Raw genomic sequence first — 144,179 nt, 5'->3', positions numbered from 1 at the left:
AGTGATTTTAGAAAGGAAAATGTGTAGTAACTTTTTATATCAGCATTTTATCGTGACCATAAAAATAATAAACCATGCTTAGAATAATGTGTTGATTAAAATATACATACAGTTATTTGAGAAGCCCAACACAGTAATAATCGAATACCACTATTATGCACTTATTGTATATGTAAATAGTGTGTCCATCCCTGAAGCAAGTTTATATACTAAAACTGTTCATTCCTTGAACTCTTAAAGTACAGAGTTTAATGTACATTACGCTTGATTTAATTTAAAATAACATAAATTATCAACAGGTGATGGAGAATGACGTCATCACCTCATTGCCCTCTTGCTTTTCTGTTGGAACAGGTGGTGCACGATTCAGACCAGATTTTTAAGAGGGACCATCTACTAATTGTAAATATTGCCATGCAACCCAACCTTTTTTCAGTTTTTTTTCTAGCTATATTTATTTGTTTCTTATTAATCGCAAAGCAATTCAGTAAGTTATATAAAGTGTACGAAAACAGGGATCGGACTATGCATTTTAAAGTTACAAACCCTTAAGTGTGAGACCAAATGTACTTAAAGAAACAGTTTCATATTCTCATTCTGCTGTACGTATCGAATCATGTACTGTATCTGTGTAGAGGTTCAAACCAGGAATTCTTGCATTATAAGCCCTTGAGCTTACCATTGAGCCACCGAAGAACATAACCAGGAGCGTTTTCTATGTCTCGTTTCACTGTTGACGAGAGTAACTCGTCACATAATCGAGGAATTTGTGGTTATTTGTTTTTCAGAATACACTGAATTAAGATTTAAAAGAACATGTCCATGGTTCGAGCCGTAATATGCCATTATACCTTTCGTTGTGGATCCTTTATGACCATACCAGCTAATCTCTTATTCAATTAAAACTAGCCATGTAAGCGGTGTAGGGCAGTATGAAACGGTAAGGCCAGTCAGGTCATGGCCTCACCACTCTTTCACGATCTGTATAGCTACATCTTATGTCTTAAATCTTGTTTTAATTAAATACATTACGTTGTGTGTATGTAGTTAAAATGGCTTTATATTCAATCTCATAGCATTAAATTTTGAAAAGTTTTCTGGGGGTCATGCGCCCAAGGCTTCCTAGAAATGTCATGATATTGACATGTTGTTTAGCTGTGGCATTGGTCTAATCACTTAAAAAATGCTTTTTATGGCAGGCTGGTAGGTGCTACTGACTGGTTGTCCTTCATATGGCCGTGCACAAGCCCTACGGATTTCGGACTGGGTTGGTTAACCCACGTGATTACAGGAGGAACTGTGAGAGTTGAAAATATACCAATATATCAGATAAAACAGGCTGACATAAATATACATCATTTTGTAACAAATGAACTCTAATAAAAAGTTTTAGAAAATTTAAATTATTTTGTAAAACTATCTAAAAATTAACTAATTTCTTTCCACTCATTTATGTCTTGTTTTTATTGTTTTTTTATTTAATTATATAGTGATTAAAATGACGTGTTTGAACTTAATTGAAATGTCTATAAAAACATTTTCTTTAACACATCTTCTGGCCCGGCACGGCCAGATGGTGATGGCGCTCGACTCCTAAACAAAGGGTCGCGGGTTCGAATCCCCATCACACCAAATATGCTCGCTCTTTCAGTTGTGATGGGGATATAATGTGATGGTCAATCCGTGAGTAAAAAGAGTAGTCCCAGAATTGGCAGGGGGTGGTGATGACTAGCTGTCTTCCCTCTGGTCATGTTCCCCGTTAGTACAGCACTAATTCTACGGATTTACAACTCTAAAACCAATGGTTTGATTCCCCTCGGTAGACTCAGCAGATAGCCCGATGTGGCTTTGCTATAAAAACACACTATCTGGTCTTAAACTGTTAAATTAGGGACGGCTGGAGCAGATAACCCTCGTGAAGCTGTGGCGAAATTAAAAAAACTAACAAACAAACAATTAACACATCTTCCACTGGGAAAGCTAGAAGTCTACGAGCCTATAACGCTAAAATTCAAGATTTGACAAAGGAGATAGCTCATTGTTCTAACACAAACATGTTCTTTGACACTGAAATACTCCTAACAACATTTATTCACTTCTTTAGTGTTAACGAAATGGATGTTCATTTATTTACTTAAAATAAGGACATTATTTCTTAACAAAACTTAAATGTTCTAATTAATGGATAATTTTAATATTTGTTAGCGTAATCTATTTTCGACCCGCCTAGTGGAACATCTGTAAATCTACGGACTTAAAACATTCACGTACGGGGATCAGTTCCCTGCTATGGGCACAACAGATAATCTAGTGTGGTTTTACTCTGAATCAAACAAACGTAATTTAGGTTTACAAAAAATGTGTCATTTCTGACCTTATTCAACTACAGTGCTGTCACCCAGAGTCATAAAAAAAATAGTTCAAGGTTAGATTAACCTCGTATACTTACATCATTTAAAATTTTGACAAATATAAGTTCGAAGGTTACTTTCAATACAAAACACTGAACACCTGTTATAATTTAGTGATCTTCCGCTGTCGAACTAAAAGTAGTTCGGATAGCATTCAACCCCACGACAACAGAAATAACGTATGTTAAAAAAGATGTGGCTACAAGTTGTAGTTTGGGAGTGAAAAACACAGAGAACTCACATAAAATAACTTATCTACCACAAATATGGAACAACTTTTATTTTATTTTTTAGAATCACTGTGTAGTGATTATTTTAAAGATAACAACACAAGCTGTTATCAGATCTTACTTGGTTGCTGTGGAGGCGAACGGATGGGTGTGGCCAATAACAACGAAGAAAGGGTTTTAAGTAGATTTGAGACACCACTTGCCACTTTTTACGGTACTTGAAATAACTGAATACACAGATTTATATTATTTCCACTTACCTTATATGTCATATAACAATCACCAAACAACGAAAGCATGCCTCCTCTTCTCGCCCACGTGGGTGGAAAGTCGGAATTTTCATCCTGCTTTCATAATCCTGTAGCTTCAACAGAAGGGAGGTGGACATCTGTAACCTCAGAGCAAACTAGGTTTGATATCAGAGTTACAGAATTTAGTAGAAAGGAGCTACATGGGCCACTACTGTAAGTGTTATAGGATCCAGCAGAAAGAGCTATACTGATGGTTATACAGAAAGGATGTGGAAACTGTAAGACAATATTAAGTTAGACTGGCGGGTTCAATCAATATATAGGACTCGAAATGTTATATAAATTATAAAGTAAAATCGGTATTATAGAATAAAGTAGAATTACTGTTGTTAATAACATAAAGAGTTAGCATGACATCATCACGACGAACTATTCATACAACCAAACATAAAACAGCTCACACTCTGATTGGGCCTAATACGAACTAAATATTTTTATTACAAAATAACAAACAGCAGTTTTCAATAGTTATGAACTAAGCAGTGACGTAACTGCTCTGTAACACAAAGTAACCAACACCAACAGATATGAGATAAACAGTGCAAGAAATACCCTGTAATTTAAAACAACTGACAAACGTGAGTTAAATAGAAACATATAAATATACTATTTATCTGTAAAATTGCGAAAAACACTATCGGCTTGCAAGTACTTGTGGTGACATGACAATAAACTTAGACTTTGTGTGGATTTTGTAGGGCATTATAAATATTTAAAAGGTCTTCCTGGTTACGCTGGGCTGTAATAACTCTTTGTAATTACGTGGGAAGAATCCTTTTGTACTCTACTATTCCGATCTTTGTGATTCTATATATACAAAATGACATGGTTTCTAAACAAACAATGAAAAACTCATTTTCATTTCTCTAAGGTTTAGACGGCCTCGTTCATTTCAAGCATTGCAACGCCTTTTCAGGACAATTAATCTCCCTAATGTAGCAGAGATGTCTGGTGAACTGTAGTAACACAAGCCGCTGAATGACTATCAGATAGTTTGATTTTATTACAGGAAATAGATAATAGAATACATTAAGTGTTGGTAAACCCTCGTTTACATGCAACACACCCCATCAGAAAACCTCAACTGCAGTAAAGTTTATATGCACGAGCCAAGAGAACTCGTTTTTAATATACGAGAAGCAATAACTGCCATCTGCTGGTGAATTATGAAGATGAAGACACGGGATGTGAGATGCAGGCTCGTGTTTTCTCCGCACTTATTTAAGACAAAAAATATATGATGTATTTGATTTGAACTGAGTTATATGTGTTCTGTTTATAATAAACCCGTATCCCATACAGTTAGGTATTTCATGCCTTTCCCACGTGATTTGAAAGCGTGGGTTATTAACTATTTTGTTCAGTGACGAGTGTTTGTAGTAATGAAAATCAACACAGTTTAATACTTATGAGTGTTAAGTGTTAGTGCTGGTTGTTTGTGCAAACCATACTGTTTTGATCTGGATGGGTATTATTGTCGAAAAGTGTCTAAGCACAAAACATCATAATGGGCTATCTGTCAATCGTGGAGAATCGAACCCCGGATTTGAAAGTTGTAAGTCCGTAGACTAACTGGGTAGATATCTTTGTGTTAAACCAAACTCTCACATTTTGGTTGAAGTGTCAGTTTCTACTGTTAGGTTTTGTTCCAGACCTATCGTCGGTGTTTATGGTAAAAAGTTTAGGGTTAGATTTACGCTCATCTGGAACCACAGTTAACATGTAAACATGACAGCTTTACACATGAGCTTGTTTAATGGCATGACCAAAGCTGAACATTTGGTTTTTAAAACATGCTCGCTTGTATGAAGTCATGAAATCTACGAAGAGACACATTAGCAGTGGAGTTCTCAAGAATTTTTTTTTGGGGGGTCAAACTCCAATTTGTTATAAACATGTCACTTGGCGCTTCCTAAACTTGCAGAATTACGTACATGTGCGATATTAAATGAAATATTCTTTCCAGACAACCCAAACATTTTGTTTACTGTACAATTGCGCAGACTAGAGAAGTTAAGCCCGGCTAAAATCAAAGTCTGCTCTGATTAGTTCTTTGTTTTGCAGGCATGGTTTTCTAGTTTTAAGTAAGAAACGTTAGAAAAGCAGACTTAGAACCAAACGGTATATTATCAAGTTTACAGAATTTATATTTGAACTTTAAAAAATTCGTTTTACCACGAACAGCCAAGTAGTTTTACATCCACTATCCTTACTAACCAGGACTGGAAAGGCCAACTTCAGGTGACTGACGGTGGTTCTTGTACTAACCTGTTGGTCTTCCTGGAGGGTTATGATAATTACCATTATGCTACGAAAAGTCTTTTACAACTTCCTTTACTCTGGTTTCTCTCTTAACATTGTAGACTAGATGTCAACATTGGTTTTATGCTATTTATGTTTTTCAATGCTGTTTTGTTTTACCTTCATTTCCTTTTATGGATTTTACTACATTTACTTTTACCTTTTCACCGGACGTTTAGCGCAGATAGTCTAGCTGCTTTGTGCCTTAAAACATTAAACAAACCAACCAACCAACCCTTACTAACTTCTATGTTTGAAATACCAACCTGCACCTCTGTGGGTTTCATGTATTTTGCTGGGATTCCAATTGTAAACATTCTAACAGCACATTTTCCGTACATCTATCGTGAACATTATATTGTTTTAAAATAAAGTTACTTTCTATGTAGACTTCCATTTTGTGCGTACAAAATTTGGTGATTCATATAATGATTGATTTGTTATTTTGACAAATGGTTTGTTTTTAATTCTGCACAACATTTAAACAAACTTTTCAAGCAATATGTTTGTCAACAGATCTACAGTATCCATCTGTAGATTTATTTATCCACAAGGGAATTACGGCGTTCTTGCACCCAGGGTCTTACAGGTCTATTCATAAACTCTTCACAGTTCACTATCTTACTGCGCAGGCCCAGTTTAATCAGTTTCAAATGAAGGATGTTACAAGCAATCGAGGAGATGAAAAATAGAAATTATGATTCAAACAAACAAAACGATATATTTATTATCGTTCCTGATAACCATTTATCAGTTATAACTAATCGATTTTAGTGCCTCTAGTTTTCTTCTGAAAGTATCGTAATAAATCTAAAATAAAATAATTTTACTGAAATCGCGAACGTGCCAACCTTTGACTTACAGGCACGAGCTAGAAAGTTGTTTTTTGAATTTCGCGCAAAGCTACTAAAGGGCTATCTGTGCTAGCCGTCCCTAATTTAGCAGTGGAAGACTAGAAGGAAGGCAGATAGTCATCACCAACTACTGTCAACTCTTGGGCTACACTTACCAACAAATAGTGGGGTTGACTTCACATTATAACGCCCCCACGACTGGAAGAGCGAGCATGTTTGGTGCGACGGGGATTCGAAGCCACGACCTTCGAATTACGAGTCGAACGCTTTAACCCACCTGGCCATGCCGGGTATAACAGTTAGAAAGTAACAAAGTTATTTAGATACGAAGGGAAAGAGGTCACACGAACCACGCGTTATCTAATTATGTTCGGACGAGGATTTATTGCACAGTATTAAATGATGTAATGGTATGCCAGCGGGGTCTTTTATAACTATTGCTGTTTTGTCATGAAACAATTGGTTCGTCATTTAAATTAAACACTCAACGTGTCAGTAAATACAACGAGCTTGTAATATTCAGAGGACGACTACACAAACAAATTTGGGAGTACACATCGACTTAGTTGGAGTGCTATTAAACACTTTTTTTTTTTACTTTACAGATTTGTTTGTTAGTTACAACCATGATGCTGGTTTGTTTATTAAATTACAACTATGATGCTGGTTTGTTTATTAAATTACAACCATAATACAGGTTCATGTTACAACCATGAGACAGGTTTGTTTCTAAGCAACATTCATAACGAAGAAGAAAGATACGTAGTGTGTGTGGAAGGTGCTAACTGATCTGAGGTGTAAATCAAACAACCGAGGTGGAAACAGGAAGCCGTAAGTAACATCGGTTTCACCTCTAGGTTTACAGATACGTGCTATTGGTTGCGATCCATGGAACATAGACACCGCGTATCAGTCATTGAAGGTGACGTCAGGAATTCTGTACTCGCAACCAGAATAAAGCTTTTGTTCGTGTACCATCCATACAGAGACAATACAGTTGTGTAATATTGCTATGAAGTGTATTTAGAAGCTAAGATAGGAAGTACACAGTTCACATTACACGACATTCAGTTCAAGTTTCCGTCCTGGGCGTGAATTGTTGAAGATATTGGAGATAGTTCTGGTTATAAAATGGTATATTGTAATACTTCTACCATTACGAAACCAATGGTGCATATTTACTTTCATTTTTCATACAAATAAACATTCTTTAGAAGTGTAATGGTAGTTAAAATAAAAACAACGGTCAATATTGTAACAATTAGCCATTTCTTCCAAAGTTTGTTCTGTAAACTCAGAAACTTACTAACGGCTATATCTATGTTACTTTGTTGTAAGAACTACCAGTCGGTATTGTAGTAATAGCTATTTCTATGTTTTAACTTATGTCACTGTAGGGTATCCGGTTAATGTTCTGATGTAAGTGGACATCCATGTTTCAGTTTATACCACTGTAAGTGGACATCCTTGTTTTAATTTATGTCACCGTATGGTGTCCATTTATTATTCTGACCGAGGAGCACATCCATTATATTGAGATACGAACATCATTGAAAGATGCAACTGGTTAAGCAAAAGTAATTTTCCGTTAATTACACTAATTTAAAAAGTCGGGGATGTAACATTGTTATTCAGAAAGGGGTGAGACGAACCTTAGTTGTGGTCTTGAATGTTTTCTTAAACAGTAAACACACGTTCTGTCGGTTTTATTCACTCTTCAAGACCTAGTAGTGTTCATTCGGCTGAGAGTAAACGGAAGTTTGAATGGAACTTTTTTCCAGCCGATATGACTTTATACACCCTTGTTTACAGCATATTATTGCCTGCCATATAAGGTGTGCTTAACCTCACTAAGCCACGCCTTTGTCTCACGTTTGAAATCCTTCGATGACGACACATTTTTTATTGTTTTTATCAAAATCGTGTAGGTTTAGCCAGAATATGGTCAACGAGGCTGTTCTAGTACTAAGTTGTAATCTTATAGAAGAGGTCAGTGACAATTCCTACGTTTCATTTGTTGTTATGGTTCATCTTGTTGATGGACAATTTCACCTAGAATGTAAAATGTTAATATCACCTTTTCGATATTTCATATCACATTAACAATTAAATGAAGAAGAATTTTAAAGGTTTAAGCATGATTATGATTTTAATAAACAGGCTTAAAACAAGTTATGATAACGCATACAAAATAATTTATAAAACATAATATAAAAAGTAGTTATGTTTATAACATCGTTAAAACAGATAGAATGAGGAACAAACAGACAGTATGATATTACGGTATGAGGAACAAACAGACAGTATGACATTACGGAATGAGGAACAAACAGACAGTATGACATTACTAAATGAGGAACAAACAGTCAGTATGACATTACTGAATAAAGAACAAACAAACAGTATGATATTACGGAATGAGTAACAAACAGTCAGTATGGCATTACTGAATAAGGAACAAACAAACAGTATGATATTACAGAATGAGGAACAAACAGTCAGTATGACATGACTAAATGAGGAAGAAAAGCTAGTATGAGATGACTGAAGGAGGAACAAACAAACAGTATGATATTACGGAATGAGGAACAAACAGCCAGTAAAACATTACTGAATGAAGAACAAACAGACGGTATGATATTACGGAATGAGGAATACACAGACAGTATGACATTACTGAATGAGGAACAAACAACTACCGTGTTTCTCCGATAATAAGACCTACCCATAAAATAAGACCTAGTGTGATTTTTGGGGATAGTTTTAATATAAGCCCTACCCTTAAAATAAGCCCTAGTTAAGAGTGGCAGGAAGAGGAAAGAAGTAAAAAAAAATTAATTTATTAATTAGTTTAATAGTTAGTTAATTAGTTTGTTTAAGTATTAATCAGTTAGTTTAATAGTTTAATAATAGTTTATTTTAAATGGTTAGTTTAATAGTTTTACATTGTAACTTCATTTTTTTAATATATCAAAATAAGACATCCCCCGAAAATAAGCCCTAGTGTCATATTTTGGAGTGAAAATTAATATAAGCCCTGTCTTATTTTCGGAGAAACACGGAAGTATGACATTACTGAACGAAAAAAACAAACAGTATGATGTTACAAAATCAGGGACAAACAGCCAGTATGACATTACTGAATGAGGAACAAACAAACAGTATGATATTACGGAATTAGGAACAAACAATCAGTACGGAATTACTGAATGAGGAACAAACAAACAGTATGATATTACGGAATTAGGAACAAACAGTCAGTACGGAATTACTGAATGAGGAACAAACAAACAGTATGATATTACAGAATAAGGAACAAACAGCCAGTATGACATTACTGAATGACGAACAAACAGGCAGTGTGGCATTACTGAGTGAGGAGAAAACAGACAGTATAATATTACGAAATGAAGAACAAACAGCTAGTATGACATAACTGAATGAGAAAAAAATAGTTAGTATGACATGACTGAAGGAGGAAGAAACAGCTAGTATGACATGATTGAATGAGGAACAAACAAACAGTATGATATTACGGAAGGAGAAACAAACAACCAGTAAGATATTACGGAATAAGGAACAGACAGCCAGTAAAACATAACTGAATGAAGAACAAACAGCCAGTATACCATTACTGAATGACAAACAAACAGACGGTATGATATTACGGAATGAGGAATACACAGACAGTAAGATATTACAGAATTAACAAAACAGACAGTAGGATATTACGGAATGAGGAATAAACAGCTAGTATGACATTAGTGAATGAGGAACAAAGAGACAGTATAATATTACGGAATGAGGAACAAACAGGATGATATTACGGAATGAAGAACAAACAGCTTGTATGACATGACTGAATGAGGAAAAAACAGCCAGTATCATATTACTGAATGAGAAACAAACAGGCAATGTAGCCTCACTGAGTGAGAAACAAAGAGTATGATATTACGGAATGATAAACAAACATCCAGTACGACATTACTGAATGAGGAACAAACAAACAGTATGATATTACAGAATAAGGAACAAACAGACAGTATGACATTAATGAATGAGAAACAAACAGCTAGTATGACATAATGAGGAACAAACCAACAGTATGATATTACGGAATGAAGAACAAACAGCTAGTATGATATGACTGAATCAGGAAAAAACAGCTAATATGACATGACTGAATAAGGAACAAACAGCTAGTATAACATTACTGAAGGAGAAACAAACAAACGTTATTATATTACAGAATGAAGAACAAACAGCTAGTACGAAATTCATGAATAAGGAACAAACAAACAATATGATACTACAGAATAAGGAAGAAACAGCAAGTATGGCATTACTGAATGAGGAAGAAACAGCTAGTATGACATGACTGAATGTGGAACAAACAGCTAGTATGACATTATAGTATGAGAAACAAACAAACACTGTGATATTACAGAATTAGAAACAAACAGACAGAATGATATATCAGAATGAGGAATAAACAAACAAACAATATGATATTGCAGAATGAGGAACAAACAGCCAATATGACATAACTGAATGAGGAACAAACAGTCAGTGTGGCATTACTGAGTGAGGAACAAACAGACAGAATGAATATCAGAATGAGGAGTATGTCATAACTGAATGATAACAAACAAACAGGAATGAGGAACAAACAGCTAGTATGACATTACTGAATGAGGAACAAACAGCTAGTATGACATTACTGAATGAGGAACAAACAAAAAATAAGATATTACGGAATTAAGAACAAACAGGCAGTAGGATATTACGGAATGAGGAACAATCAGGCAGTGTGGCATTATTCAGTGAGGAACAAACAGACAGTATGTTATTACGAAATGAGGAATAAACAGACAGTAAGATATTACAGAATTAACAAAACAGACAGTAGGATATTACGAAATGAGGAACAAACAGCCAATATGACATTACTGAATGAGGAACAAAGAGACAGTATAATATTAAGAAATGAGAAAGAAACAGCTAGTATGGCATTACTGAATAAGGAACAAACAAACAGTAAGATATTACGGAATGAGGAACAAACAGCCAGTATGACATAACTGAAGGAGAAGCAAACAAACGTTATTATATTACAGAATGAAGAATAAACAGCTAGTATGACATTACTGAATGAGAAACACAAAAATCAGTATGGTGTTACGGAATGATGAACAAACAGCAAGAATAACATTACTGAATGAGGAACAAACAAACAGTATGATATCACGGAATGAGGAACAAACAGCCAGTATGACATAACTGAAGGAGAAGCAAACAAACGTTATTATATTACAGAATGAAGAACAAACAGCTAGTACGAAATTCATGAATAAGGAACAAACAAACAATATGATACTACAGAATAAGGAATTCAATATGACATTACTGAATGAGAAACAAAAAAACAGTATGGTGTTACGGAATGATGAACAAACAGCAAGAATAACATTACTTAATTAGGAACAAACAAACAGTATGCTATTACAGAATGAGAGACAAACAGACAGTATGATATTACGCAAGGAGGAAAAAAACAGTATGATATTACGGAATGAAGAGAAACAGGTAGTATGATATGACTGAATGAGGAACATATAGCTAGTATGACATTACTGAGTGAGGAATGAACAAACAGTATGAAATTACAGAATGACGAGAAAACAACCAGTATGACATAACTGAATGAGGAACAAACAGGCAGCGTGGCATTACTGAGTCAGGACCAAACCGACAGTATGATGTTACTGAATGAGGAGCAAACAAACAGTATGATATTACAGAATGAAGAACAAACAGCTGATATGACATGACTGATTGAAGAACAAACATCAGTATGACATTACTGAATGAGGAACAAACAGGATGATATTACGGAATGAGGAATAAACAGCCAGTATGACATTACTCAATGAGGAAAAAACAAACAGAGTGTATGATATTACGGAATGAAAAACAAACAGCTAGAATGATATTACTGAATGAGAAACAAACAAACAGTATGAAATTACAGAATAAGTAGAAAACAGCCAGTATAATATTACTGAATGAGGAAGAAACATGCAGTGTGGCATTATTGAGTGAGGAACAAACAGCCAGAATGATATAACGGAATGAGAAATAAACAACCAGTATGACGTTACTGAATGAGGTACAACCAAACAGTATGATATTAAGGAATGAGGAACAAACAGCTAGTATTACATTACTGAATGAAAACAAACAGTGTGATGTTACGGAATGAGGAACAAACATCAGTATGACATTACTGAATGAGGAACAAACAGGATGATATTACGGAATGAGGAATAAACAGCCAGTATGACATTACTCAATGAGGAAAAAACAAACAGAGTGTATGATATTACGGAATGAAAAACAAACAGCTAGAATGATATTACTGAATGAGAAACAAACAAACAGTATGAAATTACAGAATGAGTAGAAAACAGCCAGTATAATATTACTGAATGAGGAAGAAACATGCAGTGTGGCATTATTGAATGAGGAACAAACAGCCAGAATGATATAACGGAATGAGAAATAAACAAACAGTATGATATCACAGAATGAAGAACAAACAGCTGACATGACATGACTGATTGAAGAACAAACATCAGTATGACATTACTGAATGAGGAACAAACAGGATGATATTACGGAATGAGGAATAAACAGCCAGTATGACATTACTCAATGAGGAAAAAACAAACAGAGTGTATGATATTACGGAATGAAAAACAAACAGCTAGAATGATATTACTGAATGAGAAACAAACAAACAGTATGAAATTACAGAATGAGTAGAAAACAGCCAGTATAATATTACAGAATGAAGAACAAACAGCTGATATGACATGACTGATTGAAGAACAAACAGCTAGTATCACATTCCTGATTGAGGAACAAACAGCTAGTATGACATTGCTGATTGAGGAACAAACAAACAGTATCATATTACGGAATGAAGATCAAATAAACATTATGATATTAAGAAATGAGGAATAAACAGCCAGTATGACATTACTGAATGAGGAACAAACAGGATGATATTACGGAATGAGGAATAAACAGCCAGTATGACATTACTCAATGAGGAACAAACAAACAGAGTGTATGATATTACGGAATGAAAAACAAACAGCTAGTATGATATTACTGAATGAAAAACAAACAATATAATATTACGGAATGATAAAGAAACAGCCAGTATGACATTACTGAATGAGGAACAAACAAACAGTATGAAATTACAGAATGAGGAGAAAACAGCCAGTATGACATAACGAAATGAGGAACAAGCAGACAGTATGATATCATTGAATGAGGAATAAACAGCCAGTATGATATTACGGAATGAGGAATAAACAACCAGTATGACATTACTGAATGAGGTACAACCAAACAGCATGATATTAAGGAATGAGGAACAAACAGCTAATATTACATTACTGAATGAGAAACAAACAGTGTGATGTTACGGAATGAGGAACAAACATCAGTATGACATTACTGAATGAGGAACAAACAGGATGATATTACGGAATGATGAATAAACAGCCAGTATGACATTACTCAATGAAGAAAAAACAAACAGAGTGTATGATATTACGGAATGAAAAACAAACAGCTAGAATGATATTACTGAATGAGAAACAAACAAACAGTATGAAATTACAGAATGAGTAGAAAACAGCCAGTATAATATTACTGAATGAGGAAGAAACATGCAGTGTGGCATTATTGAGTGAGGAACAAACAGCCAGAATGATATAACGGAATGAGAAATAAACAAACAGTATGATATTACAGAATGAAGAACAAACAGCTGATATGACATGACTGATTGAAGAACAAACATCAGTATGACATTACTGAATGAGGAACAAACAGGATGATATTACGGAATGAGGAATAAACAGCCAGTATGACATTACTCAATGAGGAAAAAAAACAAACAGAGTGTATGATATTACGGAATGAAAAAACAAACAGCTAGAATGATATTACTGAATGAGAAACAAACAAACAGTATGAAATTACAGAATGAGTAGAAAACAGCCAGTATAATATTACTGAATGAGGAAGAAACATGCAGTGTGGCATTATTGAGTGAGGAACAAACAGCCAGAATGATATAACGGAATGAGAAATAAACAAACAGTATGATATTACGGAATGAGGAATAAACAGCCAGTATGATATTACAGATTGAAGAATAAACAGCCAGTATGACATTACTGAATGAGGAACAAACAAACAGTATGATATTACGGAATTAGGAACAAACAATCAGTACGGAATTACTGAATGAGGAACAAACAAACAGTATGATATTACGGAATTAGGAACAAACAGTCAGTACGGAATTACTGAATGAGGAACAAACAAACAGTATGATATTACAGAATAAGGAACAAACAGCCAGTATGACATTACTGAATGACGAACAAACAGGCAGTGTGGCATTACTGAGTGAGGAGAAAACAGACAGTATAATATTACGAAATGAAGAACAAACAGCTAGTATGACATAACTGAATGAGAAAAAAATAGTTAGTATGACATGACTGAAGGAGGAAGAAACAGCTAGTATGACATGATTGAATGAGGAACAAACAAACAGTATGATATTACGGAAGGAGAAACAAACAACCAGTAAGATATTACGGAATAAGGAACAGACAGCCAGTAAAACATAACTGAATGAAGAACAAACAGCCAGTATACCATTACTGAATGACAAACAAACAGACGGTATGATATTACGGAATGAGGAACAAACAAAAAGTATGATATCACGGAATGAGGAACAAACAGCCAGTATGACATAACTGAAGGAGAAGCAAACAAACGTTATTATATTACAGAATGAAGAACAAACAGCTAGTACGAAATTCATGAATAAGGAACAAACAAACAATATGATACTACAGAATAAGGAATTCAATATGACATTACTGAATGAGAAACAAAAAACAGTATGGTGTTACGGAATGATGAACAAACAGCAAGAATAACATTACTTAATTAGGAACAAACAAACAGTATGCTATTACAGAATGAGAGACAAACAGACAGTATGATATTACGCAAGGAGGAAAAAACAGTATGATATTACGGAATGAAGAGAAACAGGTAGTATGATATGACTGAATGAGGAACATATAGCTTGTATGACATTACTGAGTGAGGAATGAACAAACAGTATGAAATTACAGAATGACGAGAAAACAACCAGTATGACATAACTGAATGAGGAACAAACAGGCAGCGTGGCATTACTGAGTCAGGACCAAACCGACAGTATGATGTTACTGAATGAGGAGCAAACAAACAGTATGATATTACAGAATGAAGAACAAACAGCTGATATGACATGACTGATTGAAGAACAAACAGCTAGTATGACATTCCTGATTGAGGAACAAACAGCTAGTATGACATTGCTGATTGAGGAACAAACAAACAGTATCATATTACGGAATGAAGATCAAATAAACATTATGATATTAAGAAATGAGGAATAAACAGCCAGTATGACATAACTAAATGAGGAACAAGCAGACAGTATGATATTATTGAATGAGGAATAAACAGCCAGTATGACATTACTGAATGAGTAACAACCAAACAGTATGATATTAAGGAATGAGGAACAAACAGCTAGTATTACATTACTGAATGAGGAACAAACAGTCAGTGTGGCATTACTGAGTGAGGAACAAACAGACAGAATGATATATCAGAATGAGGAATAAAAACCCAGTATGTCATAACTGAATGAGAAACAAAGAAACAGTATTATATTACAGAACGAAGAACAAATAAAGAGTATGATATTACGGAATGAGGAACAAACAGCTAGTATGACATTACTGAATGAGGAACAAACAAAAAATAAGATATTACGGAATTAAGAACAAACAGGCAGTAGGATATTACGGAATGAGGAACAATCAGGCAGTGTGGCATTGTTCAGTGAGGAACAAACAAACAGTATGTTATTACGAAATGAGGAATAAACAGACAGTAAGATATTACAGAATTAACAAAACAGACAGTAGGATATTAGGAAATGAGGAACAAACAGCCAATATGACATTACTGAATGAGGAACAAACAGAGAGTATGATATTACTGAATGAGGAATAAACAGCCAGTATAAAATTACGGAATGAGGAATAAACAGCTAGTATGACGTTAGTGGATGAGAAACAAACAGTATGATGTTACGGAATGAGGAACAAACAGCCAGTATGACATTACTGAATGAGAAACAAAGAGACAGTATAATATTAAGAAATGAGGAAGAAACAGCTAGTATGGCATTACTGAATAAGGAACAAATAAACAGTAAGATATTACGGAATTAAGAACAAACAGACAGTAGGATATTATAATATGTGGAACAAACAGCCAGTATCACATTACTCAATGAGGAACAATCAGGCAGTGTGGCATTACTGAGTGAGGAACAAACAGACAGTATGATATTACGGAATGAGGAATAAACAGCTGGTATGACATTACTGAATGAGAAACAAAAAACAGTATGGTGTTACGGAATGATGAACAAACAGCAAGAATAACATTACTTAATTAGGAACAAGCAAACAGTATGCTATTACAGAATGAGAAACAAACAGACAGTATGATATTACGCAAGGAGGAAAAAACAGTATGATATTACGGAATGAAGAGAAACAGGTAGTATGATATGACTGAATGAGGAACATATAGCTAGTATGACATTACTGAGTGAGGAATGAACAAACAGTATGAAATTACAGAATGACGAGAAAACAACCAGTATGACATAACTGAATGAGGAACAAACAGGCAGCGTGGCATTACTGAGTCAGGACCAAACCGACAGTATGATGTTACTGAATGAGGAGCAAACAAACAGTATGATATTACAGAATGAAGAACAAACAGCTGATATGACATGACTGATTGAAGAACAAACAGCTAGTATGACATTCCTGATCTGATTGAGGAACAAACAGCTAGTATGACATTGCTGATTGAGGAACAAACAAACAGTATCATATTACGGAATGAAGATCAAATAAACATTATGATATTAAGAAATGAGGAATAAACAGCCGGTATGACACAACTAAATGAGGAACAAGCAGACAGTATGATATTATTGAATGAGGAATAAACAGCCAGTATGACATTACTGAATGAGTAACAACCAAACAGTATGATATTAAGGAATGAGGAACAAACAGCTAGTATTACATTACTGAATGAGAAACAAACAGTGTGATGTTACGGAATGAGAAACAAACAGTGTGATGTTACAGAATGAGGAACAAACATCAGTATGACATTACTGAATGAGGAACAAACAGGATGATATTACGGAATGAGGAATAAACAGCCAGTATGACATTACTCAATGAGGAACAAACAAACAGAGTGTATGATATTACGGAATGAAAAACAAACAGCTAGTATGATATTACTGAATGAGAAACAAACAATATAATATTACGGAATGATAAAGAAACAGCCAGTATGACATTACTGAATGAGGAACAAACAAACAGTATGAAATTACAGAATGAGGAGAAAACAGCCAGTATGACATAACTAAATGAGGAACAAGCAGACAGTATGATATCATTGAATGAGGAATAAACAGCCAGTATGATATTACGGAATGAGGAATAAACAAACAGTATGAAATTACAGAATGAGGAGAAAACAGCCAGTATGACATAACTAAATGAGGAAAAAACAAACAGAGTGTATGATATTACGGAATGAAAAACAAACAGCTAGAATGATATTACTGAATGAGAAACAAACAAACAGTATGAAATTACAGAATGAGTAGAAAACAGCCAGTATAATATTACTGAATGAGGAAGAAACATGCAGTGTGGCATTATTGAGTGAGGAACAAACAGCCAGAATGATATAACGGAATGAGGAATAAACAAACAGTATGATATTACAGAATGAAGAACAAACAGCTGATATGACATGACTGATTGAAGAACAAACAGCTAGTATCACATTCCTGATTGAGGAACAAACAGCTAGTATGACATTTCTGATTGAGGAACAAACAAACAGTATCATATTACGGAATGAAGATCAAATAAACATTATGATATTAAGAAATGAGGAATAAACAGCCAGTATGACATTACTGAATGAGGAACAAACAGGATGATATTACGGAATGAGGAATAAACAGCCAGTATGACATTACTCAATGAGGAACAAACAAACAGAGTGTATGATATTACGGAATGAAAAACAAACAGCTAGTATGATATTACTGAATGAAAAAAACAAACAATATAATATTACGGAATGATAAAGAAACAGCCAGTATGACATTACTGAATGAGGAACAAACAAACAGTATGAAATTACAGAATGAGGAGAAAACAGCCAGTATGACATAACTAAATGAGGAACAAGCAGACAGTATGATATCATTGAATGAGGAATAAACAGCCAGTATGATATTACGGAATGAGGAATAAACAACCAGTATGACATTACTGAATGAGGTACAACCAAACAGTATGATATTAAGGAATGAGGAACAAACAGCTAGTATTACATTACTGAATGAGAAACAAACAGTGTGATGTTACGGAATGAGGAACAAACATCAGTATGACATTACTGAATGAGGAACAAACAGGATGATATTACGGAATGAGGAATAAACAGCCAGTATGACATTACTCAATGAGGAAAAAAACAAACAGAGTGTATGATATTACGGAATGAAAAACAAACAGCTAGAATGATATTACTGAATGAGAAACAAACAAACAGTATGAAATTACAGAATGAGTAGAAAACAGCCAGTATAATATTACTGAATGAGGAAGAAACATGCAGTGTGGCATTATTGAGTGAGGAACAAACAGCCAGAATGATATAACGGAATGAGGAATAAACAAACAGTATGATATTACAGAATGAAGAACAAACAGCTGATATGACATGACTGATTGAAGAACAAACAGCTAGTATCACATTCCTGATTGAGGAACAAACAGCTAGTATGACATTTCTGATTGAGGAACAAACAAACAGTATCATATTACGGAATGAAGATCAAATAAACATTATGATATTAAGAAATGAGGAATAAACAGCCAGTATGACAATACTGAATGAGGAACAAACAAACAGAGTGTATGATATTACGGAATGAAAAACAAACAGCTAGTATGATATTACTGAATGAAAAACAAACAATATAATATTACGGAATGATAAAAGAAACAGCCAGTATGACATTACTGAATGAGGAACAAACAAACAGTATGAAATTACAGAATGAGGAGAAAACAGCCAGTATGACATAACTAAATGAGGAACAAGCAGACAGTATGATATTATTGAATGAGGAATAAACAGCCAGTATGATATTACGGAATGAGGAATAAACAACCAGTATGACATTACTGAATGAGGTACAACCAAACAGCATGATATTAAGGAATGAGGAACAAACAGCTAATATTACATTACTGAATGAGAAACAAACAGTGTGATGTTACGGAATGAGGAACAAACATCAGTATGACATTACTGAATGAGGAACAAACAGGATGATATTACGGAATGAGGAATAAACAGCCAGTATGACATTACTCAATGAGGAAAAAACAAACAGAGTGTATGATATTACGGAATGAAAAACAAACAGCTAGAATGATATTACTGAATTAGAAACAAACAAACAGTATGAAATTACAGAATGAGTAGAAAACAGCCAGCATAATATTACTGAATGAGGAAGAAACATGCAGTGTGGCATTATTGAGTGAGGAACAAACAGCCAGAATGATATAACGGAATGAGAAATAAACAAACAGTATGATATTACAGAATGAAGAACAAACAGCTGATATGACATGACTGATTGAAGAACAAACATCAGTATGACATTACTGAATGAGGAACAAACAGGATGATATTACGGAATGAGTAGAAAACAGCCAGTATAATATTACTGAATGAGGAAGAAACATGCAGTGTGGCATTATTGAGTGAGGAACAAACAGCCAGAATGATATAACGGAATGAGAAATAAACAAACAGTATGATATTACAGAATGAAGAACAAACAGCTGATATGACATGACTGATTGAAGAACAAACATCAGTATGACATTACTGAATGAGGAACAAACAGGATGATATTACGGAATGAGTAAAAACAGCCAGTATAATATTACTGAATGAGGAAGAAACATGCAGTGTGGCATTATTGAGTGAGGAACAAACAGCCAGAATGATATAACGGAATGAGAAATAAACAAACAGTATGATATTACGGAATGAGGAATAAACAGCCAGTATGATATTACAGATTGAAGAATAAACAGCCAGTATGACATTACTGAATGAGGAACAAACAAACAGTATGATATTACGGAATTAGGAACAAACAATCAGTACGGAATTACTGAATGAGGAACAAACAAACAGTATGATATTACGGAATTAGGAACAAACAGTCAGTACGGAATTACTGAATGAGGAACAAACAAACAGTATGATATTACAGAATAAGGAACAAACAGCCAGTATGACATTACTGAATGACGAACAAACAGCCAGTATACCATTACTGAATGACAAACAAACAGCTGATATGACATGACTGATTGAAGAACAAACATCAGTATGACATTACTGAATGAGGAACAAACAGGATGATATTACGGAATGAGGAATAAACAGCCAGTATGACATTACTCAATGAGGAAAAAACAAACAGAGTGTATGATATTACGGAATGAAAAACAAACAGCTAGAATGATATTACTGAATGAGAAACAAACAAACAGTATGAAATTACAGAATGAGTAGAAAACAGCCAGTATAATATTACTGAATGAGGAAGAAACATGCAGTGTGGCATTATTGAGTGAGGAACAAACAGCCAGAATGATATAACGGAATGAGAAATAAACAAACAGTATGATATTACGGAATGAGGAATAAACAGCCAGTATGATATTACAGATTGAAGAATAACAGCCAGTATGACATTACTGAATGAGGAACAAACAAACAGTATGATATTACGGAATGAGGAACAAACAATCAGTACGGAATTACTGAATGAGGAACAAACAAACAGTATGATATTACGGAATTAGGAACAAACAGTCAGTACGGAATTACTGAATGAGGAACAAACAAACAGTATGATATTACAGAATAAGGAACAAACAGCCAGTATGACATTACTGAATGACGAACAAACAGGCAGTGTGGCATTACTGAGTGAGGAGAAAACAGACAGTATAATATTACGAAATGAAGAACAAACAGCTAGTATGACATAACTGAATAAGAAAAAAATAGTTAGTATGACATGACTGAAGGAGGAAGAAACAGCTAGTATGACATGATTGAATGAGGAACAAACAAACAGTATGATATTACGGAAGGAGAAACAAACAACCAGTAAGATATTACGGAATAAGGAACAGACAGCCAGTAAAACATAACTGAATGAAGAACAAACAGCCAGTATACCATTACTGAATGACAAACAAACAGACGGTATGATATTACGGAATGAGGAACAAACAAACAGTATGATATCACGGAATGAGGAACAAACAGCCAGTATGACATAACTGAAGGAGAAGCAAACAAACGTTATTATATTACAGAATGAAGAACAAACAGCTAGTACGAAATTCATGAATAAGGAACAAACAAACAATATGATACTACAGAATAAGGAATTCAATATGACATTACTGAATGAGAAACAAAAAAACAGTATGGTGTTACGGAATGACGAACAAACAGCAAGAATAACATTACTTAATTAGGAACAAACAAACAGTATGCTATTACAGAATGAGAGACACACAGACAGTATGATATTACGCAAGGAGGAAAAAACAGTATGATATTACGGAATGAAGAGAAACAGGTAGTATGATATGACTGAATGAGGAACATATAGCTTGTATGACATTACTGAGTGAGGAATGAACAAACAGTATGAAATTACAGAATGACGAGAAAACAACCAGTATGACATAACTGAATGAGGAACAAACAGGCAGCGTGGCATTACTGAGTCAGGACAAACCGACAGTATGATGTTACTGAATGAGGAGCAAACAAACAGTATGATATTACAGAATGAAGAACAAACAGCTGATATGACATGACTGATTGAAGAACAAACAGCTAGTATGACATTCCTGATTGAGGAACAAACAGCTAGTATGACATTGCTGATTGAGGAACAAACAAACAGTATCATATTACGGAATGAAGATCAAATAAACATTATGATATTAAGAAATGAGGAATAAACAGCCAGTATGACATAACTAAATGAGGAACAAGCAGACAGTATGATATTATTGAATGAGGAATAAACAGCCAGTATGACATTACTGAATGAGTAACAACCAAACAGTATGATATTAAGGAATGAGGAACAAACAGCTAGTATTACATTACTGAATGAGGAACAAACAGTCAGTGTGGCATTACTGAGTGAGGAACAAACAGACAGAATGATATATCAAAATGAGGAATAAAAACCCAGTATGTCATAACTGAATGAGAAACAAAGAAACAGTATTATATTACAGAACGAAGAACAAATAGAGAGTATGATATTACGGAATGAGGAACAAACAGCTAGTATGACATTACTGAATGAGAAACAAACAAAAAATAAGATATTACGGAATTAAGAACAAACAGGCAGTAGGATATTACGGAATGAGGAACAATCAGGCAGTGTGGCATTGTTCAGTGAGGAACAAACAAACAGTATGTTATTACGAAATGAGGAATAAACAGACAGTAAGATATTACAGAATTAACAAAACAGACAGTAGGATATTAGAAAATGAGGAACAAACAGCCAATATGACATTACTGAATGAGGAACAAACAGAGAGTATGATATTACTGAATGAGGAATAAACAGCCAGTATAAAATTACGGAATGAGGAATAAACAGCTAGTATGACGTTAGTGGATGAGAAACAAACAGTATGATGTTACGGAATGAGGAACAAACAGCCAGTATGACATTACTGAATGAGGAACAAAGAGACAGTATAATATTAAGAAATGAGGAAGAAACAGCTAGTATGGCATTACTGAATAAGGAACAAACAAACAGTAAGATATTACGGAATTAAGAACAAACAGACAGTAGGATATTATAAAATGTGGAACAAACAGCCAGTATCACATTACTCAATGAGGAACAATCAGGCAGTGTGGCATTACTGAGTGAGGAACAAACAGACAGTATGATATTACGGAATGAGGAATAAACAGCTGGTATGACATTACTGAATGAGAAACAAAAAAAGTAGTATGGTGTTACGGAATGATGAACAAACAGCAAGAATAACATTACTTAATTAGGAACAAACAAACAGTATGCTATTACAGAATGAGAAACAAACAGACAGTATGATATTACGCAAGGAGGAAAAAACAGTATGATATTACGGAATGAAGAGAAACAGGTAGTATGATATGACTGAATGAGGAACATATAGCTAGTATGACATTACTGAGTGAGGAATGAACAAACAGTATGAAATTACAGAATGACGAGAAAACAACCAGTATGAGATAACTGAATGAGGAACAAACAGGCAGCGTGGCATTACTGAGTCAGGACCAAACCGACAGTATGATGTTACTGAATGAGGGGCAAACAAACAGTATGATATTACAGAATGAAGAACAAACAGCTGATATGACATGACTGATTGAAGAACAAACAGCTAGTATGACATTCCTGATCTCATTGAGGAACAAACAGCTAGTATGACATTGCTGATTGAGGAACAAACAAACAGTATCATATTACGGAATGAAGATCAAATAAACATTATGATATTAAGAAATGAGGAATAAACAGCCGGTATGACACAACTAAATGAGGAACAAGCAGACAGTATGATATTATTGAATGAGGAATAAACAGCCAGTATGACATTACTGAATGAGTAACAACCAAACAGTATGATATTAAGGAATGAGGAACAAACAGCTAGTATTACATTACTGAATGAGAAACAAACAGTGTGATGTTACGGAATGAGAAACAAACAGTGTGATGTTACAGAATGAGGAACAAACATCAGTATGACATTACTGAATGAGGAACAAACAGGATGATATTACGGAATGAGGAATAAACAGCCAGTATGACATTACTCAATGAGGAACAAACAAACAGAGTGTATGATATTACGGAATGAAAAACAAACAGCTGGTATAATATTACTGAATGAGAAACAAACAATATAATATTACGGAATGATAAACAAACAGCCAGTATGACATTACTGAATGAGGAACAAACAAACAGTATGAAATTACAGAATGAGGAGAAAACAGCCAGTATGACATAACTAAATGAGGAAAAAACAAACAGAGTGTATGATATTACGGAATGAAAAACAAACAGCTAGAATGATATTACTGAATGAGAAACAAACAAACAGTATGAAATTACAGAATGAGTAGAAAACAGCCAGTATAATATTACAGAATGAAGAACAAACAGCTGATATGACATGAATGATTGAAGAACAAACAGCTAGTATCACATTCCTGATTGAGGAACAAACAGCTAGTATGACATTGCTGATTGAGGAACAAACAAACAGTATCATATTACGGAATGAAGATCAAATAAACATTATGATATTAAGAAATGAGGAATAAACAGCCAGTATGACATTACTGAATGAGGAACAAACAGGATGATATTACGGAATGAGGAATAAACAGCCAGTATGACATTACTCAATGAGGAACAAACAAACAGAGTGTATGATATTACGGAATGAAAAACAAACAGCTAGTATGATATTACTGAATGAAAAACAAACAATATAATATTACGGAATGATAAAGAAACAGCCAGTATGACATTACTGAATGAGGAACAAACAAACAGTATGAAATTACAGAATGAGGAGAAAACAGCCAGTATGACATAACTAAATGAGGAACAAACAGACAGTATGATATCATTGAATGAGGAATAAACAGCCAGTATGATATTACGGAATGAGGAATAAACAACCAGTATGACATTACTGAATGAGGTACAACCAAACAGTATGATATTAAGGAATGAGGAACAAACAGCTAGTATTACATTACTGAATGAGAAACAAACAGTGTGATGTTACGGAATGAGGAACAAACATCAGTATGACATTACTGAATGAGGAACAAACAGGATGATATTACGGAATGAGGAATAAACAGCCAGTATGACATTACTCAATGAGGAAAAAACAAACAGAGTGTATGATATTACGGAATGAAAAACAAACAGCTAGAATGATATTACTGAATGAGAAACAAACAAACAGTATGAAATTACAGAATGAGTAGAAAACAGCCAGTATAATATTACTGAATGAGGAAGAAACATGCAGTGTGGCATTATTGAGTGAGGAACAAACAGCCAGAATGATATAACGGAATGAGGAATAAACAAACAGTATGATATTACAGAATGAAGAACAAACAGCTGATATGACATGACTGATTGAAGAACAAATAGCTAGTATCACATTCCTGATTGAGGAACAAACAGCTAGTATGACATTTCTGATTGAGGAACAAACAAACAGTATCATATTACGGAATAAAGATCAAATAAACATTATGATATTAAGAAATGAGGAATAAACAGCCAGTATGACATTACTGAATGAGGAACAAACAGGATGATATTACGGAATGAGGAATAAACAGCCAGTATGACATTACTCAATGAGGAACAAACAAACAGATTCCGTATGATATTACGGAATGAAAAACAAACAGCTAGTATGATATTACTGAATGAAAAACAAACAATATAATATTACGGAATGATAAAGAAACAGCCAGTATGACATTACTGAATGAGGAACAAACAAACAGTATGAAATTACAGAATGAGGAGAAAACAGCCAGTATGACATAACTAAATGAGGAACAAGCAGACAGTATGATATCATTGAATGAGGAATAAACAGCCAGTATGATATTACGGAATGAGGAATAAACAACCAGTATGACATTACTGAATGAGGTACAACCAAACAGCATGATATTAAGGAATGAGGAACAAACAGCTAATATTACATTACTGAATGAGAAACAAACAGTGTGATGTTACGGAATGAGGAACAAACATCAGTATGACATTACTGAATGAGGAACAAACAGGATGATATTACGGAATGAGGAATAAACAGCCAGTATGACATTACTCAATGAGGAAAAAACAAACAGAGTGTATGATATTACGGAATGAAAAACAAACAGCTAGAATGATATTACTGAATGAGAAACAAACAAACAGTATGAAATTACAGAATGAGTAGAAAACAGCCAGTATAATATTACTGAATGAGGAAGAAACATGCAGTGTGGCATTATTGAGTGAGGAACAAACAGCCAGAATGATATAACGGAATGAGAAATAAACAAACAGTATGATATTACAGAATGAAGAACAAACAGCTGATATGACATGACTGATTGAAGAACAAACATCAGTATGACATTACTGAATGAGGAACAAACAGGATGATATTACGGAATGAGGAAGAAACAGCCAGTATGACATTACTCAATGAGGAAAAAAACAAACAGAGTGTATGATATTACGGAATGAAAAACAAACAGCTAGAATGGTATTACTGAATGAGAAACAAACAAACAGTATGAAATTACAGAATGAGTAGAAAACAGCCAGTATAATATTACTGAATGAGGAAGAAACATGCAGTGTGGCATTATTGAGTGAGGAACAAACAGCCAGAATGATATAACGGAATGAGAAATAAACAAACAGTATGATATTACGGAATGAGGAATAAACAGCCAGTATGATATTACAGATTGAAGAATAAACAGCCAGTATGACATTACTGAATGAGGAACAAACAAACAGTATGATATTACGGAATTAGGAACAAACAATCAGTACGGAATTACTGAATGAGGAACAAACAAACAGTATGATATTACGGAATTAGGAACAAACAGTCAGTACGGAATTACTGAATGAGGAACAAACAAACAGTATGATATTACAGAATAAGGAACAAACAGCGAGTATGACATTACTGAATGACGAACAAACAGGCAGTGTGGCATTACTGAGTGAGGAGAAAACAGACAGTATAATATTACGAAATGAAGAACAAACAGCTAGTATGACATAACTGAATGAGAAAAAAATAGTTAGTATGACATGACTGAAGGAGGAAGAAACAGCTAGTATGACATGATTGAATGAGGAACAAACAAACAGTATGATATTACGGAAGGAGAAACAAACAACCAGTAAGATATTACGGAATAAGGAACAGACAGCCAGTAAAACATAACTGAATGAAGAACAAACAGCCAGTATACCATTACTGAATGACAAACAAACAGACGGTATGATATTACGGAATGAGGAACAAACAAACAGTATGATATCACGGAATGAGGAACAAACAGCCAGTATGACATAACTGAAGGAGAAGCAAACAAACGTTATTATATTACAGAATGAAGAACAAACAGCTAGTACGAAATTCATGAATAAGGAACAAACAAACAATATGATACTACAGAATAAGGAATTCAATATGACATTACTGAATGAGAAACAAAAAACAGTATGGTGTTACGGAATGACGAACAAACAGCAAGAATAACATTACTTAATTAGGAACAAACAAACAGTATGCTATTACAGAATGAGAGACAAACAGACAGTATGATATTACGCAAGGAGGAAAAAACAGTATGATATTACGGAATGAAGAGAAACAGGTAGTATGATATGACTGAATGAGGAACATATAGCTTGTATGACATTACTGAGTGAGGAATGAACAAACAGTATGAAATTACAGAATGACGAGAAAACAACCAGTATGACATAACTGAATGAGGAACAAACAGGCAGCGTGGCATTACTGAGTCAGGACCAAACCGACAGTATGATGTTACTGAATGAGGAGCAAACAAACAGTATGATATTACAGAATGAAGAACAAACAGCTGATATGACATGACTGATTGAAGAACAAACAGCTAGTATGACATTCCTGATTGAGGAACAAACAGCTAGTATGACATTGCTGATTGAGGAACAAACAAACAGTATCATATTACGGAATGAAGATCAAATAAACATTATGATATTAAGAAATGAGGAATAAACAGCCAGTATGACATAACTAAATGAGGAACAAGCAGACAGTATGATATTATTGAATGAGGAATAAACAGCCAGTATGACATTACTGAATGAGTAACAACCAAACAGTATGATATTAAGGAATGAGGAACAAACAGCTAGTATTACATTACTGAATGAGGAACAAACAGTCAGTGTGGCATTACTGAGTGAGGAACAAACAGACAGAATGATATATCAGAATGAGGAATAAAAACCCAGTATGTCATAACTGAATGAGAAACAAAGAAACAGTATTATATTACAGAACGAAGAACAAATAGAGAGTATGATATTATTGAATGAGGAATAAACAGCCAGTATGACATTACTGAATGAGTAACAACCAAACAGTATGATATTAAGGAATGAGGAACAAACAGCTAGTATTACATTACTGAATGAGAAACAAACAGTGTGATGTTACGGAATGAGAAACAAACAGTGTGATGTTACAGAATGAGGAACAAACATCAGTATGACATTACTGAATGAGGAACAAACAGGATGATATTACGGAATGAGGAATAAACAGCCAATATGACATTACTCAATGAGGAACAAACAAACAGTGTGTATGATATTACGGAATGAAAAACAAACAGCTAGTATGATATTACTGAATGAAAAACAAACAATATAATATTACGGAATGATAAAGAAACAGCCAGTATGACATTACTGAATGAGGAACAAACAAACAGTATGAAATTACAGAATGAGGAGAAAACAGCCAGTATGACATAACTAAATGAGGAAAAAACAAACAGAGTGTATGATATTACGGAATGAAAAACAAACAGCTAGAATGATATTACTGAATGAGAAACAAACAAACAGTATCAAATTACAGAATGAGTAGAAAACAGCCAGTATAATATTACAGAATGAAGAACAAACAGCTGATATGACATGACTGATTGAAGAACAAACAGCTAGTATCACATTCCTGATTGAGGAACAAACAGCTAGTATGACATTGCTGATTGAGGAACAAACAAACAGTATCATATTACGGAATGAAGATCAAATTAACATTATGATATTAAGAAATGAGGAATAAACAGCCAGTATGACATTACTGAATGAGGAACAAACAGGATGATATTACGGAATGAGGAATAAACAGCCAGTATGACATTACTCAATGAGGAACAAACAAACAGAGTGTATGATATTACGGAATGAAAAACAAACAGCTAGTATGATATTACTGAATGAGGAACAAACAAACAGTATGAAATTACAGAATGAGGAGAAAACAGCCAGTATGACATAACTAAATGAGGAACAAGCAGACAGTATGATATTACGGAATGAGGAATAAACAACCAGTATGACATTACTGAATGAGGTACAACCAAACAGTATGATATTAAGGAATGAGGAACAAACAGCTAGTATTACATTACTGAATGAGAAACAAACAGTGTGATGTTACGGAATGAGGAACAAACATCAGTATGACATTACTGAATGAGGAACAAACAGGATGATATTACGGAATGAGGAATAAACAGCCAGTATGACATTACTCAATGAGGAAAAAACAAACAGAGTGTATGATATTACGGAATGAAAAACAAACAGCTAGTATGATATTACTGAATGAAAAACAAACAATATAATATTACGGAATGATAAAGAAACAGCCAGTATGACATTACTGAATGAGGAACAAACAAACAGTATGAAATTACAGAATGAGGAGAAAACAGCCAGTATGACATAACTAAATGAGGAACAAGCAGACAGTATGATATCATTGAATGAGGAATAAACAGCCAGTATGATATTACGGAATGAGGAATAAACAACCAGTATGACATTACTGAATGAGGTACAACCAAACAGCATGATATTAAGGAATGAGGAACAAACAGCTAATATTACATTACTGAATGAGAAACAAACAGTGTGATGTTACGGAATGAGGAACAAACATCAGTATGACATTACTGAATGAGGAACAAACAGGATGATATTACGGAATGAGGAATAAACAGCCAGTATGACATTACTCAATGAGGAAAAAACAAACAGAGTGTATGATATTACGGAATGAAAAACAAACAGCTAGAATGATATTACTGAATGAGAAACAAACAAACAGTATGAAATTACAGAATGAGTAGAAAACAGCCAGTATAATATTACTGAATGAGGAAGAAACATGCAGTGTGGCATTATTGAGTGAGGAACAAACAGCCAGAATGATATAACGGAATGAGAAATAAACAAACAGTATGATATTACAGAATGAAGAACAAACAGCTGATATGACATGACTGATTGAAGAACAAACATCAGTATGACATTACTGAATGAGGAACAAACAGGATGATATTACGGAATGAGGAAGAAACAGCCAGTATGACATTACTCAATGAGGAAAAAACAAACAGAGTGTATGATATTACGGAATGAAAAACAAACAGCTAGAATGGTATTACTGAATGAGAAACAAACAAACAGTATGAAATTACAGAATGAGTAGAAAACAGCCAGTATAATATTACTGAATGAGGAAGAAACATGCAGTGTGGCATTATTGAGTGAGGAACAAACAGACAGAATGATATAACGGAATGAGAAATAAACAAACAGTATGATATTACGGAATGAGGAATAAACAGCCAGTATGATATTACAGATTGAAGAATAAACAGCCAGTATGACATTACTGAATGAGGAACAAACAAACAGTATGATATTACGGAATTAGGAACAAACAATCAGTACGGAATTACTGAATGAGGAACAAACAAACAGTATGATATTACGGAATTAGGAACAAACAGTCAGTACGGAATTACTGAATGAGGAACAAACAAACAGTATGATATTACAGAATAAGGAACAAACAGCCAGTATGACATTACTGAATGACGAACAAACAGGCAGTGTGGCATTACTGAGTGAGGAGAAAACAGACAGTATAATATTACGAAATGAAGAACAAACAGCTAGTATGACATAACTGAATGAGAAAAAAAAATAGTTAGTATGACATGACTGAAGGAGGAAGAAACAGCTAGTATGACATGATTGAATGAGGAACAAACAAACAGTATGATATTACGGAAGGAGAAACAAACAACCAGTAAGATATTACGGAATAAGGAACAGACAGCCAGTAAAACATAACTGAATGAAGAACAAACAGCCAGTATACCATTACTGAATGACAAACAAACAGACGGTATGATATTACGGAATGAGGAACAAACAAACAGTATGATATCACGGAATGAGGAACAAACAGCCAGTATGACATAACTGAAGGAGAAGCAAACAAACGTTATTATATTACAGAATGAAGAACAAACAGCTAGTACGAAATTCATGAATAAGGAACAAACAAACAATATGATACTACAGAATAAGGAATTCAATATGACATTACTGAATGAGAAACAAAAAACAGTATGGTGTTACGGAATGACGAACAAACAGCAAGAATAACATTACTTAATTAGGAACAAACAAACAGTATGCTATTACAGAATGAGAGACAAACAGACAGTATGATATTACGCAAGGAGGAAAAAACAGTATGATATTACGGAATGAAGAGAAACAGGTAGTATGATATGACTGAATGAGGAACATATAGCTTGTATGACATTACTGAGTGAGGAATGAACAAACAGTATGAAATTACAGAATGACGAGAAAACAACCAGTATGACATAACTGAATGAGGAACAAACAGGCAGCGTGGCATTACTGAGTCAGGACCAAACCGACAGTATGATGTTACTGAATGAGGAGCAAACAAACAGTATGATATTACAGAATGAAGAACAAACAGCTGATATGACATGACTGATTGAAGAACAAACAGCTAGTATGACATTCCTGATTGAGGAACAAACAGCTAGTATGACATTGCTGATTGAGGAACAAACAAACAGTATCATATTACGGAATGAAGATCAAATTAACATTATGATATTAAGAAATGAGGAATAAACAGCCAGTATGACATAACTAAATGAGGAACAAGCAGACAGTATGATATTATTGAATGAGGAATAAACAGCCAGTATGACATTACTGAATGAGTAACAACCAAACAGTATGATATTAAGGAATGAGGAACAAACAGCTAGTATTACATTACTGAATGAGGAACAAGCAGTCAGTGTGGCATTACTGAGTGAGGAACAAACAGACAGAATGATATATCAGAATGAGGAATAAAACCCAGTATGTCATAACTGAATGAGAAACAAAGAAACAGTATTATATTACAGAACGAAGAACAAATAGAGAGTATGATATTATTGAATGAGGAACAAACAGCCAGTATGACATTACTGAATGAGTAACAAACAAACAGTATGATATTAAGGAATGAGGAACAAACAGCTAGTATTACATTACTGAATGAGAAACAAACAGTGTGATGTTACGGAATGAGAAACAAACAGTGTGATGTTACAGAATGAGGAACAAACATCAGTATGACATTACTGAATGAGGAACAAACAGGATGATATTACGGAATGAGGAATAAACAGCCAGTATGACATTACTCAATGAGGAACAAACAAACAGAGTGTATGATATTACGGAATGAAAAACAAACAGCTAGTATGATATTACTGAATGAGAAACAAACAATATAATATTACGGAATGATAAAGAAACAGCCAGTATGACATTACTGAATGAGGAACAAACAAACAGTATGAAATTACAGAATGAGGAGAAAACAGCCAGTATGACATAACTAAATGAGGAAAAAAAAACAAACAGAGTGTATGATATTACGGAATGAAAACAAACAGCTAGAATGATATTACTGAATGAGAAACAAACAAACAGTATCAAATTACAGAATGAGTAGAAAACAGCCAGTATAATATTACAGAATGAAGAACAAACAGCTGATATGACATGACTGATTGAAGAACAAACAGCTAGTATCACATTCCTGATTGAGGAACAAACAGCTAGTATGACATTGCTGATTGAGGAACAAACAAACAGTATCATATTACGGAATGAAGATCAAATTAACATTATGATATTAAGAAATGAGGAATAAACAGCCAGTATGACATTACTGAATGAGTAACAAACAGGATGATATTACGGAATGAGGAATAAACAGCCAGTATGACATTACTCAATGAGGAACAAACAAACAGAGTGTATGATATTACGGAATGAAAAACAAACAGCTAGTATGATATTACTGAATGAGAAACAAACAATATAATATTACGGAATGATAAAGAAACAGCCAGTATGACATTACTGAATGAGGAACAAACAAACAGTATGAAATTACAGAATGAGGAGAAAACAGCCAGTATGACATAACTAAATGAGGAAAAAACAAACAGAGTGTATGATATTACGGAATGAAAAACAAACAGCTAGAATGATATTACTGAATGAGAAACAAACAAACAGTATCAAATTACAGAATGAGTAGAAAACAGCCAGTATAATATTACAGAATGAAGAACAAACAGCTGATATGACATGACTGATTGAAGAACAAACAGCTAGTATCACATTCCTGATTGAGGAACAAACAGCTAGTATGACATTGCTGATTGAGGAACAAACAAACAGTATCATATTACGGAATGAAGATCAAATTAACATTATGATATTAAGAAATGAGGAATAAACAGCCAGTATGACATTACTGAATGAGGAACAAACAGGATGATATTACGGAATGAGGAATAAACAGCCAGTATGACATTACTCAATGAGGAACAAACAAACAGAGTGTATGATATTACGGAATGAAAAACAAACAGCTAGTATGATATTACTGAATGAAAAACAAACAATATAATATTACGGAATGATAAAGAAACAGCCAGTATGACATTACTGAATGAGGAACAAACAAACAGTATGAAATTACAGAATGAGGAGAAAACAGCCAGTATGACATAACTAAATGAGGAACAAGCAGACAGTATGATATCATTGAATGAGGAATAAACAGCCAGTATGATATTACGGAATGAGGAATAAACAACCAGTATGACATTACTGAATGAGGTACAACCAAACAGTATGATATTAAGGAATGAGGAACAAACAGCTAGTATTACATTACTGAATGAGAAACAAACAGTGTGATGTTACGGAATGAGGAACAAACATCAGTATGACATTACTGAATGAGGAACAAACAGGATGATATTACGGAATGAGGAATAAACAGCCAGTATGACATTACTCAATGAGGAAAAAACAAACAGAGTGTATGATATTACGGAATGAAAAACAAACAGCTAGAATGATATTACTGAATGAGAAACAAACAAACAGTATGAAATTACAGAATGAGTAGAAAACAGCCAGTATAATATTACTGAATGAGGAAGAAACATGCAGTGTGGCATTATTGAGTGAGGAACAAACAGCCAGAATGATATAACGGAATGAGGAATAAACAAACAGTATGATATTACAGAATGAAGAACAAACAGCTGATATGACATGACTGATTGAAGAACAAACAGCTAGTATCACATTCCTGATTGAGGAACAAACAGCTAGTATGACATTTCTGATTGAGGAACAAACAAACAGTATCATATTACGGAATGAAGATCAAATAAACATTATGATATTAAGAAATGAGGAATAAACAGCCAGTATGACATTACTGAATGAGGAACAAACAGGATGATATTACGGAATGAGGAATAAACAGCCAGTATGACATTACTCAATGAGGAACAAACAAACAGAGTGTATGATATTACGGAATGAAAAACAAACAGCTAGTATGATATTACTGAATGAAAAACAAACAATATAATATTACGGAATGATAAAGAAACAGCCAGTATGACATTACTCAATGAGGAAAAAACAAACAGAGTGTATGATATTACGGAATGAAAAACAAACAGCTAGAATGATATTACTGAATGAGAAACAAACAAATAGTATGAAATTACAGAATGAGTAGAAAACAGCCAGTATAATATTACTGAATGAGGAAGAAACATGCAGTGTGTCATTATTGAGTGAGGAACAAACAGCCAGAATGATATAACGGAATGAGGAATAAACAAACAGTATGATATTACAGAATGAAGAACAAACAGCTGATATGACATGACTGATTGAAGAACAAACATCAGAATGACATTACTGAATGAGGAACAAACAGGATGATATTACGGAATGAGTAGAAAACAGCCAGTATAATATTACTGAATGAGGAAGAAACATGCAGTGTGGCATTATTGAGTGAGGAACAAACAGCCAGAATGATATAACGGAATGAGAAATAAACAAACAGTATGATATTACGGAATGAGGAATAAACAGCCAGTATGATATTACAGATTGAAGAATAAACAGCCAGTATGACATTATTGAATGAGGAACAAACAAACAGTATGATATTACGGAATTAGGAACAAACAATCAGTACGGAATTACTGAATGAAGAACAATCAAACAGTATGATATTACGGAATAAGGAACAAACAGTCAGTACGGAATTACTGAATGAGGAACAAACAAACAGTATGATATTACAGAATGAAGAACAAACAGCTCATATAAGATGACTGATTGAAGAACAAACAGCTAGTATGACATTGCTGATTGAGGAACAAACAAACAGTATCATATTACGGAATGAAGATCAAATAAACATTATGATATTAAGAAATGAGGAATAAACAGCCGGTATGACACAACTAAATGAGGAACAAGCAGACAGTATGATATTATTGAATGAGGAATAAACAGCCAGTATGACATTACTGAATGAGTAACAACCAAACAGTATGATATTAAGAAATGAGGAACAAACAGCTAGTATTACATTACTGAATGAGAAACAAACAGTGTGATGTTACGGAATGAGAAACAAACAGTGTGATGTTACAGAATGAGGAACAAACATCAGTATGACATTACTGAATGAGGAACAAACAGGATGAAATTACGGAATGAGGAATAAACAGCCAGTATGACATTACTCAATGAGGAACAAACAAACAGAGTGTATGATATTACGGAATGAAAAACAAACAGCTAGTATGATATTACTGAATGAGAAACAAACAATATAATATTACGGAATGATAAAGAAACAGCCAGTATGACATTACTGAATGAGGAACAAACAAACAGTATGAAATTACAGAATGAGGAGAAAACAGCCAGTATGACATATCTAAATGAGGAAAAAACAAACAGAGTGTATGATATTACGGAATGAAAAACAAACAGCTAGAATGATATTACTGAATGAGAAACAAACAAACAGTATGAAATTACAGAATGAGTAGAAAACAGACAGTATAATATTACGAAATGAAGAACAAACAGCTTGTTTGACATAACTGAATGAGAAAAAAATAGTTAGTATGACATGACTGAAGGAGGAAGAAACAGCTAGTATGACATGATTGAATGAGGAACAAACAAACAGTATGATATTACGGAAGGAGAAACAAACAACCAGTAAGATATTACGGAATAAGGAACAGACAGCCAGTAAAACATAACTGAATGAAGAACAAACAGCCAGTATACCATTACTGAATGACAAACAAACAGACGGTATGATATTACGGAATGAGGAACAAACAAACAGTATGATATCACGGAATGAGGAACAAACAGCCAGTATGACATAACTGAAGGAGAAGCAAACAAACGTTATTATATTACAGAATGAAGAACAAACAGCTAGTACGAAATTCATGAATAAGGAACAAACAAACAATATGATACTACAGAATAAGGAATTCAATATGACCTTACTGAATGAGAAACAAAAAACAGTATGGTGTTACGGAATGAGGAACAAACAGCAAGAATAACATTACTTAATTAGGAACAAACAAACAGTATGCTATTACAGAATGAGAGACAAACAGACAGTATGATATTACGCAAGGAGGAAAAAACAGTATGATATTACGGAATGAAGAGAAACAGGTAGTGTGATATGACTGAATGAGGAACATATAGCTAGTATGACATTACTAAGTGTGGAATGAACAAACAGTATGAAATTACAGAATGACGAGAAAACAACCAGTATGACATAACTGAATGAGGAACAAACAGGCAGCGTGGCATTACTGAGTCAGGACCAAACCGACAGTATGATGTTACTGAATGAGGAGCAAACAAACAGTATGATATTACAGAATGAAGAACAAACAGCTGATATGACATGACTGATTGAAGAACAAACAGCTAGTATGACATTCCTGATTGAGGAACAAACAGCTAGTATGACATTGCTGATTGAGGAACAAACAAACAGTATCATATTACGGAATGAAGATCAAATAAACATTATGATATTAAGAAATGAGGAATAAACAGCCAGTATGACATAACTAAATGAGGAACAAGCAGACAGTATGATATTATTGAATGAGGAATAAACAGCCAGTATGACATTACTGAATGAGTAACAACCAAACAGTATGATATTAAGGAATGAGGAACAAACAGCTAGTATTACATTACTGAATGAGGAACAAACAGTCAGTGTGGCATTACTGAGTGAGGAACAAACAGACAGAATGATATATCAGAATGAGGAATAAAAACCCAGTATGTCATAACTGAATGAGAAACAAAGAAACAGTATTATATTACAGAACGAAGAACAAATAGAGAGTATGATATTACGGAATGAGGAACAAACAGCTAGTATGACATTACTGAATGAGGAACAAACAAAAAATAAGATATTACGGAATTAAGAACAAACAGGCAGTAGGATATTACGGAATGAGGAACAATCAGGCATTGTGGCATAACTGAATGAGGAACAAACAGAGAGTATGATATTACTGAATGAGGAATAAACAGCCAGTATAAAATTACGGAATGAGGAATAAACAGCTAGTATGACGTTAGTGAATGAGAAACAAACAGTATGATGTTACGGAATGAGGAACAAACAGCCAGTATGACATTACTGAATGAGGAACAAAGAGACAGTATAATATTAAGAAATGAGGAAGAAACAGCTAGTATGGCATTACTGAATAAGGAACAAACAAACAGTAAGATATTACGGAATTAAGAACAAACAGACAGTAGGATATTATGGAATGTGGAACAAACAGCCAGTATCACATTACTCAATGAGGAACAATCAGGCAGTGTGGCATTACTGAATGAGGAACAAACAGACAGTATGATATTACGGAATGAGGAATAAACAGCTGGTATGACATTACTGAATGAGAAACAAAAAACAGTATGGTGTTACGGAATGATGAACAAACAGCAAGAATAACATTACTTAATTAGGAACAAGCAAACAGTATGCTATTACAGAATGAGAAACAAACAGACAGTATGATATTACGCAAGGAGGAAAAAACAGTATGATATTACGGAATGAAGAGAAACAGGTAGTATGATATGACTGAATGAGGAACATATAGCTAGTATGACATTACTGAGTGAGGAATGAACAAACAGTATGAAATTACAGAATGACGAGAAAACAACCAGTATGACATAACTGAATGAGGAACAAACAGGCAGCGTGGCATTACTGAGTCAGGACCAAACCGACAGTATGATGTTACTGAATGAGGAGCAAACAAACAGTATGATATTACAGAATGAAGAACAAACAGCTGATATGACATGACTGATTGAACAACAAACAGCTAGTATGACATTCCTGATTTGATTGAGGAACAAACAGCTAGTATGACATTGCTGATTGAGGAACAAACAAACAGTATCATATTACGGAATGAAGATCAAATAAACATTATGATATTAAGAAATGAGGAATAAACAGCCGGTATGACACAACTAAATGAGGAACAAGCAGACAGTATGATATTATTGAATGAGGAACAAACAGCTAGTATTACATTACTGAATGAGAAACAAACAGTGTGATGTTACGGAATGAGAAACAAACAGTGTGATGTTACGGAATGAGGAACAAACATCAGTATGACATTACTGAATGAGGAACAAACAGGATGATATTACGGAATGAGGAATAAACAGCCAGTATGACATTACTTAATGAGGAACAAACAAACAGAGTGTATGATATTACGGAATGAAAAACAAACAGCTAGTATGATATTACTGAATGAGAAACAAACAATATAATATTACGGAATGATAAAGAAACAGCCAGTATGACATTACTGAATGAGGAACAAACTAACAGTATGAAATTACAGAATGAGGAGAAAACAGCCAGTATGACATAACTAAATGAGGAACAAGCAGACAGTATGATATCATTGAATGAGGAATAAACAGCCAGTATGATATTACGGAATGAGGAATAAACAACCAGTATGACATTACTGAATGAGGTACAACCAAACAGTATGATATTAAGGAATGAGGAACAAACAGCTAGTATTACATTACTGAATGAGAAACAAACAGTGTGATGTTACGGAATGAGGAACAAACATCAGTATGACATTACTGAATGAGGAACAAACAGGATGATATTACGGAATGAGGAATAAACAGCCAGTATGACATTACTCAATGAGGAAAAAACAAACAGAGTGTATGATATTACGGAATGAAAAACAAACAGCTAGAATGATATTTTTGAATGAGAAACAAACAAACAGTATGAAATTACAGAATGAGTAGAAAACAGCCAGTATAATATTACTGAATGAGGAAGAAACATGCAGTGTGGCATTATTGAGTGAGGAACAAACAGCCAGAATGATATTACGGAATGAGGAATAAACAGCCAGTATGACATTACTGAATGAGAAACAAACAGATAGTATGATATTACAGAATGAGGAACAAACAACCAATATGGCGTAACTGAATGACGAACAAACAGCTAGTATGACATTAGTGAGTGAGGAACAAACAGACAGTATAATATTACGGAATGAGAAATAAACAACCAGTATGACATTACTGAATGAGGAACAAACAAACAGTATGATATTACGGAATGAGGAACAAACAGCCAGTATGACATTACTGAATAAGGAACAAATAGCCAGTATGACATTACTGAATTAGGAACAAACAAACAGTATGCTATTACAGAATGAGGAACAAAGAGACTTTATGATATTATGGAGGGAGGAACAAAGAGTATGATATTACGGAATGAAGAACAAACAGCTAGTATCACATGAATGAATGAGAAACAAACAACTAGTATGACATGACTGAATGAGGAACAAATATCTAGTATGTCATTACTGAATAAGGAATGAACAAACAGTATGAAATTACAGAATGACGAGAAAACAACCAGTATGACATACCTGAATGAGGAACAAACTGGCAGCGTAGCATTACTGAGTCAGGACCAAACCGACAGTATGATATTACGGAATGAAGATCAGACAGCTAGTATGACATGACTGAATGAGAAACAAACAGCTAGTATGACATTACAGAATGAGGAACAAACAAACACTGTGATAATAGAGAATTAGGAACAAACAGCCAGTATGACACACCTGAATTAAAAAAACAAACGGTATGATATTATGGAATGAGGAACAAACAAACAGTATGGAATTACGGAATGAGGAACAAACATCCTGATAACATTACTGCATGAGGAACAAACAGGCACTGTGGCATTGCTGAGAGAGGAACAGACAGTATGATGTGACGGAATGAGGAACAAACAAACAGTATGATATTACTAAATGAAAAACAAACAGCTAGTTTGACATGACTGAATGAGGAACCAACAGCTAGTATGACATTACTGAATGAGGAAGAAACAAACAGTATGGTATTACGGAATGAGGAATAAACAGCCAGTATGACATTACTGATTGAGGAACAAACACACAGTATGACATTACAGAATGAGAAACAAAGAAACAGAACAAAGAATGAGGAACCAACAGCTAGTATGACATTAGTAAATGAGGAACAAAGAAATAGATATTATGATATTTAGAATAAGGAACAAACAGTGTGGCATTACTGAGTGAGTAACAAACAGCCAGTATATTACGGAATGAGTAACAAACAGCCAGTATGACATTACTGATTGAGGAACAAACAAACAGTATGGCATTACAGAAAGAGGAATAAACAGACAGTATGATATTACGGAATGAGGAACAAACAAACAGTATGATATCACGGAATGAGGAACACACAGCCAGTATGACATTAGTAAATGAGAAAGAAACAGCATTGTAGCATTACTGAGTGAGGAAGAAACAGACAGTATGATATAATGTAATTTGGAACAAACAGGTAATATGACATTTCTGAATGAGGAACAAACGAACTGTATGATATTTCGGAATGAGGAACAAACAGCTAGTGTGACATTACTGAATGAGAATCAAACAAACAGTATGATATTACGGGTTGAGGATGAAACAGTCAGTATGGCATTACTTAATGAAAAACAAACAAACAGTATGATATTACACAATGAGGATCAAACAAACAGTATGATATTTCGTAATGAGGAACAAATAGTATGATATTACTGAATGAAGAACAAACAGCTTGTATGACTCGACTGAATGAGGAACAAACAACTGGTGTGGCATAATTGAGTGAAGAACAAAAAAACAGTATGATATTACGAAATGAGGAATAAACAGCCAGTGTGACATTACTGAGTGATGAACAAACAAACAGTATGATATTACGGAATGAGAAACAAACAGTCAGTATGCCATTACTGTGTAAGGAACAAACAAACAGTATGATTTTTCAGAATAAGGAACAAACAAACAGTATGATATTAGAGAATAAGGAACAAAAAACAATATGATATTACAGAATGAGAAAGAAACAGCCAGTATAACATTACTGAATGAGGAACAAACAAACAGTATGATATTACAGAATGTGGAGCAAACAGCCAGTGTGGCATAACTGAATGAGGAATAAACAGGCAGAGTGGCACTACTGAGTGAGAAAGAAACCTAGTATGATCTTACGGAATGAAGAACAAACAGCTAGTATGACATTACTGAATGAGGTACTAACAAACTAAGATATCATGGAATGAGGAACAAACAAGCAGTATGATATTACGGAATGAGGAACAAACAGACAGTATGGCATTACTAAGTGTGGAACAAACATACAGTATGATATTACGGAATGAGGAACAAATAGCTAGTATGACATTACTGAATGAGGAATAAACAAACAGTATGATATTACGGAATGAGGAACAAATTGCCAGTATGACATTACTGAATGAGGAAGAAACAGCCAGTATGGCATTATAGATTGAGGAACAAACAAACAGTATGGCATTACAGAATGTGGAACAAACAGGTAGTGTGGCATTACTGAATGAGGAAGAAACAGTCAGTATGGCATTACAGAATGAGGAACAAAAGCCAGTGTGGCATTTTTGAGTGAGGGGTGCGATATAAGTTAGTGTTATCAAATGTAATGTTGAAGAATATGATGTCAGTGTTACACAGAACAACAATTTTTTGAAAAGGTTTGCTTCCTGAAAAGTTTTTGCTGATTGTGACAGGTACCTGGTGGGTATGCACAAATATAGTTTTGGTTTTGCTTCATCACGTAGGAACTCTGAGAAATAGACAGTTAACTGTTTACCGTCAATAACGTATTTAATTGCGTTTATGTTTCTTATACGCTATTAAGTTCAACATAATTAAATGTGTTTTGCTCCTGATTTTCGTTTGTATTCAATGTCCAGTGCATCACGTTGCAGTGTCCAACAGTAGTCAGCAAGCATTGATGGATTCCAGTTGCCCTGATATCGTTTTTCCATTGTAGCAATTTCATGGTGTAACTGAAGATTTCGATGAAACTGTACGTGATGGGCAAATCTGGATGTGATTTTCGTGATCAGCATCCAAAAATATATAAGGAACACCCAACAGTGTTCAAGAAGCAAAAACTTTTTTGTGCAGTGTTATCAAATGTAATGTTAACGAACTTTTATTTTAAATTTTTGTGCGTAACTCTGAAGGAATACATAATTATGAAACTTACAATAATTTGTTGCATAAATAGGTTAAGAGAAGTTTGAACAGCCAAGGAAAGTCAGTTCCCCATCGAATTCTAGAATCAGTCATATAATAATCATAAAACAGGTAACAGGAAGAAAATGTAATTGAAAATGAAATCGTACGATTTAACTCTAGTTATAATGGTTTAAGTAGCAGATACGTTTTGTAAAAGGATATATACTACGTGGCGTTGAGTGTTAACTTGTTTTGTGGCTTAATCATAAATTAATTGTTATTCACTCGTACACGCCCATGTTGCTAGGCGACAAGTATCACAGATGTTTGTGATTTTAAGGTTATTTCATTCTTACAAAATAGTGCTTATCTAAACCTCTTAGGAATTGACAGACTAACCATAAATAATAAAAAAATGTTGTCACCGATGACAAATCGAACCAAGGATCCTTACTGAAACAACGGTGACACTTTTAAACCATTTTTTTAAAGATCGAACTATGTTTATTTTCAAGATTCTTTTTTTCGTGTACAGAGAAGGTCACGTCCATCTCCTCGTCGTGGTTGATAGTCAATTCCACCAGCAAGTTTGTGTTTAATATTTGTGTTTTATGTTCAAATATTTAATGTTTTCAGTGTAAATTCTGCTTCGCCAACTCGTTTTCTTTCATTTTTTTCAATGTTACAGAAGCTTCGACAACGCCCTTGTCTTGAAGTAGGAGATAATAATATTGGGCTACGATGCAAAAAAAAAAAAAAAAATTCCTATACGCCCATCAGGTAGCGCCATAAGTCGGTAGCTACTCCTACTGATAACAACCTTCCTTGTTTCAGTAATTTTAATAGGATACTAGCGTGAGATGTGGTGAAATCTACAATAAAAATAAATCTTTCGAAACTAACTCCATGCAAACTAAACTATGATACTAACCATTTTTAATCCGTAAGATTTAGTTTGTTTTATTTTTTCTATAATATAATATAAGCTATGAGGGAAAGTAATAATTTTGTAAATGTTTATGTGTGGATGTATGTATATGTATGCACACACACAACTTAGAATGAAATATTTATTAATTTAAAGTCAAATAACTTAAGAATATAAGATACTGATGAAATGTAATTGAACAATACAGAGAGCCCACCGTGTAGCTTTGCGCTTAACTACAAACCAACCAACAAAGAAATGAAACCTTCCCTAGTTTTCGTCTGCGATGTCCATGACCAGTTCTCTAAATTATGAACTTTGTTATTTCATCTCCGTTCGCATCACCAAGATACTTGGACCAAAACACATCACTTGTTATAATTTAATTTAAATAATGTTAGATTCACCAGAGATTTTTCCATATTCATCTTAATTAATTAATTATGAATTTTAAATGAGAGAAGTGTAAAATAACATTTGAAATCTATTGTTTGTTCATCACACCCTGATGCTCAGGATTTCTTTTGCTCTAAACCAGAACTTGTCAAATGAGCTGGGAATTTCGACAGTATAACAGTCGATTTTTTTATAAAACATCCGCATATGTGAATTTAAATGCTGAAAGCCGATAAAGCTGAGAAACAAATATGCAAAATATTAATGGCAAAAATACAAGTATACTGAAATAAGATCCAGTATTAATGACAAAAATAACACTATGCATATATTAGGTTAAATATTAATAACAAACATAGCTTTAGTCAAATATTAGACCCACTAATGGTAGCAAAAAATAACACTAGGCTAATGTTAGGCTCAGTATTAGTACGAAAATGCAGCAAGTAGTTTAGTGCAAGTCTCAGTAATGGTACTAAAAATAACATTGGGCTAATACTTTGCCTGATATTAGTAAAAAAAAAAAAAAAGTAGCACTAGTCTAACGTTAGGTCTAATAATGGCTAATATTAAATCCAGTATTTATAACAAAAATAACACTAAGCAAATTGTAGGTACAATATTAGTGACAGACATAACACTGAGCTAATGTCAGGCTTAATCTTAATAACACAACGTAACACCAGGCTAATGTTAGGCCCAATAATGCTAACAAAAGGTAACATTAGGTTAATACTAGGCCCAATACTAATATAAGAAAGTAATGTTAGACCCAATATTAGTAACAAAAGGAAATGCTAGGCTAATATTAGTAACAAAAAGTAACGTTAGACATATATTTGCCCCAGTATTCGTGAAAAGAACACTACGCTAATATTAAGCCTATTGTTTTTTTAATGTTTCACTAGTGTTCTGCGTTTAAAATCGTAGCTGCTGTTCTTCACTTTCGCTAATAATTATATTTACCCAGTGTTTTTCGTCATGACACCTGGAGCTAAATAAAGTGGTACAAAGGTTGTGATAATATTCCAAAATTAGTGAAAATGTTATATTTTGTAAATAATTTAAAAACCGTGTTCATGATACACTGCTTCGTTCAAGGTGACAATTGAAATTAAATCTTTCGAAACGTTGTCCTATCTACCTGAACTACTATCGTATATTAGTTCCCAAGGGCGTTTTTTTTTCTTCATAAATGTCAGTTGAACCGGCAGTTGTTGTCTATTTCACCTTTGTTTGTTCAGGAGGCTATTTTCGTTTTATTCACTTCTAACGGTGTTGAACAAATCAGCTAAATAAGTTATGTTAAACAAAAACACGTTTAACGTACAGGTGACGTAATAAGATGTGAAAAAACAAAATGTTTGCTTCTCAGGCGTTTCTTGTTTCTTGTGATAATAGGCTTATTTCAGTAGTAGTAGGTAAAAAATAATGAAAGTCAACATCGACCAGTTTGTTTATCAAGTAAACTGTTTAGAATGTTAAGTAGTTGTTCTTGAACGAACAAATCCTGCTGGCAATAAGATCTTAATGTCCTTCTATGATTTTCAGGACAGAAGTTATTTACAAAATCAACCAGTTAGCAACTTCTCTATTTCGAATTCTGTTGTCATTAGATATACATGAACGACCTTCTGGCCCCCTGTACGCCAATCTGGGGATCTCCTTGCTTCGTTAGGATTTTTTTTTTTTTTATGTTGTTGAGGCGACGTCGCTGGTAGACTCAAGGAGATCTCTTCATATCTTAACCCTGTAAGATATATTACACATAGTAAGGAAAATTGTATAGTGTGTTTAGCATGAGCTACTGAGAAGTGTGTATCACAGAGAAACATTTTCCGCGTCCAAACACGTTGACATATAATTGTTCTTTGGTTCGGCTATAATCAGCCTTTTTATTTTCCTTGTATTACACACTAAATTATCGGTTGTTTCTTCCCTGGAAGCTTAGCGGGAAAGAACTGTCATTTCGTCTGTGTAATTCAACGCCACGTTTGCTCTTTTGTTGTGGGGTAATTGAGAGGGTAAAGAATCCATAAAAGCACGAGTCCACGATGTCTCTATAATGATAGAACATTCACTCTGTAATCTCCAGGTTCATCAAATAAATATAAAGCTGTAACTTACAGTTATTATAGTGTAAACTAATATCATACTATACAAAATAGATACCTGACAAATAAAATAATAATAAGAAAAAATCATGCCTATAAATTACGATAAAGTTTTATTTAGAATAAGAAACTATTTACTTGAATATTAGTGACAAAATAGATAACTTGATAGTTTTGCAACAGACAGTGCTGGTTAGTCGGAAGTAAACGTTTCACGACCTACTATGTCATGTGAGGTTAGATAGAACTGAACGTTTCACGACCTGCTGTGTCACGTGAGGTTAGATAGAGCTGATATATTTCACGAATTGTTTTAACAAGGAAATCGAACCCCGTGATATAACTAAGCCTCAAAAATTTCTTGAGTGAAAATATTTGTTTTAGTAAAATAAAATTTATTGAAAACCTGTTAAGAAGTTTATAAATATAGTTTAATAAAATAAAAACCAAATGGTTAATTGACAGGAAGTTTATTAATTATTATTCCGTTGTAATTATTTTTAGATTTCCTTCAACAAGTGTTATTGATAATTTAATCTCTTAACAATGGACCATAAAATTAATATCAAATATTCAAAACACATAACAAGATATTTGTACACTGACTCTGACTTCATATATACTAACAATACAACTTGGTCGTTGACTCTGATGTCATTCACTAAGATACTACATGTTGTGTGGACGTACTAGTTGTTGTGAAGGTTTATTTCTCCATATTCTATTTTTATTACGTTAAGCCTAATTTCACTGATAAAGATCTTGGCTAACAATGAACATCGTCCAAATCAGATACAGTCCACGGAAGTGACGAATCACGAACGTTTAAACTTATATAAATATTCTCTTTCTAATAATCGACGAACTTAATACGTCATTGTCAGCTTTATTATCATAACGAGGTGACACTAAGTGACAAAGTAATAGTCACAGAAGAACGTATGTTTGTGTGATACATTCTTGTTAACGAGTTGGGTCTTCGAAATCACGAACTGTCAAATGGTCATATTGTGATAAAAGGTTATTTTTTATCCCATCACGTACATTTATCTCTCACCAGTACTTCCCATTAAATAAGAGATTATAAATAAAGTACTATGCCTCTGATAACAGAATAAGTAACATGTCTCTGACAATAGATGAAACACTGTCTTAGATAACAGATAACACACTGTGTCCCAGATAACAGATAAAACATAATATAATGCGTATTTACTGTAATTTTCAGAGAATGTCATGGTTGTAGTTTGTTTTTTTTGAGCGTCTTGGCTTTAATCTTCAGAGAATATTATAGTTGTAGTTTTTCAATACGTCTTTACTGTAATCTTCAGAGAATGTCATGGTTGTAGTTTTATAATACGTATTTACTGTAATCTTCAGAAAATGTCATGGTTGTAGTTTTGTAATGCGTCTTTGCTGTAATTTTCGGAGAATGTCATGATTGTAGTTTTTAAAAACATCTTTGCTGTAATCTTCAAGGAATGTCATGGTTGTAGGTTTTAAAAACATCTTTGCTGTAATCTTCAGAGAATGTCATGGTTGTAGTTTTATAATGCGTATTTACTGTAATTTTCGGAGAATGTCATGATTGTAGTTTTTAAAACGTCTTTGTTGTAATCTTCAGAAAATGTCATGGTTGTAGTTGTTTGTTTTTTAAGCATCTTGGCTGTAATCTTCAGAGAATATTATAGTTGTAGTTTTTCAATACGTCTTTACTGTAATCTTCAGAGAATGTCATGGTTGTAGTTTTATAATACGTATTTACTGTAATCTTCAGAAAATGTCATGGTTGTAGTTTTGTAATGCGTCTTTGCTGTAATTTTCGGAGAATGTCATGATTGTAGTTTTTAAAAACATCTTTGCTGTAATTTTCGAAGAATGTCAGAATTGTAGTTTTTAAAACGTCTTTGTTGTAATCTTCAGAGAATGTAATGGTTGTAATTTTATAATACGTCTTTACTGTAATCTTCAGAAAATGTCATGGTTGTAGTTTTGTAATGCGTCTTTGCTGTAATTTTCAGAGAATGTCATGGTTGTAGTTTTTAAAACGTCTTTGTTGTAATATTCAGAGAATGTCATGGTTGTAGTTTTATAATGCGTCTTTGCTGTAATTTTTGGAGAATGTCACGGTTGTAGTTGTTTGTTTTTTTAAGTGTCTTGGCTGTAATCTTCAGAGAATATTATAGTTGTAGTTTTTCAATACGTCTTTACTGTAATCTTCAGAAAATGTCATGGTTGTAGTTTTATAATGCGTCTTTGCTGTTATTTTCGGAGAATGTCATGATTGTAGTTTTTAAAAACATCTTTGCTGTAATCTTCAGAGAATGTCATGGTTGTAGTTTTATAATACGTATTTACTGTAATCTTCAGAAAATGTCATGGTTGTAGTTTTGTAATGCGTCTTTGCTGTAATTTTCAGAGAATGTCATGGTTGTAGTTTTTAAAACGTCTTTGTTGTAATATTCAGAGAATGTCATGGTTGTAGTTTTATAATGCGTCTTTGCTGTTATTTTCGGAGAATGTCATGATTGTAGTTTTTAAAAACATCTTTGCTGTAATCTTCAGAGAATGTCATGGTTGTAGTTTTTAAAACGTCTTTGTTGTAATATTCAGAGAATGTCATGGTTGTAGTTTTATAATGCGTCTTTGCTGTAATTTTTGGAGAATGTCATGGTTGTAGTTGTTTGTTTTTTTAAGTGTCTTGGCTGTAATCTTTAGAGAATATTATAGTTGTAGTTTTTCAATACGTCTTTACTGTAATCTTCAGAAAATGTCATGGTTGTAGTTTTATAATGCGTCTTTGCTGTTATTTTCGGAGAATGTCATGATTGTAGTTTTTAAAAACATCTTTGCTGTAATCTTCAGAGAATGTCATGGTTGTAGTTTTTAAAACGTCTTTGTCGTAATCTTCAGAGAATGTAATGGTTGTAATTTTATAATACGTCTTTACTGTAATCTTCAGAAAATGTCATGGTTGTAGTTTTGTAATGCGTCTTTGCTGTAATTTTCAGAGAATGTCATGGTTGTAGTTTTTAAAACATCTTTGTTGTAATATTCAGAGAATGTCATGGTTGTAGTTTTATAATGCGTCTTTGCTGTAATTTTTGGAGAATGTCATGGTTGTAGTTGTTTGTTTTCTTAAGTGTCTTGGCTGTAATCTTCAGAGAATATTATAGTTGTAGTTTTTAAAAACATCTTTGCTGTAATCTTCAGAGAATGTCATGGTTGTAGTTTTTAAAACGTCTTTGCTGTAATCTTTAGAAAATGTCATGGTTGTAGCTTTAATATTTCTTGGCTGTATTCTTAAGAGAATGTCATGGTTGTAGTTTTTTTAACATCTTGCTTCACAAAGCATCTTTTGCGTCAAACTGAGAACTCCACGTGGTCGATGTTTATTTACCTGGAACAGGATTGTATTTTGGCTTACCTTACAAGGGATTTCTATGGTAACGCCCGCGCGTTATTCGTGAGGAGCAGAGACTAGGGTATTTTTCCAAGTCGTGTATTTTGGCTCCGGGAAGTTGTCAAGTAGGAGGGAACCTTTCTCTCTTAGTAGTGGGCTGATTGGGTAATCTCAACTGGATTGTGGTGACGTATTATGACGCATATTGCTTAAGTGTTTAATTCACCTAGCATTCAGTGGGAACTGAACAGTTTTTGTATCTGTTGGTGAATCTAGTGGTTTCGACACCCTATCCGCGAGCTCACCAACCACCTATATTTGTCTAAGTACTAGTGTCAACTAGCCAGTCAGAGCTTACATACTGTTAGCGTGTCTAGTAAGTAAAACTATATCAGGACTCATTTACTCTGTCTTGTGTGCCACCTGCGTAATGCCCGCTTACTCGGAAGACCCTACCAGATCATCAGGTCAGTTGTCTCACATTATTTGTGTTTCATTAGTATATCTGGACTTTTTAATGAAACACTGCTCAGTCAAACTAAAGGGGTTAGTTTTAATCTTTCGAAAGAAGGTGGGTAAGTCCGCTCTTTAATGTAATATACTTTCTTATCTAAATAACTTACAACACAAAAACATGAGCTGCTACTTTTGTTAAATCCTGGAGTTATAATGTATCCAGTTTTCATCATATATTTGTTCTTGGTAAGAAGGTAGAATATGTTATAAACGTTGTTGTTTTTCTTTAAAGACACATGGTACAAGCCCTTACCCCTACAAAAACGGTTTGTACTCTGATATTCGTCGAGATGATTTTGAGGTTTCAACATCTGTTAAATATTCGATTGTAATAGATACATAAAGTGATTGACCTTAAGCGATCGATATTCACCTAATGTCACAACGTTTCTACAATAAAGTACCCTAACAGACCTGTTTACCTCCCCTTTCTTGGTATATAAAGGAACAAAGTTTATGAACATTTTTGGCTTATATATAATGTGATATAATTATATTATACATCAGAATAGAAGAACCTTTTAAATTAAATAAGAGCATATATAAAATACTAAGCTTATAACAATGATAATTATACCCTCACTAAGATATATATCGGTTACTTTTATTAAGTTCATTATTCTGTAGCCATTTATAGATATTCTGATCAGTGGTCAGTGGGCACTACATAAACGATTTATTATATCCAACAATAGGACCTTGTCAATAGATACAGTAGGAAACATTATTTCATTAATATCTTTCCACTGTTATCTTACTTCAACATTAAAACTCAGATTCAGGCCTAACACTGGGTTTTTATTTTATGTCGTGTCCTTTTCTTCTCATCTATCGAAGTCTTTTTTATTTCTGAAAGACCCAGTCAGTTTATTTTAGTAACATTTGCGTTTATTGTTAGTCAGACACTGAACATTCAACTTGGTTGTACAAACCAGTCACAGCTTCGTGTTAATCAGACACTGAACATTCAACTTGGTTCTACACACCAATCACAGCTTCATAGATAACCCAAAATTAAGAAACGTTTATATAAAACTTGTTCTTCCTTCCTCAACACTCTAAAAATATCAGACACTTCTATAAAGCTTGTTCTTTCTTCTTAAAGATTAAATAATTCAACGCTTTGTTCAGAAGTCTTCACTTGAAACAACATGCTACTTGAAATGTTTGAATTACATAATCCTTTCTGTAGGTGAGTGGTAAGTTGACGACATACAAAGTTAAAGTATGAGATGGCCTGAACCAAGACCGCTAATTATTTAGTCTTGGTCTTAAAAAAAATTAGACATTTTAAAATACAAACAAACTTTACTTTTATGGCCAAAACGTACAAAGAACACGGATTGAACTAATTTACAAGCATTGTAGGTAATATAACGCAATGGTAAAAAGGAAGTGTCCACTTATAATATTTTTGTTTAACAGATTTTTTTTGTATGGTTATTATTCTAAATCACAAAGAGGGGGAGAACTGGTTAATAGCAAATATTAGACAGGATGGGCAGATGTGTCACATGTAACGATCAACCACCGGTTTCCTTTTCACTTGGAAAGATATACACTGCTGACATATCTTACTTTACAAAATAAAAGAAAAAAAGTTCCAACGTGCAAGTGAGACGGGATGTGATCTGTTTGTTTTTGTAAATCCTTATTTTGGTTTGTATGATTTAACATGTAAAACGCTACACAGATGTACTAGTTTTACTGCATAATTTGATTTAAAAATTCCTGAACAAACTATTTGTAGCGTGCGAAAAATCGACTTACCGACAAAGTTTTAAATGTTATAGTGGTACTGTTTACCGAAATTACCAAGTTTGAGTGTTATAATGATACTGTTTAGTGAGATAACTAAGTTTTGAATGTTTTAATGAAACTGTTTAATGAAATTACTAAGTTTTTGCATGTTATAATGAAACTGTTTAATGAGATAACTAAGTTTTAAATGTTATAATATTGTTGTTTACCCAGTTTTGAACTGTATGTATCGTTGCGTTACTAGATCCAGACTAAAGTATTCAGCTATGTTAGATGTGTGTGTGTGTGTGTGTATGTATGTATATATATATATATGTGTCATGAAAGACTTATCTATATAATTATTTACAGAAGCCAACTCACTGTCAACCGAGGACTTCATCATTGGCGACCGAGTCTGGGTGAACGGTAAAAGACCTGGGTATATCCAATATATTGGAGAAACACAGTTCTCACACGGAGATTGGGCGGGCGTTGTGCTGGACGACGCAGTAGGGAAGCATGATGGTTACGTTGGAGGCATACGATACTTCCAGTGTGAGCCAAAGAGAGGGATATTTGTTCGTCCTTACAAACTCTCCCACTTCCCCACCTCTCCTGGCATAAAGTCCTCACACACTACCTCCTCTCGACCCGAAACGAGAGTGACAAAATCTCGAGAGGTAAGTTCACCTGGTAACCGCTTCACCACCGTGACAACCACCACCAGCACCACAGGCGGAAGTAATGGAGTTTTAAGGGTTGGCGACAGAGTTGTTGTCAACTCTTTGAACGGCGCAAAGACGGGAACCTTGTGTTATCTTGGTAACACTGAGTTCGCAAGTGGGATCTGGGCAGGAGTAGAACTGGATGAACCTACAGGACGAAATGACGGTTCCGTGGCAGGAAAACGGTAAATGGTATATCTTATAATCAGATGTTTATCTTCAATTGTTGAATATACAGAACAGTAAGAACGTTAGGTACAGTATATCTTATAATCTGACTTACACCTTCAGTTGCTGAATATACAGAACAGTAAGAACGTTAGGTGCAGTATATCTTATAATCTGACTTACACCTTCAGTTGCTGAATATACAGAACAGTAAGAACGTTAAGTGCAGTATATCTTATAATCTGACTTACACCTTCAGTTGCTGAATATACAGAACAGTAAGAACGTTAGGTACAGTATATCTTATAATCTGACTTACACCTTCAGTTACTGAATATACAGAACAGTAAGAACGTTAGGTACAGTATATCTTATAACCTGACTTACACCTTCAGTTGCTGAATGTACAAAACAGTAAGAACATTAGGTACAGTATATCTTATAATCTGACTTACACCTTCAGTTGCTGAATGTACAAAACAGTAAGAACATTAGGTACAGTATATCTTATAATCTGACTTAGATTTTCAATTGTTGAACACATGTAAAAACACTGAGATACTTACAGACCTTTCTTCTATTGGCATCTGCAAAAATAAAGTGGTCAAATGCTTAAAAAAGTAGATTCTCCAATTTTAAAACATAATATAAGTGAAATCAGTTGTATTAAATATATAGTTCTAGAGATGTTTATGATCTATGAAATATGTATAGAAATATTATTAAAAAAGACTCAAACATCAAACCAGTATATAAAATGTTATAAAATAAACTGAAGAAACCATTGATGTTTCATGAAATAACAACATTGAAAAAATTAGAAAAATGATATAGAATTTTATAGAGATATTACAGAAATAAAATCAATCCAAAACTAGAAATAAAAAATGCATACAATCAAAATAATTTTTAAATATGAAAGAAATATTAAAAGAATAAAAAAGTTTAATATTGTAATTGGTAAAAAAAACTAGTTGAGAAGATGGTACCAGAGGAAATAATGAAGAAGTCTATTTTATATCAGAATTTAACAAACAATTTTAGGAATTATTTTATAAATATACTAAAAAAATGATAAAACAAATTAATAATTATTTACGTTTGGGTAATTTCTCACAAAGCTACAGAAGGGTTATCTGCACTAGCCATCCCTATTTTAGCAGTGTAAGATTAGAGGGATGGCAGCTAGTCCTCACCACCTACCATCAACTCTTGAGCTACTCTTTTACCAATGAATGGTGGGATTGACCATAACTTTATAATGCTCCCATGGCTAAAGGACACGCATGTTTGGTGTGACAGGAATTTGAACCCACTACCCTCATATTTCAAGTTGAGTGTCTTAACCATCTGGCCATGCCAGACCAGTTATCTAAGAGAGATGAAACACAAGTCAATATATGAAATATTATTTAAAAAATGGTTCAATAATGAAACAACAGGACTGATAGAAGTTAAAAAAATAATATACAAAAAAGTGTACAATATATTTAATTAATAAATATCATGAGGGAAATTTTAAATATTATAGAAATAAAATTAATCAAAAGCTAAAAATAAGAAAAGTGTGAATAAATTTTTAAAATATAAAATAATTAAAAAATAACGAAATTTTGTTAATAGGCTAATTGATGAACTTAATAAGGAAATAATATAATATGATTGTGCAGGTGATGGCAGAGAAAATGATAGTGAAGCAATTTCCGAACTTAGAAAATGTACTTAATAACTATTTTATAAATCTAGCAGAATAATTATAAAAAATATTGATAATGGATCTAAAACATGTAATATAAAGAGGTATAACTATTCCATGTAATATAAAGAGGTATAACAATTCCATATAATATAAAGAGGTATAACAATTCCATGTAATATAAAGAGGTATAACAATTCCATATAATATAAAGAGGTATAACAATTCCATGTAATATAAAGAGGTTTAACAATTCCATGTGTTTATTTCCTGCATTTAATAATAAAATGGAAAGTATAGCTATGAGTCTTTAAAACTGGAAAAATAAATCAGAAAAGTTCATGGGATGACAGATTTTCAATAAGCATAGTGAAAATGTGTATATATTATGTCACAGTGCCAATGGTTTTTATTTATATTTTATCTATCAAAACAGGAAATTTTACAGAAGAGACCAAAAAACTATAGTAATTCTGATATACAATAAAGTAATAGTTATATAAATTATCAACTTATTTTGTTTTTATTAGTATTTTCTAAAATATTAGATAAAACAGCAAAAAGCAAACCAATAAGATTCTTAAAAAAAACTTATATTTTCACCACAAATCAGTATATATATACATAGAAGACTTAAACACAGAAGATTTAGTCTTATAATTTATAAACATATTCATGAATTTTTAGATAATAATAAAACCATTGAGTTTATTTTTGGATTTAGAGAAGTAGTTTGATATAGTATCATGTCAAATGTTTTTAAATAAAATATATATTTCAGGGATAAGAAACATCACATTGAAATAGTTTAAAGTTTATTCTATGAATTAGCTGGGATTGTAAAAATAAAACTAACGTTGATGATGTGAATATAATAAGTATGGTGTTCTATGTGGTTTTATAATTAGACCCATTTTTCTATAATATGCTTAAATTATTTAGGTAATATGAATTCAAATTGTAAAAGCACTATGTTTACTGATTATACAACATTACAATTAGCCCTATTAATGTAGAACTAATATTTTCAATTACAAATGACTTCGAATAAGTAGAAATCTTAAAACAAATAATCTATTAATATAACAAATATATATATATATATTTTAAATAATCTATAAAATATAACAAATATATATATTTTAAACAATCAATTAATATAGCAAATATCTATATATATTAAATCTATTAATATAACAAATATATATATATTATTAAATAATCTATTAATAAAATAAATATATTTTTTTAAATCAAAAATAAAATAATTATAAATGAATTCTTTGTTTTATAGAAAAGTCATATTGGGATATCTTCTGTGTCCACATGAAACATTGGATTTTAGCATTAAAAGTACGTACACGGGGGAAATAATTATAAATCAAAATAATATTAAATAGCTATAGATATACTTATGATAATAGGTACATAAATAGTAATTATTGAATATGTTTGCAAATTAAAACAGTATATATTATAAAATGATTTTGATAAATTCTTAACAATTAAAGATAGAAACATTAAGTTGTAGGTTAATTAAAGTCTGGTAGCCCGGCATGGCCAGGTGGTTAAGGCGCTCATTTCGTAACCTAAGGGGCGCGGGTTCGAATCCTCGCCATACCAAACATGTTCGTCCTTTCAGCAGTGAGGACCTTATAATGTTAAGGTCAATCCCATTAGTCGTTGGTAAAAGAGTAGCTCAAGAGTTGGCGGTGACTAGGTGCTTTCCCTCTAGTATTACACTACTAAACTATGGAGGGCTAGCGCATATATCGCTTGTGTAGTTTTGCACGAAATTCAAAAACAAACAAAATCTGCCATTTGAAAAAAGAAACTATTAAGTCAGTAATTAACTGTGTAATTTTAACATGAAAAGATATAATCCAATTATTAGATATGGTCTAGTGGTTAGGGTATTTCAGCCGTGGGGGCGTTATAATGTAACGGTCAATCCCACTATTCGTTGGTAAAAAGTAGCCCAAGAGTTGGCGGTGGATGGCGATGACAAACCGCCTTCCCTCTAGTCGTACACTGTTAAATTAGGGACGGCTAGCGCAGATAGCCCTCGTGTAGCTTTGCGCAAACTTCCAAAACAAACAAATGAACAGGGTATTTGGCTCGTAACAGCGGGTTCTATATCCATCACTAAATATGCTGGCCCTTTTAGCTTGGGGCATTATAATGTGACGGGTATTCCTACTACTGGATTATAGTAGCCCAACAGCTGACTATGAGTTGTTTTAATTAGCTGTTTTTTTCTAGTTCATTTCTAATGAGGGTTGTAGGTAGGTCTGGAATATCTTTACACGAAATTCACCAAGAAGAGAGGCAACACACTTATCAAATCCTGTTAACGGAAAGATATATATATACACAAAATAAGTGTAGTTAAATTTTAAAAAATGATGTCTAATTATGTAGAAGAGAATATAATATAAAAGATATATACATAGTAATTTGAATTTGACTTTCAGAAATGAAACCATCACATTTATAGAAAAGTGTTTACCGGCTTATTTACAGGTGGCGTTACTTACTTCCTGTATATCTGTAGCAAGAATTCTAATTTAGAAAATTAATGTCGAACAAAGTGGAATGTCCAAGGTTACAAGGGTGGAGTAACTTATTTTCTTACCCTCTCCTCCCAGGGAAATTCTTAAAAGTTCTACTGTTGTTGTTTTGTTTTCTACTAACACCCAAAATGTAACCACGCTTCTTCCGAGCCTGCCAAGTCAACACCCCCACTTCTGCACTTAATGTTTAGTGTTCTACACGCAGAAAATGAAAGTTAAACCACGTTTTTCATCTGTTCCAAGTTTTCTTGTTTATTTGTTTATAATTTTCGTGCGAGTCTGCGCAAAGACTACTTGGGTATAGCTGTTCCTGATTCGTAACTGATAGATTGTAGAGAAAAGGCAGCTAGTCAACAGAACTCACTGTCAACTTTTGAGCCATTAATGTCTCACCGACTAGTAAGATTCGACTCTCACTCCACACGGTTCCAAACTGTAAAGCTCATTTTTGTTGTAATAGAACGCGAATCACGAACCTTAATATTTGTCGTCTGGGCACAAAAACCACTAGGTTGTTTGGGGTAAGAACAAACAACAACAACAACAATAAAAAAATATATGATTAGTCGAGACGGTGAATAAGGAACTAGACAGACTTATGCTTCAACTGTTATTTTTTTCTCTAGCTGTTTGATCTATCTTTAAATGCTAAGCCCATCAAAGATATTGAAACTCAATTTTTAGCATTATAACCTTACAAAAATAACCCTGAGAGCCATTTTGAAAGGTAAATTGTCTGCACCCGAAAAGTTCAGCCTGTTGGTTTTCATATTTATGATTCATCCTATTTTATGAATTCTTAGCTATACGATAAGTTTTGCTTGATGTTCTAAACTCTAGTCCGTACACCTACACGTTACACACATACTCAAGTTTTCCATGACCCACTATCACCAGAATCTCTTTAAATTGATGTAAATGTTATTTTTCTTGAATTTCTAACCTGAATAACTCAACTGTAAGCATACGGGGCGAATTTCAGTCCTTATTCTGCTTCAACAGTGTTGTTCATTTTGTTCAGTCCTTGTCATTCTGTTTCAACAGTGATGTTCATTTTGTTTAGTCCTATTGTTCGTTTATTTCAGCCCTTATTCTGTTTCAACAATATCGTTCATTTTGTTCAGTTCTTATTCTGTTTGAATAATCATTCGTTTTTTCAGTCCTTATTTTGTTTCAACAATATAGTCCAATTTTTCAGTCCTTATTCTGTTGCAATAATATAGTTCAATTTTTTCAGTCTTTATTCTGTTTCAACAATATAGCTCATGTTGTTCAGTCCTTCTCATTCAGTTTCAACAGTGCTGTTCATTTTGTTCAATCATATTGTTCAGTCCTTATTCTGTTTCAACAGTATAGTTGGTTTTTTCGGTCCTTATTCAGTATCAACAATATAGTTCAATTTTCAGTCCTTATTCTGTTTCAATAATATACTTCAATTTTGTTCAGTTCTTATTCTGTTTCAACAATATAATTCAATTTTTCCGCCCTAATTCTGTTGCAACAATATAGTTCAATTTTTTCAGTCTTTATTCTGTTTCAAGATAGCTCATGTTGTTCAGTCCTTGTCACTCTGTTTCAACAGTGCTGTTCATTTTGTTCAATCCTATTGTTCATTTCTTCAGTCCTTATTCTGTTTCAACAGTGTTGTTCATTTTGTTCAGTCCTTGTCATTCTGTTTCAACAGTGATGTTCATTTTGTTCAGTCCTTGTCATTCTGTTTCAACAGTGATGTTCATTTTGTTTAGTCCTATTGTTCGTTTATTTCAGTCCTTATTCTGTTTCAACAATATTGTTCGTTTTTTCAGTCCTTATTCTGTTTCAACAATATCGTTCATTTTGTTCAGTTCTTATTCTGTTTGAATAATCATTCGTTTTTTCAGTCCTTATTCTGTTTCAACAATATAGTCCAATTTTTCAGTCCTTATTCTGTTGCAATAATACAGTTCAATTTTTTCAGTCTTTATTCTGTTTCAACAATATAGCTCATGTTGTTCAGTCCTTGTTATTCAGTTTCAACAGTGCTGTTCATTTTGTTCAATCATATTGTTCATTTCTTCAGTCCTTATTCTGTTTCAACAGTATAGTTAGTTTTTTCGGTCCTTATTCAGTATCAACAATATAGTTCAATTTTCAGTCCTTATTCTGTTTCAATAATATAGTTCAATTTTGTTCAGTTCTTATTCTGTTTCAACAATATAATTCAATTTTTCCGCCCTAATTCTGTTGCAACAATATAGTTCAATTTTTTCAGTCTTTATTCTGTTTCAATATAGCTCATGTTGTTCAGTCCTTGTCACTCTGTTTCAACAGTGCTGTTCATTTTGTTCAGTCCTTGTCATTCTGTTTCAACAGTGATGTTCATTTTGTTCAGTCCTTGTCATTCTGTTTCAACAGTGATGTTCATTTTGTTTAGTCCTATTGTTCGTTTATTTCAGTCCTTATTCTGTTTCAACAATATTGTTCGTTTTTTCAGTCCTTATTCTGTTTCAACAATATCGTTCATTTTGTTCAGTTCTTATTCTGTTTGAATAATCATTCGTTTTTTCAGTCCTTATTCTGTTTCAACAATATAGTCCAATTTTTCAGTCCTTATTCTGTTGCAATAATACAGTTCAATTTTTTCAGTCTTTATTCTGTTTCAACAATATAGCTCATGTTGTTCAGTCCTTGTTATTCAGTTTCAACAGTGCTGTTCATTTTGTTCAATTATATTGTTCACTTCTTCAGTCCTTATTCTGTTTCAACAGTATAGTTAGTTTTTTCGGTCCTTATTCAGTATCAACAATATAGTTCAATTTTCAGTCCTTATTCTGTTTCAATAATATAGTTCAATTTTGTTCAGTTCTTATTCTGTTTCAACAATATAATTCAATTTTTCCGCCCTAATTCTGTTGCAACAATATAGTTCAATTTTTTCAGTCTTTATTCTGTTTCAATATAGCTCATGTTGTTCAGTCCTTGTCATTCTGTTTCAACAGTGCTGTTCATTTTGTTCAATCCTATTGTTCACTTCTTCAGTCCTTATTCTGTTTCAACAGTGCTGTTCATTTTGTTCAATCCTATTGTTCATTTCTTCAGTCCTTATTCTGTTTCAACAGTATAGTTCGTTTTTAGTCCTTATTCTGTTTCAACAGTATGGTTAAATTTTTCATTCCTTATTCTGTTTTAATAATATAGTTCAATTTTGTTCAGCCCTTATTCTGTTTCAACAATATTGTTTATTTTGTTCAGTCCTCATTCTGTTACAAAAATGTTGTTCATATTGTTCATTTCTTGTCATTGTGTTTCAACAGTTATGTTTATTTTGTTCAGTCCTTGTCATTCTGTTTCAACAGTGTTGTTCATTTTGGTCAGTCCTTATCATTCTGTTTCAAAAATATAATTCAATTTCTCAGTCCTGATTCTGTTTCAACAATGTTGTTTGTTTTGTTCTGTCCTTATTCTATTTCAAAAATATTGCTCGTTTTCTTCAGTTTACAAGAATTTCTCTGAAAATTGGATATATATATATTATTCATGAGTACCTCCTTTTAAGTAAAGTCGTTGGTTTGAAAAGGGAGCTTCGAAATAAAACAAAGAAATCCGAAGCCTTTCGAAACACGGTTTGAAGTAGATAAACTAATCAAGGTATTTTTGATTGACAAACCAGTTATTATATTTATATCTACAGTGTCTGTCGCCAGTGAATTAATAGAGTACGTTTATTCGGTCGCTGCTTGAGGTTCATTTAAATTGAAAAAAAGCAAACAAACACTCGAACAGATTTTACTGAAGAAATAAGTTAAAAGTTTTACCCTTTATACCATTGTCCCTTTTGTTTAAAACGAAGACAAGTTGCCACTGGATAAAAGAAACGCAGTGGCCACTCTGGGTAATTAATGTATGTAGTGATAAGAATGCTTGTGACTTAGTACTCCCTCATCTCTTTAACTGGGTTTCAGGATAGTCACAGAAGAGTGTAAAACGGAAACCGAACATTATTAGGAAACTGTTGGCACAACCAGATAGATACGGTAACCTTGACACAATCAATTCAACATCACAATTGATGCTCTTGCGTTTTAGTGAACCATGTCCTACGTTATTAAACATCGTGTCATTAAATGTACCATGTAAAACTAGACTAAAATAATCGTTAAAGTTTCATACGACGTGATGACTCTATATGATAAATATAATATTGTATATTAAATGTTTAAAACGACATGATGAATTTACATAATAAATATGCTATTATATTTAGTGTTTGACACAACCTGATGAGTCTACATAATAAATGTAATATAATATTTAATATTTGACACATAAGTTTACATAATAAATATAATATTATATTTGATATTTAATATGACATGACGAGTCTACATAATAAATATAATATTTGATGTTTAACACATGATGAGTTTACATTATAAATATAATATTATATTTGATATTTGACAACACATGATGAATCTAGGTAATAACTATATAATGTTATATTTAATGTTTGACACGGCATGATGAGTCTACATTACAAATATATTTAGTGATTGATACGACGTGATGAGTTTACGTAATAAATATAATATTATATTTAATATTTGACACGATATGATGAGTCTACATAATAAATATAATATAATATTTGATATTTGACAGGACATGATGAGTCTACCTAATAAATATAATATTTGATGTTTGACAAGCCATTATGAATCTACATACTAACTGTATATTGTTATATTTAATGTTTGACACGACGTGATGAGTTTGCATAATAAATGTAATATTATATTTAATATTTGACACAACATGATGAGTCTACACAATAAATATAATATTATATTTGATATTTAACACGACGTGATGAGTTTGCATAATAAATGTAATATTATATTTAATATTTGACACAACATGATGAGTCTACACAATAAATATAATATTATAGTTGATATTTAACACGACATGATGAGTTTATATAATAAATATAATATTATGTTTGATGTTTGAAAAGACAGTTTTCAAATATTAGCTGTCACAAGTCATTTCTTATTTTAACCAAGAAATTATTCATTTCTTTTTATATCGTTCTCCGCCTGCGTGGGTTTACATATTGTATCATTCTATGTTAGAACACACAGTATAAAAAAAACCACCAAAACGATTAAGTGAAATAAATCACTTGTTTTTCTTTTTATCTAAACTACATAGAGGACTCTCAATGAATTAATGTTTTCATTTTGTTCAGTTTATAAAGGACTCTGTAACCAGCAAAGTCTGATGCCTAAATAGCTTAGAACAATGAGTTTAAAAAGTCAATGAGTCACAACGGACTCCATGGTTAGTATTCACTTTTCTATTTCTGGCATTTCTTCTTTTTACTTTCAGATATTTTAACTGCAAGAGTGACTTTGGTCTATTTGCCCCTGTTCATAAGGTAACTCGAGTCGCCAGGACTTCCACCACTAAAGTCACCCGGATCACAACACTGGAACCTGTGTCTCTGCCAGGAGTTCGTCGATCACTAACTCCAGAGTTTCTCAATAATTCTTGTCATGAGAAGGTACTTTCAAGTCTAGAGCTGTTTCGTTCTAAAAATATATAACAATGCTGAGAAAGTACTTTTACAAATAGGCCTATTCAATGATTAAATTGTTATTTTGAAAGAGGTGAAACTTCCTTTTGTTATTCACTACGACATTTTAATAAAAATATCAGAAAACATTAATACCTTGAATATTCAAGAGGCAGAACTCCATTCGGAACTGTTCCGTTCCAATTTATCCTCTGGATTTATTTCAATATAGATATACACAGCGTAATAAAGCTAAGAAGGCACTTCCAAGGCAAGGTTTAAGTCACTATAGAAAAAATACAGATTAATAAAGCTAAGAAAGAACTTTTACGGTTAGGTCAATTTCAGTAAATAATTAAACAACGTAATAACGCTGAGAAGGTACTTTCACAATTAGATCTGTATCACAAGGGAAAAACGGCGTCAATGAAGCTAAAAAAGTATTTCTGTAAAAATATAGGCCTAACTATAAAAATACTCTTTTAGCTTTATTAACTCTGTTTTTCCATTGTGATATATAGAAATAGGACTTCTAGAAATAAGCAACATAATAAAGCTGAAAAGCTACTTTCAGAGCTAGGCCTGATTACGTATTGAAAACATTGCATCAGTGAAGCTGACGATTTACTTGTTTACAGTTAAGCCTATCCTTATATAGAAATAAATAACGTAATAAAACTGAGAAGGAACATTCTCAGCTAGACTTGTGTTACAATAGAAAACACAGCAATATAAAGCTAAGAAAGTATATTTACAGATAGGACTATTTTTATATACATGTAGACATAGACAGCATTATAAAGCTGAGAAGATACTTCCAAAGTTAGGCTTATTTCTTTATAGGCATAAACAACGTAATAAAGGTAAAAAGGGTGTCCATAGATCTGTGTCACTATAGAAAAACAACGCGATTAAAGTTGAGAAGACACTTTTGCAGCTAGGCCTACTTATGTATATAAATAAACAACACACTAAAGCTGAAAAAGTATTTTCACATCTGTACCTGTCTCACTATATAAAAACACAGTGTAATAAATATAAAAAACTACATAGAGTTAGGCCTGTTTCCAGAGTTTAAATTCTCAAAAAAAAAAAAAATTCGCGTACTGAGTTCCCGTACTCGGTACAGGATAGTATCAAGAGAATTTTACCATTATCTATTTCTGTATAGAAATAAACATCGTTTTAAATTTGAGAAGGTACTTTCACAGTTAGGTCTGTTTAGCTGTAGTTATACATAGTGTAATAACTCAAAATGAGGTGAACGTTTTTAATTCACCCAATTCTTTCAAGGTTTCTGTTAATTACGTAATTTCATAGCATCGTTATTTTCCTAGTTACACCCTTTAAAGGAATTAATTTACTTAAATAATTCTGAAGATCTAATTCATTTAAACTTTCAGATATTATTATATTTTGTAACTTCATAAAAATAGTTGTTAGCGCAAGTGAAAATTTATTGGATATCAAAGGTTTCTTATTTATTTTCTTTGTGCAATGCAGATTGTTGTTTTATATTAAGTTTTTAAAATTTATATTTTATTTGAAAACTTCTGAAAATCTGTTTTATTTTACAGCTTCTGAAGCTTTTGATTTATTTTGCAGCTTCTGAAAATTTGAGAAAACTGGATCAACCAACAAAAAAGTTGAAATTTGTATCCAACTTTCAGTTGAGTGATGAATTGTAAATATCCTTGAAACGTTTATTTTTTTTAAATTTTAAACAAAATTATTTTGTCACAGCATTCTACATTGCTAAAATAGCAAATAAATCTTTGATGTTTGAAACACTGTTTTTATCTGACAAATATAATAGAAAATGTTTGTTTTTGTTTCAATAAAAGTTATGTGTTCCAAAATAAAAACTGCAAACATAATTTGGTAAACATTTAAATGTTGTATTTATGACAAAGCCACTAGGCTGTTTGATGCCATCTCTAGCTTTGAACCATTAACTATAGGGAAGGCAGTGAGGCAACAACATCCTATCACCCACCATCCACGTAAATGAATTGACTGTCACCTATATAACGCACCCAGAGCTCTTCCACAATTAAAACTTGGGCTTCCTTCACAAAACATTATGTGGAGAAAAGGTTATAACCTTGGTTAATGGTAAACTGTAAATAATTTACAAGAAACAGTTATCTGGTGGTGCTATAATGGTGTAATCTAGTAGGAATATGATTGTGTGACCTGGTATAGTATTGATACTGCCACCTGGTGTGGTAGTGAAACTTTCACATTACAGGTAATGATGATGCCATCCGGTGGGCTAGTGGACTTTATGTTTTTATCATCAAAATATTAGAATATCTTCTTATACACTTAATTTTACTACAAGTGTTTATGTTGTGTTTTAATTATTATTACTTGGGTGAAAAAGTCTCCAAGGAATTTTGTAATGAAAGTACGTAATAATATTAAAATTAACAAACGTTTATTTTTGGTTCATTATGCGATATATATATATATGTTTTATTGGAATAACACTAGGTGTTTAATGTTTATGAAAGGTTTAATTCAATAGACTAGAATATATATATGTATACTCATCGGTAGGTGAAGGCTGGATCCTTATTTTTTAACGATCTGAATATCTTTACTGAGAAGTCAGATACGTATTATTATGTAGTCATTTGTTCTTAAATAAATGTAAATATTCTAACTGGATCTTCACTTCAATTGATGCTGTCTCCCCTCCTTGAAGAACGCTTTACTAGTTGGTATTCGTATTGTTATAGTTGAAAATAAAGACATATCAATATCAATACCAAGAGAAACGATAATGGATAATTTCACTTCATAGAAGAGTAGTGTTTTATTACACCATATCCGATACGATTTAAGCTAAACTGCCATTTTAAAGTATAGTGGGTAAGAAAATCGACAAGATTGAAATTAAGGGTTATGGAATCAACCCCTGTTTCTGTGCCGAAGCGTAAGTCTACGGACCTATAATGTTAGAAACCGGGTTTCAATACCCATGGTGGGCACAGAATAGATAGTTCAGTATATAACATTGTGTTTAACTACAAATGAACAGATAGGGTCTACAGAACTAAGTGAATTTTAAATTCAAAAGTAGAAGAACGACAACCTTACACTAGGCAAATCCTGATTTTAATAATTACAATGTTTCAACCCGTAGTATCAGATCAATATCAGGTAGAAGTTAATAAGATAATTGTAACAAATTAGTTTTTAGAACTTACTAAAGCTATTCTTACTTACTGTTAAAGCTGTAAATTGTAATAAAATAATCTTAAACAAAAGTTGAGAAAAGAGATTCACGTTATGTTATTGTTGTGCACTCAGTAAGCTTAAGGCTTACTGTGTGTTTGTTTAAAAATTTCGCACAAAGACAGAATTAGTAGCCCGTAATTTTAAACTATCAGTAGCACTCACCGCCAACTTTTGCGTTACTCTTGTGTGATCGAACCCACAGCCCAAAGTGCGGAACGCATTTTTACAACGAGTTTAGAATCATGGATTATCTGATTCATAATCTGGCTCATTAGCAAGTAGGCCGCTTCCTGTCATACACCAACCCATACCGTTATTTTATATAGCTCGGGTTTTCTGGTTACTCAACGTTGTTAAAGACATTTGATTACACTGGTATAACACGAGTGAATGTTGTAATACAGTGTCGGCTGGCAGAATGTGTTTCCAACGTGTCTTCACAATTGTGTTTATAAAAATTGTCTTGTTTTATTCAAATTGAAACACGGCGTTGAAGAGTCAAGCACTTCCAAGAAAACTACGAAGCTGGATGGAGTTAGTCACTCCCATATCATCATACATATACACAAAATTAGGGATCAAATGTACAGGAACCTAGCAATTAAAGGTACAATAAGCAAGTGGTTTCATTTGATGTGAAGTTTAAAATCTAAATTTGAGTTTTGAATTTAAACTCAAAAGTTCAAACAATGAGTAATATAAGAAATCATTTATTGTGATGATATGCAATAAAATTTAAAATGTCGACTCTAATTTACAACAACATGTAATTAAGTGATACAGTTACAGACTTTCACTCCAGCTCTTCTAATACATAATTTGTCTTGGAGGTCAGAGTGAATGGGAATAAGATATAACCCTTACCGATTCACTTTCAAAGTTAAACTAGAGTTACAATTTAACACTTGTATAAAACATTAGGAAAAACATAAAACCAACAAAGAAGATAATTAAATAAGCAAAATGTAATTTCTTCACTTATCAAGAAAATATTTATAATTCTGTTACATTTCAAATTGATGAAACTCTGAGAAGTAATATATAACATATTAAAACTAATAATTAAATATGGAAAAAATGCTCAAGTTCCTGTTAAATTTTTCTTCATATATTTGGGATCTGGTACTATAAGCTGTATCAGCTGATTGGCCAGAGTCATGTCCGTGAATTTGGTATCATTGGTTACTTCACTAAATCCTAAAGCTTCAATTAGTTAGTCAGTTATCACCATTAGATTCCATCTAGGAACATAGGGTCGCAATCGCTTGCGGATTCTTCAACAAGTATTTAAGTGAGTAGGTTGTTAGCCCACTGCACCGAGCCGTCCCTAATTTAGCAGTGTAAGACTAGAAGGAAGGCAGCTAGTCATCACCACCCACCGTCAACTCTTGGGCTACTCTTTTACCAACGAATAGTGGGATTGACCGTACATTATAACGCCCCCACGGCTGGGAGGGCGAGCATGTTTGGCGCAACGCAAACCCGCGACCCTTGGATTACGAGTCGCATGCCTTACGCGCTTGGCCATGCCAGGCCCAAAGCTTCAATTGCATCCTTACAAAACTAGTGGCATCAAGACACTGGGCTGTTTGTCTTCCGGTTCATGAGACCTTGATTGCTATAGAGCTTGATGCTTACAAAGAAACGATACAGAGAATTCAAGGAAAAAACGTTTAGCAACCAAATCATACAATTCTCTGTTTACGGTTGAAAGAAATATTAATTAGTGCAGCATCTTAGATTTAATTGCATTTTAAAAAAGCATTTATTTATACTACAAATAACAATGTAACTCATTTGCCTTTAACAATGAACACTTAGTGGCACACTAACCAATATGTTTATGTTAAAATTAGGTAGAAATTAAGGATGTTATATATTTCTCAGGAAAATAATTAAGAATAAATATTTTATTTACATATTACATTTGTTGATTGTTTGAAAGAAATTAATGGTAGGAAAATTATTCAAGAAATGTTAACATGAGGTACGCAATTTTCCTGTTTTTGTAGTTCAGCTGACTAAATGAGATATTAAAAATTACAAAAAAACTTGCGACCTTTTCGGTTATGTATTTTTATTAAATAGCTGTAACATACAGAATCTTTCAAAGAAAGATTTCAAATTAAATGAAACTTCACTACAACAAGTTGAAAACGAAAAAAATAAAGTTTTTTTTCTAATCTGTAGAGGACACGGTACATTTGATCAACGTTTAAAGCCCAGTTTTTTATTTCGTGGTTTGAAGCACGTTATAGAAAAAATACGCTCCATCTTATAAGAGTGACAGTTAAATCCACTATGCAGCCAGACTATAGTAAACAAAAAATTGACAGTGGTTGTTCCTGACGAACAGCCAAAACCCTAGTTAATAATATGTAGACAAAAACAATTAAACAAACAAAAATAACCAACATTTGCAGAGAAATAACATATTTAAAATAACAACAGCATAAAACATTAAGATTTGAAGAATAACGTATTCATGTTTACTGATTTGATAACACAACCTCTGAAGGAATGTCATGCGTACTCAGGTTTTAAACTGAATGACTAAAAGAAATACGCCGCTTTCGATATGCCGAATGTTGGCGAAACACTACTAATCCATAAGCTCAACATTCATGAGAAAATTACAGATTTTTTAAACATTTCTTTTAATTTGTTTATTACGTATTTCAAATTGGGGGTTCGTAAAAACAGAGTTGCAGACCCATAATTTGTCTGCTACAAGTCACTGTCAAAGAAACCCTTCGTGAATGCAAATGCTAGACTAGATTATGATAGTTAAGTCTCTATCTGGACCTACAGTTACGATAGAAAGTGTTCGTACCCCTGCGTCCCGAGTAATTTTTTACTCATAACTTATAAAGTATCACGATTAGGTTAATAGACGTATAGTGTATTATAAATATTATACTAACACACATCTGCATACATTTTTTACGTAAATTAAACGACAAATAAACTGTTTATAAACGTATTTATAAATAGCCAAAAATAGGAGGAGCAGTAAGTGTTCGTGCATCTACTTTAAAGATCAGTTGTGTAGCCTTTCAGGAAGGTTCTCAGAGAAGTTAGTAGAAACCCTCGTTTAATACGCAATGACATACATAAACTGGTAAGGGAAACTGGGGTTGGAGTAAGCACCTCTACAGTTACGAACATGTTACCCTCTTCTGGGTTCAAAGCATGCCGTCCTCGTAGAACACCATATTTAAAGCTTGTTCATTTAGAAGCACGATTGAGGTATGCAAAAAAGCGTGTAGATAAACCTTTTACCTATTGGAAAAGTATTCTGTGGTCAGACGAGACTAAAATCGAGCTTTTCGGCCACAATAATGTTTGCAATATTTTCCGTAAGAAGGGGGAACAAAATCTTCCAAAGAACACCGTCCCTACAGTTAAACACGGAGGTGGCTCGATCATGCTATGGAGTTCCTTCAGCTCTTCTGGTTTAGGCAGCCTTCACCGCGTCAACGGAATCATGAAAAAAGAAGAGTACGTTAATATATTAGGCACTTATATCAAGAATGATGCTCGGAACTTGCCGTTTGGGCGTCGTTGGATCTTCCAGCATGACAATGACCCTAAGCACAAGTCGAAATACGTGCAATCCTGGTTGCAGAGGAACCATATAAGCGTTCTGGAGTGGTCATCGCAGTCACCCGATCTCAACCCAATTGAAAAAGTTTGGCATGAGTTGAAGACAAGGATTCATCAGCGTCATTCGAAAAACTTGCAAGAGTTGGAGGCCTTCTGTAAAGAAGAATGGAAGAAAATACCAGTCGAATACTGTCAAACGATCATGAAGAGCTATGAGGGGAGATTGAGCCAAGTAATTCACCTGAAAGGCTACACAACTGACCATTAAAGTAGACGCACGAACACTTTCCGCCCCTCCTATGTTTGGTTATTTGTTTATAAACAGTTTATTTGTCGTTCAATTTACATAACCATTTGTGTAGATGTGTGTTAGTATAATATTTATAATATACTATGCTTTAATTATCCTAATCGTGACACTTTTTTAAGTTATGAAAAAAAAACTACTCGGGACGCAGGGGTACGAACACTTTCTGTCGTCACTGTATTCCCATCTCTTTGGGCAGCAGTAAGTCTTCGGATTTACGATGCTAAAATCAGGGATTCGATTCTCCTCGGTGGACACGTTAAATAGTCCAATGTGCTTTTGCTATAAGAAAAACAAATACAAAGAAATGACGAATTATTAATTTCTCTAAATTGATTTCTAATAACATGTATTACAAAATAGGCATTTTAATTTTTGTTAGAAATAGTAGATCTAACAGGTTTTTTTAAAAAATAAAATAGGGTTGTATTCTCTGTAGATAGAAATAGTTTATTTAATAATAATGTGTGTGCGTGTGTTTTCATATAGCAAACCCACGTGGGGGCTATTTACTGAGTCCAACGAGAGGAAGTTTGGTAGTAATATTCTTTGTACACTGTTAGATGGAACAGGAAAAAATATTTTAAACACATAAAGTCGGCAAAAGTCTAGCTTATGTTTTTAGTAACAGTATAGAATTATTTTCTGAAAAGGAACTGTTAATTTAGTGTTTAAGCATAAGTAACAACTGATTTTTTTAATTATTAAAAAACTTATGTTGAAATTATTTATTAAAGATGATAATTAATAGTTTAATAGGAATTTGTGTTTAATAACTTCGGTCCCTATTAAAACCTAACACCAGGGTAGGTTGTAGCTTACACAGGCGAGAGTGGTGTGTGGCTCCAGATAGCAGTTGAGTGTGAATGTATGTGTGTGGATTCAGAATTGATAGTATACGTGTTTCTCGTGAACAGTCAATGAAAAATATGAGTTAGTTGTTATAGGAACAATGTCTCTTAGAACACCACATTTGATGGTATAAAAGCAATTAACGTGTCGATTAAGAATAAATCTGAAAATCAGAAAGTGAAAAGGTATGGTCAAAGTATTCTCAAAAAAGTATCCCACTACATCTTTGCTTGTCAAGAGTTACTCCTCTATTCCATGAGTGCGGTAGGTTTTGGATTAACCTTAAAAAACAAAGAAATTAATTTTAAACTGAAATTTAGATATGAAGGTAATGTTTTTACACAACAAATCTTCAAAACTATGTAGAAAATTTGGCTGTTACAGTATTAGTCTGAAGTATAAAAAATTTAAAAACTCAATTGTTTTTTTCTTTAAGTTTTGAGTCCGATAGATTTGTTTTTGTATTGATAATAAAATAAAAATATTATTCATAAGTGTGAGATGATATGGTTATGAATGATACCAGCTTCAAAACACCAAGATTTCCCCAAAATAATTTCTTTAGAATTTGGGACTAGAGAGGTATGGGAATATCTTATGGCAAATTTCTTTTTCATCATGCTATTAGTATCAGACATTAACAGTTATATGTTTTATTTTGCTTTTAAACCTACAAAACAAATTATAGGTAATGTTATTTAAAGAACTGCAACTTTATTCCGAAATGGTTCACTTGGTATCAGAATAAACTTCTTGCTTAGGTATAGTACTGAAATTCACATTTTCATATCACAACAAAACTGTTTAATTATCATAACAAAATTAGTTGTTTGGCTATTACTCTGATATTATTTACTTAGTATGTAACCATTCTTACTTTATACATGTAAATTCTTAAAAGTTAATTTTTTGTGTTATAATCTTTTTAGCCCAGACTGAAGGGTGGTATTGAGAAACAGTTCTGGCTTTTTTCTTCTTTTTTTTAATTACAAAATATTTCAAGAATTACAATTTATGGAATTTACGTGAAAAACACATTTTTTAGAAGAACCACACTGTTTTCTTAGTGAGTGTATGAAACTAATAAAGCTTTCTTTCAGTATTGGTAGATGAAGTGAACAGTGAAAGGTTTTCATCACAAACAGTACTAAGGGTCTCTTCTAGTTTACAACTTAACACTTATTGTAACCTCATATGGTCACTTGAAGTACTTCCAGTTTTTGTAGTTTCTATTGTATTTTCCATGTTAATTCACAGATCTTTAAATATAAATTACAACTAATACTGAAAATTGGACTATGAAATTTGTTCAAAGGTTTTAAGATAAATATTGTTATTTTCTCAACATATTGTAATTATTAACAAATCTGTGTTCACAATTTAATACTGTGTGTTTCTTTCTTAGAATGAGACGAGTAGTGAAGCCCCAACTGAATTAGTAAGATCAAGTCTGTTCGTTCCCCCAGCAGGAATCTTAATCTTAGCTATTGTTGGTTATTTGTTCTTTGTGGTGATTGCCCTGTTAGTCAGACAACAGTTACTTGTAAGTGTTACTTTTGAATTACACTTGGATTGAAATAACTTGTGTATATGTAGTTATTACTGGATTTATTAGTATAAAAATATTTTGTGATTTTGTAAAGATATCTTAGTTTATACAAAACAGTTTGAATTGGTAACACATGAATTTTAAAATGCACCATTCACTGGACTCAAGACCTTCAGATAAATTATTATCTGTAAGTCTATAGCTTTTACAATAATAAAAGTTTTGTTTTTATATATTGAAAACCTTCACTTGTTAAGAAATAAAGAAAGCACTTATATGTATGTGAAGTTAACTTATTCTTTTAGAACATTTAAAACAAACAAAAATATTTTTAGGGAAAAGTGTTATTACTTATGATGTTTCAAGGAGTATTTTTGACATAATTCTCTATAGATGGGCCAACTTTACATATAAAATAGCCTATGTGAGCTATATAAAGTTTTTTTTATAAGAAATGAGGAGTTTTTGTGCTTGTGACACATTTCCTGTGTATATATTTGATTCCCAGGCTCGAGGGTTTTGTGGGGAAGGATGCAAAGGTGAATCTTATGATTGTTGCTATTGGTGTCGTACCTGTGCTGAAACATGTGACTGCTCTGTTCCCAGTGTAGACTACTGTTTAGATGCTCTCTGTCCAAAGAAAGAGGTAAAAAACAACCTTATTTTGAATTATACTTGAAGGAAAATTATCTGTGAGGAAATCAAATTTGTATGTTTGTTTAAATTGTTATTCTTTAAACAGCTAACAGGATAATCAAATCTGTTTTGTTAAGTGGAAATTCAGATGTTGGTAGTTTTTACAAGACTGTAAATAAAGAACTAAAACTGGAATACATACTATAAATTTTCATCTGAGAATAGTAGCAAATGAAACCTCCTGGAAAGAAATAGCTTCAAAGATTGCTATAAATGGAAACACCAGATAAAATAATCACATTTTGTTCTGTATTAAACTTTAAGGTGTATGATGTTTTCATTTATGTTTTATTTTCACCACTGTGAACCTATATTTGCATAGTGTTAATGCTGTTTATTTACTTATAGTATATAGTTCTTTATTTATAGGGACTTTTCAAACAAGATGATTGTGGCAAGGTTGAAAGGCCAAAGAGAAGATTTGAAACAAATAGATTGTTGAATGAAGGCTCATGTTTTCTGTTGCCCTTGTGTGATTTCCTTAACTTTGTGTGTTTGTAGTTCTGATAATAGATTAATAACTCTCTAGGTTATTTTTCTTGTATATTCAGTACAGAAACAGTTGCTTTTCAAATATTCATTATCTTTGTTTCTTTAGGAAGTCAACTGCTCATGCCCAAGTTGTCCAACTGCTAATCCAGAATGTTGCCTGTCTCCCAGTTGGGATGTAAGTACTTTGTTTGTTAGAACAAGCACAGTATAGATGGCATTCTTTTAAAGTAATTATTCTACCACAGTTTGTCAAAAACAAAGCTAAACACTTGCATGTTCTAAGTATTGTCTGAATATACTTTTTGTTTAGAAAATAGGCTAAGAAAATTATTTTTGAATGTGCTTGTCTCCTGGAACAAGTATGCTTCAGAAAGGTGTTTTACTTCTTCATAAATTTGCCTGTTCAACTGCAGTTAAAATAGATAAACCTGTTTTTACAAACTGATTTAGTATGGAATTTGTATAAATTATATATTAACTGCTTTTTTTATATATAATGAAAAAACAAGCAATTTTGTTTATTTTTAATTAACTAATTATAATTAATTTAAACTTGTTTTATATTTATTAATGATATCATGTTGGTACATTTGTTGCTGATTTACCCAATGAAAAACATTTTGTGTGGTTGGTAACATGCATGGTCCATCATCATCGTGCAGTGTAATATAGGTCACCGTTTGTTGCACGTGTAATGGAAAGTATCATTGTGTGACTTCTTGAAGAAATGTTTCTCTCACAAGGAAACCACTTAACAAAAATAACAGCAACAAGAAAACAAATCTTAAATAATTATAAAAAGATTCTTGTGTCTCTAATTACGTGTTTAGTATTTACTTTTAAAATTACTGTACTGAAAGTGTAGCTCTAACACACCATCCTGTGAATGTTGATAACTATTGTACGTGTAACCTATGTTTGTAAGAAACTGTTTATGGTAAACATAGTATTGTCCTGTGTACTGTCAATAACTGTTGTTCATGTTACTTATGTTTGTAAGAAACTGTTTATGGTGAACAAGGGTAGTATTGTCCTGCACACTCTTGGTAACTGTTGTTCATGTTACTTATGTTTCTAACAACTGTTTATGATAAATATAGGTAGTATAGTTCTTGTAATTTTTTGTTTCTAAAAATATTTATTATAATGACTTTCTTTTCAGTGTGGGAATTGCAACATTACCTGTGAGCCACAGTGTGATAGCTTCAACTGTGTATGTTGCACAGTGTCGTTTAAGTAAAGTTCATCCAGCCAAGAGGAAGGACATGGCTGTGTTCCATCTTAAACAGCTGACAGTTGTATATATATATAGTTTGTATTGTATAGTAACATAATATTGCTGTTTAAATAGGCCTGACAGATGTACAATACAGAGTGAAGACACGTAATGAAATACTATGTATTAACATGTCAGTATACAGACCAGTGTTTTAATGGATGAGAGTAAACTATATCATAAACTCAGTTGGATTGATATGTTACACGTTGTTCTGTTTTTAAACATTTACTGGAAGAAATGCAACAAGTTTAATTAGGTTAGATGATTCACTTGTTTGTTATCACTGTATTGTTTGTTACCATTACTAAAAGTGCATTGTCATTTGTATGTATGTAATTAAAACAAGTAAAAAGAACACAGCGTAATTTAAATGAAGGATATTACCTGTGCATCTATTTTAAATTCATAACGTTTTTTGTTACTTGTCTTCTATCACCCAAATTTACTGCTAGATATTGTAATAAACACAAGGATCTTTAATTGGTTCATAATATTAAGCTTATTTTAAGATCCTAAAATAAGTATTAAAAGAAACTGTTGAAGTTTACATAATGGAAGAATCAAAGTATTGTAATATCAGTGATGCTGTTATATTAAGTAATTTTGAAGGTTAAGATAAAGTTTCTATTATATTTGGAATTCTGTGTTAAAACCTAATACAGTAAGATGGATGGTATGTTAGTATTTTGTTAAGTTTCATTATTTATTATTCAGAAAATGTAACAGTATACTCTGTCTCAGCACTAGGTGTTGTTTCACAAAATCAAATATTCTTGAGTAAATTATATAAACAATGTGTTAGAAGTTTGGAAACTTTCACCATTTCTTATGCAGTAAACAGTAGTATAGTCATTTCAGTCTTAGCACAAGGCATTGTTCCACAATGGGACAGTGGGATGGTTTGACCTGCCAGGTTAAAATTCATCACAAAACGTGGGCTTATAATGTGCCAGTCAATCTCGTTGTTTGCTGTTAAAAGAGAAGTCTTGAACTTGGAGTTGACTGGCTGTATTTCCTCTTTAAAATTATTGTTGCCAATACAGATCGTCCTCCATAGCTTGGAATGAATATTGAGAAACAGACACAATGTCAAATCTTTTTCATACAACTGTATCCTGTGATGTAAAAAAACAGACCAGAAAGTTTTAACGTGTCCTATGCAGGAACAGTGCAGGTATACTCATTGGTGTGCAGCACAAATTGTTTCACAATTTTTCTTGCATTGTTTTCTCAAGTGGGTTGTGTACAAGTGTTTGAGACATATATTAACCTGGAACTTCTGAATTTATATTCTGTGTATCATTAGTTTTTGTTACATCATTTCAATAGAGCACCATATTTTTAAATTCATTGTTGTTTTTTTGTGAAAGGTAAATGCTTTAGCTTGTTACCTACGGTTGAACATATTTACATCATTGTTCATGAATTGGAGTTTCTTCCTTTGTATACATAAACAAAATCCAATCAATTTGGAATGTGACATCAGAAAGGTTACAATTTATAGGAAAATTGTAAGACTGATTTTTTCATTTTCTTAAAATTGCCAAGACGAATTTTTTTAGATGATGGTAAAACAATCCAATATCCACTTGTGGTAAGAAATAAATACTTTTAACTAAACTACTTTATTTTCTTAGTGCGTACACTTGGAAGGAGTTCAGTGTCATTATATGCTTAATTACTGTGACTATAACACACTTTAGAAATTGGGCATGAATTGACCTTGGAAAAATCAATTGAAGTTGTTAGTACTATAACATTCAGAATAGTTGAATGTTAAAAAAAAGCACAATTCTATGGACAGATCATGAAATTGAGATCTCTATATGAACATGGCCAGTCACACCACACTAAGTATGATAAATTTACACTGTAATGCCATTGCCTCAACAACTTAATATCAATTGGAATTATTCATTATGAAAATGTGCAAACAATATCCAAGTTTATGTATTTGTAACACGTCAGATGTTAAGGTATAAATGAAATATTCTAACAATGTCTTGACTGATATATATTTATATATACACTGACCTACACACAAGATTTCAGCTCAATTCCCTTAACGTTTTTGTATAAAATGTCATTTGCTATTTGTACTGCTCTTTGAACCTTGTTGGCTGAAAGAAACCAACTGGCAGCTTAAACCTACATCCTTATAAATCCAGCCACACTATTATACAGTTCTCAGGTAATTATAAAAATGTCACCACATTACCATGTCTCCTATAAACTACAATTCCTTCAGTTAGTGGCAGTTTAGTTTAAACATTTAAAATGGGTTAAGAAACAAGCATTTCAATAGGTGAACCACAAACTGTTAACTAAACACATGAAGAATATATCTTTGAACAGTTCCTGTACTTTATTTCAAAAATTAGATTGATTTTTCCTCTACAACTTTAACAACAATTCCCCTAGCTCACACAGATTAAGTTTTTAGTTAGAAATGACCTTCTCTTATATTTGGAAGTGTTTACATTATACTGACTATTCATTACTATCAATAATAATGTGACCAGATTTTCTTCACCACTTCTTCAGTTTTCCATTGTTGCTATAAAACAACCCTACATGTAGAACAAATAAAATCATATTTCTTGTGTGTATACTAACTTGATGTAAGTGTTTAACTGGGTAAGCCTAAATCCTTAGTAAAATATTATTTGTTAATTTTTCACTAGGTATTGTGAAAAGAGATACCTAAGAGATTAATTTAGAGTTAGGATCAATTCAGGAAAAAATAGGTTTTTATTTTTCCTTATAACATTTCCAGTGATTCAAGGCAAACATATACAGATTTACCTCTTTACTACAAATAGGTGAAATATTTTGTTCCCTAATACTAAAGCAGGTGTTAACAAAACAAAATACTATCTTCTAAATCAATTCCAGTAATAAATGTAGGTTTAAAGATTTTTGATTAATCTATTCCATCCAGTGTAGTGTTATTTTAATGCTACAGAAAGAAAAACTAAGAAAGTCCACCTTACACGTGTTGTATATTAATCCAACCCTTTATATACCTATATATAGGTGGAAAATTATTCTTTCACACACAGTAACAATTGAAAATTCAAATGCGACATATACATTACAGCACTAATTATAAACAAAATAAGTGGTCCTACACAGCAACAGCAGTTCTGGGAGAACATGCCTGACGTACACTCATTTCCTGTGGAATAAAAACATCCTATTATGAGATGAACACTTTCTTTGTGATAGAAAACATTAAATTGTAACTTTTGTTTACCTCAGTAATCATTTAAATAGTATCTAACATATGATTAATGTATTTCTGTTATACACAATATTTTTACAACTATGTGACTTGATATATTTTATTTAGTTCTATATTAACAAGACAGAAACCATGGATCTTCAAATTCACAAACTATCACACTAAACACTAGTTCGTATCTGATCTCACTATTAACTAGATGATGGTTTTAGAAGTATTTCCATGTTTGTTCCACCCTCTTCCACCAATGTTTAGACTAACAACCACTTACCCACATATCTAAGAGTGATGTAACTGAAAACTTTTCGGACATGTTGCTCAACCTCAACGTCAAGTTCTTTTGGATGGTCTGAAGGAACGGAGTTGACTCTAACAGTATCATTGTCAAGAAAATATGTTACATGAAGAAGAAGGGGCCTTAACTTTTTTAGGACTAAAATGTAGTGTAATTAATGAAAACACAGGCTTAGGATTAACAGCTAACAAGTTTTAAAAAATTGACTTAAGTCTCGGAAAACAAATCACTTCAACAGGTTTATCCATCATTTGCCAATATCTAAAAATATAATACATAAGCAATGGACTTGTAACTATAAACTATCTGTTACAGTATACTTACAAAGACAACAATAAACTTTACCTGTTACAGTATACTTACAAATATTTTCTTTGTTTCTGTAAACCATAAGGATGAACACATAATCTCACATTACAATTCTAGAAAAAAGGTGAGTTTTTACCGTACTCAGGTTTATGAGCATTGCACAACGGAGGGGTGTCAGGGTACGTTTCTGGTACAGTGATCATGATTGGAGGAACACAAGGCAGGTTCTTGTCATCTAATGAATGAAAATACAGTATTTATCCTTCTATCTAAACTCAGTAAACATCAGAAAAAGAAAAAGTTAAAAACTAATATTTAATATCATTCCTAATAAACACCATACTTAAATTTGTAACACATTTTACTGACAACAAATGTAACTAACCAAGTTTCTAGTGCTATTATATCTTTGTAACTAAGTGTTCCTTGCTACTTGTTAGTTGTTCCTCTGGAGTTAAAGCTGATGAAAGATAGATTAACAGGAACTACTTGTATAAATATTGTAGCACCTAAAAAAATATTCATTTGGTAAGTAATGATTTTAGCTTCTTTAACTTAGGTACAAGCTTACCTAACTGACATATCAAGTGAACCGTTCGAGAACCACTGTGCTGAACAGGGTCAAGTTGCACTTTGAACCTCTGGTCCAGCCGTGCAATTTCTCCCTGCAATATGTCAGTCCCTTCCTCTTCCATTTTCTTCTTCTTTGGTGGTGGGCTGGGAAACCTATCAGTGCAATACAGACTGCCCATGCAAGTGTTTAATAAATGGCATTAGAATATATGTATTTGATCTCATTCAATTTGTTAAAATTAGTTTAATGAAATATATAAAACATTTCAAAATAACACTTCTGCTTACATTTTTTCCATTGTTATAATACTTTACTTACTTTCCCAAAAACTATTTAATTGTGATTTCTATCAACCAAAACAAAATGAAGAAATTACACATTTAGACAAAATTATATTGGTTAAAAATTAAACTTGACAGTTATTTTAACTGTAAGAGAGCAACAAGCAAAAGACAATTAAATTGGATTTAAAGAGTAAAGAAACAAGTTATAAACAGCAAAGAAGAACCGAGAAACAGGAATACTAACAACAAGTGTCATCACTAACTAATACTAACAAATGTCAATTATACTTAAATCTTGCTATTTGTTGATCAAGTCCTATCAATTTTATATGTCTTTAGAAAGTTAGAAACATTTTAACTTTTTTTTAAAACATAGTTGTTACTTCATAATGCTGACACATTATTATTCTAACAAGGAATAACTAACTCTCACTTCTACAACATTTCAACAAGTAACGTTTGAATGTTTATACAATTTAATGAGTAAAATTTCAGACATTTTAATGAGCAATGTTTTAAATGTTTTTTTTCCCACTAAACACAAATCTACACAATGGACTATTTGTGCTATGTCCGTCATCAGTATAAACACCTGGTTTTTATCTTTATAAGCCCTCACACTTATCCTTGAACCAGTGAGAAGTTTCAAAGATAAGCCATTGGAATAAAATTTCATTAGCATAAAAATTACAAAATACACACAAAGAGAACATCGTATTTGGTAGGTTTTCTAGTGGCTATCCTAAAGTGAACTCAGTCATACCTTGTAGTTGGACCAGCCAGAATGGAGACTGCTGGGCCAAAGGTTCTCTGGAGTGTGTGGCTAAAGAGAGGAAGTTTTATATGGTGTGATAAAGCATCTAGAAGTGGCTGAAAAATATTCTGTTCCTGGGGCTTTGTCAGGGAAGGTTGGGGCTGTGCCGAGGCCTCATTCTGTCAGTTTAATATCAAACCAGAATCAGAAAATAAGTGAAATTTCAATAACATAAATAGAAAGGTCACCACAATATATACATCTGTTAATATTAGAGGTTTAAATAAATCACTAAACAAACTTAATAATCCAGATGATTTAGGGAAGGGAAAAGCAATAACAATACAAAAAATTCAATAACATGTGTTAGTTTGGAGGTAGAAAGATCTACTTTTCACGTTTTTTGTTTTTTTGCTTTCTGACAAAAAATACATCTCTATTTATGTTCAAAATTCACCATCAATTTATTGATTGAGTGTACAATGCATGTAATGTATATTCATATTTCTTTTTAAACATTTATAACAATGGATAAACTCAACTCATGCCACTGTTGTACAACTGGACAAAGTAATATATTAAAGTAAGGAAGTATATTACTTAACCCATGAAAAAATAGTCTTAAACTTGCACATACATTAGTTATTTATAATCACTGCTCAACCCATCAACTTACCAATGTTCTACATGTTTATTACAGTCCAAGCTTATCTAAACTTCAGTGGATTACATACATTAACTTCTTACAAGTTTTACGGCTTCTTAATTACGATACTTTTGAATATACTCACTGCTTGTTCCTTTAATTCCAGTTTCTCCAAAACATGTTCACACTTTAGGAGAGTTTCCATTGGGCATCTGGAGACATAAATACAAACAAATAATGTGCTTGATTACATGAATATTTAGTTGTAATTTGAACACCAAAATCTATGGGTAGGACATTAATATACACTGCAACAGTTGTTTTGTACCAAAATTAAATATGCCATTTAAGACCAGTCTTGTTCTGTTATAATTTGTATTGTTTGTGCCTTTCAGCCAATCATACAGATTAACTAACATGAAACATAATAAATTATATATTGTTGTCAACTAGCTACTACTTATGGTTACTTTCTGTTTGTTAAGTGACAATTTATTTGAATTCTTCCAATAACTTGTTTTCAATAATAAATATACAAATTCCTATAAAAAGTACTTCCTCAAATATATATGTTCTAAATAAATTATTCATGTAAAACTATTTTTATTACACCCTACAGTCTCCACATTTTTAAACCTTTGTATTAACTTCACAGAACTAATTTAACAACTTCTGTCTTTGAGGTTCAAATTTCCTCCATATATAAATTAAAGCTGTAGTTTTATAAATTCATCCTTTTGTTACCTCTTATTTATTTGATTCTTAACTGTGACCGAGCTATTCTGTATACTGATTTTACGGAGAGCAGCTGGGAACCATCATTTAATTATCCACACTCTTTATATTTCACTTATCAATAACAATTAATACTATCTTTTATAGTTACAGTAATAGAAACAAAAAAGTTATATTCTAATCTTAACCATATTGCCACAAAATAAGAACTTTCACACAAACAATATAAATTAATTGTAATAAGTGACATTTTATCCAGAAAACTATCTAGAACTCCACAAACCTTTTATTTGAATCAGACAATATATCAAGCAGGTTCTTCAGCTTGCTCAATTCCTTCTTACGATCTAATTATAAAAAAATGTAATTACTGTGCAAGCATTTCCTTGAACATGAGCTTTCTTTTGGTACACAAAAATCTCACAAATATTAACTATTGCAGTAAAATTATACATAATAACAGAAAATATGCTAATATTTTATTACTAATTATCAAAATAATTAAAAACTTCCTTCACAATTTTTATAAATTCAAGACTTTTAACCAAATGGTGGATGATTTTAATAGGTGTATATTCGGTTAATTTAATAATCAGTGCCAGCCTATTCACCTGCTACACAAGTCTACATGTCCCGTGTTTTCCTTAATTCAAACTTTGTTTATGTTAGCTTCTAATTATTATTCATGTGCACATATTCTGATAGTTTTTAATTCACACCCACTCCTTCAGCTACAATTCAACCCACCCTTAAAATTAAAAAACAATATGAAACGCATCATGCAAGAAACAAACAGTGAAACTTTTATCATCACATGTCTTTAAATAACATTTACTGAGAGTATTCATCATTTTTAATATCCATAATAGATAAGAAGTAGGAAAGGTTTCAGGTACATTAATGGAAAAAATAACTTAATACAAAGAAAATCCTCAAATACCATACTGGAAAAGAACTTGACACAAGACACTCTCAAATACAGTACTGGAAAAATAATTTATTAGAAAAAAAAAGTATCAGATATGATATTGGAAAAGAATTTAATACAAGGAAAAATCTCAAATATGGTATAGGAAAAGAAGAGAAGGAAAAATCTGCTATTTAATCAAAAGAAAGATACAATATTGGTTCTGATATAGACATGGTTTACACATACTTTCATCTTTATCTATCCGGGCAATCATTCTTCTCAGAGGCTCCCTGTACTTTGATAGCTGCTTCAGTTTCTCTAAATAAGCTTGATCGTCCTGCGAAGTCCTGCTTGCAGGACTAGCATTCGAACCTAAGTTAGCTGTTAAAAAATAAAATTGCATGAAAAATTAGAAACCAAATCCTTGGGATATTATTATGTCATCAAAAACACGTGAAAAATCTCTGACTATTCATGAAATCATTCCTCTAGACAATGAAAGCAGTATTACACTTCTGATTTAGACCTACAACAGATGCTAATTTCAACTTCATTCCATTACATGTTGACAAAAATCTTCAGAAAATTTTAAAATGTTTCTTTAAGTGTGTGTGCATGAATTGTTTCTTTGAAAGTAAAGTTTATGAACATCATCAGAAGAGAACTAGCTGCTACAAATAGTTTCATATTGAGAAGTTATAACAAAAACTTAAAGTAACATACACTGCAACTAAATTAGTTATGTATAAAGTTGTACAAACTGATAAACTGAATAGAAAAATATAATAAACATACATTTTAAATATCACTTTTAATTTAATACTGAACAAATATCTGCACTTTATCACAACAAAGCAAAAATATCTTGATATCATAAAAACAAATCATCAAGAGATTTTTCTCAATAAGGATATTCAATAAAATTTATTCTAGTAAGAAAAAAACCAACTAAAATACAAAAAGGAAAAAAACCATAATAAACATTTTAATAACATAACTAGGATTGGTATTAGTAAATCTTAACCATGATGACAGACATCCTTAAAGCACATGCAGAATTTACAGACACAATATGATATTCTAAGACTTTAATGGTTGTTTAAATATCTTCTTGTACGTCCATTGGTTCATCAAGTTCTGTCCAACAACTTTATTGGTTGTTTAATATCTTTTTGTACATCCACTGATTCATCAAGTGCTGTCCAACAATTTTAGTGGTTGTTTAAATATATTCTTGCACAACCATTGGTTCAACAAGCTCTGTCCAACAACTTTAGCATATGGTTGGTGACCTCAACTCTGAGACTCAGTTCCTTAAATTTTGTTACCTATTACTGCATTAAAAATAAAACTTCTCTGATACTACATGCTGTTCAGTAATAAAATTAAACAGCATAACCTGACCACAAACAGAAACTTGATCAAATCTTACTCATCTGTGTTAAGACCATTAGGTACAAAGAGATTAAGATTTTGGGTAACCTGGAGTGTTTAATGCACTTCCTGGTGAAGCTACTCCAACTGTTCCTGGAGTCCTTCCAATCATGCTGCTGACAGGAGATGGTACAATCTGAGATGAAGGACTAGGAGTGTAGCCTGCAGGGGAAGCCACCATCTGAGAGCTAATGTAAAAATGACACACACACACATATATTTTGGGCTAGTGTAAAGGTAAGACACATGTATATTTTAAACCATTAACAAGTAACAATCCAAACTGACACAATACAATTTCTATCACAACAAAGTAAAACGTTTAAAATTCAACTTTAATATATATATATATATATTTAAAACATAGCTTCTTATCACAAAACACCTGACCAAACTTAGCTGGAATCAATATTTTGTATTATGGTATGTTTTTACCACATTTCTATAAATAAATATGGTACTTATGTATTAACATATATTAATATATATGTAGCACTAAATGATACCTATTTGATTAAAGAAGATGTGGGGTTAAAAATACTGAACACAATTTACTAGCATGTACTACGCCTAACAACTCATAAGACATTTCTTTAATGTTTTATCCAGCTACCCCAGACACTTAGCAAACATCTTATCTGTCCTAGACAATATCCACCATGTCATCTACTATCAGTACCCTTAAACGAAGTTCTACAACCATCATCCATTACTTATAATCAGCACAACAAATCCACATCTACTTCACCCACCAAACACAGTAGACTGTCAGGTTATGAAGCAATATTGTTGAGTGTTGTTGGCTATTTAGGGTTGAAACAAATGTTGGGAGAAATCAATAATTAGTTATTTCAATAAGACACACTGTTTCTATACACACTTCCAAACCAGGAGGTATGACAATAGAAAACAACTTGGTGTGCACACATTGGTGGGGCAAGATTTCATAAACAATTTTGTGTGGCAAGCATTTATAAATGATCTGGTGTTAACAAATTAGGGTTAACAAGATATTATAAACAATCTGGTGTTCACAAATCAGTGTGGCAAGGTTTTATCTTAAGATGACAATAAATGTTTTTTGCAAACAGTTTGAGCAGAACATTTAAATTTATTACAAACCAACTTAAGTTAATCAGCAAATCCTTTTAACCAAATATAGACAGAGTAATTTATTTATTACGTATTGGTTTCATTATATACAACAACTAAAGTTGTAACATGTACTAACCTTGCAACACTTGAAGGAACAAAACAAATGTCATATACAACAACTAACATTGTAGTGTGTACTAACCTTGTATCACTTGAAAGAACAAAATAAATGTTATATACAACAACTAACATTGTACCGTGTACTAACCTTGTAACACTTGAAAGAACAAAATGTTATATACAACAACTAACATTGTAACGTGTACTAACCTTGTAACACTTGAAAGAACAAAATAAATGTTATATATAACAACTAACATTGTAACATGTACTAACCTTGTAACACTTGAAAGAACAAAACAAATGTTATATATAACAACTAACGTTGTAACATGTACTAACTTTGTAACACTTAAAGGAACAAAACAAATATTATATATAACAACTAATTTGTAATGTGTACTAACCTTGTAACATCTGAAGGAACAAAAAAATGTTACATACAACAACTAACATTGTAACACTTGAAAGAACAAAACAAATGTTATATATAACAACTGACATTGTAACATGTACTAACTTTGTAACACTTAAAGGAACAAAACAAATATTATATATAACAACTAACTTTGTAAAGTATACTAACCTTGGAACACTTGATTGATTGATTGATTTAGTGTTTTATGGCACAAAGCAGCTAGGCTATCTGCGCCAAACATCCAGTAAAAAGGTAAAAATAAATTAAATGTAGTAAAATACAGAAAAGGAAATGAAGGTAAAACAAAACATCATTAAAAAACAGAAAAAGCATAAAACCAATGTTGACACCTAGCGCAGAGTAAAAGAAGTTGTAAAGTACTTAATCTAGCAAAATGGTAATGATCATAACCTGCCAGGAAGACTAACAGAGTTCAAGAACCACTGTCAGTCGCCTAAAGTTGACCTTCCTCCTGGTAGCATAGCAATGGAATAATTTTAAAAGACACCCAAAAATCAATAATGAGTAGCCAAATGTCCAGGAAAACTAAATGTAGTAAAATTTGTAAAAGTAAATGAAGGTAAAACAGAACAGCAATTAAAACAGAAAATTGCATAAACCGATGTTGACATCCAAAAAGTTGGGACTTCCTGTAGCAGAATGGTAATGATCCAGACAAGTGAACCAGTTCACCTGAAGTTGGTCTTTCAAGTCTTGGTTCCTGGTTATGTGTCATTATGGCAAGTAACAAAGGATAAAGTAATAAAAGTTTAAAACACATGCAGCAATATTGGAATAACAACTCGCCACGACGACTAACGGGTAGTTCAAACGGAGAGTTCAAACAGCAGCATTAGTCACCTGAAGTTGGCCTTTCCAGTCCTAGTGTCGAAGTTATTTAATGTTCTGGCCATTTTTCAATGTCAAATTGAACTAGAGAGAATGAAACTGTGAAAAGGAAACCACAATTAAAAAGGTGTAATGAATAAATATCCAACACTTAAATGAGATTAAAAAGATTAATGGCCATTAAAAAACTAAAAACTTTATCAAGGTGGACAGTGTCACCATCACCAATAACATTAACCAATGTTACAGATAAACCCTGGGAAAAAACATGTCTAAAATATTGCCGTCGTTGAGAATCGTAACGATGGCAAGAAAGTCAAATGTAACTGATAGTGATTTGAGTGTTACACAAACTACACACTGGTGCATCAGTTCCAGATAAAAGAAAACAATGAGTTAAAAAACTGTGACCAATGTGTAGTCTAGTTAGAACAACTTCCTCCTTCTGAACCTTACGGAAGCTAGATGGCCAAAGCCCAATATAGGGTTTTATTTGAAAAAGCTTGTTGTCACGTTGCTCACTCCAAGTCGACTCCCAGCTGGCACGGAGCCGAGCCTTGAATACAAGACCATAGTCCATGTACAGAATAAACACAGTGGTGAGTGCCGGAGCAGATAGATTTAGCTGCCATGTCTGCAAGCTCCTTCCCATGAATACCAACATGGCCTGGTACCCAGAAAAACTGGATATAAGATGCAGTTAATGAGAAATGGGCCAGTCGGTTTTGAATATCAGTAAAACAGGGTGTGAGCCTAAGTGTAGCAATTCCAGGGCCAGTATAGAACTAAGAGAGTCAGTATAAATAGTGCAGTTGCAATACTGCTCAGCTTCAACATGATCCAGGGCAAGAGATATGGCATACAGTTCAGTATGAACTGTATGAACACAGAAGCTGTAGAGGAGATTCTGCACGCAACCACCAAACTGCAGCAAACCATAGCAGAGCCCACTGAATTACCTGATTTGGAACCATCTGTATAAATGGGAACTGAAAGATTGTTTGAAAGATGTTCATTAAATAAATGACGGTACTTCCAATCTGGAGTATCTGCCTTTTTTAGATGACTGAAAGAAAGGTCACATTTGGGGGCTGTAATAAGCCATGGTGGGATGGGCTGACCTGTGGAATCTGCAATGTTATCCAAGGACAAACCCAAGCCATCCAATTGTGCCTGGATGCGAAGGCCAAACGGAGCAATGGCAGATCATCTGTTCTGAAAAAGTATGGCCCACCGAGAAACGAAAAAAACACATTCCCAGGTGGGATGCTTTGGTAAGGAATGAAGTTTCGAAGAATATAGTAAAGATAGTTGCAAATGGCGAAGGTGCAGAGAAGGTTCACGAGATTCAACGTATAAGCTTTGAACTAGAGAGGTGCTGAAAGCCCCAGTGCAGAGTCGAAGTCCTTGATGATGAATGGGGTCCAGCATCTTTAAGGCCGAGGGTCTGGCAGAGCCATAGACCATTGATCCACAGTCGAGTTTTGATCGAATAAGAGCACAATATACCTTTAACATAGAACATCGATCTGCTCCCCAACTGGAAGTAGAGAGGACACGGAGGATGTTCAGTGCTCTTGTGCATTTGACCCGTAGCTGCTTCAACTGTGGTATAAAGGTCAGCTTACGATCAAAGATAAGCCCCAAGAACATGGTCTCAGGGACCACTGGCAGCGAAACTTCACCGATATGAAGTTCAGGATCAGGGTGAAAACCCCATTGGCAGCAAAAGTGCATGCAAACGGTTTTAGAGAGAGAGAAATTAAAGCCGTTCGCCATAGTCCACTTCAGTACACAATTGAAAGCAGTTTGTAGTTGTTGCTCAATATATCTCATGTTTGATGACTGACATGAGATGTGAAAGTCGTCGACATACAGCCCATTCGCAATAGTGAGAGGGAGTTGTTCAGTGACGGCATTTATCTTTATACTGAAAAGTGTGACACTCAAAACACAGCCCTGAAGAAATCCAAGTTCTTGTACAAAAGAACGGGAAAGTGTCGAATCCACACAAACTTGGAATCTCCTGTCCATTAAAAAATTTTTAATAAACATGGGTAAATGGCCACTTAACCAATATGTATGGAGGTCTTGCAAAACGCCATACCTCCATGTTGTGTCATAAGCCTTCCCAATGTCAAAGAATATTGAAACAAGATGTTGGCATTTGAGAAAGGCTTCTCTGATAGATGTTTCAAGTTGAATTAGGTGGTCTGTGGTGGAGTGGTGTCGTCGGAACCCACACTGGGTGGGCGAGAGGAGGTTGTGTGAACGAATGATTGTTTTGCCTCTTGGGGTGGGAGAAAAAGATGTATCAGAAGAAATGCCTGTATTTGAAATTGAAGAATGTGGATCTTGAGGTTTGTTGGAATGTATGGGAGGAACAGAGATGGGTGTGGAAGTCAATTCATCAACCTTTTTAACCATGGAGGTCAAAAGACTTTTCATCTGTTTTGAAAACGATTCTCTTGGAGGTACAGAGAGATCTGTCTGCACTCCCACTGTAGTTGTGGAATGAAGTGCAGCAGCATACGTCCGAGATGGAGTGGCGGGCAGCAATTTCCGAGCCTCAGGATAACTATTGTTATGTATCGTTTTCAAACGCTGCACCTCTTTTTCCTCCAACCATTTTGGGCAAGAACGAAAGTAGGATGGGTGAGAACCATTGCAGTTGATGGAATGAGGGTTCATGTCACACTCATAGGCATCATGGTGCTTGCCACTGCAACGAGCACATGTCAGGGAACCACGACATGATGTCTTTGAGTGGCCGAACCTCTGACATTGGAAACATTGGAGAGGGTTTGGAATGTATGGCCATACCCTGCAAATTAGATAACCTGCCTTGATGGTGGCAGGTGCACATGATGATGTAAATGTTAAAACGAGGGTATCTGTTAGCAGTGTAACTCCATCTTTACGAGTGGAGATGTGCCTCACTGCAGAAACTCCTTGAGTGAAGAGACCAGCGAGAATCTCTGACTCAGGGCCATTCTTCAAATCCCTCTCAACAATAACTCCTCGTGATGAATTCAAGGTAGCATGAGGGATAACCTCAATAGGTATATCCCCAATTGCCGATGAATTCAAGAGGAGTTCACTGTGGTGGGTTGTGGATGTTTCAACTAATATGTCTCCAGATCGAAGCTTCTTTACTGACTTTGGAGAGCCAGCAAGATCCTCTAGCCCCTTCTGAATAAAAATGGGGACAATTACCCTAAAGGATTTTCTGAAAGAAAATGTAATATAAGAAAATGAGGTGTGTGTGTTACAGATGTTGAAGATTGTTGCTCAGAGTCTTCAAGACGTGGTCGCTTACCTATTGACTGTTTTTTCACTATTTTATTTAAATTTGTTGAAGGAGGATCCATAGGAAAAAAAAAAATTTTGGTACCCACTGACCCCACCCACCATGGAGCCCTACAAGGGGACTCACTACAATGTCATGCAAGGACAATGCAGCAACGCCAGGGTTTTGTAAGCACTATACCCAAACACCAGCATCAGACACAATGTCCACAACACCCGTTGAGAACTTCCAACACTGGTAGTTGGTTGACTCTAGCCCAAGTGGACCAGCTGATTGACCCAAGGGGAGCCACCCAAAGGCTGCCCGTCTACAGAAATTCAAGGCCAAAGTGGTGTGTTATGGTTGGAGCCCTCAACCACCAGGATCCTCTCCTCCCCCTTCACGAGTCACCACGCACGGCAAACATGTGGGTGGATATTTAGATCCCAGAGAAAGTAACCAGACAGAACAGAACCTTCCTTGGGAGGTCCCCTCCCCATGTACAGGAATCCATACCGAGGGGAACACTTGAAGTAACAAAAGAAATGTTATATATAACAACTAACGTTGTAACGTGTACTAACCTTGTAACATTTGAAGGAACAAAAAAATGTTATATAAAACATTTATCGTTGTAATGTGTACTAACCTTGCAACACTGGAAGGGTGCTGATTTGCTGGAGAAGGTACAGCAGACTGGCTTCCTGTTGATCCCTGACTTGATACCTTAAAAATGTTTCAAGTTTTGAACTCTGTGAAGTTGCTTACAAGAAGCATATGGATTTCTTAACATATACATAAATATTCCTTATTTTATGGTTTAATGTAAAAAAATTCCTCAGCAATTCTAACATATTTAGATGAAACATTATTTTTATATTCTTTAGGGGGGTTACATAGCTAAATGCAACTGACACCATAACACAGCCTCCACATAGCATCTGAAACTTTGCTAATTAGAGAACTAAGGTGTGGTAAAATATAACATAGCATTTTTAAATCCTGATCAAAACAAGTTGCATACATAAACCACAAATACAACTAGATTTGGTGATAAATACAGTTAATTAAATATATTGTTCTTACTTGAAGACACCAGAACCTTCTCTTTCCTTAGTTGCATGACCTCAACTTTAGAAATATTTTTGGCTGTAATCCCGATATCTCAAAGTTTAGTTTTGGAACACATTGCATAACCATGCTTCAGGTCTTCAGTGAATGGCTCTGACCATGTAGTTTCTTTGCAGCTGTGACATTCAAAATAAACCACTACAATATGTGGCCAGAATTTTGGCCACATGATGAAGTTTATTTGTCTCACCTGCCAACAAACTACACTCTCTACAATAACAGTAGTTTTACTTACCACAAGACAAATATGTTTCTGTTAAGTTTACTATATGTATATTCCACATCTATCATGAAGCATACATGCAATTTGATGTTAGAAATGCTGTACATTTTTAGGTCTCTTGAGCTAAACAACCACAAAAAGTTAAAACTGTATTGAGCTTTTATAACTTCTATGTTACATTGAAATACCTTTTACAATATGAAGCATTGTAATACATAAGTTTATAATTTTACACAACTAACTGTCTTCTGCACTCAGGTGCATCATTTATGTAGTTTCTGAAATAACTCATGTTCACAATTTCTTCATCACAGCTCACAAGTAATCTGTTACCATCAGTTAAATGATAAATCTTCAGGAAGAATCCATACAAAATGTTTCCAGATCACTGATGATACTCTTACAGGCAAATTCATGGTAGTAATAAATGAAATATTTGCGAGATGTGCAATTGTCTTTGTTTCCCTCAATCATGTAACTCTATTTGTGTTCTTTTCACTGTAATCTTTACATCATTGTTACATTTCTCTGGGTTTCATCTGAACTACACTAAATGTACGACACGAAAAGTATGTAATGATGTTAGTGTTTCACATGAATTAAAAACTAAAAACAAGTGAATAAATAAAAAATAACTAAGTGTTTACAAAAACATCATAATAATATTATAACTGATCAAGTTAAAAGGGTCATGTTAACAGAAAGGTTTAATTATTTCTGTAGTTACACAACTGTCTTAAAGTTGTAATTCAGTTATCAATCCTCTCCTGCCCAGTCATTCTAAAGTCTGCTAAGATCATAAATATTTGGCCCAAGATATTTAAGAGCCTTCCTTTAAATATCAATGAAACCAGCCTCCTCAAAAATAAATATACATTTCATTTGAGGAAACTCCAAGACATTTCACATTTTCACAGACAAGCTACTATACCATAACCATTTTTTACACATGGACACAACAAAACAAAAGGACTTCTACAATAAAACAGAATTAAATTACTTACTGCTTGTTTTATTGTAATTTCTGTTTAAATGACAGTGAACTTCACATAGTGGATGTATATATATATAAATACAGATATAACAGAACTTTCAAACTAAAAACATAGCTTCAAGACATACAAATGATTGTGAAAAAGTTTTAAACTATTCTTTCAGAAATGATTGGTTAGATCTGATCCTTTTATAAATTTAAGAAAACATTAAGTCTCAAGATAAGTAGGTACAAAATGGTTTATGTTTAGTTCTGTTAGACAGACAAGACCTTAAATGTAATGATCAGTAAGTATAAGCTGGTTTCTGTTTGATTCTGTTAGGCAAACAAGACCTTACACCTAATGATCAGTAGGCACAAAATGGTTTATGTTTGGTTCTGTTAGGTGAACAAAACATTACCTCTGATGATCAGTTGGTATTAAATGGTTTATGTTTGGTTCTGTTAGGTGAACAAAACATTACCTCTGATGATCAGTTGGTATTAAATGGTTTATGTTTGGTTCTGTTAGGTAAACAAAACATTACCTCTGATGATCAGTAGGTATAAAGTGGTTTATGTTTGGTTCTGTTAGGTAAACAAAACATTAGGTTCAATGATCATTTAGTGTAAAATGATTTATATTTGGTTCTGTTAGGTAAACAAAACATTAAGTCTTAGGATCAGTAGGTATAAAATGGTTTATATTTTGTTCTGTCAGGTAAACAAAACATTAAGTCTAATGATCAGTAGGTGTAAAATGGTTTATATTTGGTTCTGTTAGGTAAACAAAACTTTTAGTCTAATCATCAGTAGGTAGAAAATGGTCTCTGTTTGGGTCGGTTACATAAACAAAACCTATAGTTTAATGACAGGTGAATATTTACTACTCCATGTTCAGTTCTGTTAGAGATAAGTCCTTAAGTCATCAGTGCAAATATAAAGGCTTAGGTTTGGAGTGGGAGAAAACAACATGGCAGCTGACAACAGACAACTTACAGACACGGGTGCAGGACTATGTCCTTGAAACTGTGTAGGACCAGACTGCTGTGACATCTGAGTTGGGTATTGAGTAGATGAAGGGCTTTGCTGATGGGCCTATAAACACAAGCAACCCTTCAAAATATACATTTTCATATTGAGGAATGGATGGAATTACTTATTTCACATACTCAGAAATCACTAAACTAACACTACAGAGGTTAAATTCACCCAAAATGTTACAAACAGAATTGGTAGTAATATTAACTAATGAATTTCTGTATTATTATTTACTAAATGTTTTCATAACTACTTAAAAAAGTAGTTATTAAGACAGATAGAAAAGCTAGAGGGAAAAGCAAGCTGCAAGTGTTAATATTACACAATCTTTGTAACATGTAAAAAAAAACTTGGTTTTAATAAAGATTTTTTTTGTATTTAGGACTGAATCACACAAAATAACCCAAGTCCCACATTTGTAACAACATTAATAAGAAGTGACCCATGTTGAACAGATTATGTATTTCATTTATGGCTCGATTCCCATTGTTATTATGGACGAAACTACAGAGTGGGCTAAATGTGCTCTGTCCACAGCGTAGAGAATTAGAAGCGTAAGACATTAAAACTGATTAGTCACTGTAATAAATTACACCTAACTAATAATATAATTACAGTTTTTGATGAATGAATTATAATTCTTGCTACAAACCACTTTGCAAAGTTCCAAAATCAAACTATTTTAGGTTAAAGCATTTTAATACGGGATTCGAGGATTCTCATATGTTTCAACTGTAGCCATTCTACTTTGTTACGAATGAAAGAAACACAAAATATGTAAATTATGAAATTACTTGTGTTTCTGAAAATATACCTGTGCTGACTGAGCTTGTTGTTGTTGCTGCTGTTGGCGTAGCTTTTGCAGATGTAACTGCATGTTGGGATTTAATAACGGTCTTTGGTTCTGCTGTTGACTGGTCATCAAGTTCCCCAGTGGCCCTAAAAGAGATGGTCTTGTGAAATATTATCAAGAAACAAATTACCAAATGTGGGTATTCTGTTACATAATAAGAAATATTCGGATTTTATTTCAGTTGTAATAACAATAAGTATCAAAGTTGCAATACTCACTATATATGTATAATAACTTACAAAAGCTGCTTACACAATGATCATATACTAATATGACAATAGCAGTAAAAAAAATGTTCTCATGGTTTACTCTCTATATATTCTGACATACAGCTAACAATTCTTATGGTAAATTAAAACAAACTCAGTTGGCTTGACTATACTTTTAAATAACATGCAAGCTTGTGTTTTCTTCTCCAACATCATCTTGACTGTACTTCTAAATAACACATAAACTTGTGTTTTCTTCTCCTACATCATCCTGACTGTACTTTTAAATGACACGTAAACTTGTGTTTTCTTCTCTTACATCCTGACTGTACTTCTAAGTAACACGTAAACATGTATTTTATTCTCCTACATCATCCTGATTGTACTTCTACGTAACACGTAAACTTGTATTTTCCTCTCCTACATCATCCTGACTGCACTTCTAAATAACATGTACACCTGTTTTCTTCTCCTACATCATCTTGACTGAACTTCTAAATAACACATAAACTTGTGTTTTCTTCTCCAACATCATCTTGACTGTACTTCTAAATAACACGTAAACTTGTATTTTCTTCTCCTACATCATTCTGACTGTACTTTTAAATGACACTTAAACTTGCGTTTTCTTCTCTTACATCATCCTGATTGTACTTCTAAATAACATGTAAGCTCATTTTTCTTCTCCTACATCATCCTGACTATACTTCTAAAGAACATGCAAGTTTTTCTCCTATATCAAAAGTATAGTTATAAAGAAAATGTAAGTTTGTGTTTTCTTCTGCTACACCAGCCTGACTATTCTTCTAAAGAACATGCAACTTTGTGTTTTCTTCTCCTATGTCATCCTGACTATACTTCTAAATAACATGTCAGCTTGTGTTTTCTTCTCTTACATCATCCTGACTATACTTTAAAATAACATGTAATCTTGCATTTTCTTATTCTTTATAGAAACATCTAAAAAATTCAAACATTTTTAGTGGCAAGATTATATCAGTAACCAGAGTGACAATTCAACTCCAGAGGTTTCAGTAGGAAAAATAAAAACAGATTACCTACTTAATCTAACAAAATATGACCAGAACTTAAAAAAATGATTTAAGAACAAACATCTAACTTACATCGGCCACTAGGTGTCACAACCATAGGATTTAGTCCTTGTTGTGGTATTGAGTTGGCAACCACATTAGGAGCAGAACTTCCAGCAAGTCCTGGCTGAGACATTGCAAGTTGTGGTTGACCCTGTCCACTTCCTGCTCCTCCTAGTACTTGTATTCCTAACTGGGTGACCTGAGGTTGGTTTTGACCAGTCCCTGGACCTGCCAAAGTTTTTAAAGCCAGCATAGGATCTTGGCCACCAGGACCTCCAGCCCCAGAAGGCATAGCTTGGCCAGGTTGTAGTCCTTTCTGTGCTGCTTTTTTTGGATCTAAACACAAGTGACAAAATGTTTTCAAACAACCATGCTTATTTTCATGAGACACACATGTAAACATTTATCATAATTTTTGTGTTGATTTATAAATAAGCTATAAATAAAACACTTTTGAAATCATGCACGTATTCCTCATTAGTTTTACAAACGTTAGAGTACTTACTCATATCTCGAACATGAAGCATCACACGGGCTACATACTCCAAGTATTCTTCCTGTAAAACACATTCTATTACAGCAAACAACATCTGTAATTACATTTCATCCTGTGTTTTGACAGAAAATAAAAAAGTGGGTAATAAAACTTTTATGTTATCAAAACAAATTACAGGTAAAGAAGATGACAGTTAATGTAACAAAGTAAAATGGAAACAATATCTGGAACTGCTGTTGTTGACTGAAATGTTATTCAGAACATTTATTAAAACAGTCACAAACTAGAGCCACTATAATATTCTAAACTTCAATCATATTAATGCTAAAATAAGAATTTCTTTAATAAAAAAAAGATTGGATCTTAAAACACATGGTGTAATTTGTACAAAGGAATGTTAAAAATCATAGTTACATTGTGGAGTAACTTTAAACATTTCACTTTCATCCAAATTATATACACTCAGATTAACATGCACATTTCTTCGTACAAACATACAACTTTTCTTCTAATAATGGTATTTAGACTGACACAAAATAAATCAGTTCTACCCTAATGTACTGTTTCACCAACACCATAAGACAGCAATCGACAGACTACTAAGGTTTATACTTCATCAAAGACAGTTTGTAGACTAGAAGTTCACAAAAATGATTCACCAACACCAGAAGATAATTCATACACTACTACAAGTTCACACTAATGATTCACCAGCACCAGAAGATGACAATTCATACACTACTACAAGTTCACACAAATGATTCACCAGCATCAGATGACAATTCACACACTACTACATGCTCACATTAACAATGCACTAACACCAGAAGATGGCAGTTTGTATGTTACTATATATTCAAACTTTAACTTACTCTAGTATTTGCTTTTTGAAAAATGTGATTTTCCAGCTCCACCACACTTTTATTTGTAGGGTTTCCTGCTTGCTGTACTGCATCTTCACTAAAAAATAAATAAACAGCTGTAAGATATGTAAACACATGTGGTATTTGAAGATTTGATTAGAGAAATTCAAAAACTACATGTTAATACACAGGCTAGAGTTTAGAACACTTACTGTTGTACACACAGCAGACCCAATATTGGAAGATCTCTACATATTGTCTAAAACATTTTTTAGTATGTCTTAGGGTTTTAACAGTGTAATCTGAATGTGTTTGATATAATTAATAAAACTGTTATCACTTGCTAATTTTCAAGCCATTTCAAGTATTCTTTTATCTGTCACACACCAGTCATTCAACACAAGGCAGCACAATAAATAATTGTTATTGCTAAAATATCATATAAGTTTGAAAATAAACACTTCAAGTAATATGAAAGTGTTTATGAAAACTATATATATATTAGTTACAATTTAGTTTAGAGAAAAGTTCAGCATCTTACTGCAAAAACATATATAGCTTGCTTGTATTTTTCAGATTCTCAAGAATGAACAACAAAAATTGAAGATTTCTGTTATTAACTCATTAAATATTAATGTTCACAGTTTTTTATGCTGTTAGTACACTGTAGGCTACTAGTGAATAACTGTATTTAATGTCTGGAATCATTCAAGCTAAAATATTTTTAAATATTTTACCATTGTCACAAAAGTTCTGAATTTGCAAACGTTTAATATTTTAATAATGCTCACTTATTAAGACACGATAAAAAAATCCCACAAAGCCACACTGATGAAACTTCTAAACTATACAACTTTTTATGTTTCTTTTTAATGTAATTATATGATAAGAACTTAGTTGCAATAATCAAACCATGATATGAATCCGATTCTTCTAGTTTAGCACTTGGCCTTGTTGAGTACTACGTTCGTTCGAAATACAGGTAGTAGTACTTTCTATTCATAAGAAATTTAAAATATTGTAGAAACTAATCTTTGTTAGAAAAGATAACTTATCTGTAAGTGAATAATGGCGTAAATGTAAAAACATACATTCTGGCTCTAACATTTTGTCTATAAGAATCATTCCGCCACGACTGATCTTGACTACTGTCTGCCATCCCAATTGGAAATTTGCTACAAATACGCCCTCTGTAAAATTGATTTAAACAGTGTTAATCAATGAAAGGTTTTCTTCAAAACAAATATTTTTATTGCGATTTATTGCGTAGTAGTGAGTAACTAACAACCATAAATACTATACATAAATACATATTCTTAAAGAACAAAAGTATATTATACTTTTTATATGCGGTCCTGAGAGTGTACTTTGGCATCCTAAAAATCGTATAGTTTGTTTCAGTTAAAAACTACACATGCTTTATGGGTTATAATTATCACAAGGATCGAACATGAAATTTCATGGTTTTAACCACACAAGCTTACCAGCGTAACTCAGGTTTTAGGCATGAGCCAGAGTATACATAAATACAATGTTTTATAGTCAATTAATGAATAACACCTCTAAGATTAAAACTATATCATCAATATTATAAAGCTTTGAAATTAAAATGAGATAGTATTTTTTACTACTTGCAACAGATATTAAAACTTCATAATATTTTGTAAGTTTGACAGTGATGAATCTTGCATTTGTAGTCTAAACAATACGTGTTCACTAAAAACAAACATAATATGCTGCTTTAGGCTAGGTCCGGCATGGCCAGTTGGTTAAGGCACTCGACTCGTAATGCAAGGGTCGCGGGTTCGAATCCCCGTCACATTAAACATGCTTACCCTTTCAGCGGTGGGGGCGTTATAAAGTGACGATCAATCCCACTATTCGTTGGTAAAAGAGTAGTCCGCGAGGGGGCGGTGGATGGTAGTGACTAGCTATCTTCCTTTTAGTCTTACAGTTAGTCCTCGAGTAGCTTTACGCGAAATTTAAATAACAAACGTCTTCAGACTAAGGTTCTTCTAATTTCTTCTGCACTGAAAGCTTTGTCTTCGATTTCTTTCTGTGAAGATGAATGGAAAATGAAGGAAATATTGACAGTATTTCATTTTCCTAGCTGATGCTTGACGTGCCTATTATCTTTTTTACGATTTAACTGACACTGTGTAAAGTTTTGGAAGTAGTTTATTGTTTAATACATTTGTATTAACCTGTTATTTCACTTCTTATATATTGTTTACACTTACCTCACTACGAGATATTGATGAGAATAATTAATACGTGCCTACTAACACCAATTTTACCAATGAAGAGTTGTCTCAAACACTAATACTTGGAAGAAATTATTACGCATAAAATCTGATTTGTTCGTTTGTTTAAGTCTTAAACTTTAAGAGGAAAGCAACACTTGGCAATCTGCTGTGTCCACTGCAGGTAATCTAACATAATATAGTTTTGCAAGTCCGTAAACTTATCGCTGCCTCACATATAACTTAAAAAAAAAAGATGAATTTCGGTTTTATAATACTTCGCATAATAAATAAAATTAGTCAACTTGATATAAACTTGATGCAGACGGATGTTCACTGCAGATGCATGAATATTTAGTTTGCATGCAGTTCTTTATACGTATAACAATCATCACTTGTTCGATAAAATTTTATCTTGTCATTACAAACCTAACCCGAATTAATATGCTTCTAAATTCTAATTACTGTACTTACAAATACAGTAGTTGTTTCTAAACACAGCAGATGGCATTTATGATTACAAATACGTCGAAAACTAGCATATTAAGGTAGAGCACTATTTTGTTATCGGGTGCTAGCAATACTGCAGTTTCTAATCTAAGTAGTTAGGTAAGCATTATATATTCGGTTATATATTTGTAGTCGCACGTAAACTATCGAAAATATTAAATACAAATATACACACAGCTTATGATTAATTTTATTTTTATAATAATTAAAATTATGGATACTTAGGTGTATAGAAAAGAGATGCATTTCCTTTATTTATTGGAACTTGTTAACACTTAAATATACAACGGTTATCTCTTATGTGCACGGATGGGAGTTAAATGCATTTTATGTAATTAACTTAATGCCCCTCAGCGGCACAGTGGTATGTCTGTGGACTTCCACACTAAAAACCGAGTTTCGATACCCGTGGTGGACAGAATACCCATAGCCCCGCTTAATTCAATACAATTAACTTAATAGAATTTTTTTTTCTGATACTTGCTGATACTTAGAACTTTATCATGTGTGCGTACAGGGTTTTTCTTATACATTCATTCGAAATTATTACAGAAAATTACCTTTGTTTTAATATCAAAACGGAATGACAAAACAATATCTCCTTATTTACTAGCAGAGACCCTCAAAAGTCGAGGTCAAATGAATATTTTATCAGTAGTTCTTTAAGTACAGGATTTTGAAAACAAAAGAATTTCAATCGCAGCCATCGAAGCATGAAGCCCACTTGTCTTTGACCTAACATTAGTTAAGCCTTTACTGAGTAATTCCCATATTCGAAAAAAAGTTTTAATTTTTACTGTTTAACTTTACAAGAGGTTTAACTATTTATTACTTCCTGAGTTTTATTAAATGACAGAGTTTTGTTAAGGTTGTATTAGAAACATTTTATAGTATCTTTAATACATTGTTTCCTTTGTATTTCATTTAAAGTTATTATATTTTTAATTACAAAAGCAATATTATAGTTATTTATTGTAAGTTTCAAGTATTAATTTAACTTTTATCATCATAACGATTATCTCTGGTTGTACTATAGATTATATTACTCCACACCTAAACTTGTACTGTCGAAGCTGTTTATTGGGTTTTTATTGCTCATAAGACTTTTTCAGTCAGGAGTGTGAAAAGTTTTGCTTATACACGTTTATACTGATGTTACTTTGTGGCTGTGTGTTCACCATAAGTAACGTATATTATGTTCGTTCTTTAATGTTACTTTGATTGGCGGAATTTGTTAGAATGTTTAATACATCTGATTTAATTAATTTTAATTTATATTAATAAACTCCTTTTACATCATTAGCTTAGTATATGGAATTCGGTCTAGCCTAGTTATCCTAATTTGGCCAATCCTTGCATGATATTATTGGGTTTATTGCCGAAAACATCGTTAAAAGCGAGAGTATTCATGTGATGAAGTAATGTGTATTCCAGCCTTTATAAGTAAGAATGCAAAAAAAAAGTGTATTTAACAAGCTATACAAATTACGAGTTTGACCATTATCGATTTGTTTGTTTTGAATATCATGCAAAGCTATATGAGAACTATATGCGTTAGCCGTCCCTAATTTAGAAGTGAAAGACTAGATAAAAGGCAGTCATCACCTCTCAATACCAATTATTGGGATACTCTTTTACCAACGAATAGTAGGATTAATCTTTACGTTATAACACCCCCACGGCTGCAATGACAAACATATTTGGTGTGAGGGGTCTAAATGGAATTTCCTCTGATGGGAAATTACTGTTCGTCAATATTAAGAACCAGATGATAGATGTATAAGTTGTGATATGTATATTTTATTCAACAGGAAATAAACACAAGCGGCAGTGTTCGACACCGTTTATTGTATGTACGTACACTGATTCAGAAAGTTATATTTGTACCGTTTATTGAAAAACAAGTTTTTTAAGAACTCTAGTGTATCGGTACTATATTTACATATTACATTTATAAAGATATAATCAAACCATCACATATAGTCCTAGTGAAAGCCATGTGTAGTAGTGTTATTTAATACTGTGTTTTGTTGGAAACAAATGGTTGTTGTACATACCACAGTTATTTTTATAATTATCAGAATCTTGAGTACCCATAATATAAAATATGTTTATGGATTTTTGTTTGTGGTGTCATTCAATAGATGATGCAGGAGTTTTGGTTACATACATAGATACTGACATACGTTTCAACAAAGCTACGTCAGTAGATATTCGATTCTTTCTTTGATAAAGTCGATATTAAATAAATAAACGTTAAGGTTATATTTTAACAACGCTACGTTAATAGATACTAGAACCGTGTTTTGAGAGAGTAGATATTTTGTAACCCTCAAGTTTACATGTTTATAAATCATGTCTTAATAAAACTATAGTACTGGTTGTTAAACGTATTTATACTGTTTTTATTCGGTCATATAGGAACATTTTATCACCCAGAACGTAACAAAGTATTTTTGTATTTCAAAATAAACCTTCTAATTGTCATATGAGAATATTATATCATCCTAATTGTACCACATAATGATTTATTTTTGTTGCTAAGAAACCTTCGACCTGCTTCATGAGTTTTCTGTTGTTAAAGGACCTTTGAATTAATCGATCGTTTGAACTACAAGGTATGGGTGTCGCTCACAAAAACCATATTTCTCTGTTGACTGAAACATCTTTTTTAGACATATACAATAATAGTGATATTCGTTGATTTAATTTGGAAAACGCACATACTTATCTCTTCATCTCACATTTTTTTAATGTTGTAACTTACATTAAGGTCACTACAATTAGCTATCATACGACACAGCAATTTGTTGATAACTTTCACCTTTATTCATGTTTTTGTTAACCGCTGCTATTTAATCGTGATATATTGTATTGGTGAATATGAATTACTTACTGGTATACAGGTAGATGGCACTCATCATTGTATTTGTTTATTTTGCTCTTCAGTAATACCTACTTGAAGTGCAGGTCATTTACCCTACTAGCATTTTGGAACGAAATGTTTTTGAAACGGTACAGTCGCCATGTTTCATTCAACGAGTTTAAACATTCACGACCATGGGGTGAATATAAATAATAGTATTTGTTTTAATTAGTTACCTTTATGGTCGAGTTTTTATTTTCAGATATTGATTGTTCAAAGCTTATCTTTTCTTTCCATCTTCGTGGCCTGCAACAGCTTCTCAGTCTGCAGTTGTTCGTTTGGTAATCGATAGGGAGCTTCACACCCAACCAAGGAAATCTCACTGTAATACAAGGCGAAGAGTTTATAGTTAGGGGGAGAGGGTTAGAGATTGATGATATAATCCTATGAAGTAACTGATAAATAGGGGAGCTATTAAAGGCACGAGACTATCGTGAAAATGAGGCATGTATTCTTGGTTAGTCACATGAGAATGCCCTGACATTTGGCTTCACTGAAATGCAGCCCCTGTGTATGACGTAGAACTCTTTAGTGTCGTGACGTCAGTAACAATTGCTTTATTAAAGTCTGATACTGGGGTGACACTTGAAATGATAGACAGTGGAGAAAATAACATTATATCATTTTCAAGTGGGCTATACTTGCAAATGGTGGGAAATTTGAGGGTAAATGAAGCACCTGAAAAGTCGAAAGACTGGAATAAGAGAAACACTCAAAATGGATTGAAGCTCCCCTTCTCGAAGAGCAGATTGGCTGACTAGATCTTTAGTCGACGAAAGAACTTCTTCGACTTTCGTGTGTCCGTTGCTATTTCTGGTGGACAAATGATCTTCTGTCGGATCCCTGTCTAAGTTTCCGAGGTTTTAACTATCAAGCCTGAGTCTTTTGTAAAACATCAGTTCTGCTCTTAACGTGTAGCATGGGTCGTACCAGTTTTCTTTGATAGCAACTTTTCTACTTGGTGGTCTTTGGGGCTTTTTTATATATTTGCTCCAAAGTGTCTTCGAACTGGTTGTTCCCAGACTCGAGGACTAGTTTATCACATGGTTCGTTTACACCATCTTCTAAGAGAAGTGTGCGCAGAATAGATTTTTCCTTCGTCACGTCTTATGTCATGTACCTTTCTAGGTTCACAGATTTTTGTCTTGGAGTGGTATTGTTGTTGCTTTTATAAACAACCATTCTGTTTCAAGAGAAATATCACAAGACAAGCTTTGCACTGCTTATTCCGAAGATCTGTAAATTTGTGAACGAGCCCTTTGTTCAAGTGTTGGTAAATGTAGGCTCTTGTTCTGTGAAAAAACAACTGCATATCGTTTCGTAAGTTTATGGTTCAAAACTGTTTATAAGAAACCGTGAACATTTATATACAGAGTGCCCCAAACAATGTATACACACTTTGAATGATTATAAATACAATGTTTATTAAGATATATCTAGGTTTTATAATCCAAGTTTAAGAAGACAAGTGTAGAACCCTTTGAGTTATCGCAGGTGTTCGAACTGATGACCGTTCTGATCCAGGCACAGGTGATAACGCAGACAGATGGAATTACAAACTTCACGAATCATTTCATTTGGTATTTTGTTGCATTATTTTTCAATTTCTGCTCTCTCTCATTGATTGTTGCAGGTTTTGTGCCATAAATCTTATCTTTGACGTATCCCAATAAAAAAAAGGTCCAGAGGTGAGAGATCTGGTGAACGTGGGGGAAATTCAGCGCTACCTCTTCATCCAATCCATCTGTTCAGCAAAATTTCATAAAGATAGGTCCTCACATTACATATTACTTTCAATGTGTGACACAACAGATTCTTGCAGCAAGTTCAGATAAACGAGACCAGTGACTGTGTTTTCGAAAAATAATGGTCGAATTACGCCCAACGCTGATAATCCACACCACACTGTAACCTCTGGTAAGTTTACGTGGTGTTCAACCGTAACGTGCGGGTTCTAAGGTGCCCAGTAGGTGCGATTGTGGCGATTAACTGAGCCATTTAAGTTAAATATGGCCTCATCGCTCCAGACAATCTTGTTTGAAAACTGTGCATCCTTTGCAGATTTTGCCAGGTACCGCTCACTAAATTCAACTCTCCGGTCAGGATCATCATCACTGAGGCCGTGGAATAATGCTGGAGTAAAACGTTTCCAATGAACGCGCTTCAACATGCGATGAACGTTCGATTTTGGTATTACTGTCTCACGAGCTGTTTGCCGAACAGATTTTCTTGGAAATAGATGGAGACTTTCCAACAGCTCTGCTTCTCGTATGGAACTGGTGGACTACTGCGGTCTTCCAGAACGCCCTTTATGGACGTCTTGAACAGTTCCATTTGTTTCAAACTTTTCTCTGATGCGAGTAATGGTGAGTCGCGTTGATGGATATGTTTGAAACTTCCTTCTAAAACGTCTTTACACTTCAGCTACGTTCTCACACTTCTAGTAGCACTTTAAGATCAATTTTCTTTTTTAAAATCTCAGTCTTGTTTCTGCCATTACTTAATATCAATTGCACCTGTAAAAAAAGAAAGCTTGAGTGAGTCATAATCATTCAAAGTGTGTATACATGTTTTTGGGACACCCTATATACTCAAATAAAATCACGTGGATATTTTGTGTGGGTTGTGTACAACATGAACATAATTATATATGTATATATATTGTCGTACCTTATAAAACACACAACACACACATATATTGTCGTACCTTATAAAACACACACACACATATATTGTCGTACCTTATAAAACACACACACACATATATATATTTTCGTATCTTGTAAAACACACATATATATATATATATAGTACAGTATGTCTCCGTTTACGTAAAATCAGGGTTATAAAGATACACATGTGGCATATATATATATAATATGTAAAGAAAATATTAATACTGAAGAGTTAAGTCAAATAATATCAGAAGGAGTGTGTGTGTGTTCAATAACAAACAAACAATTACCCCCAGGTGGCTTAGCACTAAGACTGAAAGCTTATAATATTAAAATCTAGTTTAGATATTCGTGGCGGGCACAGCACAGACACATATAATCATTACCAATAAAACATTTATTAGGCATGATCTTTGGTTGTTTGTAGTTAAGCACAAAGATACACAATGGACTACCTGTGCTCTACCAGCCACAGGTATCGAAACCCTTTTTCCAATATTGTAAGTCCACAGTTATACAGCTGTGCCATGGAGGGGGCTGCCATATTCTGAAGGTTAGCGTGTCAGACAGCAAATCTGGTGGCGTGTGTGTGTTTTATAGCAAAGCCACTATCTACTGAGTCCACCAAGGGGAATCGAACCGCTGATTTTAGGGTTGTAAATTCGTAGACTTACCGCTGTACCAGCGGGGTACTATCAAAAGAAAGGACTGCGTTATAAAACAACAAATCCAAACCTCTGATTAATTATATTAGTTTGTTATAACAAAAACAAGCCGAAACAAAAACATTAATACCAAAGAGTTAAGTTTATTTATATATTTATTTTAGTTTCGGCTTGTTTTGTTTATAACAAACTATATATATATATATATATACATTGCATCTTTTTGTTTTGATAAACGTAGAATATTTAGTTTCCCCTTCCTTGATCTACTTACCCCAGATAGCGTATTTCTGTGTGCCTTATCAAATAATTATTTCCAATTAAAAAGATATTTCGCTGTCTGTAACGTCAGTATTTCATTTTCAGCAATGTTCAGGGGTTGACATTTAAATTAAAAATTGATACTAATAAAGGTGAGAAAAATTACTGAATTTTTACATTATTTTATAATAAACACTGTAAAGTTTATTACATCTTTTATAAGCGAAATAGTTACCTTTATTTTACAATCTCGAGAGGGTACTAGTATTTCAAGGACATTTGAATTCTGTAAATACTAGATTTACATGCTCTTTTCTGTTTATCAAAGGTGATTTGTTGAGTATACGCGATTTGTTTCCATTTGTCCGGCTCATATGCGAATGAAAGTGACAAGAAAGGAGAAATGGGTGTTTGATTATGTAGGTAAGGGTTTGTAAGTGTTGTTATATAATAATTGTTTTAAAAGCTGAACTGTTTGTATCAAACAGGAGTGTTTCTGAATAACAAAATATTTATCATGATATTACTTTTAAAATTTCTTTGTAGGGGGTGAATACCAATATTTTGTAGACGATGAAGGGTGTTGTGGCTTCAAACTTAGCTACTTTTCTCTCATGGTTATATCTTAACCCAAACGTCTTTGGTATAATGAATTTTAGATGTTTTCCTTTAGGTATAAATTTGTCAAATGGTATAATTTTTAATTGTTTTACTGAAATTGTCATCTTGAGTAATTGATTTGGATATGTACTAAACTTTTTTGTTTTTATACAATTATCCATCATTGTCACGTGTGTCTTGTATCTTTCTGCTAATGTAATATCTTGTATAAATATTGTCCTTTTCGTCATTTAATATAGATTATTTCATCGGTAGTGAAACGTTACTTTCAAAGAATATCGACTTTCTGATTGTGTATTTGTCGCTGAAGAAGTTTCTTCTGTCTTATATAATTTGTGAAGTTTTTAAGAGGTCGCTCAACTCTGTTCCACCATGCGATAGTGACGAATCGTCAAACGTTATTATATTGAAAAACGAATCTTGCATAACTTGGACATTAGACAAATAAGTCGGCCGAATTAGTTTTAAAGGTTTAAGGAGAAGCTTACTGGGCCATCCTCGTGAAACTTTGTCAAAACTATGACTTCTACCGGGATTTTCGCAAAGTGTAGTCGCCGGTACTTCAATGGCAAGCTAACTGAGCGTAGAAGAAATAACTTTACCTGGGTGTAAAGGTTCGTTTTTCTTTAATTTGTCCTCTATCTCAGTAGTCGCAGAAGGACGAGTTTCTTCACGTGAAGATTGACAAGAAGTTACCAAAGCCTTGATTGGTTGTTTACTTTTTGATTTCGCTAGATGTGTGATAGAAATAAGTATGACACGAGTTGACTTGTACAAACATATCGTCGTTAAGATTACCTGTTGTAGTGTATGTTTACTTTCAGAAGCAATCAACTTAGTCTCTCGCTGAAAGAAAACTGTTACCCAGCAGTTCTAAACTTCTCACTATACAAATATCAATTAGACGCACGACATCTCGTGTTCAACCAGCACAATTGTTAGCTACACGGGTAACATTGAATAAACGTGACATGTCGGACATCTTGTACTACTGATTTGTCGTGTACTTTATGTATTAACTACCTATATCGTTGGATTCGGGGTGAAAATCTTACTTTATTACTAGATCCCTGACAACACAGCGAACTGTTTCAATAGTAACCAAAGGGTAAAACGTGCTAAACTCGTATTAGTGTTGAGCAATACAAATCTCCGATTTATTTTTTATACAAAATTCTGTAAGTGTAATAAATCTTTTTTAGGAAACTTAAACTTCCTATCTGTATAAATATCCAAAAATGACTCCTATAAGCGTGCTGTAGCTGTAGTCAGTGTTGTAGTTGTTAGGTTAAATACTTGAACTTTAAAACTAAATAAGTCATTACACAGGGTTGTGAAAAATGCTACTTTCAGATAGCGGAGTTTAAAAGATGGTAACCATGAAATCTGTTTAGACAAGTCTTGGCGACTCCCGAGTTTTATTAAGAACAATAAGGCGTAAAATTATTGTAATCGTGGTGGATATTTTGAGAAAAGTGGGTACGAGTGGGTTGAATCCTAAAAGTTTGAAGATAAATGTGTGCGAAGTGGCCACACAAAATATATCTACTATAAATTGTTTTAAGGGATAAAATACCCAATCAACGTTATACTTGAACACTCTGGTGTTAAATATATTCATTACATTATATAGTAAGTATTAACCATCAGTCTGTCGCACTCAACTCGTTCTTCAGTGAGACTTTATATTAATGGGTTGTGTTGTATTTTAAATCTTGGGACAGCTCACTAACTTGGCTTCGAAAGTGTTAAAGCCGATAGTCTACATTCTCAATATGTGTAGACTTTATGTTAATCACGTCGTTAATTACAGCGGCGGAAAATACTTAGTGTATATTAATTCATATCCCCGTAAGGGGAACTGATTTTTTCGTTTGATAAATTTTCGGCCAGATCATTGAATGTGCTGTTAAAATCAAAATGACCTAATGTTTCAGTCGCTAGATGGAGTATTGGTGTGTATTTTCAAGAACTTTTTTTCCATGTTTAGGGACCGTCAGTTTAAACTTCCAGATATTTAAGATATATTTTAGTATATATGAAGGTTTTGTTTCATCTTCAAAACTATCAATTCCAATATTGTTTATTTTGATGCAAGTTTTGTGGCTTCTTTTACGAGAACCATGATCGCCAGAAACCAGTCTCTGGGTGTACCAGCTATTTAGTTCAGTTTTATTTCTCACCAACGTTGGTCTACTAATATCACTCGTACTCCTTCGCTAGGTTTACGCTGGTCTACTAACATCATTCGCTAGGTTTAAGTTTCTTTCCCTCATGAATGTCTTTCAGATCTTCATCTTTCAATAAACCCACTTCATGTAAGTTCAGTCTAATCAAAACTAGTTTAGCACAGTGTGTTCACAATGTGGTGTTTTAAAACCACATCAATTTTCACCTGTGATGTTGGGTACAGACGAGTGGTCGTTTTGTTCAAGCTTCTTCATTCGTTTCGTTGGAGGAACTGAGTATTCATCACATCTGTTCAGTTTTGGTTTAACGGTATCTCGAACCTGTTACCAATTCCTGATGATCGAAGTTAAAATCGTCGCAGGATTTTTGAAAGAGATCTTTTAATACCTACGTTATGGGGTGAGGAGGGAGATCATCTTCGAGTTTCAGGTCATATCTGCTGTCCAAAGCGTTACTTACCATTTATCAAATATCGGGATCCAAAATTTAATTCGAAGGTTTTTTCGAAACAGGCCAACCGTTTATAGCGTTGATGTCTTATCTTTAGATACCTGAAATTCCTCAGATGTCATTTTCTTTATTTTATATATTAGATCTTGCATTTCACTTCGGTGATCATTCAGTTTTCAGTATCGGCGTATATTGATAAAACTGCCACCTTTTGGTTTTTAATAGAAATTTCGCAAGGACCATCTTTCTTTTTTCTATTAAACTATAAACTGCCTCGTAGACTGTTTATTGAAGTTTCCTTTTTCTGATTCCAAAATTGTCTTCTAACAATACTGCTCTGTGAAACATCTTCAGCTATTTTACAAATTTCTTGTTCTCATCTTCAGGGGTTCACCATCTTTTATTGTTTTACTACGTTGTTCCCAGTTTGTTTACAATCTTGGACGATTAAGGACGTAATATCTAAAGATGCCTAATGTTCACTTCTCTGCTGTCACTCGGCATTGCTACTACTCTCTGTACTTTGTGGAATTCCTTCTTCAAGTGAAGAGGTCTTACATTAGCACCACCTTTGTTTAAAAGTTTTTATTTAGTTTGCCTTCATTTTCTTAGAAACTGAACCGGGTGACTGACCACTGACCAACATGGTCGGTTGTTTAGGTGAACGTGGTTGATGTGAAGGAGAATCATCACTGGTTCTCTACAATGAATACTGCCTTCTAACAAGGCAGTTAAGTCACGTCTTTATGTATGGAAAATGTCACGTTTACAAACATGTACATTACTACCTGATGTATTGTAGGAATTCTTGATTGCTATAGTGGGTACTTTTTTCCAACGTTCAGAAACATCTAAATAACAATCTGATATTGTAGGGATTCAGGGGTTGCCCAAACAGAAAACTCAGACGAAACCTCATTCCACAACAGGGGGATATACAGAACTTGTAACATTTACATTCATTTGATGCTTCCCCCTCCCCAAAACTTTGTTAGACGATGGCATTGTCAAACTTAATTGTATTTATCCTTTTACAGTAGTCTGTTATTCCTGTTTAGTCATTTGCCTAATCTGGGGACATTGTTTACCTTTTTAGTGTTTCTTTCTACATCTTTATTGTATTGTACGTGCGGCTCAATGTCACTCTTGTTAGTTATAAGTCGCTTTATTCCTTTGTTCTAATATCGCTCTTAACAAAATATTCAACACGATCTTACTTTTAAATTATCTCTAAGAATGTAAATACTGGTATTCCACAGAAGATGAAGTGTGGATTAAATTGTTCTTCTGTAACGGTCACATCTCAACCCAAACATCTTCTGATACAGTGAATTTAGAAGTTTTCCTTTACATATAAATTTGTCGCTTTGTCGACAAATGGTACTTGTTTTAAGTTGTCACTCTAGTAACTGTTCTGGATGTGCACTACACATTTTTTTTTTTTATACAAGACATATGACAACGATGGATGATTTGTTTCTTACTGCTAACGTAACAGTTGTCTAAATACTGTCGTTTTAGTCATTAATACAAATTTTTATTTCATCGTTAACGAAATGCAACTCAAAGAATAGCGATTTTCTAATTGTATCTGTCGCTAAAGAAATATTCTTTATTTTGTAAAATCTAAGATGTCGCCCAACTTAGGTCCACTATACAACATCAACGACTCCTCAAACAATAACTTTAGATTATGCAAGACTCGTTTCTCAATATGAAATTAAAGTCGGTCATATTAGTTTCCAAGATTTAAGTCTGCTGGGCCATCCTCGTGAAACATGGAAGAAACTGACTTTTTTCTGGAATATTCTCGAAAGGGTGTAGTCGCCGGTACTTCAATGAGAACCTAGGTGTGGACATGAAAGATAACTTTTACTTGAGTGTAAAGGTTCGTTATCTTTCATTAATAATTCTCTCAGTAGTCGCAGAAGGACGAGTTTCGTCACGTCAAGATGGACAAGAAGTTACCAAAGCCTTGATCAGCTGTTGATCTTTCGGTTCGACTCCGCTAGGTGTCTTTAAGTCACCTTTTAATAGTCATGCCTGGCTGATTTGTTAAAAACAAACAAAACCACATAACACAGTCGGTTTATACGAACTTGGTTAAGACTAACTAGTGTATGTTTACTTTCGAAAGCAAGGAACCTTTAGTCTTGGTGGGTAACAATCGTTATAGAGTTCTAAACATTTTATCTCTATAAATATTAGAAGCACATCTATTATTCAACAAGCGCAACTCTTACGTTCAGAGTCGGCGGTAATTTTACGATGCTGACATCAGAGTAAAGTAACTTTTTGCTATAAAAATTTCGGAAGCTTAAGAAATGATTTAAAACTCCTAATTGTTTAGTACAACAGGTAACTACATAAAGATTTCCACTAGAATCGTAAAGCACTTTTAACATTTGTTTTATTCAAAAGTATAATCTCCTTCTATCATAAATAGTTAACTTTAGTCTACTTTGTTATAAGCCCACTGTTCACATACAACTCTATCGTCCTCTATATGTCTACTTCAGAGTGCTGACGAAGTTCGTTATATTCATTACTTGTATAATTTTGTTTATACAACAATAATTAATATGTATTTCGTTCAACAAAATTGTAATACCTACTCAAAAATAAATTGACTCAATTTGGTCAAAACATGTTTTGCAAGCTGTGACATCAACTAAGTAATACTTTACCATTTCCCACCAGTTCACTCGTAACATGTCATCCATTCTGTTCATGTCTTGACTATTATCTCTTACGTTTTCCCTCTGTACATAAATGAAATCTTTGGTTGGTTTAGCATCTCATGGCGCAAAGCAACTAGGCTATCTACGCCAAATGTCATAACATACCTGAAAAAGAATGAACGTAAAACAAAACTTAAGTTTTAATTAAACCTTGGCGTTAAATCCCACTTTATATCTAGTTTATAGCAGTAAAAAAAAAAAAAAACTACAGTAATACAAGTTGTAAAGGTTGATTTGATTTAGTGTTTTATGGCACAAAGCAGCTAGGCTATCTGCGCCAAACGTCCAGTAAAAATAAAGTAAATGTAGTAAAATGCAGAAAAGGAAATGAAGGTTAAAACAAAACAGCAATTAAAACAGAAAATGGTGTAAAAACCAATGGTGACATCCAGTCTTCAAAGTTGTAAAATATTTACTCTAGCAAAATGGTAATGATCATAACCCGCCAGGAAGACTAACAGGTAAGTTCAAGAACCACCTTCAGTCACCTGAAGCTGGTATTTCCAGTCCTGGTTCTGGGTTATGTCATTAGTACCATTACTAAAAGATAAAGTAATAAAAGTTTAAAACACATGCAGCAAAATTGGAATAACAACTCGCCAGGACAACTAACGAGTAGTTCAAACAGCAGCGTTAGTCACCTGAAGTTGGCCTTTCCACTTTTATCGAGTTCTTTAATGTGCTGGCCATTTTACAATATCAAACTGAACAAGAGAGAATGAAACTATAAAAAAGGAACCACAATTAAAAAGGTGTAATGAATAAATATCAAACACTTAAATGACATTAAAAAGATTAATGGCCATTAAAAAATTAAAAACATTATCAAGGTGGACAGAGTCACCATCACCAATAACTCTGTCCAATGTTACAGATAAACCCTGGGAAAAAACATGTCTAAAATATTGCCGTCGTTGAGAATTGTAACGATGGCAAGAAAGTAAAATGTGGCTGATTAGTGATTTGAGTGTTACACAGACAACACACTGGTGCATCAGTTCCAAATAAAAGAAAACGATGAGTTAAAAAAAACTGTGACCAATGCATAGTCTAGTTAGAACAACTTCCTCCTTCCGAACCTTATGGAAGCTAGATGGCCAAAGCCCAATATAGGGATTTATTTGAAAAAGCTAGTCGCGTTGCACACTCCAAGTCGACTGCCAGCTGGCACGGAGCCGAGCCTTGAATACAAGACCATAGTCCATGTACGGAATAGGCACAGTGGTGACAGTGCCAGAGCAGATAGATCTAGCTGCCGTGTCTGCAAGCTCGTTCCCGCGAATACCAATGTGGCCTGGTATCCAGAAAAACTGGATAGAAGTAGCTGTTAATGAGAAATGGGCCAGTCGGTTTTAAATATCAACGAGAACAGGATGTGAACTGACTTGAAGTGATTCCAAGGCCAGCAGAGAACTAAACGAGTCCGTATAAATAGTGCAGTCAGAGTACTGCTCAGCTGCAATATGATCCAGGGCAAGAGATGTGGCATACAGTTCAGCAGTGAACACAGAAGCTGTAGAGGGGATTCTGCATGCAACTACTAAACCGCAGCAAACCATAGCAGCCCACTGAATTACCTGATTTGGAACCATCTGTATAAATGGGAACAGAATGATTGTTTGAAAGATCTTCATTAAATAAAAGACGGTGCTTCCAATCTGGAGTATCTGCCTTTTTTTAGGTGACTGAAAGAAAGGTCACATTTGGGGGCTGTAATAAACCATGGTGGGATGGGCCAACCTGTGGAATCTGCAATGGTATCCAAGGACAGACCCAATTCGTCAAATTGCTCCCGGATGCGAAGGCCAAACGGAGCAATGGCAGATCGTCTGTTCTGAAAAAGTACGGCCCACCGAGGAAGGAAAACATCCCCAGGTGGGATGCTTTGTTAAGGAACGAAGTTTCGAAGAATATTGTAAAGATAGTTGCAACTGGCGAAGGTGCAGAGAAGGTTCATGAGATTCAACGTATAAGCTTTGAACTGGAGAGGTACGGAAAGCCCCAGTGCAGAGTCGAAGTCCTTGATGATGAATGGGGTCCAGCATCTTAAGGCCAAGGGTCTGGCAGAGCCATAGACCATTGATCCACAGTCGAGTTTTGATCGAATCAGAGCACGATATACTTTTAACATAGAACATCGATCTGCTCCCCAACTGGTAGAAGAGAGGACACTGAGGATGTTCAGTGCTCTTGTGCATTTGACCCGTAGCCGCTTCAAGTGTGGTCTTAGGGACCACTAGCAGCAAAACTTCACTGATACAGAGTTCAGGATCATGGTGGATACCCCATTGGCGGCAAAAGTGCATGCAAACGGTTTTAGAGAGAGAAATATTAAAGCCGTTCGCCATAGTCCACTTCAGTACACGATTGAGGGCAGTTTGTAGTTGCTGCTCAATATATCTCATGTTCGACGACTGGCATGAGATGTGAAAGTCGTCGACATGCAGCCCATTCGCAATAGTGAGAGGGAGTTGTTCAGTGACGGCATTTATCTTTATACTGAAAAGTGTGACACTCAAAACACAGCCCTGAAGGACTTCAAGTTCTTGTACATAAGAACGGGAAAGTGTCGAATCCACACGAACTTGGAATCTCCTGTCCATTAACATTTTTTTAATAAACATGGGTAAATGGCCAAGTTTCCCATGTGTATGGAGGTCTCGTAAAACTCCATACCTCCATGTTGTGTCGTAAGCCTTCTCAATGTCAAAGAATATTGATACAAGATGTTGGCGTTTGAGAAAGGCTTCTCTGATAGATGTTTCAAGACGAATTAGGTGGTTTGTGGTGGAGTGCTGTCGTCGGAACCCACACTGGGTGGGCGAGAGGAGGTTGTTTGATTCGAGGAACCAAACAAGACGAGCATTAACCATCCTTTCTAAGGTCTTACAGAGACAGCTCGTCAAAGCAATTGGACGGTAGTTTGAAGGAATCTTGGGATCTTTCCCTAGCTTAGAGAAAGGTAAAATAATAGCCTGGCGCCAGGCATCAGGAAAAACATTCTCCTGCCAGATCCGGTTAAAGATAATCAGAAGGACATCAAGAGAAGCAGGAGATAGATGGTGCAGCATGTCATAATGAACATCATCAGGTCCAACAGATGTACTGGCAGACCGATGAAGGGCCATTTTTAGTTCCACTAGTGTAAAGGGATAATTATAGTCAAAGAAACAGTCCTTTCGAAAGGAAAGAGGTGAACGCTCTGCCCGAGTCTTGATGGCTAAGAAGGAAGAGGAACAAGCAGAAGTGCTAGATACCCGGCAAAAGCTTTCACCTGGAGTATCGGCGATGCTCTGGGCATCAGCTACCTCCTGGCCATCAGAGAGTAAGATCGAGAGGGGGACAGAATTGTAGTGCCCACTGACCTTTCGAATCCTGTCCCATATGACCGTGGAACTGGTGGTACAAGATATGCTAGTTGTGAACTTTAATCCAAGATTCCTTCTGGCTTTCACCTTTTACCCACCTAGCATGTGCACGCGCTTGTTGGAAAGTGACGCGGTTTGAAAGTGTGGGATATCTACGAAACGTATCCCAGGCCCGTTTTGAGCCTTCCGTGCTAAGTGGCAAGCAGGATTCCACCACGGACGAGGATATCGTGGAAAACGTGTCGAGGTTTTATGTGTACACTGAGCAGCTGCTTGTGTGATACAGCCAGTTACTGCTGCCACACAATCGTCTATTGATAGCTGATTCACGATGGCAGGATCAAGTTCTGCGAGAGGAGAGAAAGTGGACCAATCTGCCTGATCCAGCTTCCACCGGGGCACGCAGGTAGGGTGGCATCGACCATGGCCAGTCTCAAATTTATAGGAAAATGACCACTGCCTCGTGGATTATTGTCAACCCTCCATGAAAAATGGGATAATAATGAAGGGAGCAAATTGAGAGATCAGTAGCAGTAAAGGACTGACTAGGTGCATGAAAATAAGTGGAAGAACCAGTATTGAAAAAGAAAGATTGTGATCAGATAGCATACGCTCTACAGAGCTACCCCCTCCCATCAATAACATCACTTCTCCTGAGGGAATGATGTCCATTAAAGTCCGCCAGGAGTAGAAAGGGAGACGACAACTGTTCAATGAAAGCATCAAAATCTGATTGATCATATGTCTCCAGGGGACAGGTAGAGAGAACAAACAGTGATGGTATGACCTAAAGAAACACGGATGGCTATGGCCTCCAAGGGTGTGTTGAGTGACAAAGATAGGGTGGGCACATGCTGATCAACCAATAGTGCCAACCCTCCATGTACTCGTCCATCACACAGCCTGTCATTTCTGTACAGAGAAAACTGCCGAATGGTGACTGTATCAGGTTTTAGAAATCTTTCTTGCAAGGAAAGACTACAGGATGGTAGGAAGCAATCGGTGTTTTGATATCATCCAGATTAGAACGTAAACCTCGACAGTTCCATTGTATCAAAGTGGTCATTTTATAATGACGGGTAGGTGAAGTGGCTGGAGAACCCTTCGGTTTACAACCACGTTTTATTTCCTTACTGTCCTTAGGCGAAGGAGGTCTATTAACCTCCGTGGATCCTGCCCTGGGTCGAGTGGACAGGTCTTTGTTATTGGAAGGGGATTTCAGTGACTGAGGACGCGAATGAATGATTGTTTTGTCTCTTGGGGTGGGAGAAAAAGATGTATCGGGAGAAATGCCTGTATTTGAAACTGAAGAATGTGGATCCTAAGGTTTGTTGGAACGTATGGGAGGGACAGAGATGGGTGTGGAAGTCGATTTATCCTCCTTTTTAACCATGGAGGTCAAAAGGCTTTTCATCTGTTTTGAAAACGATTCTCTTGGAGGCACAAAGAGATCTGCCTGCCCTCCCACTGTAGTTGTGGAACGAAGTGCAGCAGCATACGTCCGAGATGGAGTGGCGGGCAGCAATTTCCGAGCCTCAGGATAACTAATGTTATGTATCGTTTTCAAACGCAGCACCTCTTTTCCTTCAACCATTTTGGGCAAGAACAAAAGTAGGATAGGTGAAAGCCATTGCAATTGATGCAATGTAATTCCATTTCACACTTGTAGGCTTCATGGTCATCTTGCCACTGCAACGAGCACACGTCAAGGAACCACAACACGACGTCTTCGAGTGACCGAATCTTTGACACTGGAAACATCGGAGAGGGTTTGGAATGTATGGCCATACCCTGCAAATTGGATAACCTGCCTTGATGGTGGCAGGTGCACGTGCTGATGTAAATGTTAAACAAGGATATTTGTTGGCAGTGCAACTCCATCTTTACGAGTGGAGATGCGCCTCACTGCAGAAACTCCTTGAGTGGAGAGACCAGCGAGAATCTCTGACTCGGGGACGTTCTTCAAATCCCTCTCAACAATAACTCCTCGTGATGAATTCAAGATAGCAGGAGGGGTAACCTAAATAGGTACAACCCCAATTGCCTTTGAATTCAAGAGGAGTTCACTGTGTTGGGATGTGGATGTTTCAACTAATGTCTCCAGATCAAAGTTTCTTTACTGACTTTGGATAGCCAGCAAGACCCTCTAGTCCGTTCTTAATAAAAAAGGGGACATTTGCCTTAAAGGATTTTCTGAAAGAGAATGTAATATAAGAAAATGAGGTACGTGTGTTACAGATGTTGAAGATTGCTGTTCAGAGCCTTCAAGACGTAGTCGCTTACCCAGTGACTGTTTTTTCACAATTTTATTTAAATTTTTTGAAGAAGGATCCATAGGAAAAAATTTCAGTACCCACTGACCCCACCCACAAAGGAGCCCTACGAGGGGACGCACTACAGTCATGCAAGGACAATGCAGCAACGCCAGGGTTTCGTGAGCACTATACCCAAACACCAGCATCAGGCACAATGTCCACAACACCCGTTGAGAACTTCCAACACTGGTACTTGGTTGACTCTAGCCCAAGTGGACCAGCCGACTGACCCAAGGGGGGCCACCCAAAGGCCGCCCGTCTACAGGAATTCAAGGCCAAAGTGGTGTGTTAGGGTTGGACCCCTCAACCACCAGGATCCTCTCCTCCCCTTCACGGGTCGCCACGCACGGCAAACACCTGGGGTGGATGTTTAGATCCCAGAGAAGGTAACCAGACAGAACAGAACCTTCCATGGGAGGCCCCCTCACCACGTACAGGAATCCACACCGAGGGAAGTTGTAAAGGTCACCTGAAGTTCATCTTTCCAGTCCTGGTTTTAAGTTATTTGACGTTCTGGCCATTTTCTAATTTCATACCTAACTAGTTGTACTTCATTTTTTAAAAAGGAATTGTATTAAAGGTCTGAGTTAAAAAGGTCAATGGTCTTAAAAAAAACAAAACCGTAAGGTGAACAGTGTTCCCATCGCCAATGACGCTATCCAACGTTATGGATAAACCTTGGGATAAAATGTCTAAAAATAGTGCCGTCGTTTGTAGTCGTAACGAGAGCAAAACAGTAAAATGTGGTTTATTGTGAGTTGTTACACAACACACTGGTGCATCAGTTCTACGTAAAAAAAACGATGAGATAAATCTTACCAATGCGTAATCTAGTTAAGACTACTTCCTTTTTCCGATCCTTACGAAAGTAAGACTGCCACCCTCCAGTAGAGGGTTTTATCTGGAAAAGCTTGTTTTCACGTTGCTCAAAGTTAACTGCCAAGTGGCACGAATCCGAACACTGACCACAGGACTATAATCCGTGTATAGAACAGGAGCAGCAATAATAGCTCCAGAACAGACAGATGTAGCTGCTATTTCGTATTTTGGTGACCCCGTTCCAACGAACACCAACGTGGCCTGCTATCTGGAACTGAATAAAAGTAGATGTTAGAGGAATGGGCTAGTTGGTTTTGAACATCGGCGAGAACAGTGTGAGAAGTAACCTGAAGCGATTCCAGGGCCAGTAGAGAACTAAGCGAGTCGGTATAAATAGTACAATTTAAGTACTACTTAGCTTCTACGTAATCCAGCACAAGAGAAATGGCACACAGTTCAGCAGTGACCTCAAACGGTAGAGGGTATTCTGTACGCAACCATCAAACCACAAGCCATGGCAGAGCTCATAATTACCTGATTTCGACCTATCTGTGTAAATAGGAATGAAAGGTTGGTTCAAAAGATTTTCAGTAAATAACACTGTACTTCTAATCGGGAGTATCTGCTTTTACATGACTCCAAGGTCAACCTTGGACTGCAATAAGACATAGTTGGATGGGTTGACCAGTGGATACAGCACTATTATCCAAGAACAGATCCAACTCATCCAACTGCACCTGGATACAAAGGCCAAAAGAAGCAATGACAGATCATCTGTTCTGAAAAAGCATGGCCCACCGAGAAGGAAACGCAACCCAGGGGATGTTGTAAGGATCAATTTTGAAGTGTACAGTAAAGAGAACTGCGAATAGCGGAGGTGTAAAGAAGGTTCATGAGACTGTATAATCTCTGAACTGGGGAAGTGCAGAAAGCCGCAGTGCAGAGCCAAAGTCCCTGATGATGAATGGGGTCCAACATCTTCAAGGCAGAGGTCCTAGCAGAGCTGTAGACCAGTGACCCATTGTTTAGTTTTGATTGTGTAAGAGAATGATATAGCCTGAGCATAGAACATCAATCTGTTCCCTAAGTGGTGGAAGAGAGGATATGGAGGATGTTCAGAGTTGTATACTCTGCACATAGCTGCTTGATGTGTGGAATAAAGGTCAGCTTACGGTCAAAAGGTCCCCAAGAACTTTGTCTCGGGTACTACAGATAATACAACATTGAGTTTAGAATCGTGGTAAATACCTGTTGGCAACAAAAGTGCATGCAAACGGTTTTAGAGAAATTCGAACCATTTTCTGTAGTCCACCTCAGTAAACGATTGAGGGAAGTCTCTAGCTGCTGCTCAATATACCTCATGTTTAACTGACATGATGTGAAAGTCGTCGACATAGAACCCTTTTTGCAATAGTAAGAGGGACTTCTTCAGAGATGGCGTTAAACTTTTACTCCAAACGCAGCCCTGAGGGACTCAAGTTCCTGTACAATGTATCATAAGCCTTCTCAGTGTCAAAGAATATGGATACAAGATGTCGTTTGAGAAAGGATTCTCTGATTTGACGCTGGAAGTCGAATTAGGGGGGTCCATTGTGGAGTACTGTCGTCGGAACCCCCACTGGGTGGGCGAGAGGAGCTTGTTTGAGTTGAGAAGCCAAACAAGACAAATATCCACTCCAACGTCTTGCAGAGACAATTCGTCAAAGCAATTGAACGGTAGTGTGAAGGAATCTAGGAATTCTTCCCAGGCTCAGTGAAAGTTGGGACAATAGCCTGGCGCCAGGCATAAAGGAAAACATTCTCCTGCCAGATTTAGATAAAAACAATCGGGAGAATAGCAAGAGAACCATGAGATAGATGGCGCAGCATCTCATGGTATACATCATCACATCTAATCGATGTACTGCCAGACCAATAAAGGGCCAGTTTGAGTTGCATCAGTATTAAAGAACTGTTAGTTATAGAGACTATCAGCTTGAAACTAAAAATCGTTTTGCCCGAGTTTTCATGTAAGGTGGAAGATGAAGCAGAAATGCTAGATTCTCGGCAAAAGCTTTCACCAAGAGTATCTGCAATGCTCTGGGTATCAGCTACTTTTTGGCCATCAGAGCAAGATCGGAAGGGGCACAGAATTATATTGCCTACTGACATTTCGAATATTGTCCTATATAACTTTGGAACTGGTGATAGAAGACATCTTGGTTCTGAAATTAATCAAAGATTCTTTCTGGTTTTCAGTTCTTACCTACCGAGCATGTACGCGGGCCTGCTGGAAAGCTATGCAGTTTGAGTGTGTGATAACTTCGAAAAGTATCACGTATACCCTTTTGAGCCTTTCTGTGCCATATTGCAGGTAGGATTCCAGCACGGACGAGTGTATCATGGGAAAACGTGTTGAGATTTTAAAAATACATTGATCAGCTGCCTATACAATAATCAGTTAGTGCTGCTACGCAGTGGGCCATTGATGTCTTGCAAACGATGACCGTATAAAGTTCTGCAACAACAGCAGTGAAAGAGCCAATTGGCTTGACCCAGCTTCCACTGGGACACGCGAGTCGGGTGGCATCGACCATGGCCAGTCTCTCAAATTTATAGGAAAATGACCATTGCCTCGTGGATTATTGTCAACCCTCCATGAAAAATGGGAGAATGATGAAGGGAACAAATTGAGAGATCAATAGCAGTAAAGGACTGACAAGGTGCACGAAAATAAGTGGAAGAACCAGTATTGAAAAGAGAAAGATTGTGATCAGAGAGCATACGCTCTACAGAGCGACCCCTCCCATCAATAACAGCACTTCCCCCAGAGGGAATGATGTCCATTAAAGTCCCCCAGGAGTAGAAAGAGAGACGACAACTGTTCAACCAGAGCATCAAGGTCTGATTGATCATATGTCTCTCCAGGGGACAGGTAGAGAGAACAAACAGTCTTGGTATGACCCAAGAAAACACGGATGGCTACGGCCTCCAAAGGTGTGTCGAACGGCAAAGACAGGGTAAGCACTTACTGATCGACCAGTAGTGCCACTCCTCCATGTATTTATCACTCTCTCATTTCTATACAAAGGAAACTTCCGAAAGGTGACGTGACTGTAGCAGTAGGTTTCAAAAATCCTTTACAGTAAGGAAAGACAAAAAATAGTAAGAAGCAATCGGTACCTTGTCATGCAGATTAGAACAAACTTTGGCAATTCCATTATATTAAAGTGGCCATTTTTTTTTTGTAAACGAAAAGGGTTGAGCCCTTCTGTTTTCGACTACATCCCTTTTCTTTTTTTATTCGACGGAGGTCTATCGGCCTCCATGGATCCTGCCCTGCATTGATAAGGCAAGTTTCTGTCATTGGTAGAGGGTTCCAGTGACCTGAGGACGTAAACGAACGATCGTTTTGCATCTCTTGATGGGAGAAGATTTACCTGAGGAAATGCCTGTACCAGACACCAAAGTAAGTGGATCTTGGGCTTTGCTGGAATGAATCTTAGGGATAGACAGGTGTTTATTTATTCAATTTAACCATGAAGGTCAAAATACTTTATGGTTTGAGAATGATTCTTTCTGAGGCACGTCTGCGCTCCCACTGTAGGAGTGGAGCAACATGCAGCAGGATACGTCGGAGGTGAAATAATGGACAACAAATTTAAATCCTTGGGTTAAGTAATGTTTTGAATCGTCTTCATATGCTGCACCTCTCCATTTAGAGAAAAATGTAGGATGAGTGACAGCCATCGCAGTTAATGCGTCTGTTAATGAGTCTGTTTACCGCTCGTAGGCATCGTGGTCCTTGTTAGTGCAACGAGCACACGTCGATGAAGCACGACATGATGTCTTCAAGTGATTGAACCAATGAGGTTGGAAACATATGAGAGAGTTAGGAATGTAAGGCCATACCTTGTCGTTCAGATAACCTGCTTTGACTGTGGCAGAAGGACGTGGTGACGTAAACGTTAATATTAGAACGCTGGTAAGTCCATAATTCCCTTTTTACGAGTGAAGATTCGGCGTACCACAGTAACGCCTTGGTTAGGGAAACCAGCGAGGATATTTGACTCGGAAATGTTCTTTTGAATTTTTCCAGGAGTTATAGTTGAGAAGGATTTAAAGTCGGATGGGGAGTAACCTCGATAGGTAGATCTCCTAATGGCTTGTGATTTCAAGAGGAGTTTGAAGATATTTCCACCAAAATGTCTACCGACTTCAGGGACCCAGCAAGTCCCTCTAATCCTTTTTGAATAAGACACTTGCCCCAAGAATTTCTCCTGTATTGAATAGATGATAGGAAATGGAGATGCAGAATCTGGCTGAAATATTGACTATACAACTGAGTCGTCCATGCGTGGTCATTTCCCAACGATCTGGTTTTGTTTTTTAATTATTTCATTTTTGCCTCTTTTATCAAAGAGGTGTCCATAATAAAGAAGCAACATTTCGGTGCCCACTGATCCCCCACTTACCATGGATCCCTATGAGGGAATGCCTTATAGTACCAAATAAGGAAAAACGCCAGTGTCGGATACAGTGTCCACAACACTGGTACTTGGTTGACCCTAGCTAAAATGGACCAGTCTCAACCACCAGGATCCTATCCTCCCCTTCAGATATCCACACACGGCAATCACGTGGGCGCATGTTTAGATCCCAGCAGGTAAATTTAAAAGAACGGAACCTTCTCTAGTAGGTTCCCCTCGCTACGTAGAGGAATCCGCACAGATGGGAATCGTTTTTGGACGGGAAGCAGTGAAATTATAGATTTCAATAGATACTGATGTTTAATTCATCTATCATTGCTTCTTTACTGTTACTACGACACAAGCTCGTGGACATATGAAAACTACTGGAGTGAACTTACCTTCATGAGTAAGTGTCACCTGGCATGTTTTTATAAGAACCTACGGTATCCTTATTTCTTTCTACTTTAATCACTTCAGAAGTATTATCTGAAATGATCATTCTAACACGTTTAAACCACAGCATCTGGGGTCATTTAAATACTTCGTCAAATGATCTATAATCTAATCCAACTATTAACACAACGTATCTTTTAATTTGATATAGTATCGGTAATCTGAAATATTTGGTAATAAACCATCAAAATTATGGGCAATCGACGTTAGGTTAAAATAGGCTAAAAATGAGGATGTCGAGAACATCTCAAATGTATGGAAATACAGTAAAAGCTGTCTAAGCGGGAAATTGAGTAGGGCAGTAACGTGTACAAGCCGAAAGTGTTAACATTTTGCAACATTATTTTAAGACTTCTCTTATAAAAGATCCTCTATATGGCGGAACCTACGTGACGTGGACGGAAAACTCTTTTTGCCTATCATCTCTCAACAAGTAAGATTAGAACATCAGTAAGGCAAAAAATGTTTTAAATCTCTTAAAGAAATTAAATACTAATTCTTGTTTAATGTTTTAAATATTAAATTGTCGAACGTTTTGCTACAGTAAATATTTGTTAAATATATTCTGTTCTCTTTTTTTTTTTCTGCCTTCACAATTCCGGAGGTAGTTGTTCGAAAGAACGACTTGCTGTACTTGTGGTCGCATTTGCTGGTTGGGAAAACTAGAAAAACTAGGGGTAATGGGTAAAAGTGAGAATCTGCGCAGTTTCAAAAATTTGTAAGAAATCGACTTCCCGTGGATGATAAGTGTTATATTCAAGGAATTTTTTGAACAAAAGAATGGAACAAGAAATTAGAAATATTCTACTTTTCTGAGATATGCAACTTGCCTCCCCCAAGTTCAAATGTTCGTTTAGTCTTTCTGCCTCCATGTACAACATCAGTTCTGCACCCACTGTAAAATGGAATATTAGTGTATAAAATTGAAATTTTGTAGAGAGAACTGATGCTTCAGCATATTATTATAAACATAGACGACTGTAAGAAAGCATCTGAAATGACCATGAAAATTGACGTATTAGAGGCAATTACATTTTTAAGTAATTCAAGCAAATGTGTAAAAGATGGATGCGTAAAGTGCTTTCGAAACTGGATTTATTCTCAGTAATGGTGAAGTTGTTATGACGATTCTAGTTCAATCGAAATTCTGATTGAGAAGATTACAGAGGATTCTGTGAACGCGGAAAGTTTTATGAACGTTGATTAAAAAAAAAATGTTTAACAGACTTTGATTTATAATCTATAATAGAATCACAAGATGGTAACAGAAGATGAGCAAAATATAAACGATAGTGAGGAAATACTCTTACTTCATCACAAGTGTTAAGTTATTAACGCTATTAAATTGTATTCAAACATGAAGGGGGGGAAGTTAACTTCATGAAAAGGTCGAAGAACTCGTGTTCTATTAACCACGTGAAAAAGCCTTCGTTTTTTTAAAAAAACGAAAATGTTGAAATCGAACACTTTCTCAAAACAATTTTAAGATTGTGTACTTGTACATTTTGAATGTCATTTTGTTCTTATTCTAATAAATAGAGCATAAACAGTATAACTTCTTTTATTCAAGGGAAGTAAGATGTTTGAATAAAGTATAACGTTCCGCTCAAAAGTTGTACTTAAGGAAATGCATATTCACTGTGTAAGCTGGAAAACCTGCTAAAGCCGGATATTATATTCGGTCCCGTGCTATTCCCTCTTACACAAGTTTTATTGTGTCTTAACTCGCGTTCCAGCTGTCCTTAAAAAAATTGGTTCTCTGCAGAGAACCCTGTTTCTATCAGCTTCACGTAATTTCTTCCTACAAACGTAAATCTGTGTAGAAAGGAAAACCTTGTTTTTAGCTTTTGCTCTAACTTTAGTTTCCTATTCTGATTTAGAATAAATTCACTTTGAAACTGTACTAATAATTATCACTTAATCAACGGTTCCAAAGTGTTAAGAGTGACGGTCAGATGTCACTTAACAGATTAGCTCAACTGCTATTGGTGGATGCTCGTGATAAGTTGCTCTCCCTCTAGTCTATCATATTCTGAGCACCTAGCAGGTGTAACCCTGTATGCAGCTTTAGACATGTCTGAAATAACCTCTTTGGAATTGAACATATCCTATTAACTGAATATTTAAATATCGATAACACGTCTTCGTAAAGTAAGACCAACATAATGGGCCTAGCGCGTAAAGGCGTGGGCTTCGTGATCTGAGGGTCGCGGGTTCGCGCCTGACTCGCGCCAAACATGCTCGCCCTCCTAGCCGTGGGGGCGTTATAATGTGACGGTCAATCCCACTATTCGTTAGTAAAAGAGTAGCCCAAGAGTTGGCGGTGGGTGGTGATGACTAGCTGCCTTCCCTCTAGTCTTACACTGCTAAATTAGGGACGGCTAGCACAGATAGCCCTCGAGTAGCTTTGTGCGAAATTCCAAAACAAACAAACAAAACCAACATAATGAAGATCTTTGTTCGGGATGTGAACCAGTTACTACAAACACATCAACTCGATACTCAAGTTTATAGCCGTTGTGCAACAGAAAACGATACATAAGAATCGAACTACCTCCTAACTAGAATAGTTTGCGGTAATTCTAACCCTTTAAATGAAAATTCATCACTTTTTACATTACACACGCCTATATCCTGATCATATGATGCTAGAGGGGGTTCCTAACGTCAACTGATATTTAAAAACAACAACGAAAAAAGAAAACTGTACGATGCTAAGCTGACTGGCAACAAAACTCACGTGAAGTCTTTGTTTCATAAAGTGTACACCACCAGGTTTGGATGGTGCGCTACACCACGAGGGAGAGAACTTTATCCCTTTTCTTTGTTTTCCTTCGCACTCGCGGACAAAAACAAACATCAGTCATATTCAAACATTTAACTTGTTGATCCACTGCTTATTGTGTTTAAGACATTAGTACGTAATAAAGAATTTTAAAGAACCTGTTAGGCACAACAGTAATAACTTATCTACATAAATATGTAAGCAAAACTTATCGGAATTTATATCAAGTTTGACTGTTTCAGGGGAAGTAATTGCCGCTAACAGAAACTTTGAGTCATGAAAGAACGTTTCTGTTTAATACGTGAAGTGTTTCAAAGAAGGGATAGTTAACTTGGTAGTACTGTTAAAAGTATATTTCACACTATGGTTATTTGTCATGTTTTAACTTTACCCTCTCTGATGCGCATGGAACGTTTATTCTCTTTCAGTTTATTTCTCGTTTCTCCTTCACTGGAGTTACGTTATACGATTCTTTTGATGTAGAGAACAACTTGTCAGATATGTTTTTTTTTTTTCACCTGCAACAATAAATATCTTTTAACTACGACATGTTTGTTTGATTAGCTAGTCAGAGTTGTTATACACTAATTCATTTCTGTCACGAGTAAAGCAGCTGAAAATTAACTTCTAATTCATTGGATTAATTGTGTGAACTTCACGTGACTCTGTGGCTAAGAGTAATTTTTGGTTGTGTGGATGTGGACCGAAACAGACTGTGGTAAAATTTCTCGCCACCAACGTAAAGTTGATACAAACTTAGGTTCCATTGGCTAGGGCCTGGCATGGCCAAGCGCGTAAGGCGAGCGACTCGTAATCCGAGGGTCGCGGGTTCGAGCCCGCGTCGCGCTAAACATGCTCGCCCTCCCAGCCGTGGGGGTGTATAATGTTACGGTCAATCCCACTATTCGTTGGTAAAAGAGTAGCCCAAGAGTTGGCGGTGGGTGGTGATGACTAGCTGCTTTCCGTCTAGTCTTACACTGCTAAATTAGGGACGGCTAGCACAGATAGCCCTCGAGTAGCTTTGTGCGAAATTCCAAAAACAAACAAACAAAAACAATCCATTGGCTAGTGCGTTACGGTTTGTGTTCAAAGGATCGAGAGTTAACCAAATAGAAAGTCCAGACTAAGCCCGTTCCCCAGCAGGGGCATACACAATATTTGTAACATTACATTTATTGAATGTTTTGAACGCTGAGCTTTTATGTTGGACGTTTAACATTGTGGAACTTGTGTTTTCTAGGTTTTCACTCCTGTTTAACGATTCCCCCTAATTTGCGGACAGTGTTTAGGTTTTAATGTTTCTACATTTTTACTGTATTTTACGTGCGGCTTATGTCGCTTCGTGTTTATTACTGATAGGTCGACTTATACTATTCATGTTTTGTGTGATTCTAACAGTTTGGATAAAACTAATGTTTTACTGTAATAGTATTTTTGTAGGTGTAACAGCATTTAATGTTTTTCTGTATTTAAAAAAAAAAAAACATACACTTAGCCCAGTTGACTTTTTTACCCTCTCTCTTATACTTGCATAAATTATTTTACAAGAATTATCATTTTTAGTTCGGTGATACGTCAGTAGCAAATGTTTGGAGTTGCAATGCTAAAGTCCTAGGTTCGATTACCCAATAGATACAAGATAGACAAATGTGGTTTAGTTCCAAACAAACGATAAACTATCGAAAGGTCGGGTCAAATACGACTTTCATTCCAGTGGTATGTCTGAAAACTTGCAGCACTAGAAAGTTTTAATATCCTAGAGGCCAGAGCACAGATAGCCCATTGTGTAGCTTTATCCAAACTAACAAACTCGGAGTATCTAAGGCTGGTTTTCTAAAAAGCAACTAACAAAATAGCTTTCGTTTCAATTTATCTGGCTGACTGCACACGCGCGTTCTTTCCAGTCGGACGTACGTACGTCTAAAGTTAATTTCTCCAGACATGTGCTTCATAACCATTACAGCATAAGAGAAACATAGTGAGCAGTATAGTGCTATGCTACTAGTTTTTTAAATAATTAAGAAACGCTGTGTAATTCTTTACTTCTGCAAAAAAACGTGAAATACTTTCTCTCACCGATAGGCCTAACGCTGTCTATTACTATTACCGTAATTCAGGTTTTCGTGTCGCAACTTTTGATGACTAATCTCGTCAGTGAAATACGTGCTGTTAAATTTATCTTTTGTTTAGTGCACTTCGTTAAGGATAGCGTGAGGCAAAGTACGACTTCACACAAGTGAAATAACTCGTAGCTAAAATTGCGTTTAAGAGTAGAATTTATCGAGGTCTCCTTCGAATAAAGAAAAATGACATGGTTGTAAACCAAAAAGTTCTCCACCTAAATAAGTGGCTACAGTGATACAATGGAACTGTCGAAGTTTCCGTTTTAATATAGATGGCATTAAAGATTGGTTCTTATCGTGTGCGTCTCCTTAAGGAAACGTTTCTGACACCTACAGTTACTTTACAGCAATTTTTCTTTCTACAGAAATGACAGTTTGTGTAATGGACGAGTGCAGAGAGGTGGCACTGCTGGTCGATAAACATCTAGTTCGATTTGAAATTAGAAATAGGCCGTAACGTCAAATAACTCTGAACCAGGACTGGAAAGGCCAACTTCAGGTGACTGACGGTGGGTTTTGTACTTACCTGTTAGTCTTCCTGGCGAGTTATGATAATTACAATTATGCTACAGAAGGTCCTTTACAACTTTTATTACTGTAGTTTTCTCTTACCGCTGTAGACTAGCTGTAAAGTGATTTTAATGCCATTTATATGGTTTTTAACTGTTTTTGTTTTACCTTTTTTAACTTTTATGAATCTTACTAATTTTACTTTAATTTTAACTTTTTACCGGATGTTTGGCACAGATCGCCAAGTTACTTTGTGCGATTAAAACACCAAACCAACCAACCAATCTTTTTGCTACTCTCCTAAATGTTTTTAACTGGATCGAGCAGGAGAATGTTTGTTTTTCTCGAGATTCTTAGCGCCGGGCTGTTATCTTCTCGTTTCTGATCTTTGATCCCGAGACTCCTTCCAACTGTTGTTCACTCGCACTTTTATAAAGATTAATGCTCTCGGTGGATAACTAACCTTTCGGCCATAGAGACGTTATAATGTGACGACCGATGCTCTTAGTTTACAGTTGGGTATATTTTAAATTTACGAACTTCATACAATAATAGTAGTTTCTACAGTTTTTGTTTTACCATAAAACTTGTATTTAAACTCGGATGATGCCGCAGAATGTTAATATACGTAAACTAATACTTGTTATTGATTAAGCTAATTAAACATCGCTAGTTTGCTTAATTGAGAAACCTTATCCGACTGATTTACAACTGATTTCTCAAAACTGTGTGGAATACTTTATGGGGTAGAGAAAATGAGCTTGGGCATGGTAGTTGCGCCATCTTTTGGATTGTGTATAAACTATTTTAAAAACTGAAACTTTTGAAGTGTTTAAACTTTGCTTTTACCTGGAATATCGTAAGTTAAAACACGAGCAACTAACACAGCAATACATCCACTACTCTACTGGTACAGATATGTAGACACGATTGCGGGATTCAGATCCACAGAACATACCTTTTTAATTTTTTCAATCGCATTAACTCTAAACATCCCAACATTAACTTGACATGTGAACAGGAAGAAAGCAATCAAATATCATTTCTTAACCACAAAATTACAAGAACCGATACACAATTTAAAACAGAACTCCACCGAAAAATCGCCCATACTGGACTATACATTCCTTGACTCAGTACATGAAACAAAACAAAAATTCAACATACTAAGAAACCAAATAAACACAGCCATAAAACTATGCTCACCAGATAAAATTAACGATGAATTAGACAAAATAAAACAATACTTCATCAACATCAATAAGTTTCCTCCACAAACCATAGAAAACATTATACGCACACACCTAAGCAAAATCAACTAACAAAAGTAAATATACCCCACGATTTAAAAAATCGGGAAACCATATACTGCTGCACACCATGTATTGTATTGTATTTATTATTATTATACTGCTGCATACTATATATTCCTGACATCAGCAGACAACCAACATTTTGACGATTTTATTTCTGATCTTAAGAACATGTCAGCAACCAGTGACATGCATAGGTCCCGGAAGGTCGTCACATAAATAAACTACTACAGTAAATTATAATGAGTGTACGTTTAGACCCTGGGGTGGGTGAAGAGTTAACCATCTTTTACTTAAATCGAAAGGTGTTTCAAACTTTAATTAGGAGTTAAATCGACGAGTTGTATCGATAAAACTTTCTACACAGGAAAAACTTGTGTTGGAATTTATTTTTATTATTATTACTTTATTAAACAGACTTACTTAATCGTTTAAGTTAAGCACGCAGTTGCACAAAGGGCTTTCTCTGCTCTGTCCAGCACGGCTATCGAAACCAGCGTTATTGTAAGCCCACTCAGTCCCAAAATATGTCACTAGAGAGAGTGTATGTTAGACTTAGTCTACACAGACTTGTGAGAAGTAACCACGGGTATGTCTACAGCAATACTCTCAACAACAGTTTGGTCCCTCAAGAATTAGTATGGTTTGTTTTATCTCGATTGTCGTCAGGGTTACATCGCATACAAATATTTTCAGTTTTTCTTTATATCGCATTTAACGATGTAACTCTTACGAGTAAATATTTAAAAATGGATAAGTTTATTCTTGCATGTCTTAGTTTCGTATTTATGCCCCTACACTCTTTTTCTGTGAGTTTGTGTAAAGTTTTATCGAATTTAATTAATGGTGAATGAATTATTAAAAACAAAAATCATACCTTTTTACCAGTATCCCTGACGTCTAAAAACAACAAAAATTCGTACCCATACTATGTCTAAGTGTCGGAATACATCTCTATTAAAAATAAGGTTAAAGTGTTACGGCCAAGTCATTTTGGCTCAATAAGTATCTGGACAAGTGATCTTAAAATCGAGTTTCTATGTTGGGGACACAGCACAAACATCTCGTGTTATAGTGTTGTTTCACAAACATCTCGTGTTATAGTGTTGTTTCACAAACATCTCGTGTTATAGTGTTGTTTCACAAACATCTCGTGTTATAGTGTTGTGTTTCAACACAACAAAACTATTTATTTTTCTTGTTAAAGATCCCCAACCAGGAGGGTAATTAGGGGTTTTTGTTTTTTTCTCGCGGTTAACGGACATTGTTGATATAGGCACGTGAAGGGTAACAGTTTTATCTTTGTGTATAAATTTACGAGATAAAGGACAACGACACCGACAGTAGATAACAGCCTTTCGTTTGTTGAGATACGCCTTTCGTTTAAGAGGTGATTAACCTGATTGAAGTGATGGCTGGTTATTTAAAACCACGGCTAACACACAATCAAGTTTAAATAACGTGCCCTTGTATTCTTCATTTAAAACAACTATACAACGGTTGAAACATTGTGATGTAATGTTTTTCTTCTTTACTGAATATCTTTTATATGGGTATTCACTCCCCACGTTGGCACAGCAGCATGTTTGCAGACTTGTACTGTTAGCAACCGGGTTTCGATACCCGTAATGGGCAGTGCATAAATAGCCCTCTGTATAGCCTCGTACTTAAACATGTGTATACTCTTTTGTGTATCGCCTTGAATAATTAAGGCTGTCAATGTAAATCGTATTTTTTAAAATTATAACAAACATCTAAATTTTACGATTTTAGCAGAGCAAGGAGTGGCTAAGTAAATAACTCGCTCTGACTGAATCCTCGAGTCTGTTGTTCGTGACCCGGTTCCTGCAAAAGATATCCTACACTTGAGGGGCGTGATTTCTTTAATGGTTAGCTTTCATTAGTTGGTCAGAGTAAACTAAAAAAAAAAAAAAAAATTGACGGGGGATGATTTTGAATAATTACTTTTCTTTGTAATTATCAATTTATAATTCGTATAAATAGCTAGCCTCCCTTTTTCCTCCAATAGCACAACGGTATGTCTGTGAACTTGTACTGCCAACAACCGGGCTTCAATACCCATGGTGTAGCTTTGCTTAATAACAAACAACTTGTTTATCATTGCACGAATGTTGACACAAAGATTTTAATCGTTAATAAATTAAAGATCAGCTTGTGGAATATATCTACTGTTACCAGGTAGCGCTATTACAACTACTTAATTTGATTTAAATTATTTTTTAAATATTTTAACAGTAAATAAAACTCGCACCTTATGTACTCAACATTTTGTCTTTTACTACAAACCGTGACACGTTTAGTGTGACTTTAATTACGTACGGTATTCACCTTGAAGTATTAAGACTAGTTATGAAATATAACTTTCTCTCCTTTCTTCTTCGGTTTTACTATTTCTGTTGCAGAATTATAAGTACACACCGAGATGTTAGTTTTTAAACTTTGGGTCTACTCTAGCTGTACTTTACGATAAAACATTAATATCATTACTTGTTAATCTAGGAGAGTGTAGGGGGCGACTTTTCGAAGCTCGATATAGATGACTGTCATTTGATTAAACATTTGAAATCTTTATCTTTGGACTGGTTGTTGTTTTTAATGAGTTATTCATTATTAAATGTTCGGTGTTGCTGGAAAACCTCTTGTGGCGGCACAAAGATATTTTCAATGAAATATTTTCAAGTTTCTCCTAACTTGAATGGAGGTACACTAAAGATCAGGTCCCATGATTATGTTAAACTGTGTATTCTCTGCAGTTTTTTTTTCTCGTTTAGAAAAAAATGCCTCCTAAATTTTGGAATCGCACCATGCACATGCTCATGACGTGAGGATTTGTTTTACACTATTTATTTAAACGCGCTAAATTAAGTTTATTTAACCTGATTTAAAAATATCGGCTACATATTAATAGCACAATAAACCCAAGATACTAAAGCTATGCACATAGATTTTAGACAGCGACATGGTATTCTTCCAAGCAAGAGAGAGTCCACTTAAAGTGACCATATTTCAAGTGTTCTTTCCTTGACAAGTAAAACTAATATTTTGTTTTAAACGTCTGAAAACTAATTTTATATTATTGAAGCTGTAATGCGATTTGTTACGTGTTTGTTAATTGTCGACATAAACTTAAGGGTTTACTTGGCACCAACACTAACTGTTGCTAGCAAGTTGAAATTACTAGCAGTACTTCAAAGCTTTTTCTACTCTCTTGAAAGCCTACACTTTGGAAGTGGACTTCAAGATATCAGATGTGAACCATTTTGCCATCTTTGTGTCAAACAGGGAAACTTCACCTTGTGGGTCGTTGTTCAAGCATTTTTCACGTTTCTTTTTGTTGATTCTTCTTGAACAAAGGAAGCTGTTTGATCACTGGCTCTCAATGCAACATAAACGTCACTTAAATCATCGTTTAATGTTTGTTTCGAACACTAAATTTATTTACGAAGTTAAGATTCACTAACAAACCCTTTAGTTTGTTTAAATAATCGTTCACTCAGCTGCTACAAGTTCCAGCGAATGAGGTACACTTTTTCTAAGATCATATAATTCATGACCAGAAGAAATTAGGCTTAGATATTACAAGACTTTGCAACTACTACCAGCCCTTTAAAAATATTCCTTTATGAAAAAGATTAAAACTAACAGGATAAAACTTTGCTATAAAACTACCGAGAAACATAATTACTTTCATATTCCTCGTTTTAAAACTTGCAGAACTTGATCGAACACTGCACATTTTGAACCAAGCGAAAACAATCAATATACTTACATTCAATATCTTTTGTTTCTAATGCCACCCACAATTCGTAAAACTACTGTGAATACAATATTACAACATAAAACATTTCTCACTGTATTCTGAATATTCATTTCCTAGTAAGTGATTTCCCTTGTAGTTTGTACAATGTCACTTACACGGTAAACCTAGTACCGAAAGTTAAACATTCTGTATTTTGTCATTTGTTCTTTCACGTGTTTCGTTATACTATTTAACTTTTATACGAACCATTGTTATTATAGGTATATAAATGTAAGCTTACCGTTCTAAAATTCGCGTTTTGATTACCCGTGGTTTGAAACTTTACATTTCACACTGATTTTATGTTTCGGGACACAGGATGGAGTCATCACCTGGAACGGAAGTACTTTGAAATAACAAATGCACGTAATAAAAAAATTGAAAGAATTGGAAAAGGAAAGGATGTCGGAATTTAGGGATCTCAAACCTAAAAATCTTTAAAACTTCTCACAGACAACGATGTTGAAATACATTTCCTGTAAAGTTTGCTATTGTATTGTTGAATTTGTTCTTTTCTGCCTTTTGTAACGATTTCATTCATAATGGAGAAACGTGGAATATGCTATAATAATGACATTTGGAAACATATTTCTACACTTGTATGGAATTCAACTACTGTAACTTGCAGGATGAGCAGAGAGCCCTTATAAACTGCTTTTAGGTTGGAGACAATGAATTTTATCTGAAGTATTTTTGTAACCCTCACTGGTGGGTGGAACTCTCTACTTTTGGCTTTTTTTCGAAACTTGCGTTTTCTAGATAGAAATTTAAGACGCTTGTCTCTCAAATATTCTCAAAACTAAAACCCTTGTTTAACAGAAGTGTTTCATGTCAAACTTCTCTGAACAAGACTACAGAGCAGAGAGCACCTGGCACGTGCACAAGTTCCGACAAAGAACGTCAACCTACAAGGTAACACTTATCTTTATACCTACTAATTATTCTTTAAAACTCTTTGTCTTTATTGTTTGGTATGGAATCCACAGTAACTTTTTTATAACCGCATTCCAATTGGAGTTGACAGTACTTTGTTCTAATGATTGATTTTTATTTATTACAATCATAATACGTATAAAATGATATTTCGGTGTTTGCTGCACAAAACATCATTGTGATGTCAACACGAAAGTAAGTAACATTAGAACCGGTATTCTTTGTTATGACATGATGTATAATCCATGTTGATAATACAGTACCACTTTCATTAGTCTACTTAAAGAAATACTAACGTTATATTCATATCTTTTTCTAATAATGCCTTTCACTCTCACTGTATCAACATATCCAAATTATTCTCTTTATTGCTGTGGTACTAACGTATACTGTGTGTTTCGTGATTGTTTTTAAATGTCATTATACTTTCGTTTTGTTCTTAGAATTTTCGTCAGCATTATTTAATTAATACTTGCTTATAGTCGTCCCTAACTTTGACCTATAGTTTATTGAAAAGTACTGGTCAATAGCACCCACCGCCAATTTTTGTACTACTAATTAACCACAAACATTGGAAGTGGCCGCCACGCGATAACACCATTGACTGAAATGGCGAATATGTGCTGGTACGGGATTCAAACCTAGAATACACGGCTGATGAGTGAAATGTCTTTTTCATACCAAACTGAAATACACGGGTATAGACCTACCTTTAGTCTTAATTTTAATTTGATAATTTACGTAAGTTTTCCAGAATCGATAATATTCCTGTTCTGTGAAGATGATCCTCCGAAAGGTGTCGCACCAAGTAAAGTTCATCTTGAGCTTCAAGTATCCATGGAAACCATGCGAGCTTGGTTGTTCGGGATTTGTCGATCGACCTCATCTAATGAGATATGCTCAGTTCCTTTCAAGAGCAGTGCACATCCGAGATGTGATTTCCGAAACGCCAAGAAACTTTTCTCCAAGAGGTTCTGGTGAGATGTTGGTAAGATGTTTTATAGCTTGTTGGTAACGTACCCAAACTTATTAAATTCTATAAGCCCCCTAAATATTTCTCTTACAAAGAACTACATAATTTTAAAACGGTAATCTCCCTCCCCCGCTGTGTCATCCCATAAATCCAGGGTTCGATTCCCCACTATAGACAGAGTACTGAGGGCCTATTGTGTAGCGTTTCACTGAGATAGAGCAAAGATGATAGAAACATCTTCTTAACATGGTGCAGACGAGTGACTAGCGTGTTCAAACTGGGTATCCGGAGATTTAGGGATCGCGACCCACTTCCACAAAAATGCGATCCGTAATTTAAGTCATTTTTATAAGAGATCAAAAATCGTGGGTAAACAATCATGAAAATAAAACGTGTTGTAGGTTGTTTGTTACTCTCCTTTTTGTTGAAACTTTTCCACAGCTACTCGAGGGTTACCTTCCATAACGTTAAAGTGAGGGACTAGAAGGAAGACAGCTAGTTAAAATAAACAAAAAAAAAAAAACCACTCGCCGCCAATTCTTGGGCTACCTACTCTTATCAACGAATAGTAAGATTAATTATCGCATTATAACGGCCTTGCGTCTGATAGGGGCGAATACTTTCGTTGACGGGATTTAAATCCACAGCTAAGTGGGCTGACTGTCCTAACTACCAGCCCTTATTTATCATTACTTAAATAAACCCAACATAAGGTCCACCAAAAATTTCTCTTAAAAACTACTAATCTGTGATTTGTACACAATCAAATATTTATAAAGAAAGCGATTTTTTTCTGTGGTTTATCTGGTAAATCGGTGCTTTTTAATAAATATTTATAAGAAGGATATGTTTATCTCTGTCATCAGTAACTTGTTCTGATCAAAAGTATTTTAGCTCCATGGATCAAACTACTCTATTTTGTTAGTTTCGTTAAAGTAAATAACGCAGCTGGCAGGAAACCTCTAGTAAGCAGCGGCATTTCAATGTGTGTGGAAACCCAGGTTAAAAACGCCCGTTATAGTAGTAAGGTACTAGGTAGTATTGTTTCACTTGGAAAGATGGGCGCCACCAGGTCCAATATGACCAAGAATCACCTATAATGCATTAGCATTTAATGTAACGTCCAACAATAGCAAGCGCCCTAGGTGGCTGCGAATTTTTATTTTGTATTTACTTGTATATGAATGTTTTTAGTTTCGAACGACAAAGGTAGCTATTCCTCTATCGTCTATTTTATTTCTTGAGCTCTGCAAAGGGTTCAGTTCAATAGCAAGTTTCTGTCATATCACGAGCTAGGTACAAACCTTTTGATTATCAACTTTAATGACCTAGAGCACGTGACTACACGACAGGGTGTTTTCCTTGTATAACTACAACAGAACTTAGTTCCTAATCGTCATGTTATAAGGAACTCCATCTGCGCATGTGAACTACACTTTTCTCTTAAGGACAGAATGAAGTATTTCTCATGAATAATTCATATAGCTGAGGAAATCTTGTCTTCTATATCATCTAAAGGTTCTATAATCCAATGCCTCGTACATTTAACAAACTCTAACTATTTAGAACACACCCAACATAATTTTGGTGTACTTGTATCCGCGGTAAATGCGCGAGAGACCAATTGGGACTTCTTGACATGTCTTATCTTCTGTGACGGACAAAGAATTTTATTAACTTAGTCTTCCTTTACTCTTTACCACAGACGTAATTTTGTTACGAAGTAGAAATAAAATTGGTGCCTGGTTGATATTTGGGAATAATTTTTTCAGTTTCATTTAAAAACTGCTTTAAAAACAAGGAATTACTTAAGTGCGTTGCAAGAGTAATAAGATATGAATTAACATATGGTAACTACTATTATCTCATACCACTACTACCACAATTATTTCTACAGCTATCGGTGACTTGTAACCTTGCACATGTAATTACTTTATGATAATATATTGAAAGATGTATGGTGCACTTACGCTCTCTTCTCTTTATTACGTGACTCGCCAGTTTTAACTATGATGGTTCCAAGTGTTATCCAAAGATTATTGCATCTTAAGTTAATGATACATCGATAATATTTTATCTAATACCCGCCTTAGGTATTTTAATAACCTATTATGTATATACCTTACAATCTGTAACATGCTTGAGTGGTGTAGCGACCAACGAAGAATTGTCTTATGTTAACTTTAAGCATTTTCTCTGATACTTTTTGTAGTTCCATACGTGTTTCATTGGATATTAGAAAACTACTTTATTTGATGCTCAGTTTTAGAACTTTAAGATTTCGTATATTCAGACAAAGGAAGTTTTTCATCGCGTCCGGTTACTTTGCTAATCTGGCGGATGTCTATGAACTGAGTCAGTGTGACGCTTCGTCTTGTCATCATCTTGAAGTCAACTCGGTGCACCATACTAAACTTATACGTCTGAAATCCATTGAGTTAATAACTAGGTAATGTCAAGTGTTGAAGTAATCAAAACTATATTCTCTCATTTTCTTCTGTCTAATGTTTTCTTTTCTCTCGATCTACTCCTGTTAAAGTTGAACAGCACCTTATGGTTTGTTCCTTCTCCTTTCCTCCGATCCTGCCCTTGACACTGGTTTTTCTAGGTCGTCTTTGATCAGCTCGATAATCAATACCTGTCTCGAGGAGCAGTCACGTGCTCTATTCCCAGGTTCCCTAAGCGTAGGTTGAAAAATTGTTTTAATCAAACTAAAACACCTTACTTAACAGAGGTACAGCTGCCACTAGCTAATTAAACATGAAGGTGCGTGGTGCTGTACAAGACAGCTCTTCTACACTGAAGGTAAGAAAACATGAAACAAAAACATCTAGTCGGTCACTATATTGTGCCCGAGTTTCTCGGATTTAAAACATTTAAAGTGAAAAGTATGAAACAACTACTAGACTCGACATAATAGTGTCAGATGGGTGTTGACACTTACTGACAAACAAAGAACAACGTTTGTGGCTAGGCATATGTCTAAGGGACAAGAGTACAAACGCGGGTAGCCAGTCAGCTGCAAACCCTTAACCTCAAGATGACCTAAAGAGGTCGAAACGTTATGTGCTTATCAATAAGAGTTAATACCCATACCATACGTGTTTGTACTTGATAATGGTTCATACCATACGTGTTTGTACTTGATAATGGTTCTGTCTCGCAAATTTACAAAAAAACAAAACAAAAATTTGTACACCGTTACTCCAAAATCTTTAGACAAAGCGTAAAGCTACACGTAGGCCCACCTGTGCTCTGCCAACCACGCCTATCGAAAACCAGTGCCCAAGGTTGTAAGTCCGCAGACATACGGCCATGCCGATGGTTGTTGAAGGCTCTATTCAACACAGGAAAAATCAATGACTGAATTGTATATATGTACCTCAAACGAGTTTAAGTCAGTCAGTGAGAGAACTGATATGTACTTTATCCACTCGACTCCCCATCATTTGTTTTCTTTTTAATTGAGTTTTAGGGCCCAGTGTTTGATATAATAAATCAAACAAAACCATTACTTGACGTAGTCTTGGAACACAAGACTAATTTGATTAGTTACGTTGAACCACGTGGTAATACCCTAATTAACTTATAATTAAACACTTTACTACTTTGTCTACGTGCTCAACCATATGTTTCATATTGACTTTGTTTGTTTCAGGTATGGTTTTAGTCCAGCAATGAAACCGGCAGCAAGTAGTCCACTGATGTCCACTGGGACTGTACCTCAGTCCCTTAACCTGACCAGTAAGTTAGATTCGAACCTCAATATTGACACCCACAACGGTATTTTCAGGGATACGGGGAAGGATTTACAAACCATTGTTCTGATTATTACATTTATTTTCAGTGTTACCAGCAATGGGATTGTCTTTTTAGTGTTCTACAAAAAGCCCCTACTTCGATCATCTTCAAACCGTTTCGTCCTAAACCTGTCTTTAACACACCTGCTTCAAACGTTATTGATTCTGCCCGGCTTCCTGTTATGTGGTGTGCTTGGGGTGTGGACATTAGGCGATACTTGGTGTCACATTAGTGGAATAGTCTCGACTTGTCTTAACTTAGAAACGTCATTTTCTTTGGTATTAATTGCCGTAGACAGAAATTATGCAGTCAACAGCCCTTTACATTATTCGATGGCAATAACAAAAAGAAAAACGGGTGTTTTTATAACGCTCACGTGGGTTGCCGCATCCCTCTTATCAACACCTCTGATTTTTGGAACTCCCCAAATTCAGTTTCGAATCGAGTGGTGCGCCTGCGGTCCTCTGTGGGGTCAAAGACACCTCTACACGTACGTGTATTCGGGCCTCATTGTGACGGCCGGCCTAGTGATGCCCTTGGTTAAGCTGGGTTGGACTTATTGCTCCATGTTTCTCGCTGCTAGAACTAGCAGTGTCCGTGTACGAAAACACAGTGTGAACACGCCCACTTTGACAGAAGTCCAGTTCTTTCAGGCCGAAGGTGCGATTCACCAAGTGAAGTCGTCTTATCGTAGAACCTCTAGTTCCAGCCAGTTCGTGTTGTTCGGAGACGAGTGGAAAGCAGTGAGAACTGGCGTTATTATAATCTTGTCCTTCTTTATTTGTTGGGGACCTTACTACGCAGTTATTGGAATAGAGCCCTACATACAGTTTAAGAAATGGCCACCACAGTACGTCGTACCCATGTCGATATTCTTGTCGTTCAGTTCTTGTGTCGTTAACCCTTACATCTACGTGTTCCGTAATAAGACCACCAGGAGTCACGTCAAACAACTTTTCCAGCACGTTCGCCGAGAGATGGAGCCACGGTTAACGACATTTAAGCAAGCGGATTCTACCTCGATTCCTCACCTTTCGCCAGTCCAAATGGAGGATGACCTTTCATCTCGACCACAAGAAGAAACTCGGTTCAGTTTAACGCACAGCGTTTATGAAAGAGAAAATACAAATATTGACCAGAAGTTATATAATCCCTTGAGTCAACTATATGGCCAGAAGTCATATAACTCACCTGAGTCAAGTGTATGTCCACAAACCCCATTCTTTTCTTGTTTCCAGGAGCCTAGAAGGGTAGAATTTTACCAGTACGTCCCCGTTTCATCCCTACCAGACAGTTTCGTCGTCTTCCAGTTGCGGTGTTTTGCCCAGGACTCCACCAGTAGTGACACCACGGACAATGTCGGTACTTCTATGGACAGTATGGACGACAACTTCAGTCTCTATTGGTCAATGTTTCGCAAACGGAAAAACTCTCGAGACTGTGAGAAGGAAGCCAAAATCCAGATTAAACCACGGGCCAGACCGCCATTACTACGAGTACAGTCGTTTGAACAAGACGAACAGACAGCAACAGTCCCGGTTCAGTTTATCCCTAAATCTTTCTCGGGAAGAAGAAAGTCTCTTCCTCAAGAATCAAGCGACAGTACCCTCACTTCATCTTTATCAACGGATTCACAGGAACCACAGAATTTAGCCCGCCCTCTGTTGGTCAGACAACAATCCATTAGTGTTTTATATTGCCAGAAACCGACAGAGAGAGAACAGTGAATGGAAACGTTTAACAGAGACGAAGGGACATCTTTCACTGTATGTGGTGAAAGAAAGGCAGCGTGTTAAACGTATGCTTTTTGAGGTATTCGTACATGAATTATTTGTATAAGAGATGTGTGTAAAATTCTTTTAGTTTCCACGAAGTTGAATATTTTATGATACTGCCAAATTTTTAGTTTCATATATATACAACAGGTGGCTGGCGCTGAAAAACAAATTGTATTAATAGACTAAGTTTTGAAAGGTTCCCTAGTGACTCGAATATTTTAAGACGGTGTTAACGACTAGGTAAACAATACTGTTTTTAGTTAACCTTTACAGTTCTAAGTATGATTCAGTAACAATTTATATTTACTAAACAAATCTACTCTGAACAACGTTTTTGTTTCTAAGCCCATAACACTGCTTTTGGTGTATTTATTTCAAGTTAAACGTGAATTTGTTGTAATCAAATATGACACTTTGTTACGTCTCGCCAATAAAGTACGTGATTGTTATAACAGGAGTGTTGGAATTAATTTTGTGGCTATTAGTAAAGCCCATGGACAATTTTTTGACTACTTAAAGTACACGTTTTGAGACAATTATCACACAGCATCAAGTCCCAGTTCACTTTGTCAGTCGAGTAAACTGATTTCTAAATAGTAATGAAACCTTTTCATGTAGGAAGTGAGGCTAATATAATCCTATTTAAAAAAAAAAAAAAGTTACAACATACAGCGTAACAACATTCATTCGGTGATAATCTACAAGCATATAACTAACTAATATGATTAAACAGTTGCAACAATACATTAATTTGTATTCTCAAGAAGGGTGGTTGGTACTAAAACTTTAAAATAAAGAACAAAACCACGTTTTGACCTTAGGTCATCTTCATGTTGATCTTGTTCTGTACTTTAAGTACTCGTAATATCCATATCTGCAGTCTTGAGACCCACTTTTTACACCAAGTGGTATTTTCGTCATCACGAAATACATTTAATTTATGCCCTGGAGATTTGATTCCACATGGTGGACACACGCGCGCGTGCACACAATTGAACTGTCAAATTTAGGTCTGCTGTGTCCACTCTTAAGTCAGTTTCAGACGTTGATTCGTAATAAAGACGACTTTTTTAAAAACAAAGTCGAGTCATAGAATGAAACTATTTTTCACCAATATTTCAACTTCATCTGAAAGTATGAAATCCAGCTTACAATATCATGTATAGTTATAGTTAAAAGGTCAAATGTTAGTGTAGGATTATTTGTTTTTGAATTTCCCATAAAGATACACGAGGGTTATCTACGCTAGCTGTCCCTAATTTAGCAGCGTACGACTAGAGGGAAGGCAGCTAGTCATCACCACCCACCGCCAACTCTTAGGCTACTCTTTTACCAACGAATAGTGAGATTGACTTAATTTTAAAACGACCCCACAGCTGAAAGGACAAGCATATTTAGTAGGACAGGGATTTTAACTCGCGATCTTTAGATTACCAATCGAGTGCCTTAACCAGCTGGCCATGCCGGGCCTAAAGTTTAGAAAACGTATTTAAATTATTTAATTGGTTTTTCAGTGTTGATGTTACTTTTGTGAAGCCGTAACTTTTAAAATAACTAAACCAAGACAAAAAACTTCTCTGTCTATAAGAGAGATTATTTTGGTCTCGAGATCGCGGATAAGAGACTTGTTTTTATATACTTTTGTAACATCATTCTGAAAGTTATGTTGAGTTAGACGTTGTGAATATCAAATATACGGCGCTTATGTTAATTAAATGAATTGTGCAGATTTGCTGTGTCAAGTCAGTGTAGTGACGTTAGATTATTTGGACTACTATACATGTAGATTAAACATATTTATTTACTAAATACAGACGCACGCATGCACATGTTGTACATAGAACAAAATGTATAAATGTCACCTACAATACGTCTATATAGTGGATATAGCCCAGAATTTTTACAGAGTCTGTCGTTCTTACTGACACTATATTGGACGAGTTAAAAATTCATCTTGTGGTACATCTGACTATTTGTAATATGGGAGTTATAGTTATGACAATGTAGAGCAGAATAAAAGCTTTATAAAGTAGCATGCACTGCCATTATTCCTTCAATATAGATTAAACGAGCCAATAAAGTCTTAACAGAGGGAGGTTAGGCTTATTTTTACGGTCTATTTCCGAACAGTAAAGTCCATCTGTGGAGATTCAGTCCCAAAGGTTGATATTCTTTAGTTTCGCCTATTCTACAAATAAGTAACTTCAAATAAACGTTTATTAACCAAAATTAACGGTTTATTAGCGACTTTCTATGGTATACACTAATCAATTTGAACAGTTAAAGCAAAAACCGGGAAGAGTAAATGATACTAGGACTATCGATCTGTTGCAGCAGGTTCAACCCTCAAAGGTCAAGTAGTTAATGGGTAACGGATCTGATGTCTAGCTACATTAGAAGAAAGAAAAACCTGAAAATGGTAAAATAAGTTTCTTTTTAAATAAT

At 34.5% G+C, this 144,179-nt stretch overlaps 4 protein-coding genes and 3 long non-coding RNA genes across 22 annotated transcripts in view; 3 read left to right on the top strand and 4 right to left on the bottom strand.

The window, feature by feature from the left end:
* Positions 1-3,343, bottom strand: part of LOC143251479 (uncharacterized) — a 20,545-nt gene extending 17,202 nt beyond the window's left edge. The window contains exon 1 of the long non-coding RNA XR_013028582.1: positions 2,902-3,343. This is a non-coding gene — a long non-coding RNA (uncharacterized LOC143251479). The remainder of the gene's footprint in view (positions 1-2,901) is intronic.
* A 41,038-nt stretch (positions 3,344-44,381) lies between these two features.
* Positions 44,382-57,732, bottom strand: LOC143253867 (uncharacterized). The gene is made up of 3 exons (XR_013029876.1): positions 57,552-57,732; positions 53,885-53,905; positions 44,382-46,709 (listed from the first exon to the last, which is right to left on the bottom strand). It is a non-coding gene; the product is annotated as an uncharacterized LOC143253867 (long non-coding RNA).
* LOC143253866 (CAP-Gly domain-containing linker protein 2-like) lies at positions 50,391-65,818 on the top strand. Of its 2 annotated transcripts, none has more exons than XM_076508355.1 (4): positions 50,391-50,633; positions 52,795-53,335; positions 62,958-63,132; positions 64,722-65,818. In XM_076508355.1, exons 1-4 carry the CDS (start codon positions 50,597-50,599, stop codon positions 64,830-64,832), a joined length of 864 nt encoding a protein of 287 aa, XP_076364470.1. In that variant the 5' UTR covers positions 50,391-50,596; the 3' UTR covers positions 64,833-65,818. The 2 variants fall into 2 exon arrangements, with proteins under 2 accessions (XP_076364470.1, XP_076364471.1); XM_076508356.1 differs by having other exon boundaries at positions 50,394-50,633; positions 64,750-65,818.
* LOC143253868 (uncharacterized) lies at positions 63,028-66,683 on the bottom strand. The gene is made up of 3 exons (XR_013029877.1): positions 66,553-66,683; positions 63,301-63,430; positions 63,028-63,160 (listed from the first exon to the last, which is right to left on the bottom strand). It is a non-coding gene; the product is annotated as an uncharacterized LOC143253868 (long non-coding RNA).
* A 4,417-nt stretch (positions 66,684-71,100) lies between these two features.
* Positions 71,101-77,170, top strand: LOC143253865 (uncharacterized). Its single transcript, XM_076508354.1, has 5 exons — positions 71,101-71,419; positions 72,561-72,698; positions 73,213-73,350; positions 73,999-74,067; positions 75,055-77,170. The coding sequence occupies exons 1-5, from the start codon at positions 71,411-71,413 to the stop codon at positions 75,130-75,132; spliced, it is 432 nt and encodes a 143-aa protein (XP_076364469.1). The 5' UTR covers positions 71,101-71,410; the 3' UTR covers positions 75,133-77,170.
* Positions 77,171-77,903: 733 nt separating this feature from the next.
* LOC143253864 (mediator of RNA polymerase II transcription subunit 15-like) lies at positions 77,904-98,232 on the bottom strand. 4 transcript variants are annotated; one of them, XM_076508349.1, is made up of 16 exons: positions 98,102-98,232; positions 97,020-97,107; positions 96,157-96,208; positions 95,682-95,987; positions 94,310-94,434; positions 93,454-93,552; positions 90,777-90,853; positions 84,405-84,544; positions 83,169-83,303; positions 82,296-82,359; positions 81,423-81,489; positions 80,641-80,810; positions 79,591-79,763; positions 79,156-79,254; positions 78,687-78,784; positions 77,904-78,349 (listed from the first exon to the last, which is right to left on the bottom strand). In XM_076508349.1, exons 1-16 carry the CDS (start codon positions 98,167-98,169, stop codon positions 78,299-78,301), a joined length of 1,812 nt encoding a protein of 603 aa, XP_076364464.1. In that variant the 5' UTR covers positions 98,170-98,232; the 3' UTR covers positions 77,904-78,298. The 4 variants fall into 4 exon arrangements, with proteins under 4 accessions (XP_076364464.1, XP_076364466.1, XP_076364465.1 ...); XM_076508351.1 differs by having other exon boundaries at positions 97,923-98,189; XM_076508350.1 differs by lacking the exon at positions 93,454-93,552.
* An 8,348-nt stretch (positions 98,233-106,580) lies between these two features.
* On the top strand, positions 106,581-142,186 carry LOC143253861 (G-protein coupled receptor 161-like). 12 transcript variants are annotated; one of them, XM_076508335.1, is made up of 4 exons: positions 106,581-106,713; positions 135,069-135,161; positions 135,937-136,170; positions 139,814-142,186. In XM_076508335.1, exon 4 carries the CDS (start codon positions 139,833-139,835, stop codon positions 141,681-141,683), a length of 1,851 nt encoding a protein of 616 aa, XP_076364450.1. In that variant the 5' UTR covers positions 106,581-106,713; positions 135,069-135,161; positions 135,937-136,170; positions 139,814-139,832; the 3' UTR covers positions 141,684-142,186. The 12 variants fall into 12 exon arrangements, with proteins under 12 accessions (XP_076364450.1, XP_076364444.1, XP_076364442.1 ...); XM_076508329.1 differs by having other exon boundaries at positions 135,929-136,170; XM_076508333.1 differs by having other exon boundaries at positions 106,615-106,713; positions 134,568-135,161.
* Positions 142,187-144,179: the final 1,993 nt, after the last annotated feature.

Source organism: Tachypleus tridentatus, chromosome 6, assembly GCF_004210375.1.
Source record: "Tachypleus tridentatus isolate NWPU-2018 chromosome 6, ASM421037v1, whole genome shotgun sequence".
Classification (NCBI taxonomy): Eukaryota; Metazoa; Arthropoda; class Merostomata; order Xiphosura; family Limulidae; genus Tachypleus; species Tachypleus tridentatus.
This window is presented reverse-complemented; position numbering and strand designations above follow the sequence as displayed.

Bases quoted from the DNA above. Each gene is read 5' to 3' on its own strand.
- LOC143253866 (XM_076508355.1), top strand. From the start codon at position 50,597: ATGCCCGCTTACTCGGAAGACCCTACCAGATCATCAG. The intron at 53,336-62,957 runs GTAAATGGTATA...TTTTACTTTCAG, and splicing joins GGTTCCGTGGCAGGAAAACG to ATATTTTAACTGCAAGAGTG. The intron at 63,133-64,721 runs GTACTTTCAAGT...TTTATTTTACAG, and splicing joins ATAATTCTTGTCATGAGAAG to CTTCTGAAGCTTTTGATTTA.
- LOC143253864 (XM_076508349.1), bottom strand. From the start codon at position 98,169: ATGGCAGACAGTAGTCAAGATCAGTCGTGGCGGAATGATTCTTATAGA. The intron at 97,108-98,101 runs GTATGTTTTTAC...TTTATTTTTTAG, and splicing joins CAAAATGTTAGAGCCAGAAT to TGAAGATGCAGTACAGCAAG. The intron at 96,209-97,019 runs GTAAGTTAAAGT...TGTGTTTTACAG, and splicing joins TTCAAAAAGCAAATACTAGA to GAAGAATACTTGGAGTATGT.
- LOC143253861 (XM_076508335.1), top strand. From the start codon at position 139,833: ATGAAACCGGCAGCAAGTAGTCCACTGATGTCCACTGGGACTGTACCT.
- LOC143253865 (XM_076508354.1), top strand. The intron at 72,699-73,212 runs GTAAGTGTTACT...TTTGATTCCCAG, and splicing joins TAGTCAGACAACAGTTACTT to GCTCGAGGGTTTTGTGGGGA. The intron at 73,351-73,998 runs GTAAAAAACAAC...TTGTTTCTTTAG, and splicing joins CTCTCTGTCCAAAGAAAGAG to GAAGTCAACTGCTCATGCCC.